The sequence below is a fragment of the Tauraco erythrolophus genome, chromosome 8 (assembly GCF_009769465.1).
Source record: "Tauraco erythrolophus isolate bTauEry1 chromosome 8, bTauEry1.pri, whole genome shotgun sequence".
Taxonomy (NCBI): domain Eukaryota; kingdom Metazoa; phylum Chordata; class Aves; order Musophagiformes; family Musophagidae; genus Tauraco; species Tauraco erythrolophus.
Genome location: NC_141472.1, coordinates 20442094 through 20586272, shown reverse-complemented (window position 1 = coordinate 20586272; position 144179 = coordinate 20442094). Strand labels below are relative to the sequence as shown.

Genomic DNA, 144179 nt, shown 5'->3' with positions numbered 1-144179 from the left:
CCAAAAGTGTGAAAATATTTAGAGTTAAAATCTGAATGAATAATGTCAATTCACTGTTTTGAACCATGGAAATCTTGATTGTATTTTTTTTTTTAAGCGTCTGTTAAATTATATCCATTAGTGTTTTATTTTGGACACTGGCCCCTTCCCACCAGGGCAGCTGGTGGCCTGGAGCAGGCGAGTCTCCCTGCAGATCCCCAGCCAGGTGCTCAGCTGGCAGCAGGGCCAGCGGGAGCACCATCCCCATGGTACCCAAGCAAGGAAAGCACAGCAGGCTCGGTAATGGTACCCAGGATCAGCCAAAAGTCCAGTAACTGCCAGAAAAGCCCATCACGACAAAGCAGGTCTGCGGTCGCGCCAGGTAGCCAAGTGGAAATAGTTTGGAGATTGGATCATGAGACCTTCACAGAAGGCCACAGAACTGGGGGCAGGCACACCTACAACCTCACACCTGAGCATAAACGTCACTCCTGAGCACAGACCACAAGACCCCAGTGAGAATATCTCTCTCAGCTATATTCCCAGGGCCCCAATCCTGGGTCACAGCCCTGCACTAGAGCAGAGCTGCCCCCAGCACAGGCAGGGAAGAGGCTGCAGTGCCTTTACCCTTTGCCCAGCGCCCTGACTCAAGTGGCTTTCGACAACTGGTGCTCCTTACCTTGCTGCCTTGAGTTCCCCTGAAACATACAGCTGAGAACATTTGTATATCCCATTCACGCAGAATCAGCGACTGTTTAATAGGGTTTGTATTAATGATTTCTTCCTACTACATTCCCTTACAAGGCAAGCTCCGTGCCTCAGTGACAGCTACGTAGCTGCGCTGCTAGTTCAGTGAAAAGCCTTGGGAAGATCGCTAATTTATGATATGTATCTGCCAAATAACTATCCCACTCCAATTTTCTTCCCTCACGGTGTTTTGTAGGTTGGAATGCATAGGTAGGGGGCCAAGTTTGAATAGCTGTGTTATAATAGTTCAGTAACAATGATGTGTCATTATTTTTGGCTAATGCTAAAGCATAACCAGTGTATGGCCTGACAGACAAGTCTGAAACATTTACAGCCTCTGGGAAAAAAAATCTACACAGTCACTTACAGGGCTGTGTCCAGCCATTCTAACGAGAAGATAGAGATTGTTTTGCAGCACAAAGTGGGAGAAGACTTAATAGAATCAGTCACAGTTTTAGTGGTACCTCTGCTTCAATACCCAATTTATGTCAATTTGTACCCAATTTTCCTAAGTAGATGGTTGAGAACAATATTACTATTTTTTATCTTCCAGGTAAGAGTATTTCCCTTTTCATTTTAGCTGGGATAAGTTATGAAGTCGCTTCTCAAATGCAAGTTTCAGTCCATCATTGAATAATAACCTGCACGATTGCCCCTCTTTTCTTAACCCTTAGATTAGAAACATACTTTCACAGTCTGAATCCGCAAGTTTCAGTCCTAATCATTCTTTGTTTCAGAGGAGTACTGGCAAAACTCGTATTTGACCACTATCCCTTTCAATCTCAATACATATTTCAGCCAAAAAATTATAAAAGGTTTCAAATGTATCCAAGTTCTTTTCTCTAACTCAGCAGACTCGGGGATGAAACTTCATGATGAAGGTGTTGATTTTGCCACACAAAGAGCCAAGCAAAGCCATGTCTTGTTTTCAAAGCAAAACAATAATTAAAATACACAGAAGAGAAAAAGGCTCACAGTACAAAAAAATTGTACTTAAAAATGAAGAAAATAAGTCATTAAGAATTTTGCCTTAATAGCTACTATACTTTAGAACAAAAACAGGAGCTCACACCTTCATTGCTTATGTCACTGGATAAAACCAGAAATCTAGATGTTCAAAAATTCACAGGTGAATGTTACTAAGTTAATCCTTTTCACAACAATTATCCATGGTACTTTCCACATTGACTAATGTTTTCTGCTTGATCACAGCAGAAACACAGGCGACTTTAAAGGCATTCAACAATCAAGAGAGATTTTGAGTCACTGAAAGTCCATTCCAATGCACTTACCAGCTCACAACATTTTCTTCTAGGAAACCGGTGATGATACTCTGCCTACACCTTCTGCATATTTTTGAGCTGTTAGTGTGTGGCAACACAGGAGATCTCCTATCAGCTCACTTTCCATCTCATGGGTCATATATTCAAAGGAATTAGCAACAGCAGCAGCAACATTTACAAATGCATCTATCTGCAAGGCGGATTAAGAACTCCTCTTGATTCCAGACAAAGCTGATCTTGAGTTTCTCCTGTTATTTCCTCTGTCGTTTCTGGCATTTTTTTTGTTCAGCACTTGGTGTATCACTGGAATTAGATGAGAGCAAAATATCATTTGTCTCAGGATTCTTTTGAGCTTAAGATTCCCACTTCTCTGGAGAGGTGTCCTGTCAAGCACAAAATGCCTAGGAACAGCATTCAGTCAGGAAAGAGATGACAGTCACTAGTGCCAGTATTCATCTCATCTCACTGCTGTGGCAACATGAGAGACTAGATGACCTCCACAACACTAAAGCTGAAGTTATGTCTGCTGTCAGATCATCAGCTGTGCTAGTCACAAAAACATCTTTAATAGCCAGATTTGGTAAAGCACTTGGCAAAAAACCCACATTGTTTGTATAGATTATGTACAAACCCACTTACCTCCCAGCCCATACCTGGAAGTATGAATAACAGAGCAGTCACAACGCAACATCCACTTCTCAAAGCCAGAAGAGAAATAAAGCAATTAAAAACCTGACCTGGCCCCTTATCTAGCCTTGTTACACTGAGCACTGGCTTCACTGCCTTCCGCCCAGCTGAGAAACATCAAGCTGTTTTAGAAACACCCAAGCAAGGGCTTTTGGAAAACAGCCAGAGCTCGAGGACTCTTTGGCACCCTCAGGGCTTAGAAAAGAAAATCTAGAAGGCTTCTCTAGTGTTTCAGGAAACTGCAAGATGAGTTAAAACCATTAATTGCACAATTACAGGTGATGTTCTGTGGATGAACACAGTTTCTCAGCCATTTTACCCAGATGCCTTTAAAAATAATCCAAAGGTCTCAGCAGTCTGTGAATCACAGGAGCTATCTGAGAGATGCTATGTGTTAAGAGTGTGCCGTGAACAAATGTAATCATTATATTTACAAAATAAATATTTTCTGGTTTGTTTCTTTTTCTTACTTCAGAGGTCACTTTCATATCAATATTCTTTAGTACACAACATAGTATTATATGCTATGCGCTGAGGTTGTTTATAAAGTAGTTTTAAAAGTAGTTTTACTTCTTTTATGTTCTCTACTTAAGGTCGAATACAGATGCACTCAATGTTCAACCATCACAGACCTCAAAAATCCCCCAAAGTTGTGATTTCGACTTGAAAACAATAAGTACATGTAGCATTTTGAAGGAGGGAAGAAAAGTAATCCAATGACTTAATTTTTTATTTTTCTGTCTCTAAGGAGAGCTGGTAACTCCTCTGCAAAAATTTCCACCTTCACTAAAGTTATGAACATGCCCGGCTGCAGCTACAAGTGGGATGCAGAAGCTGCGGGACACTGAAGCCACTCCCATAACATCTAGGCGAGGGCATACATCAAACCAGGAGGTTTATAGTCATCCCCTGCTATTAGACACACTTTTCCTGAAAGTGTGAGTTCCCCTATTAGCTGCTCAGCAGGGGACTCCTTTTACCCTGCAAGCTTCCTGAAGGGGTCTTAGGCACGCAAAATGTTTACGTTTTGGGAGAACCACAAACAGAAATATCTCCAGAGTACAAAACATGACCTTTTTTTTTAATTTCTCACAAAACAAGACAAATCCAAAGTGACACAGATACAAACAGCTGAACTTGAACCGGCCTAGAGCCAGCTCTGTAAATCACACGTTGTAAGAAGGATTTGGTTGTGAAGCCTTGTCAGCTAAGTCAACAAGCCATCAGGTGAAAAACTGATGCTCCAGGATCTGAGAGATCAGCCTTCTTGGAAAGAAGAAATTATAACAACGAGGCCGCCTCAGGCTTTGATTAGTCTTCCTGTACCTGACAAAGAGCCCACTAGTAAAAAGCATTTTGTCAGCAACTTTAGTGCTGCACTTTCATATTCCTGTAATTCCTGGAGACTGCAAGAGTTAAGCATTTTCAAAATACATGAAATCTTAAGGCTTTAAGTTCTTTGTTCCTTTTTCAGTATGTACCTTTCAGCATTATTGACTGGAGAAATAGCAGCCTACTTAATTTTGAAATGTGAAATTGCAATAGATGGTGAGCTGCAGTGGGTATGTGCATCTACAGACTGGGAAAGCACCTGGAAAAAAAAAAAACAATCTCCTGATTTAAAAAGCCCTAAATACTCTTTCTTGTAGATACTCACTAAAATCTGCTTGTGCTTAAGAAGCTAGAGAGACTCTCTTTTGTTTAGCTAAGGTTAAAGATGGTAATCTAAAGTCTCAAAACCTCGAATCACAAAAATCTGTCACATTCCTACTTAGAAAAATTTTGTGTTAAAATCTTTATTATATTATCTGTGATGGGACGAATGCTAAAAAAATAAGTTCTGTAACTGACTCTGAAGTTAGATTCCAGTCATTAAATACTAATTTGGCTAGGTATCAAAACATTTGATTATAAGGCTTTTATTTATTATTTATATTTTGTTTTCACAGCATCTAGCTTCAACTCTTCTGAAAGAGATTAAATGGAGGCTATTTTTAATTTCGATACCAACAACTGCAAAATAATCCTTGAGATTTAGTAATACCAACCCAGGAATGCTTACAATTAAACAATATGCAAATGTGGGCTAGATATAATTAGTACAGTTTGCTGAATGAGCTCTTTTCTTCGCATTTTTAATAGTCATGGCTATGTTGATCTGAAGACAGAATCACTTTGGTGTCAGAGTCCACTTCAGATAGTAGTGCACTGCTGAAAGCATCTCCATATTGTAACCACTACTCACCACTAGCACGGAACTGTGTTTGGAAGGATTTTCTTCAAACTGTAGATCAAATGCGAAACTGTTCACAAATGCAGGTTATGAGTCTTTCCCGTTGCACATATCTCTGCGGCTACATACTACTTCCAGCCATTATAAATGGAAAAAAAAAAAATGTTGAAATCAATAAGAATTATACGTACACTTCATCTTCTGACAGTGTTACATCTGGAGAGTTGCAGCATTGCACTGGCATGTTAAATGGCAACTTGCATATTCACAATGTTAATGTATTCACAGCAAAAAGCTAATTAGCTTGCATTTTGCTTCCGTCATAGAAAAATTGATTTTTAAAAAATCAGTGCTTTTGGCTTTTTTTTCCCTTTCGCTTGTCCCAAAACAGAAATTAAAGTTATAGGTTTTTTCTGTTCTGGAATTTAAAAGGTATATATGCAAATGAGGTATAGACAGATGATGCCAGAGTTGGGTAGGTCTCTTTTCTCCTTTTCATTTAATAAAATAAATACTTGTATGCAAACATCAGATCTCATCCTAGAGCTAATATATACAGCTAATATATATAATTACTATGAGATTAGATGTGATCCTAATCTAGTAGTAATTAGGGCATAAATTAGGTGGGATTTTCAAATGAACCCTTCAGTGTAGGCCAGTTCAGTATCTCTTAGCATCAGTTCAAATCACTTCACTGGAAAGACTCCAAATACATTAGTATTTTACTTCCTTAGACAGAGTAAAACTTTTGGCAGACTAAAGCTTCTGTTATCAGTAAAGTTTCAATATTTGAGAAGATTGTGAAACTATATAGGAATTTAACCACGGTCAAAGGTTCTGAGGCCCTATGACTGATTTCAGAGTGAGCATTGCTCTTCGAGACAGTTATATACAACTAGTTTCCCTGAGTTTACTTAGTATTATTCATATATTCCTGTATTAAGAAATTTGGCGAATATTCCCAAACTGTTCTCTGCTGGGAAGTCAATGTTAACCAAATCCAGGGTTCTACAGACTCCATGTCTGCAGAACACTGTGGACATTTGAAGAACAAAGCAGTGGTAACCAGAACTCCCTGCACCGCTGAAGGAGCATCCTTTCCAATCACAAAGATAGAGGAAAAGTTCTGGCGCAAGTAGAGACAACAGTTTAATATATTCCTAAAGAATAGTTCAATTGGCTTTGTGTAACTATTTCCCTCCTGCTCAGATATTGGTATGCCCCCATTCCTGTTCTCCCAACCATGTGGAACACATACTCTTCTGCCACATGTTAGATTTCATATTTTATATTATTTAAATACCATGGCACTGTGTGGTTTTAATCAAAATCTAAATATTTTGGAGCTGTTTGTTAAACAATTTTCTAGCATCAAAACCTTAAAAAATCGCAATCTGAGACACTCAGCCGCCTTCAAGCTCTCTTCAGAGAACACTTCAAAGAAGAAGCCTCTTGTAGAGGTCACTTAACTATATTCAACCCTATAAATGCAATGAAACATCTTTTGTTTCAAAAGTTATAAATAAAAAAATGTTATATAATTGTTTTAAATCGTTAGACTATTTAAAAAGTCATGTTAAAATAGTTAAGTTCCATGATGAGACTTGTCTTATAACTTTTGACATCCATAAGCTATAAAGCATGCCTATTATTAATTTCAGAAATAGCTTCGGATACCTACACTGAATTAAACTGTCATAGTTGATGTAATTATTAAGCGAGATTATAGACCATGCTCAGAAGTTCACATAGTGCCCATTTCAAAAGTCCCCTCAGTAGTTAGGAGTCCTAGAGCACCCTGCAATGACTGGGCACACCAGAGCAGGGTGTGCCTTCATAGGCTCTTTTTGTTCAAAGCGTGTCTGCTCAGTCCTAGTTGCAGCAGAGCAGTGTGAATGCAAGAGATTTTATTTGTTAATAAATTTCATGCATCTCATTAACATTTTTTACATGCGCATACAACCAATATGAAGCATAAAAAAGGAGGGTGTGGTACTTGTCACTTGATTTCAAAACTGTATTTGTGGCCTGTATGAAATGATCCCCGACTGAGTAACCTCACTGCAGCAAATAGTACCTGGCGGACGGCTGTGTGGATTAACATTCTCAACATTATCAATCAAATTGCAGGAGTCTGCAGTACCACTTTCACCTTTTTAACTCAAGTGATGTGTGATCAAGGGGCGTTAGATCAACCCGACATAGCTCTGCTGCTAAACCAGAGATACTCCAGCAGACAGTCCAGTGCCGGACCTGCTGCGTTCTTAAAAGTGGAATTGGCATTCTTATAAGCGGAAATACATCAATGTATGTATGCTTTTACATACACTGAAACGTGGGGGAAATGAACTTACACAAGTATTCTCATCTACACGTTAGAAAAAACATCTGAACTACACAGGAAAAAATTGCCATCTATTCTGAATTTTAAATAGAGCGATGGGATTTGTGCTGCTGTTTTCAACACTGCTGTTTTCAGGTTCACTGAAATGTTTGATACCTTCACAAACTAAAGAGAAGACTCAATCCTATGGCAGTAGTCTCACTGAAGCCTTATGACCAGATAACCACTTCATTTTACAATGTCATTTAGACTCGTGCAAATCTGGAATATCCTGTCTGGAATTAAACTACTCTTGTGAATGCAGATTTACGGAAAAGGGAATGGAAATTAAAGTGCGTTCTTTAGCAACACTTTTTACTTTTAAAGATATAAAAATATACTTTTTAGCTAGTACAAAGAAAACATGGGCACATATGCATACAGATGGATGTACACGCTTGCACGCTCCCCTAGAAAAACAGCATGCCAGTGCTGGCTGGCTCGCCGCTAGGCGTTTTGATGCAGGTAATCAACATAGAAATAACATACAGTTAAATTTTCTTCTCCTCTGAGAAATTTTAGATAATAACATTGAAGTAATTCATGGAACCTTTTCTTATTCTGTGTTAACTGCTTAAAAAAATCAAACAGCTTACACTAAAACATGGTTCTAGCTGATTAGAAAATTATAAAAAGCTGACTATAAAATAAGCCTTGCAAAAATAAATATTTTCGTCCCTGTTTCCAGAGACAAGATGGTATTAGCAGACAAATTATTAAATATAATAATCTGGACATGTTTGCCACTGTCAAGTGTGTGGAGGGCCTGGAAAAGTGATTATTTCTTAGTCATGCAAATTACTTGAATCCAAAACAAAATTGCCAGTGTTTCTGGGGCAGCAGCAACGTTTAAAGTGGATTCCTTTTCTTTTGCTTTTTCCAATTGTTTTTATAGTAACTTTTTTTGATTGTGATAAACCACTCTCATCTAAAGCATTTACCTCAAGAGTTCAGGAAAATATGTACTATAGGATAGGGAAAAAAATACCAGCTTCCTAAAGGATTTGTTCCTCCTTTCTTCCTCCTTCTCCTTTTTTTTTTTGCTTTTTTTTTTAATTGTTAAATATACGTCTTTAAGGTCTGTCTCTTGGCATTAGGCACCCCATGGCTATGTTAAAGGAGAATCTTTACAGTTCAGTCTGATCGAGTTTCTCAAGCGTGGGACACATTCTGCTGACAGGTAACAAGCACCTTGTCTCCTGGCAAATTATCAGCTCTGAATCTCATCCTAACTGGTATCTGCTCTTTGGGGATGGGAAAAAAAAAACAACCACAACATGTTTTATAAAGCTCAAATTTGCCTTATCAAACAAAACATCTGCTAGATTTGTGAGTGACTTGTGACAGCAGGAGACATCAGCACCGGCCTCCCCAGTAGAAGTCACTGCAGTTAATGGAAGATATTATGCAAGAACTCTGGCACGAATTTTTTTTTTCAAACAGTCAAAAAAAATTAAAAGAAAAATATGTTATGTTGTTATGGCAACAGCTATTTGAAAAATACCACAACAAAAGGCAATCGAATATCAAACTACCAAGCTGCTAGTTTGACTATTTGGTTTTCTTTTTAAGTCATTTATTTACAGAGATCCCCTCCCTCTTCCTTATGCAGCCACACGTGTGAGTGTGCATGCCCAGGTAAGACACTATCTGCAAACAGTTTGTGTTTGTAGAATTTCAGTCTTGGAACTGCAAAACTCCACATACTGCAGATTTTTACACATCACTAGAACATCCAGTGTTACACGGGCTGAGTCCCTCCCTCGCACGGCAATAAAACCACGTTTTGTAGCACTACCAGTCAGTGCTTTTGGCGCAGAGGTGTCCCTGCACTCCTGTTGCTCTGTGGGATACAGCTTGTCTCATTGCAGGTACCACAGCTATTTCCCCAGAAAAGCACAGTACCGCGTCCCTGCGGTCCAGGAATCACATCTGCCCAACTACTGGGAAACAGGGTTCCAAACCAGCCTGACGAGTTAAAGCAGAATGGAGCAACGTACCTTTCCAAAGCCTACAATTGTATTTTGCACTTCACAATTTTTCAGAAAATTTTCTCTGAACAAGCACAAGTTTCTCTATGCACTAACTTCAACATCTTTCTTTGAATAGGAGCATGTAGTCCTTACTCAGATAAAGCTTCTGTTGAAGTTCATGCATAAACAGTTTGGGTAGTGAGTGAAAGGCCTGGCTACTTGATTTCACATATTAATGTATGTACAGTGACCATATGGAAGAGCTGGAGGACACTGCCACTTCTTCTTCTTAAGACCTGTGCTTTCAGCCATCATGTTTACAACACAAACAGACAAACAGTACATGTTTTTGTGGTAATCCTCTCAGGCTGAACAAACCTAGGAGCTTTGTTAAATTTCCTCCAAACTGCATAATGGAGGATCAAGTTACACTGTGTAAGTCCTGCATAGGAATTGTGAACATCTCATTTCTTAACACGAAGTTGAGATTTTAGAAATGCAAAACTTGCATTTTGTTTCACTGCTTTCAATCCCTCTGAGGTGTTTAACGGCCTGCTTTTACAGAGAGTCTCATATTAATGAGAGTAACTAACATGGTTTTTCTGACAGGATTATGAACGCGGAGGCAGGGCGACATAGATGCTGGCTTCTAATTGTTTTGCTGTAACTGGGAATTTTGTAGCCATGTTATTTTCTAAATAGACAAATGTTTGTTAGTTTCAACACTGAAAAAATCAGTCGTGTTCGTGTGCAATAAAAGCCACAAGAAATATTAGATAGCAAAAATCCACACCACCTTATTTTGCATCGCTTTGAAAAAGAGAAAGTGAGCTATCTGTTCTCTTCAACCATCCAAATTCAGCAGCGATGTGCTCTCTAGGTCCTGGTGACACTCATATGTATACATGGGAATGCAAATGGTAGTATTTTCTAACCCACTCAAAAATCCCTTAAGTATTTCAGACATTTCAGTCCAAGCGATTCTTTAATGTGGGACCTACTTACAACATTTGTTTCACATTAGAAAATGCTGTATAGGTTGTTTACATTTGGAAAAGTCAGTGGAGAGAGATTTCTGTAAGTATTCGGAAAGAAAGATTGCACGGTTACTGTAACAAGGACAATTATGGACAGGCACAGGTAATAGCTGTTTAGAAAATGTTAGGAGCATTATTGTGGATAATAGACATTCTTTTCTTAGCATTGCCCTTGCCCGAGGTTCATTTTCCACTGGTGTTGTCCGCCTCGATTGCCTAAGACAGCTGTAGTCTTCTCATTTACATTAAGGTAACAAAAAGTTGACTGCTGGGTTGTCCCAGGCGGAGTTCATCTGTACAAAGGTCTGAAATCGTGAGGGAATACCTAAAATGTCAGACATGTCCAGTATCTAGTGCTGCTGCAAATTATCACCTCTTCCAGGTCAGAAAGGCCAAAATAATTTCCAGCTCTATTTTTCTAAAAGCCATTTTCATTTAATCTGTCCTTTACAAATGGTAAATTTAATGAGAACTCCAGGAATAATTCAAACTAAAATTAAGAAAAAACTTTGATATATACGTATTCAATTCAAATGTATTTTAGTAAGCAACAACCTGGCCACTATTGAAATAGTTCTCAAGTACTGTTGAAATAATAGGTACGTTCGCAAAGGAAACCTGCTTTCTTTTAAAGTGACTGTATGCATTATTTCAGCTTCTTCTGATAATAGCACATTTAATACCAAGGCCAAGATGCAATCAATCTTTTTTGTTGGAAGAAGGTGTTATATTGTACCCATATGCTTATATTCACCTAGCAGTTTCAATCCGCTAAGCAGCCTGAAGTTCAGCAGGGCTGCTGCTTGCTTGACCTCCGCTGTATTTCTCTTGCCTGTTTTGCGGGGCCGGGGGGGGCAAAGGAGGTACGGGTGGGATCAGGGCAAAGGAAGAGGTCTGTCTCTAAAGAGACACTGAATTAGACTGGAGTGGATAGCTGACATCCTCTGTAATTAGACACACATTGAACTCTTTACAGTTGACTTAAGCTACTTCGAACTGCATTGGTGTGGCCCTCCGTATTCAACAAAAGCAGCATCTATTTACCTGAATGATACACGTGGACATTAGTAAAAGTTCACTCGATCACAATAAGATGACTGATAATGAAAGGGCAATGCAACCTGGACGGAACCTGAAGCAGCATGTCAAGAAGTATAGGCTGCCTTTGTACAAGAGGGTAGATGTGTGTAAGTTACGGCTTGCAGAATGCTCTTCAAGTAGACAGTTTATATTTAAAGTAGAGGAAGGCCAGAACTTGTCCTGAGAATGCTGGCCCAGCAAGTCACCTGGGCAAAGTGACAAATACAAAGCTCTGGAAAAGGAAAAAGACTTTAAAGCACAACGTGACTAAATGGACAATCTCTACAAAACCTTTGAAAGAGGCCTCCACATCTTTTATTTTCCTTTCACCTCTCCTCTATGAGAAAGAACAAGTTTGAGGTAAGCAGGACACACTGCTGATTCTAGGGGTTAAGCTCTTGATGCGGTAGGGTCTATAAGAAATAGAAGAACTGGGTTTAGTATGCGACAGACTCGACAGAAACACTCCTTCATAATGGGATCTCTCATAGGGAAAGGGGAGGACAGCCCTTTTTCCTATCGCATCTACCGTTCGGTTTACATGGTAGACGTTGCGTTTTACTAATCTCCTTTTATTAAGAAAGCGAGCAGTTTACAGAGAAGTAAGCGAATAGTCTCAATCCCAAATGGACAGCTTGGAAAATCAGATTCTAAAGTGGCTGTATCTGCTTCATAACAAAAGGATAGTATCTCTTGATGGGACTTGACACCCATCCCTTGTTTCTTTTCCTTGTGATGTGCTGCGCGCTTACCGCCTCACAGAAAATGACGTGATAGAACGGTAACTTTTGACAAGCACCTCAGCGATTTCCAGAGACCAGAACGTAGAAAATAGTAGATCAGATTGTTACTGAAACACACATGACAATTGGAATCTTAAATTAATAACATTCTCCCTCATGTGATATCCCAAAATAAACTTCCAGCCGAAATAAGACTTAAATGTTTTGGGTTTTTTTCTAACAATGTCAGCAGTTACACTGGTCGCATCAAAGTCCCGTTCCAAAGAACGGCTTAGTTAGTTCACGTGTGGGGGCTTTTTTCTCAGTTGTTTGAATTTGGAACGTGTCAGAACTGTTTAACACCAAGCCAAAGATTCCTTCAGTCACTTTGTAGCTATAGAGAAAACAGTAATTTTGCAGTGCTAAGTAGCGAGGTGAGTAAGGTTAGGAAAAAGGTAAGGAAAATCAGAGGCTATCCATTGAAAGAATGGCAAAGCATGGTCCTATTCCTTCCAACCTGAATCTCCATACCCCTATCAAATTGTTGACAAGCACAAAGTCACCAGCCTCTCCCAGCCCCTCACTTTTGGGGCTGCTGGAAGGAATTTCCCAGGTGTGAGAGGTTCCCTGGGTCTTCTGAAAGGAGACAAATACAGACGGACCCAAGGCCTACAGAGAGGCTGCTCTGGCTTTGATAGCAGCTGATATTTTGTAATTTCTTGGTCGCAGAATAATTATCCATGGTGAAGAAGGCTGTGCCTACCCCCTTCCTCCATCATCCAGCACGTCTCTCATCACCCAGCCTGCTCTCCGCTCCGTAGCTGCCTTGGAACTTCCAGGGCTCCTGGTTCTGTGTCCATGGTGTCATTAAAAGGTTACAAAAAGCTACGTGTTAAACACATGTGTAAGCCACTGCCTTCCTCCTTGCGTTGAATATGCACAGCAGATCAGGGGCTTCTTTAGGAAGCAGTCAGGAATCTCTTTGTTTCCTTCTTTCAGGTACAAGGTGAATTAATCTGTTTGGAAACCAGCAAATCCACCCCCCTCTCCTCCCCCCATATGCCTAAATTCTTCCAGCCTACGTTTCTTGACAATAAAGACAGATAAAGCTTGGATACCCTTCCAGACGAAGGAATCGAGTCTGTTTCTTTGCATGTAAGTTTTTCAAATAAATCGCTTTTGTTGTTTAAAGCAGTGATGAATGGAGACACAGGGCCAGGTTGGTCGCTGGAACAGTACAATGGACGTAAGGAGGTTTTTTTTCTTTGCCATATAAATCATTCACATTGTTTAAGGTACATTGATCAATCTAATGGCTTGTAATAGGCTCCTAATTGCCACTAGGAAAGTACTGCAAGCTTGCATTTGAACGTGAAATGGTTCATGATCCGAGCTGAAATTCACCTTAAGCCTGAGCTCCAGTAATTACAGAACACAGAAGGAGCACAATGAACGGTTCCCCGTCTTTCCTCGCCCTAATCCCAGGACAGAGGGAGGGGGGAGAGGGGAACATACGAAAGGAGGGTCCAGCGCATTTTCCTCTTCCCAACCAGCAACCCCATTAACGGGCGAAAACTGCAGGAGGATTTATTGGTCATTGTGGACCGAAGAGAACTTTGTAACGTCAATCATCCTGCCTGTTACGCTCCCACGTATCTCTATCTGCAGATAGACAGCTTGCTTCATCACAACCGACGTTCTGACTCACGCCTGGCTAAAAACGTGATATAAAAAGCCAGGGCGGCATCAGAAGCGGGATACCAGGCGAAACGCGGGCACAGGACTCTTCTGCCGTGCGATGCTCCAGCGAGGCACACGCCTGCTCGCCCGGCTCCCGGCACGGGGCTGCTGCTTACCTTCGCCTCCGGCCAGCCCCGCCGGGAGACGACCCGCCGGGCGGGACCGGGACCGGGACCGGGGCTGGGCTGCTGCCGGCCGGGAGACCGCCAAGCTCTCGGCTGTGGCCGCTGCTCCTCTGCTCGAAATACAGACCTAATTACCAAGTCATCAGAGCCTCTTTAATAGACTTAGGCGAAAAGGTGGTTTTACGCTCTATAAACGCGGGTCCGACCGCTGACTAATTGAACTCCGTCTGTTTAGCAACACCTTCATTTTAAGAAAGCTTTCTGAGCGCTAGCCCTGGCTGAATTTCCAACCTGCTGCAGCCTGAGCTTCTCATAGCCTAACCTATATATCGTAACAGCACTGGAAAGCACGTGAACCCAGAGGTAAAATCCTCGTACGATGTTCCTCGTGCAACGTTCCTCAGACTTTCCTACCAAGGCAGAAAACAAACCTATGATGCTGTTGAACAATCCCACAATAATTGTAGTAATTAAAATCATCATACAGTCTGCAGTCACCCTGCTTCCTTTGACACCAGTCTTCTCTTGAATTGCTAACGTGTCCTCGGCTGAGACAAACGGAACAAGGGAGGTTTAAAACACACGGTCCAAATAAATTTAGCGGAAGGGAATTAGTTCCGCAGATACATTTTAGGCTGCGCTCAGCAGACGAGAGGATTTCCAAAACTACCGTGCGGAAATTTTAAAAGCAGGATAATACGGGTGGCCCCGTCCCTCCTAAGCAGTGTCACCTTAAAGTCGGCAGAGAAGAGGAGCGCCCAGGCGGGTGCCCCCCCCCGCCCCCCCGGGGGGGCTGGGGGGGCAGGGGGAGAGGGGGGCGCGTTATGTAACAAACACCATCGGAAAGCTCGAGGAGAAATTGTTGGAGAATGCCATCATTTCCATTTAATTTCCAGGATCTATTTGATCCCAGTGCTCGTTCCCTTTTTATTAACTATAAAAGATTTCTTTCTAATCAAAAGCTGCATTTCGTCTTTACCCACAAATGAAAAACTCTACGGCAGAAAGGATTCAGTGGACTCAACAGGCACCAAGGTCTGTATTTTAGCACCGTCTCTATACATCCTTCCCCCTTTCAATATCTGCTCTTGGGCAGAATAGTGGGGAAGCCTTTTCTTAACTGAAGTTACTAATTTATCACCAGGTCCCCCTCTGCGTTGCTCTGATAATCAATGGTGGTTTCTAGATCACGTAAATGAAAAGTGTAATTGAGAGAGAGAGGAGGGTTCGCACGGAAGTCCTGTTGCTAAAAAAAAAAAAAAAAAAAATCTGGCAGGACGCAATTATTTGTCTCGGCGATGAGCAGTTTGCCTGTTTCCTGCCCACGTCCCTTCTGCTTGGCAGAAAATGAGGCTGCTTCTCTTGAACTTGGAAGGCTTCGCCCCTTTCCCGCCCGTAACATCCATGTGTAAAACCCCGTGCTCCTCCTAGAATTCAGAGTAAATGGTACAGCAACCTTCCATTTAACTGCTGTTAAATCGATTTATTTGGAAAATATTTGGCAGCTCTTTCCCAGATCTCTGTTTGAACAGAAGAGTCATTTCATCTGACGCTCTTGAATATGAACCCAGGAGCCTCCCAATCAGCTTTAATGAACGAATTGTTTCCCGGCTTTACCTCCTAAAGACAGCAACTTTAGTAGTTGCACAGATCAAAAGACGCGTAAAGGGAAGATGGGAAACAATATTGTTCAAAGGAAGTGAACTGTTGCATTTAATTAGGCTATTCTTCTTTATTAGTATTCATATGGAGATTTTTTTTTTTTTAAAGATTTATGTCGATTTAACCGTAGTGTATTTACGATGTAAATATATTCCGAGAGGAAAACGTCACGGATCAATTGTAAAGGACCCGGATACATAATTTTAAAAAATCAGTTTCAGTTTATATGAGGTTCTCACCCCACTTTCGCTTCTTAGTCAGATTTGTTTATGCAGAATCGACATTTAATAGTGCTAATTGCACTCCAGTTAAATTGCCCTGATTGCAGAAAGGGAAGCAATTTTCGTGCTCTCTGTCTGGGTTTGGAAGAAATTGTTTTATATTCACCTCTTTATAAAGAAGTGGAGATAAGGCACCGAGCCTTTGCACAAATTGCACTTATGGGCTGACTGGCAGCATTCAGGCGCTATAATAGAGCATTATTTGGCCGTTTTGAATAATGTAAAGCATTTGCTGAAAGCTATTCTCCTGAAAATTGCTTTAACTTTTAAAAGGGTGATGATTCACTCCAAACCAGGCCTTTGTTACATTGTCATTATCCCCCCAAATGTTTTAACAGTCAGCTCAACACTTTAGCATAACACGTTGATCTTTGTTTAAAAACTCGATTTTTGGAGGATGAAAAAACCTGTCAGAAAATACTTGACCCCCTAAAGATTTGAGCAGCGTTCCCCCTCTCGCCGCCATTCGCTCAGCCCTTCCACCGCCTGCCTCGCTCCTGCGGATTTTAGTTACTTTTCCGGCTACAAAGGGGGCGAAGGGAGCTGCGCGGCAGGCAGCGCCAGCCGCCCGCCTTCAGCCGCAGCAGACACCCCACTTCGCGGTGGGAGCGCAAGCGGGCGGCGGATGCCTGTACTCGCTGATGTAGAGGCAACATTGCTAAACGTCACGCTCTCGATCTGCCTTCCAGCTTATTTTATTTACGACTTTCCCCAAGGAGATGGGAAAGACCCTCTCTCCCTCCTCCCCCGCCGCCCCGGGGTTGGCCAGAAGCGCCTCGCCGCCACTTGACGACCACCTCGGCGGGCTCCTGGGAAGGAGCGGGGTCCCCCCCGGAGGAAGGAAGGAGGGGAGGAAGGAAGGAAGGAAGGAGGAGAGGAAGGAAGGAGTCACCTGTTGGGCGATTGCTCCCGGGTGCCCCTGTCGGACTCCTCGCCTCGCCCGCCCGCGGGGGTTATGTCTCTCCCCCCGCCACCGCCTCTCAATCGCCTCCACTCGCCGAGCGCTACAGCCCCCCCGGGTAAAGCCGCCGCTCCTGATCTGCTCCAGGCAGACCTTTCGGAGGAAGGGGTTTGCAACGCGCTCCCCGGACCCCCGCGCTGCCCCTGCGAGTCAATGTGGAAAGAATTAAGGGCAGAACAGTGTTTCCTCCTCCTGCCCCGACTCTCTGTAACACGCGGCGGCGAACAGGCGACCGCCCTTTGAAAATAGCCTTGGTCGTTTCAATAAAGGATGATCTCCAGGGACGTCCTTCCCCAGCGAGGCAGGCGTCCTGCAGATTGCACAACACGGTGTACGACAAAACGCAATGCCCGCCTCGTTTAAGCACGAAAAAAATATATCAAAACCAGTAAAGAAAAGCCAAATCCTCTCAAATTCGCGGCTTCTCCATCTTGCTCCTCAGCGATGCCTCTTTTGCATCTGCTAGGAGGTTTTACCCTGGGTGGCTGAGGCGGCACCGAGGAGAAGGAAAGACTGACTCAAAGGCAGAGCAAGCACCCGGCGTTGCTCGAACGCACTCGTATTTCTGGTTCAGAACTGCGCCCAGACGCACTAGGGACGGCAGGAGCTAAGGGAAAAGCTCCCATTCATTCCCGGCCTCGCAGGGACGATGGCGATGAGATGGTGAAAAGTTGCACGACTATTGATCTTCCGCGGACACAGCACGGGAAAGTTCTAGCCAATTACTTAAGAAGCCTCCAATAATTACAAATCAAAGGGACTAGCTCGCAAGACATTGAGGAGCCGAGGTTCGGACTTACATTTCGCACATGCAGAGAGCAGGTAAAGTCTCTGTCGCTCACTGGGTGTGTGGAGTGTGCACAGTGCAGAGGCCACAGGCAAGTGCTGGGGAGGCTTGTTCCAGCAGCGCTCAAGCACTGTTAGGAGGGAGCAAGCCTTCTGCCATCAGCAGCACTGTTTCCATGGGGGTATATGAGGCTTGAAAAACGTGCTGCAGGCTGCGGATTTGACTTTCAAAGTATTTTGCTGGGGATTACTGTGTAAAATAAAGCCCTCTCTCTTAAGCGACAGGATGCCATAAGCCCCTCGTCCCCCCTCCCGCCCCAGTACACGAAAGCAAAGGGATGCCTGTCGGTTCCCTGCCTTTGGATTTTTGGCACTTTATATAACTAAAAAGCCTCCTCTGCTCCTTTTGCGAAGAAAGTAAGGAATACGTAGTGCTAGGAATCACTTCCAGCGTTCAGCAAAGCAAAACCAAAAAACGAACGTGTTTTCATAAAATGTCATTAGGCGCTGTCAGGTTATCTGCATCCGACACGGACAGCTGCCCAATGGCTGTAAAGGAAGCAAAGGGCCTGTTGAGTAAGAGCAACGCAGGTATGGTTTACTGGGCGCCAGGATCGCAGGTGACTGAATAAGCAGCGGGCGATCTAACACCTCCTGCACAGTTTACAGGCGACGGCGGAGCGGCGTCAGGCGTGACACCAGCCCTCCGCCGGCGCTGACCCCCGCTCTCGGCTCCTGCCCTCTGCGGCGCTCCCCCCGCTCCTCCCGCAGCCGGCCGGTGCCGGGGCAGCGTCACCCCGGCCGCACGTCTCCCGGCTTCAGACGGCGGGAGTCGCAACCCGGCGGGCAGCCGGGGCTTGTAGTTAATTGCGGCGCAATCGCCGCAGTCCGGAGCGGGGAGTTCTCTCCCCGCGCGCTGACTGGCACGCGCCCCGCGCCCCGGCGCCGGCACCTCCGAGCAGCCTGATTGGCTGCCGGGCCGCTCCGGCCCGCTCCGCCCGCGCCCTCATTGGGCGAGCGCCGCCGCCAGCGGTACTTCAAAGCGGGCGCTGCCCGCACTTAGGCAGAGTTTAGCCCCGCCGAGCCGGAGTGTCCTTAGTGCCGCCGGGCAGCGCGGGGCGCACACCGAGCGCCGTCCCCCTCCGCCCCACCGCCCGGCCCAGGGACGTGCTATGGCTACGTCTATCCTCGGGGTAAGTCGGCACCGCGCGCTTCCTCGCGGCTTCGCCGCCCTCTGGAAAAACTGTTGCTGCCGCCGCGGCACGGGTGCCCCTCGCGCAAATCGCGCCGAGCGGGCGAGAGGTAACTGCAACCCGCCTCGGGGCATTTCGCCGTGAGTTTCCCCTCGGGTCGTTGGCGAAGAGTTTAGTCTGAAAACTCGCTTGGCCGGAGAGACGTCGGGGCTGCTTGTGCTTTGGTTTGTTTTCTTTTTTTTTTTTTTTTTTTTGGGGGGGGGGGGGAGTAATTCGAAGTGCTACGGTAAATTTCCAAAGATTTTTGCTAGCTCGGCGTTGCGAGCGGCATCGGTCGGAAGGCTCCGCACCCCGCTTGCCGTTCTGCCATCCCGTTTCTCCGCCGCTCCTGTACGGTGCCGAGAGGAGACGCCGCATTTCGTTCCCACGGGATTTTTTGGTTTAACGGCGGCAGGCTCGAGCAGCGCGTCGCGGGGCGTCCCAAGCCGCCCTCTCGGAACACGCGCGTCGCTCGTCCCCGCCGCGATCCGCTTCCGATGTAAATCCCTCGGGCGCCCGAGACCGGTCCCCGGCGGAAAACGAGTTGTGCCGAGCGGGGCAGGGCTGGAGCCTTCCTCCAAAATCAGAAAACTTTTTTCGTCGTGCCGCCGCGTCCCCGCGGGAGCCTGGCGAGGCGGCAGGGGTGAGCCTGACGGGCCGGCTTTGTCTCTCCCGCAGGAAGAGCCGAGATTTGGAACGACTCCCCTGGCCATGCTGGCCGCCACCTGCAACAAGATCGGCAATACCAGCCCCCTGACCACCCTGCCCGAGTCCAGCGCCTTCGCCAAAGGGGGCTTCCACCCCTGGAAACGCTCCACCTCCAGCTGCAACCTGGGCTCCAGCCTCTCGGGCTTCACGGTGGCCACGAGCAGGGGCTCCAGCGGACTGGCCAGCGGCACGGGCACCGCCAACAGCGCCTTCTGCCTGGCCTCCACCTCGCCCACCTCGTCGGCCTTCAGCAGCGACTACGGCGGCCTCTTCTCCAACTCGGCGGCGGCGGGCGTGTCCCCGCAGGAGCCCGGCGGGCAGTCGGCCTTCATCTCCAAAGTGCACAGCTCGGCGGCCGAGAGCCTCTACCCGCGGGTGGGCATGGCGCACCCCTACGAGTCCTGGTACAAGTCGGGCTTCCACTCCACGCTCTCGGCGGGCGAGGTGGCCAACGGGGCGGCCTCCTCCTGGTGGGACGTGCACACCAACCCGGGCTCCTGGCTGGAGGTGCAGAACCCGGCGGGGGGGCTGCAGAGCTCGCTGCACTCGGGCGCCCCCCAGGCCTCGCTGCACTCCCAGCTGGGCACCTACAACCCCGACTTCAGCTCCCTCACCCACTCCGCCTTCAGCTCCACCGGCCTGGGCTCCACGGCCGCCTCGCACCTCCTCTCCACCAGCCAGCACCTGCTCACCCAGGAGGGCTTCAAGCCCGTGCTGCCCTCCTACACGGACTCCAGCGCGGCGGTGGCGGCGGCCAGCGCCATGATCTCGGGTGCCGCCGCCGCCGCCGCTGGGGGCGGCTCGGCCCGCTCCGCCCGCCGCTACTCGGGCCGCGCCACCTGCGACTGCCCCAACTGCCAGGAGGCCGAGCGGCTGGGGCCGGCGGGGGCCAGCCTGCGGCGCAAGGGGCTGCACAGCTGCCACATCCCCGGCTGCGGCAAGGTGTACGGCAAGACCTCGCACCTGAAGGCGCACCTGCGCTGGCACACGGGCGAGCGGCCCTTCGTCTGCAACTGGCTCTTCTGCGGGAAGCGCTTCACCCGCTCCGACGAGCTGCAGCGGCACCTGCGGACTCACACGGGCGAGAAGCGCTTCGCCTGCCCCGTCTGCAACAAGCGCTTCATGCGCAGCGACCACCTGAGCAAACACATCAAAACGCACAACGGGGGCGGCGGGGGCAAAAAGGGCAGCGACAGCGACACGGACGCCAGCAACCTGGAGACGCCGCGCTCCGAGTCCCCCGACCTCATCCTGCACGAGGGGGTGGGCGCCGCCGCCCGCGGACCGGGCAAGGAACCTACCGCGGGGCCCGGCGACTCCTAGGGGCAGAGCCGCCCGGCCCCCGCCCCGGCCGGGCCCGGCGCCGCCGCGGCGAGCCCCCGGGGAGCCGCCCGGACTCCGCTCCGCGCCGGCAGCAGGGACGCGAGCCGCCGCGCCGCGGACGGCGCCCGGGGCCGCAGCGGGCGGGCGAGCCGGCGGGTGGCGAGCCCGGGACCGGAGCCGTGCGGCCCCCCCCTGTCCCGCCCGCCCAGTAGGTACTAAGTGACACTTTCTTCCGTTTCCTTTTTCTCTTTCTGTTGGAAGGAAAGCATCCTAAGAGAGGCTTAAGGTGAGAAATCAAACTGCAAGTCTGAGACGGTTCCTCTGTATCTCATAAACATCTGTATAAATAGGGTTCAAAAAAGGGGAAGGAAAAAAAAGAAAAAAAAAAAAAAGAAAACCAGATCGTGTTCGCTTATTTTTCTTGTAAATGTTGATCTGATAGGGGGTTTGGGGATTTTTTTTTTTATTGGTGAATTCCTGAAATTCAGGGAGGTTTTGGGGTTTGGGGTTTTTTTTTTTTTTTTTTTTTAATTATTTTAAATTTCTGATGCACTTTGTGGAAGTCAGTATATATGTAAAAGATATTTAAAATGTTGAGTTAACATTTCAGTCAAACACACGTAAGTTAAGGTCTCTTAAAGAAATTAAATGCGTTTATCTGTATGGAAAAAAAAATCTTGACATATTTTCATTTTGGTATTATTAAAGGACTCTGAACAATATACTCACGGGTTTGTTCTTCTTCGTGCCCCCTGCTTCCCCCCGCCCAGACCTCGCAGGGGTCAGGTTTTTAGCGGGAGCCCTCGCACCCCTCCCAGTCCTTCCTTATAGTGACCGTGATTAAAAACACGGTAGACATTGATAGCCGGGAGGGGAAGGAGCCGGCCCCCGAGCCAGGCGCGCTGAAGCGCTTGGTCACTCTTTTCAAACCGCCTTAGTTTTAGTGTATGGTTTGTTTGTTTTTTTTTTTTTTTTTTTTTTTAAATATATTTAAAGCGAGTCGGAGCCCCGCTTACACCAGCCGGGAACCATGCCGAGCTGTAACCGCCTTTGGTGAAGCCGGCCCCAAATTCGAGTGAAACCGAACTGTGCTGAGGAACTATTTATTTAATTTAAAAAGCCTTCAGCGCCACAAGGCTGCCTAGGCTGGGGTGATCTCGGGGGAATAAATCGCTAGAGTCAATACTCCGGAAAAGACATTTCATGCCTAAATGAAAATCTTGTTAAATGTTATTAATTTTGACTTAGAGCACACAGCAGCCCCCTGTGCCTTGTATTCCCTTATTAGGGATTCATGTCTTATCAAATATCTAATTAATCTCCTAGACATCATTTGTTCTGGCCAACTTTATCTCAGCTGGTCCACGGGGAAAACTCCGAATATTCTCGGTGACAAAGCTCCCTTGAAGATCCTTTTAATTGTCCAAATTAACTGCACCAAATTTGCATGTCAAACGGTAAAGGGCAACCTGAGATAAAATGTAAACGTTTTAAAAGCCCCAAACTAAGCACTTGATTTGATAACTAGGCTTTTTAATGTTATGGAAGACAACTGCTCCTTTCCTTTTCAAAGACAGTTGATCTATGCAAATAGCGAATTGGAAATGCTTATGTCCCCATGCAGTCAAATGGTCCTTGCATGTTATTTGAATATCAGTGGCTCTGCTATTGAAAAGGTTCAAGGATGCTCTCTGACTTCTTTGTGATTACTCAGTGCAGCGTCTTATTCTGAAGAAAAAAAACTCAGGAATAATTAAAGGCTGGGCTAAGGCCTGGGAACACATTTGGGACAGGAATCTCATTTAGACAGGCTCTTTCAAAATAAGGCACAGTTAAATTGACCAGAAGGCAATTATTGAAATGAAAATTATTTTCACTCCCTTTGTCTCCTGACCACCAACCTAACAGCCTCAGTATTTTTTTAAAGGCAAATTGTTAAATGAGATAATTGTGTTATTAAAAAAAAAAGGGGGGGGGGGGGAAGAGGGGAAAAAAAAAGTTAATTTAGTCTGCCCGGTACAGATTGGAGGAATACAAATATTTTAATCCTCCGTAAAACAGAGAATGCAAATAACATTGGGAAACGGATTCTGCTGTCGGCCACCAACCGGAATAAAGACGTTGCGTTAAAGAAAAATACATCTGCCGTGAATACTAATAACAGCGTCCCACCTCCCCCGCGCCACTGTTGCACAAAAGCGGCCGGGCAGCGCCGACACCGCCCCTGCCCCGGGGTGGCGGGAGCCCGGCGGGCCGTTCCGCGGACAGGGGCGAGGAAGCCTCCCGGGAGATGCACCTCGCATCTGGCTGCCGACAGCACCCTCCCTGAGCGCCGCTCCGGAATTTTCCCGGCCGATAGCATCCCGGCGAGGTCCTTTTTCTCCCGCCCCCGCCCCGCCGGCGGCTGGGTGCCGGCAAGTTTCCCGGCGGGCAGCGGAGGGGAGGGCAGGGCGGACAAGGGGAGCGGGCGAGGGGACCGTGCTCGGGCAGAGGTAAAATAAACAGCGGGCCGGCTGGGCGGGCGGCGGGCCACGGCTCCCCTCCCCGCCGGGCGGCGGTGGGGTTGCGGAGGAATGCACCCGTGCGGGGTGCTGGGCAGAAGTCAGCTTTGTTTTCGATTTATAATAAAGCACATCAAAGGAAACCATCCAGGTCCAGTTTCTGCCAGGCCGGGGTTACAATTCTCAGCTCAATGATCAAGGACCTCTTTGCATTGCCTTTGCCCCTTCGGGTCAGAAAACGTCCATCACTTACAGACTCCCCAGAAACGCAGAAGGGAGCAGCTCTGGGCCGCGGAGCCGGTTCGTTTAACCGGGAAAATAGAAAGCATGTCACCTTTTTAAAAATAAATGACACCATTCTTTCGTACATGTCGGCGATAATTATATGGTCTGGAGAACTTTTACACAAAGAAAAACTAAAGAAAAGACGGTGTGAGAACCGAAAAACGATTTCGCTCTTTGAATCCGTAGTTCGGCAGCACCTCTTTAGTGGGAAGACGCTAACCCGAGAGCAGAAGAGTACCGGGAACGAGAGAGATGCCCTCTCTGGGCTCCGGAGGGGAGGGAGGCAGGCAGGCAGAGGGGAGAGCACCAGGCTCCCCGCCGCCTGGCCCTGCTCGCCCCGGGCTCGCCCGTGAGATGAGCCCAGCTCCCGTTTACAGCCCGCTCCAGCTATTGCTTCCCATTCCCACACCTCGCGGACAGCAGCTTCACGCCGGCTCCTCGAGCCCCTTAAAACACGGCTAAAAACCAGCGAGCGACAGCAACCACCGACCGACAGGAAAAGGTAAAACGCCAGGAGAAGTTATTTAGTGAATGCCGTTCGGTGACTCGGTTCCCCGGTCCGCAGGAAGCGTGTCCCCTGCCCCCCGCGGCGAATTACAGCCCCCACGGCTCATTTTACACTTGAAAGGTAACATTAATGGTTTTGTTCTAATGAGATAACATATAAACACCCGATCCCGTGCCCGGACAGTTTCTTAATTGCGTCTCTTTCAATTCCAATAGAAACTTTATCTGCGGGAGCTGTAATTTATTTGCAGCCATTACCCGCCGCCGAGGTCCTCTCCCACCCCTGCAAAACGCAGATGAAGGGAAGCTAACGGAAAGCCCGCCCCTCCGGGTAATTGGTGCATTAAGTGTTTATTTTAAGCGAGAATAATTTAGCTACAAATTTCCTCAAGGAATAACATTCTTAACACATTAAAAAAAAAAAAAAGCGCCTGGAAACGGGGATTTGCGATCGCGCCCGGCGGTGCCCCGGCGCGGGGCCGCACGGCGGCTCCCGGGCGCCATCTAGAGGCCGCGCCGCCCTGCCGCCCCCGCGGCCCGGCGGCAGGCTCGGGGGCGCGGCCGGAGCCCGCCGCGGGGGTGGCGGCGCCGCGCGGGACGGGCCGCGGTGAGACGCCGGCGGCGGGAGAGTGGGGAAGCCGCGGCGGCTGGAGGGGGGGGCGGGAGCGGCGGGTCCGGCCCCGCGGGGAGCGGGCGGGCGCGCTGAGGTGAACTTCTGAGGGAGACGGCAGGGGCGGGACGGGCCCGCGGCGGCGCGCGCGCACCCACCTGAGGGGAGACGGCGGGCGCGGCGGGGCGGCCGGTTCGCCCCTGCAGCTTCTCCGGGGCCGCCGCCTGACGGGGCGGGCGGGCCCTTGACAATTAATGCCGGCACCCCGCCGGGGGTGGGTCACCGCTCCCCGCCCACCGCGCGGCTCTGTGGGCCAGCCCCGCACCTGCGGCCGCCCGGGGCACCGGGCGCGGCTCCCGGCGGGCACCCGCCGGCGGGCACCGGGCGAGGCAGCGCCGCCGCCGCCTTCGCGCCGCTGTTTTAACACAAACGCGCGGCAGTGCCTATTCCCGAGATGTGCTAATTGCTACTTGGATGGCAGGGCGCGAAGTCCTTGTCCGTTTCCTAGTACAAAGTAGGTTGCTCGAAAATTTGAAATTGCCTTTCAGCCTAAAGCTGCCTTACCTGAATGTCATAATTACAGTAATTATGTACATCCAAATTACATGCTAATTAAATTAGAATCAAATCGTTCTAAATCGAAATCAAATGAGGTAGCGAGAATTAATCAATGACAACATAAATAGAGAGCTTCCTTCAGGGATATTTATTGTAACGATCCAAGCAGGAATCTGATCTGGAAGTCACCTGTTTGTTTACTTTCGGAACAGTCACAATTTACAGCTCCGCGTTAATTTGAAGCGATCGGTGCCGCGAGGCGGCAGAGCTAAGGGGCGGCCCGAGGACGGAGGCTCTCCGCCGTCCGCCTGCGGGCGAAGCTCTGGCCGCCCCGCGGGCCGCTCGACGGAGCCGGCGGGGGCGGGAGCCCGCCCTGCCCCGCCACCTTCCTCTGCGCAGGGCCGACCCCTGCCCCAGCCCGCCGGGGCCGCGCGGCAGGACAGGGCCCGTTGGAGGCGGGAGCTGCCGGCCCTCCCTCGGTCCAACTTCTCCCGCTTCCGCTCCGGCCCCGGGGAGCCCTGTCTCTCCCCGCCAAACTGAGGGAGTCACCTCACGGCGCCGCGGTCCCCGGCCGCGCAGCCCCGCCGTGCGGCAGAGCGTTAACCCTATTCCGCGTCTTTTAAGGAGAAAAAAAAAAAGAAAAAAAAAAGAAAAAAAGAAAAAGAGCGCTGCTCTTACCGTCATCCGTGAACCGACAGCACCTCCTACAGGGCCCCGGCGCGCTCTGCCGAGCGGCCGCGCTCAGGGCCCGCGGCGGCGTCCCGGGGCCGGAGGCCCCGCCGGGCAGGGGGCGGGGCGGGGCCGGGGCTCGCGGAGCCGCGCGGGCGGTGGCGCTGCTCTGCGCGCGGCGCCGTGAGGGCGCTCCCCGGGCTGCCGCAGCTCGGGCGGGCAAAGCCGCGGAAACGTCGCCCCCGCGACCCGCGCCCTTCCCCTCCCCCTTCTCCCCGGGGTGCGAACCCACCGCGACGCTGCCGGGCCCAGGCGGTGAAGGAGGCCCGTCCCTTCCTTGTCCGGCGGTAGGGGCCGCTCCTGGCACCGGCGAGGTGGAACAAACTGGCCTGAGGGGAGCACTGAGCGCAGCCAGCCTCTTCTCCAAAGCGGCACCGACCTTCCGCAGGCTGTCAGGGCTGCACTGAAAGCGGGAAAGGTGTCGCAAGGATGAGCGTTTTGTTCCAAAGCTCTCCAACAGGCAGTCTTTGAGACAGATACATCCAAAATGTCATTATTCTTGTTTTAATTTTCATTCACCATGGCCACCTGCCACAACAAACCCATGTCATTTGCCAGTCTTTTCCCATGCAAAAAGGCAAGACGTTCGGAGCATACAGTCTAACTACAAACAAACCCATTAAACGCAGAGCCCACGGAAACGCCTACAACTGTAGGCGTCCTTCTTCAGGAAGGAGTCAGTTGCATTGCAGTTGGCAAGACACTGGTGGGCAGATTCCTGTGCCACACACACACAACAAATCAGACCGACCTGTAAGCAAGAGACCTTCCTTTGGAGTAGAGGCACCTTTCAGTTCTACAGGTTATTCCTCGTATCTTTCATGCTGCACTTAACATGAAAATGTTCTACCAGAATATGCCTTTTCCCTTCTCACATTACTCTGTCCTCTCTTGCTCAGAGGGATAATAAATTCTTCACAAGAGGTTTTGTTTAGATTGCTTGTACGGGTGTTTTGGCAGTCTCCTCCTGTTCCGTCTAAATCAGAGCTTCCACATGCACATTAATTCAGGGCCTGACTCTACAGAATTGTGCGCGCCCTGTAACTCCCAGCTACTTCAGCAAGAACGCTGGAGCAATCTAATGCAAACGCATTTAAAAGGTTCCATCCCTTAATGGCTCCCCCTTCCAAACTCAGTCACGTGCGCTTAAAAGATAAGCCAGGTCACTTCTACCATATATTACACTCTGTGTGATACTGAAAAACTTTGGAGCGACCGTTTTAAGAAGTAGAAGTGGACTGAAAATAAAAGAAAGTCCCATTTGTCCTGTGAGTGAGGAGGGGAAGAAAGCTGCTTGCCAGACTACTGAGTACAGTGACACCTTTTCACCTGTCCACCAACTAATGTACTTCCATCTGCCACCCTGAAATGGCAGAGAAGCGTTTTCTCTGCGATAGAACCCTTGTGAAGCGCTGCCTTGTGCATCTGTACCAATGCAGAACTCTGGAGAAGGCAATTCTTACTGTTTTTAAAGAATAAGATATTTTATTATGGAAGTTCACCTTCCTAACGATGTGTGCAAAAAATGACCAACAATCATAAAAAAAAAAAGTTTCTTTCATGAAAACAAAAAGAATGACTATTTACATTCACTTTCTACCACAAACAATGAAATACCTGAAACAGTCGAGGCAGTAAATATTCTTTTCATGTCCTGAGAGATTATCGAACAGTAACTTGACATTGTACTGACACATACCAACAGGGGTTCAAGATGTTTAGATAGCCCTGACCAAGTTGCACACTGCAGGAGGTCAAAAAATGTTGGCTACACACTTATGTCAACTATGTCTCTCTGTTGTTTTAACTCATGAAATTGATCTCTTACAGGGAACTTCAGGAAAAATGCTTCAGTACGAAAAAAACGCACCCTCTACAATACAATGTTTTGACACCTGAAGCGGTGATTTTATCCAGAACCATCTCAAACGTCTGTTATCATTTAACATATCCCAGGACTCTTCCCAAATTACTCTCTGCTTCCCCTCACAGTTGCATCTACACAGAAATCATTGACAAAACGAAGAATACTACATGCCTCTCTGAAATATTTTAAAACCCTGAAATCAGGTCTGAATTACTGCATATACACAAGAGGTATTTGCCAACAACTATATTTATACAATAAGAAAAATACTGTAACATTTATACTTAATTTACAAATATTCCAACATTATAGAAATGATGCTGTTGGCTTTACGTAGGAAATGCTAGTTACAGAGGCTGGAAAATGAACAGCAATATGTAATTGAGCCCTTGCTAAAGGTATTCACCAAAAAAAGGAGACATTCTTGTTGGCACCTGTCCCCTACACTATCTGTTTTGTTTCCTCTCTCTGCTTCTGCTTCGACTACGTCTGCTCCTTCCTCTGTGTTCCACTTTACTGCACTTCTCCCCATAGCCTTCTCTCTGTTTTTTCTTCTCTCTGTGCGCATCTGTGCTGGGGCTTCTGGTTTCATTTCTCCTGTGCCACTCTTCGTCAGGGCTTTGACTCGGACTTTTTCGTGTTTGCCTGTGCCTGGAACTGCTGTGACTTGTGCAAGGGCTTCTCCTGCTCCCCTCATCCATGCTTTGGCTTCTTCTATCCCTCTCCTTTCTTTCAGTCTCTCTCTTGTTGGTGCTATGGTATCTGCTTTTGGATTTTCTCTCCCCCTCACAGGAGCTCCATTTGTTGTTCTCCGTAGAACTATCTTGCTTTAAAAGTCTGTACTTCTCCCTATCTTTGTCCTTGTTACCGTGGCTACTGGAGAGATCTTCATAAAGTTTTTGCTTCCTCGTCTTTGCCTTTCCTTCTGAATCGCTGCTGCTGCTAGCCTCTGAAAACTTGTCTTTTTTTCTTTTCTTAGAATACATCTTCTTTTGTGCTGCTTTATCTCTGCTGTCAGTCTCGCTATCACTGCTGCTTACTGAAGTCTCACTGGAGGATGAGGAAGAGGATTTCATCTTATGTTTCTTGTGTTTACTTTTGCTTTTTTTCTTTTGCTGCTTTTTCTTCTTTCTGTCTTTCTTTTTCTTTTTCTTCTCCAGACGATCCAACTTCCTTTTATTTTCAAAATAGAAGAGTAGCGCAATCAGACATATTAAGACATTCTAAATCACAAAGTCATTGTCTTTTAAAGTTCACTAGTTCTGATGACCCTCACAGTAAATACAGTTTTTCACGAAAACATATTGAATTTATCTCCTCTTTCAGCAAAGTGTTATTTTAAAACTTCTAACTGCTCCCTCAAAACAGGAGGAATATGATTTTTTAATTCTTTAATTTTGAAAAAGATAATTAAGATATGTCAATTTTGGCCTTGTAACTAGGAATAAATACATTCAGTAGTCCTTTTTTTTCCCCTTGTCGGCCTGCTCTGGAGACTTTGAAAAATCATTGCTGCTTTTGTTCGTGCATTTTTATAAAGGATTTTGAAAACGAAAAAACACGATTAGCATTCACTTTCTATTAATGATGGAAACCGAGACTCTAAAGCCTACATCTCTGAGTTCTCCAGGCAAATAATACTGATCTTTTCAATAACCTCTTCTGCAACAACTAGAAATTTACATTTTCTAGCCATAAGTACAATATTCCATCACACACACATTCAGTGCTATTTGACTGCTTTCAACTAGTTTTTATTCTGTTTTCTGTGTTTATTCTTCTCAAAAAATTAGTGACTGAATAGTGAAACTACTTTCAGTGTATTAAAAAAAATTCCCTTCAGACTAGTAAAATCTAAAGGACCCAAATATTTACTGAACTTCAAATTTCAAACCATAAAGTAGTGTAATTTCATTGTGTTGGGCCAGCAGAATTTCAAACAAAACACCATTTTAAATTACTCAAACTACGTACACATTCCTTACTTAAAAGGAACACAAAATATCCCAACTATTTTCAGAGAAGGATTTATTATATATGTAAATACCATATGTACCTACCTCCTCAGGTACCTGCTTAGCCATTCACCTCTCTCCCCTCCTCCCACTCTCCATATACAGAACATGTTTTAACCTAAAAGGCTGTTTTAACTAGTGATACCTGTGTGGGATCTACCAGGTAGTCATTAATATTTTAAATTTTAAACATTTTCAGGTAATTTAAAGATAATGTTCCAAATTAACAGAGAAAAAAAAATGTAAGTCACCTGACATATGAAATGAGTAGAATGAAAACCTCATTAACTTACTATTAGAACTACAAAACCAGGGGGAGCTCTCGCTGCTGGAGCAGCAAACTGTAACCCCTGATCCGAGAGCAGTGTGGAGCGAGGCCAACCCTGGCCCTGGGATGCAATGTCAGGTTCAGTTTAGCCGCAGAGGAGAAGATAACAAGCCTTGCCAAGTTGTAAACCAGTAAACAAGAACATAGCATTTTTAATCCTGGAAGGAGACACTGTAAACAATGGAGTGCAAAATAGTATTTAAAAATAGCAACTGACAGCATCTTCAGTCAGCCAATTTTTATTATCCCAGTTAAATTGGAAACGAGCCCCAGTGCAAAGGCATCACAACTAGATTAGAACAGCCAGATTAAAACAAAACAACTGGACTAAAAACCCATGCTGCACAATGCCATTTGATGTCAAGTGTATGTTAAACTAAGCTGACTTTCTTCTGTACTGACGGTGCTAAATTCTTCAATGGCATAGAAGAGTTACAGGGACAAAGACGGAGTCAGAACTACTGGCCGATACAGATCCCCTCCACTAGGTACCACGCTTACCTTAGAAGTTTCTGTTTTTGTTTGGTTGACAGAGATTTTAAAAATTCAACTTCTGGATCATCATCTCCTTCACTTGCAACAAATTCCTAGGAAAATGTGGTAAGACATTAAGTTCTTATATATAAAAATAATCTCTTCATTCAGATTTCTGTATTAAAAGTAATGCTTCTATGTACCTTATTTTTGCACAGGCACAAATATATCTGTTACACCAAGTCAGCTTAAGACTCTTTGGCCTTAACAAGCAAACTTGTTAAAAAGCTTGTTACAAAGCGAAACCCCCCTACTCTGTCTCAAAGCCGAGTAGGTGTTACAATGTGGGGGTTATACAACAGGAGTCATTAGCAACATATGAAAAGTCACTGCTAGGGAAAGAAACATTTCTGAAATAGTTAATAAAAATGAGCCAATTTTGGAACCCACATGATTCCCTAGGATAAGTCACTCCATTGTTATCATGCTTGGATGAATAGGTAAGATGCTAGTCCTGCTCGAACCCAGAGTAATTTAAGCAAATTACTTTTCTGTCTCGGTTTAGTCATTAGGAAAATGGCTATTAACACATCTACCACCTCACTGTTGTGTTATTAGTCTTTAAATGTTCATAAAGTGTTCTAGCAATGCAAAATACTGCAATCATATAATCTACATACAGTAACGCAATCAGCAAAGCACAGCTACTTTGCAGACCCTGAATTCTTCAAATTATGTGCATCTGGTACACTACAGTTCTCAACTGTGATGTTTTCAATCTTAGCCATGCTCAGGAGGGGAAAGAAGAAATAAAGATTAAAAAGCTCTTCCAAAAAAACCCCACCATGCCTAACATAAACCAAACGTATCACTACGATTCACTTCAGAGTGCCCATATGCTACATGTTTCTGGGGTACATAGCTTTTTGAAATGCAAAGGTACATCCATCTGTGGAGACACAGTGAATTGTTGATTTACCCAAGATATCAAGACCAGCTAAGGGCCATCGTCCTCTCTTTACTAGCGGTTTGACCATCCTGCCATATCAACAAAGGCTATTATCATGGTGGCTCACTCAAGGGGCGTATATGAATTTTTCACTTCACATTTTTATTAAAGCACCTCAATTAGAAATGTACCTTGTGCAGTCTAAGTAAATACAATAAACATTTTCATTCCCAGAAACATTAAATGTAACAACAGTCAATCAAGTAAAAAAATCTTCAGATATAGCATTCCTGGCAGTAATTATTTGTGCATACTTCCTCAAACTGCATCCAACGGCTAGCATTGCATCGGAAGCATGTGGCGAAACCCCTAACTATCCCCTTTATGAAAAATTCCATTTCTAGTCACCCAGAGGAAGGATTTAATTTATTATATGTGGTTTTAAAAGAAGTAATTTATGATTCACCATTCTGACTGAAACAAAGCTGGAAAACAGTAAGTTTTTGGACATTTTTCTACTGGTATAGCTATCCAGCTTTCCTATGGATATGCATATTTGAAAACATTAAGTAGCAATTCACAAGCAATCACATTTAGATTTATAGACATTTTCAGCTTACTGGTAAAAAGATCATTACCTGTGATGGATCATTTGTGGTCAAGTTTCTCCCCAGTACATTTCGTTTCAGTGCAAACCCACTGTTTCTCATCTCCGCTATTAGCTCCGAGGGGTGCATTGATGGCCCTGTTCACAAAAATCACAGTTTGAATGTATCATTTATATCTCTCTACCTTTTTAGGACTCCACAGTAGGAATTCAGTTGAAGCTTTGTTAAGTAAAATCACAGCTAAATCAACTCAATAATCTTCTGCTGAGCAAATAATCAGATATGATTTTCTAAAACAGCAGTCTGGAGATTCAGAATAGAAAATAATTGCATTTTTCTTTAAGTACAAGGGGATTCTCTTATGTAACTTTGTCATGTTGAAAACAATATATTTAGGTAAGTCTAGTAATATATTTTTATCACAGTAAAAAAGCACAGGAAACCTAAAGAAAGCGCATTAAGACAGACTTTGAGGTGCCTCCTCTCCCTTAAAACAATGGGAAAATGCACTTCGAATTCGTCACTAATAAGGCATTTTTCATAGTGACACAGATTTTTGAACATAAATGTAAAAATTATTAGAAACTCAATATACATATAGAAAAAAAAACAAAAACACATGAATAAATGATCTATGTCCTGACTTATTCTAGGGACCCTCAGATATGCTGGGTCTCTAAGCTGTTATCTCCTCAGAGATTTCTGTTTTATCAGCGTAAAAAATATGCTATATATTGCATTAAAGTAGGTGTTTGGGATTAGGCACGTTATGTTTCTTGGCAAACATCTAACAAGGAGTAAAATACAGGATGTATTTTGGATCATTCAGACTTGATGGCATAATTTATAAACCCTGTAGCTGAGTCTTTCGCCTTAATTGAATACCTGTGATCACCAAAGCCTCCTGTACTTGTCTATTAGGTACTTTTTCTTCACCCTAAACACACACTTTTGTTTGGTCACTTTCAGTGAATTTCCTTGCCGGTTCCTTCACGAACCTTGCTGTCAATGAATCAGCGCTACTGTATAAGGTGAATCTAAATTAGAAGGAATGTAAAATGAAGCAAGGAGCACACAATGACTATTACTTCAGTAAACTAACTGTAAATGATAAGATTAACTAGTCTTACGAAACATACTGGTCCTGTTTTATGGGTTTAAGAGTTTATCAGTAGTGGAGATGGACATCACTCAAATTTTTAACACAGAAAGGTATGGAAAGTAAAGGGAGATTTTTACTATGGAAAATGTATGGAAAGTAAAATAGCACTTTCTCAAAAAAATGTCAACTTCGACCTTTCCTTAGTTTTTCTTCTATAACACACTGCTTACAGAAACAAACAGGCCTATGTGTAAAGCAGGAAAGAAGAAGATAAAACTTTGAAAATGGTTTAGGGAGCCCTTGCATTACTGACTTTTCACAAGTTCCTTATTTTGCCAGGCAAAAGATTCTTCTAATGAGATACCTTTTAGTCTTTCCTTGAGTTTACATTTTTCGTAAGTAGGGGGTTACTTCCTCTCCAATATATTTTACCAAAAGCGTTTTTTCTTTTTACATGTTAGAGTGTAAATGTAAGCTCACTGATAGTTAATGAATTTATACAGGCTCCAGTGTCTACATTTTTGCTTATTTCAAATTTCAAACTTTGCTCTGCTTGCCCAAATCTACTCTGGCAAAACTTGGTACCAGCTGATGTCTTGATCTGAAAAGGCCACATAAACCAGGCATACTGTTAAGTCAAATACTCTGTATGAGGAAGCTGAATGGAGACAGAGCATGGAGTGATGAAAGAAGATAAAGAAGATCTCCCCATACCAAAGAAACCAAAACGTGACCAGATTGAAGCCTGGGATCCCCTTGTTATTTAAAGGCAGTAAGAACTACTGCCTAACAAAGTAAGCTAACTTACTACTCCTTCAGTGTCTCAGCATTGTACACATTTTGATGTGTATTGGATATCTGATCATTTTCATCAGCATGATTAGACAAATTGAGGAATACAACTTGTCCAAATCCGTACAAGAGATTTTCAAAAGCACCAAGACAGATGCCCTAACTGAGTGGTTCCATACAAGGACTCCAGGCAGAATTGAGACCAGGGCAGCATGAAGCCATGTCGGCTTTCAAAAGCACAGTTCAAAATTATTTTCTAGAAAAAACACCTTTCAGGCATTCTTTGTGTATAACACTGGAAAGAGGTAAGCAAAATCATTTCCTCTTTTACGTAAAAAGCTTATAATGAACGCACGACGCTTGATTTTTGTGCGTTCGTGCCCCGTGGGTGTCGGTCATGCTGTAACGCACAGCTCCACACCAGTCAACATGAGACCCGTCAGAGTCCCTGCCCAGGCTGGGACCCAGCACAGAACCACACGCAAACTTCTGAGTCAGCTTCTGCATGCTTTTTAGAGGTGAAATCAGCGCTAAATTAAACAAATAAAACACAGCTAAGCTTAGAAGGAAAGCAAGCTAGGCCAAAAATAAATTCGTATGAGTTCTGTTTCCTTGTTTATTAGGGACATCAAGGAGACATTCATAGCTCCATCTACAATTTTTTAGTTGTAGCATAGTAGTACCATGACAAGGACAGTTAACAAATCACTGTTATTCCTGTTTTGTGGGTGTGTATAAGGTACATCAAATGCACCCACAGAACCTTGAGACTAAAGTGGTTTATGAAATAAATTATTGCTGGTTTGGTCTCTCTTTAATTGTGAGGGAAACTAATTCAGGTTCAGCCTAGCTTGTGAGGAGATGCAAGAATCTCCATGAAGCTTTATTACATACATTATTTTTACTGTAACTAAAGGTTTTAGAAAACACTAGGAAATGAGATTCAGAAAATAAACCAACCCCATAAATGAAAGCGGAGTCAAACCACAGTCCGACTTCACAATCCTTCTGTGTGCAGACCCCAGCCAGGCACAAGTACGCTGCCCACTACGGCTGACAGCGCAGGACTCTCTTGCAGTGTGTGATCTTTGCTACCCGTGTTCCGATAGCAATGCCAGACCACAGCAGGGAGAAAACAACAGCTGATCTGGGAAGTCTAGAGAGACTGTTTTTTTCTATCTGGTTACAAGTCCAGCCTGAGAAGTTCAATTAAGACATGGTATCTGACGATGGCTGCACAGCTGAATAGCAAACCTCTATTACTATCTACTTTCTGCAACACAGCAAGAAGAATCAAGAAAATTTTTATTCTCATAATTAAACTTCTTTGCTCAGCATTACAGGAATCAAATGTCTGGTGGCTTTCTTTTCCCATCCATGCCTCAATAGACTGCTTCTGATTTATACTTCAATGTTTTTGATAAGCAGATCTGGTTTTCTTTGAAATATCAGTGACAGTTTGAGGTCTCCCAGGATTCTTGGGCACACCTATTTTATGTGACAGCATTGAGGATTGTAATACATTACTTTTTGGGCTGCTTCTTCACATATTCTTAAAAGAAGTAGATGCCTAAATGTGTGAGCAAACAATTGCATTCTCATTTCCACATTGTAAAATTAAGTAGGAGATTTCTCGCAGCTAAAACAAATGAGGGAGACAAAAACTGCAAAAGAAATCCCAAACACTGAACCTGACTTCACAGAGGTTTGAAAAAACTCAACTTCTCACGTGTCCTTGGCTTCCTTATTTAGGATTGAAAGCTTAAATCTTGGAACAACCAGTATATTGGCTAGTAGAGGGCATCTTCCTTTGTTTGGTGTGAATTGATTGCGGAATTCTGCTTGCTGGAGATGCCACTGTGATCAGCGTGATCAAACGCGGTTTGCCTGGTAAGCCAAAGGAGGTAAATCTTTTCAGCCTGTCTTTGGCTTATGACTACACTTAAGTCATCACCCTCCAAGATCTTCCGACGAAATGGTACTAAGTATACCCCATAGCCACATACTTTCATCTGGTTAAGTTCTAATTAAGTCATAAACTGTAAGACTGACAGTAAGATTGAGCTGAGAGGCTCTCAGTGGGCTAGTATCTTGGGAACTGATGTTAGCCAAGTATTCTTGGAAAAGCACCCATCAACTTGAAAAAAAAAAAAAAAGAAAAAATCACTCCTATACCGCACTGCTATATCAGAAAAATACTTTGTGCACTACGAAAATTGATGTCCTCATATATGCATTCCTTATGGACTCGTGATACAGTCTGTGAAGAAGCTACCTGCATGACATCAAGCAGATGAAAACATACAGAGGATGACATTATGCCATGAGTTGACAGAACATTAGATATAGGAATCCTGTAAAAATAGCTGACTGCTACGACTTCTAACAACTACTCTCAGCATTCATCCATCAGCAACCTAAAAATAAGTTCAAAGTTACAGTGTTTCATCATCTGTTTCTTATTCTTTCTGAAACAAGTCGAATACAGTACCTTGCTATTTTTGAATATGACTGTCAAGCTTATTTTCTGAAATTTACATTTTGATAAGGTAAAAAAAAGAAAAGAAAAAACCTTCAAAACTTTTCCAGATGACACTTGTTTTAAACTAAAACATTTATCTGCTTTAAAATTAATTCCTAGTCTCAGAAAAGCTTTTTATCATATAGTGGAATTAATTGCATGCTGATATCATACTTATTTTTGTACATTAAGACAACTGACAATTTGTTAAGTTTTCTACAGCTACAGGTATTTAAAATTTTATTAAGAGCTTGCACAAAAGAGGCTCCATAGTTAAAAGACCCACTAAAGGATTTTTAAAATATTTTTTTTCATGGTCTTTACAATTCTCAAGAAATAGTGTTGTCAAGCAAATAGGCTACAGTTTCTTCCTGCTTCTTACTTCCCACAGAAGCTCTTGCTGCATTAATTCTCTCTGTTATCTTCTGTTTAAGACACTATTTAAGGAAAAAATCCAGACAGCTCAGTTGACTGAAAGAGTTGGTGCACATAATCTGGAAACTCAAACCCTTCAATGAAGCGTGAAAAGCAGGATTTTAGTCTTCACAAAGCACAACCTGAGTGAAACCTTAGCTTGACAGCTGTTGGTGCATCTTTATAATATTCATACAATTAAACAAACAGAAAAGCTGTAAATAAAATTCTTATGAGGCCTATATAAGCATCAATTATACTGGATTGCAGAGGAATATCATACCAGGATTTCTACAACATATTGTCAATTTACTTTTTTATAACAAAGAGCACTCCAATTTCTTATCACACTTAACCGAGATCAATTTAACAGAATCAATTCTGCTTCTATTAAACAACCAGAGGAGGAAATACAATTCTGGATTTCAATTACTTAAATGTCTAGCTTACAGCAAGCTCTCCCATCTGCATTACTACCCCCACACTCGCAGCCCGGAAACAAGAGAAACCTACAGCTGCAATTCGTTTTCAATTCTGTCTTGTACTTCTCTTGAAGCTACAAACGCGGAGCGTACGGAACACCGTTGTTGCCAGAATGTTTCCTCCAAGAAGCATGGGGACAGGACTCCTCTTAGGAGAGCAATGCTAGCTTAACACATCATCTAGAAGGCCTCCATTAAAATGTCTAAACCACATTTTTCAAATTAATCAATATTAGAGAACTGTATGCTAAAATCTCTTTCCATAAGACTGTGATTAAATACCACTTTTTCTGCAGCAGTTTCAGTGGCAGTAAGGACAGACCGTAATGTTATGATTGCCAGTATCACCAAAAACAGCAGTTTTACTTCTGTCTACTCCTGATGCACAGTCTTGACAGTATCTGCTCAATTTATTGATAAAAGCTTTCACTGCTGTCACCAGCACAGATGATCAAACGGAATTATTCTTTGCAATCAATTAATTTTAAATGAATTTTTATTGTAGAATACATATGGAAAGGAAAGAGATAAGAAGCAGTAACCACTATTCCCACGTGTGGCAAGGGAAATTACAGTAACCAGCTGTATTTAGATGGTGGCTGCAGTTATGTATTGCTAAGAAACAGACCACTCAAAATAAAAGATCCTGAAAAAGGCAGATCATCATTCATGGCTTCATTTTAATTACAACTTTTTAACTTTTATTTCAACTAATGCTCATTTTGTGTATCATGAAAACAGATTATTTAGAATAGGGCTTTTGCAACCTTTTCCTTCCTGACAATGTGTTCTGGCGTGGGAAATATTTTAATTTACAGATGTGATCATTTTAATCTGAAAATGTCACCATTATCATACCATCAGAGTTCTCCTGGCTTGGTAACAGATAATTTACATGAACGTAAATGTAAACAAACCATACTAGCATATCTGCTCCCAACTCGATAGCCTATGTCACACTCTGTATACTCCACTCTGTTTAAAAATCAATTTATGAATCAAAGCCAAGATACTTTCAAGGTTTATCCTTTATTACTACATAATTTTTCTTAACAAAGTAGGCCTAAAGCATATGGGTTTTGTTCTGTCTTGTACGCATCTTGGACGACATGAGGCCATTAACTCTTCCAAACTGAAATTTGATTTTCTAAGTAACAGTGATACTAAAGCTATGCTCTGCTGTGGAAAAATACATACGTACTCCAGGAAGCACGCAAACAGCCCTTCCACATTAACTAGGTTTTAGAAAACCATTCTGCTGGTGGGCTTCAGTTTAGCACACAATCACATGAAGAATGAATATACTCTGAATTCAGAACACTGCCTTCTCTGGGTGGTAGCGAAGGCGTAACACACGATACAAAGCTTTTGAGGTTTTGCTTTAAAAGAGAAACTAACTTTAACATTAGCACAGACAGTTTTGTCAATACATCCATATACTTTTCTTGTGCTCTCCACAGAGTTTTGTATGGGTATCTTTTTTCATATGGCTTAAAAAGAAATTGAATAAAAATGGAAAAAAAATTACAGACTGAGCCTAATCACACTGTATTGTCTGTGAACTTTTATTGCGGTTGTGACAGAGATAAGAGTAGTCACTTATTTATCTGAAGGACAAAGAGCCATTATCAAAATTATGTGATCATGATCCTGGCCATGAAGAAGCTGGCAAATTTATGCTGCCTCCACTAATTCAGAATTGATCATTTTTTACTGATAATTTTTATACCTATTTCAGAGATGACTGCATTCAGACCATATTTACACTTCAAAGCAACTGCAGCAGTTGGCATTGAGAGAAATCAATGAATAAAAAAACCTCTGGCTTTTAATTAGCTCTTCTTCAGAGGGTCTACAGTTTAACTCAATTTAACACTTTAGCACAGGATTTCAGTATAACTTTCCATGCTTTTGTCGTAGGGTATTTCAGAGAAACCTGAGTTTCCTTTTTACTTTTGAGTAGTAAAAACCATTTAACATTCTCAGACTGCTGTAGGAATCCATATTCACTACTTAAACGCCAAGCACGAGACTTCTAACAGAAATCTGTATTTTATGCATTCACACCAAATATAGAGGCTTCTAAAACATAAATGGAGGATTATTCTAAAATGTGACAGTTCTTAAACTATGTGAAGATTTAGTTAAGGTTCCTACTGTTCACAATCAAAGGTCTCAGCTGCAGATCATAAAGGAAGGTTTCATACACTGTATGTTTCTACAGGTGACCATTTATACAAATATCCACAGTTATCATATTCAAATACATTTTCTTTGTTATTACAGATTCAAGAGAACATTTATATCAATTCCTGCATTCCTGATACAGTGCAGATTTTTATCTGCTGGGAAACAAAAAGTACCACATTTGTCCCTAAAAAAACGCAGTGAGATATAGACATAATGTAATATAGACACAGAATTCCTTTTTTGCTGTCTCCATATGACTAATAACTTCCATGATTACTATGGAAAAGAATTTCACTCAAAAGCTAAAGATCAGTTGAACGTACCAAGTGATAGACTGATGGAATCTGCCACCACAAATAGTTTATGGGCACTCAGGCAATGAAAAGAGGGCACAAACTCTGGGAGCTGACACGGAGTTTTAAGGCTGCATTTGCACAGACACACCTGAGTTTTTCTATCTTCATAGACTATCAGACACTAGATACATATACATGCTGCTCAGTTACATTTTTACCATTATTTGCCTAAATTTTCCACAACATGCTAATCACTTTTCACTGTTCGCTCTCTTCCTGGCAATTCCTCTGGACGTCACACATGGAGCCAGTCAGCTGTGAAAACACTTGCAGCAGCCCACAGCAGAGAAGGACGCCCTGGCACTCGCCAGGCTTCAGTTTCATAGGCCAAGAGCGTAACAATCTTTTTTAATCTCAGCATCCCACTTCTTCTAACTACATCATTCATAAAATTACCTCCCCATTTGAGACACTAGCCTTATTTCATAAGATAGTAATACCTTTCTTCATAAGATAGTAATAGATTCCTAGCAGGTTATTTGTTCTAAAAACATACGATAAAAGTTGTAAGCATTTAAGTGTTCATAGCCTTTTAGCACCATTCCCTCACCCCCACCTTCAACCCTCATTGAGCAAAGTAGATTGCTTGTAGGAAAAAAAAAAAAAAAAAAAAATTTAGTTTGTCCTAACTTCACCTGACCAAAAAAGTTGCAGGCAATTTTGGAAATAACAGTATTACTTCAAAACATTTTGCACAGAAACCTACTAGTCTCTGTTCTAATAAAGTCAAAGACTTTCCAGGGTTCACAAAAAAACAAACAAACAAAAAAACCAGCAGCTGCTGGTTAATGATAAAAAAGCATTGCAAAACCAGGCAAACTTTTAGATGCTAGTAACCTGGGTTTTTTGCTGGTATATATTACGTATTTTAGACATGCATATATACACAGTGGCACATAAAGTCAGAACCACAACTGATATTTGCATCTTGTCTGAACTTTTGAGAGTTAGGATTTTATCAGTAAAAAACCCTGTAAATCAGTTTAGCCCAAAGAAGCATTCTGATTGCCTAATTTAGCTTTGTAAAGGAGAAGTAAATCTTATAAGTTGGTCTCTGTAAGCCTCACAGCTGGAACGTTGTAACACTACTTTGCAGTTTCCAGTGATCAAAGTAAGTTACTTCATATCTAAAACTAAGAATTTCATAATGGAAATAATGCAACACCAGGGGGTAGAGTTATCATGAAATAATTACACTCCTGGGAGATTACAGGCAAGGCTGTACCCCAGGGGTGTGATTATCCCATGATAACCACATCCACTGAAATTGCCTTATTGCAAAAATAATCTCTATTCACCGGTGAGATATTATTCAATAGGCGCTTTTTTAATGGTAAGATTATTATTTTTTTTGTATGAATTACCAGCTAGATTAGTCAAATGGTCCCAGAAGCAAAATAACCAAGCCACTGTGCCGAAGTTAAGGTACTGATGGTAATTATTTTTGTTTGCTGAGGCGCTGCAGTGTGTGTCAGATCTTGAAAGAGAGCAGTCTTTTCTCACAGCACACAGCTCTGTGCCACGCACACGCTCTCGCCCTGCGGCGTTTCCACCAGAGCAAACTGAAGTCCATGACTGGTCTTTGCATACAAGACATTCAACAGCGAATCCAAAACAGCAATTGCCCATCAGTTTGTGTGCAAAGAGAAAGATTACAATGCAGTCTTCATGCAAGACTCAAAGACAAGTATCCTTCTGCTGAAATAAGAGAACCGCAGATTATAGAATTTATGGGACAGAAAAAGCCTGTACTGGTGGTTATTTTATGATGTGAAAAAAATTGTGTGTAGGCAATCAATAGCTCTTTATCCTCACAGAGAAACACGGCAAGAAATTTAGATAATGCAACTGAATCAGACATAGGAGTGTCATTTTCAACCGTTTTAACTCAAACATTTCCTCTGAGGCCGAAAAAAGTCTGAGCCCAAACAAGACATTTTGTTTTGCTCTCTTTCTGATGGAGAAAAATTAGAATAAAACACAAACTGAACTTGTATCAAGTGCTCTTGAATACTTTCTCTGTGTGTTGAAATACATCATTTATATAGTGTCAAAGGAAACAATAATGACAATTAAAAAAGTCAAATGTGTAGATCTCAAATATCTGAAGAATAAAGCAGGAATTCTTTTCTTTTTTGAAGCATCTCCTAGTAGCTGACTACTCTGGAAAATTTCTGTCAACAAAACGTCAAGAAATGCTGAGATGTAACACCTTTGGTTTTTTGGAACGCAACATGAAGCACTAATTCACTGTTCTGTTCACTTGCTATTTCTTTCCCTTTAGCACAACCTACTCATTGGATGAAATGGCTTCTGCATTACTTAAACTTTTTTTTTTAAATTCAAGTAAGAAGTCTAAATCCTACTGAAACTCACTAATTTGAACATTTAAAAAAGTACACATTACCCCCTGGGCTTTTATTAAATTGAAGTCACCATTCAACTAAGACCTTTGAAGGCCCAATTTTTGGAGGAAGAAAGGGAAGGATGGGGAAAGGTTGCTCTTGCTGGTTTTAACTCAATAATTCAGTTATTCTAATAAACAATTATTTTACCCTCATTTTCTCTCAAAAGCTTTTGCTTTTGACCAAGGAGAAAGATGAAAACATCTCTTCGATTAGGTAAGTGCCAATCCTTCACGCACACATAAAGATTTGTTGGCAATACTGTGGCTACCACTGCACTGTTTTTGGCTGGCATAGAGCTAATTTTCTTCATAGTAGCTTGTACAGGGCTACGTTTTGGGTTTGTGACCGAAACAGTGATGCTAACGCAGGGATGTTTCAGTTACTGCTCAGCAGTGCTTGCACAGCATCAAGGCCTTTTCTGCTTCTCTCACCACCCCACCAGCGAGTCAGCTGGGGGTGCAGAAGAAGTTGGGAGGAGACACCGCCAGGACAGCCAACCCCCATCTGGCCAAAGGGATATTCCATACCATATGATGCCATGCTCAGCAATAAAAGCTGGAGAAGAAGGAGGGAGGGGGAGATCTGCAGAGCGATGGCATTTGTCTTCCCAAGTAACTGTTCCGCATGATGGAGCCCAGCTTTCCTGGAGATGGCTGAACACCTGCCTGCCCATGGGAAGTAGTGAACGAATTCCGTGTTCCACTTTGCTTGCATGTAAAGCTTTTGCTTTACTTACACTGTCTTTATCTCAACTCATGAGTTTTCTCACTTCTACCCTTCCGATTCTGTCTCCCATCCCACTGGTGGGGAGTGAGCGAGCGCTGTGTGGGGCTGAGCTGCCTACCTGGGCTAAACCACCCCATTTCCTTTCTAGATTAATCAACTCTATTCAGGAAAGTTCTGAGAACAGCTACCCTTTTACGCTAGAGATTTTTAAAGACTCCAAAGTTACTATACGATGGAATTCAGTCATTACTCTAGTATATAATAAACTGCTCCTGTAGTTCCTAAACTTGTATGTATGAGATGTTTCAGTCCTCCTTTACAGCAGAGCATCTGAAGTTTCTACCATTACTGTTCTGTGGACAGAAAAACACTTGGGTAAATGCATGAAGACGGCAGTGACCAACACAAAGTAATCTATCTTCCTGTGTGCTCACCGTGTCTCTCTAAAGCAGAATGACAACAAGGTTCAAAAGCACAAGGCCTGTTAACAGTCTCCTACAGGGAAGACAGACCATTTCTTAGAAGCTACTTCTGCAGAAATTAGTGATGCCAGTGTCCTTAGAACATCAGATGCAGAACCATGAGGCCCAGGGTTGCCAAGCACTGATTGCTTAGAGATTCATTACCAGCCAGGATGCTCCGCAGTACACAGATTAAGTGTCTTCCAACGCTCTGCTGATGCACGGTGTGCTCTAGCAGGGAAGGACATTTTCAAAGTTTGAAGAATCCTAACCTAAACGTAGGTAGTGTAACTACCACGCACTGCCTACAGAAAAATATTTAGTTCAGTTTGCAAGAAAAAGATAGGAGATCATATTTTATTAGGATCAAAAGACCATAAATCAGAGGTAATAAAGTGCTACCAAGTAAATCACTTCAAAGCAATAGAGGTCTTTTCAAAAACTTTATAAAAAAATTCAAAAGATGGCTCTTCAAAAAAAAAAGTTTCAATGACTTATAGCCTAAATTTGGTCCTTCTAATACTATTAATTTCATAAACTAATTGGAGTCCTGGTGTATTGACTATTGTACCAAAATTTTATTCCGGTTTCAGCTTTATTCCTTGCTCTATCTGTATTTCTCAGATGTACCCTTTAATTTATGAGAAAATATTTGTATTTCAATTTCCTAAGACACAAGCTAGGAACAAGCTTTCAAAGATGACTTTCTACATACGGAATTACTTCCTGATCTTTAAAAGTACTATTTGATCTAATAATTTAGCCCAACATTTTTCAACTTTTTCTTGAGAGCTGGTTGCAAACACTTTTGCAATACTATAAAGTAATTGGAAAATAGTTAGGCATTTAGTCTAGAGACATAAAAGCAGCTTAGGAGAGCATGCAACTACTGATAAAGAGAAGCAGGAAGATGTAGAGCTTGAGAGATGTGTTGTACGGAGGAAGAGAAGAAGGTTCTTCAAGGTAGATAAAGGTTCAGCATTAGGGCTAGTAATAAAGCATTAAGTAGAAGTAACGAGAGGAGGCGAAGAGCAATAAAGAGAAATGGTCAAGAAAAGATGACATTGTTGGGGGGTGCTGATCATAGAATCATAGCATCATCTGGTTGGAAGAGACCTTCAAGATCATCGAGTCCAACCATTCACCCTGCATTGTCAGGGTCCCTAAACCATGTTTCTCAACACCAAATCTACACGTTTTTTAAACACCTCCAGGGATGGGGACTCCACCACCTCCCTAGGCAGCCTGTTCCAATACTTCACAACCCTCTCTGTAAAGAAATTTTTCCTGATATCTAACCTAAATTTCCCCTGGCGCAACTTGAGGCCATTCCCTCTCGTCCTGCCATTCATAACATGGGAGAAGAGACCGACCCCCATCTCCCTACAACTTCCTTTCAGGTAGTTGTAGACAGCGATAAGGTCCCCCCGAGCCTCCTCTTCTCCAGACTAAACAGTCCCAGCTCCCTCAGCCATTCCTCATAGGACAAGTTCTCTAAACTTCACTAGTGATCAGAATATGACAGAATTTGTCTTTTTAATGTTGTAGAGTCTTGTTTTACTCTCAGCGTAGGTTAATTTTACAGAGCTGACTGCAGATCTGCAGGACTGTAACACCTGAGTAGAACTCTCAGCAATGCAAAAATATTTACTTAACTCCCATCCCAGACAACACAGGACTGGTGTCAGGATTCAGTTAAAAAAAAAAAATCAGTTTGTTTTTTTTTTTAATGTGTGACATAAGCTTTAACACACCACATGGATGAATTCTGAGTCTTAAGAGAATTAATGAATTCAATAACTTCTGTTCTCACTTAACTTTGCCCCCTCCCTGGAGGTGTTCAAGGCCAGGTTGGACGGAGCCTTGAGTAGCCTGATCTAGTTGAGAGGCATCCCTGCCCATAACAGGGAGGTTGGATTAGATGATCTCTAAGGTCCCTTCCAGCCTATGCCATTCTATGAGTCTATGAACTGTAGTGCTTCATTTACACACATGGAATTTGCAGAAGCCGTAAAAGGAGCATAATTTAGCTTGTTATTAAGTCAGATGAAGTTTTAGAAAAGTTGATGAAAGGACTGTATTCCTGAGGTTAGAAAAAGCAGACAACCTTTTCTCTGATGATCTAATTAATGATATTACCACTTCCTATAAGCCTTGTATCTGCTATTAAATCAAGAACTTAAAATTGTTTTAAACTTTACCTACAGTGTTTTTACATATAATTTCCCTGAAAGAAAGAGAAAGTAGCAGCATCATTACAGCTGACTATTCAAATCCAAGAACAGTGTCTTACAAATTATATATACAAACCCTGATCTGTCACCCACCCTTGCTCCCTGAAATCCTTCCTCAGCCTATAAAAAAAGTCCATGCTCAGCATAGCACACTGTCTTCTGCATTTGAGCTGAACACGAGAGGGCATTGGTGCAGTTTGAGAACATCTAAGTAGTTTTACTGCACTTTCCTTTATGCAAAATTCATCATATGTGCTAAATCCCTCTCTTTAGGCTTAGGAAGATGGTTTGGAAAGCTACCTGGATAACACCTCTCTGACTAGGAAACACCCACCACAGTCAAATGTTGCCTATACCTAGACAGTTAGTTCAGTTAGGTTTGAAACAAGCAGTTAGTCTTATATTGACACTGCAAAGCGTCCACATTACACTGTTTTGAATAACAAAGAGTTCATTTTCAAGTTTGTGCAAGCAGGTACAAATACTTTCCACTTTCCCAGCCAATCTCCCAAAATTTACCCACGTAATTTGAACTGGCGGGGGAGGGAGAAGTGAGCTCTGCAGCACAAAAGCATATCTGACATGTGAGAGCTGCACAATATAATTCTACCACCACCGAATGCTCCTATCACAATTTCTTCTAAGCAGAGAATGAGACAAGAAAATGATTTAATGTTACAACCTATAGAAAGGCTGATAATGTCAACTACAGGATGGCTAATACAATGCTATAATCACCAGACAGTACCTAAAAGCAGAGGAATGTAAGAAGCACTATTTCCTTTAACTTCAGTCTTCCAAGCCTCATCTCAAAGAAATGACATATCTAGGTGATCTAATTTTGAGGAGGAAAATTGTTGGTAGACTAAATATGTAACAAAACTAAGAGCTACCACATAAAATAGAAAACATCTGTTTTTTTTTCAGTCTTTTCTCACGTTATCAAGTGTGCAATTGTAATAATATCCCTGCAAAACTGAATACATGGCACGGTACACGATCTTGAAGTGCAGCACAGCAAGTCTGAAGACTCACCCATGTTACCAGGTGTTCCTTTAATGTGCCACATTTTAAGAATCTTAAAACTGTTGCAGACTTGGGTCAACTTACAGAAAACAAAGTACTGTGGGCAAAAAATTATTCAATTTGAATGTTTGTATCCACTTCTTTAAACCTAATCTAACACTAAATGCCATGTGACTTCAAGTAACAGGAAAGTTAACAGAGGAAAAAAATAGCAGTTCAGGGAAAAGGAAACCAGGCATTTGGAAATTTAGGTTTCAATTGTTGGTCCACTTATAGAAGCAAAATTATATATATAAAAAAAAACCCTCTCCTTTTTTTTCAAGTGATTAACAAAGATATACTGATATATTCCAGCTTTTCCAAGCAATTTGCCTGAATCTGAACTGGGACAGTCTTTGATAATCCATTACATTATTTATTTTTTTATGACATAAATATTGTCATTCTGATATAAACAAACTCATTGCAGCTTCTGAATTTTTGCCACAGATAGAATCAAAGCAACAGTCATTATGGAATCTTTCTAAAACGTGTTTTAATTAGAAAATTAGGTCCCTGACATTTGAAATAATTAACTTGAAACTGTGGATCCTACATTTGGAATAAAGAAGCGTTTTCTCCATTTCATCGACTTTTTGAAACACGATAAACTTAAACGTTCTACAATTAAACCTGATAAGTTCTCCCAAAACTTCTGCCCAGCCCCTTTATAAGGCACTCACTGCCTACCTGAGCCATCGCTGGAGACTGAACTCGCGTTAATTCCAGAAAGGCCAAACAAGGGACATTCTCGATCGGTGTTTACATGACCCCACTTGTGGCATTTAATACATCTCACGTTCCGCACCTAAATGGAAAAAAAAAATTAACATAATTTAGTTAACAATACAGGTTAACATGTACAGAAATGTCTAGTTTATAAGGCGTACGAGAAGCTTTTAAACTCACTGAGAAACAGATGGTAAAATTAAGAGTGTCCATGTGAAAGTTCTGCAGTTAGATAATATTTGAAACATACCCAAGACATCCACAGAGTGAAATTTATGTAACTTGCCTGGATACCAAATGGCTGATCTCTGATATTCATATCATCCTTAGCATATCTGTTACACAGAGACAAAAGAAAATAATACTCAATTCACTTTTTCTTTCCTTTTTTTTTTTTTTTTTTTCAAAAGCATCATATACAAAACTACCTTTTATTGTTAAGTGTGTATCCATTTCAGAGATCTACTTCTGGTAAACATTAGTTTTAATGTATTTTCACGTATAGGTGTAAAACTCAAACAAAAACTAAGCTGATCAAGGAAATAATTGCAGGTTTACAGGTTTTACTAATTAACTGCCAGGACATGACTGGATTACACAAGTGACTTGCTCAAAAATAAAATGGGAGGAAAAAAAAGGGAAAAAAAAAAAAAAAAAGAAAAGGATAGGAAAGGTAAATAAGAAGAAAAAAAAAAATTATTTGGATAAAATCCAGACATCTTACTTTTCTCGAGGGGCGACTTTTTGCCATTCAAATTTGTATTCAGTTTCTCCTTCTTGCTACAAAACAGAAAACATGGTAAGTTTGAAATTTAAAAAAAATATATTTCAAGTAAGTAGGAAGAAAACATAAAAAATGAAATACCTCTTTAGTCTCCTCTTTGAATTTTCAGAAATCATGGAAAGAAAAGAAATGATACATTAATTACACATGTAAAATGCAGCTGGAGTCTAAGCTGGAGACAAAATATTTTATGGTTTATACTAATACAATAGTGTAAAGACTCAGAAAGTAACTTTATTTAAATAGAGCACAGTTACAAACAATCAGCCTTTAGTATAGGGTTACAAATTCTGTAAAACCAGAATCATCTTTTAAAGCCATATAGATATGACATGCAAACACAAAAAACTTTGCAAAAGCAGCAATAATACTTCATTTTTTAAATTTTAAAATGAGCCCATCCAAGCATTTCTAAGGGTTCTTATACAAATGGGAAAGATGCATTTCAAAGGGAACACGTTTTGTTTTAAAGGGAATATGCTTTCTTAGTCTTGCACTTACATTCAGATTTTGCTGAAATTAAGTGACTGACATGAGGTAGTGAGTAACTTCCGTTTAAGAATCTACTAAATACGGTCATAGTCAGAACCACCGGAGTCAGGTCAGCCAGCACTTCTGACTACAGAATCTCAGTGTTTATTATTTATAAAGCTTCCACTAATTAACTCCTTGCTTTGGTATTTCCTATGCTTGCAAGCTGAATTACGGGCTGAACTTTTAAGCAAATCTGACCCTGCTATTTCTAAAAAGGAGAGTAGGTCAAAACACAGGCTTGTGGTGTTTGAGTCATCGCCTGGGTAAGGTCTGGTCCTCCTCACCCAATGGCTTTATAATTGGCTAAAGAAACACCTTTGGCCAAAGACAGGATTTCTGCTGTTGCCAGTAAAGATACTTCATCTGTTGCTTCCCTTCACATTGCACTGTCACTTAAAAAAAACCCCAACCATTCTCAGTTTGAAAGAAATTAAAGTACTGTGAGATCAAAATTACTACATACTATGTATGCCTGCATATTCCCCCAAGAAGAACTAAAAATCATATCTTCTAGCATTACCTCACTATGAACACGTCCTCTTAAAATGAAAGACATTGTGCTTATTTCTTCAGAGGGTTTTTAGCTTTGCAGTACTGTCTGCTCACAACGAGGAAACCACAGTACCTTTCTTTGCTCCAGGTGGGGCCTCATACATGAAATTAAGACCATTCTTCACTCGCTCATCACCCATAAGCAATCTAAATAAAGAGAACAGAGTTTAGGGTGTTGCACACGAAACAATCACGTCGGTACTACTTATTAAAAAATAAACGTGCAGCAGGAAATTGTTACAACAACTGCCAATTTTTCATTTGTTGAGTATCGAAACACCTGAGAGACCAGTCAATATTTTCGCATGCTCCATTGTGTACCAAAACCCACACATTTCAATCACAACTGAAACTAACTGTGTCCACAGAATTATGAAAGACAGATTTCTGTGCGATCCAAATATATTGTTATACCAGGTTCTTATTGTTATACACAGAACCTGCTGTTCTGTGCAACGCAACCTATTTTGAAACGAATTAGAAGACACACACAAGCCACTTGAAAGAAGTTCTTGTGACCTCTGCGTAATCAGACACCAGCTTAGGAGTCATTGTCCTCTCCTACTACTACTGTCAATGGGAGACCGTATTTCAGGTAACTCACAATGATGCGTCCTTCACTGCTATGAAAACAAGAGAGGGCAGTAAGAAGTGTGGGAACCTATGCCAATTCTCACCTATTATCATAGGATTCCTGTTCTTTCAGATACTGTTGCATTAATTCTTCTTGTTTCTTCTTATCATATGATATCTTCTGTTCTGCCATCCATACCTGGTTAAAAAAAACAAGTTTCTACTTTAAACAAATGCAAAACCTACCACAAAATACACTCATGTGTAAACACCTAACTGGCTCAGTCTATCAAAAACACATAACAAGGGAAAATTCCCATTCTAATCGCATCAGATAAATTATTTTCAGCCGAGCGTTTCAACAAATGAACTTCACACCAACAGAATTTTTGATCAGCTACAACTCCAAACAACATTCAAGACTGAAAAGACATGGGAAAGCTCAGTAATCCAAAAGAAAAAGCAGGCTCAGAAAACACTCTGGTCGTGCCACTGTCTTCCCTGTAGTGACACGTCCTCACCCAGGTCCCACCAGACCCCAAATCCCAGCTTCTCTCAGGAGCTCCTGGACTGGTACGGTTCTGGGGAAGAAAGACCTGGAAGCAGGTCAAGGCAGGTGTGAAATACTGGGAAAACATGGGCACACCCTGACTGATGGGGGTTTTCTTGGAAGGTGCATAGCGTCAAACAGACACTATTCATCCAGAGAACCAAGTGCTGAAAAGCTACAGCCAGGAAAAGGTGACAGTTACACACACCTGCGAGCGAGTGAACCTGAAGCTTCAAGTACGCCTTAACTTTTTTCCTGCACCTCCCTCCCTGCCTGCCCCAACCGCTCCCCCCTCAGGAGGGCCGACACGCCGTACTCGCGCCCGCCCGCCGCCCGGGACACCGCCCGGCCCCGGCCCGGCCCGCCGCGTTCCGCAGTGCGCGGCAGACGCGGCCCGACCGACCGAGCGGGCGGCTGAGGGGCCGCGGCGCCTCACTGCCGCCCGCTCGGCCCTCCGGCCCTCCTCACCTTTTTGATGTTGGACTTGGAGGCGGGGTGAAAATCCTTCTTGCACATGAAGTTGGCGAATGACTTCCCCATGGCGGCGGCGGCGGCAGCGGGGAGGGAGTCCCCAGCCCCCCGCACCGACGCGGGCCCTCAGCCGGCTGCCTCCGCCGGGCCTTCCGGGTCGGCGGGCGGGCCTTCCTGCGGGGCGCGCCGCCGCCGCCGCTCAACCCCGCCCCGCCGGCACCACCGCCGGGCCCCGAGGAGCGGCCGCTGCCCCCGCGCCGCCGGCATGTCCTCCCGGCCGCCGCCCCGCTCCTGCGACACCTTCGTGGCGCTGCCGCCCGCCGCGGCGGCGGGTCGCGTCGTCTTCGGGAAGAACTCGGACCGGCCGGCGGACGAGGTGCAGGAGGTCGTCTACTTCCCGGCCGCCGCGCACCCGCCCGGCGCCGCGCTGGAGGTGAGGGCGCGGGGGACGGCTCCTGCGGGAGGCGGCGAGGGAAACCCCTTTCGTCCTGTTCTCCGTGTGCCTTTAGCCCGCGATCGGGCCGATTAATGGCGGGGAGACGCTCGCCACAGCGCCGGCGTCAAAGATGGCTTGTGGTGTGCTCTGACTTTCCGCAGTGCACCTACGTCCGAGTCGAGCAAGTGGCAAAGACCCACGCCGTGGTGCTGAGCCGTCCCGCCTGGCTCTGGGGGGCGGAGATGGGCGCCAACGAGCACGGCGTCTGCATCGGGAACGAAGCGGTGTGGGGGCGGCAGGAGGTCTGCGACGACGAAGCGCTCCTCGGCATGGACCTCGTAAGGTTTGCACAGGCTCTTCTGGTAAACGGTGCTCAATTCGGAATTTAGTTTAGAAGCGTTTGGGTTGAGTTATGCGGGGAAATACGTGCTTGCGTTTTCAGAAGGCTCGTCCGTCTCCTCTGCTGTTCTAGCCGTGGTTAAAAATAAGTGTTTCTTGGCACAGGTGTTGGATCTCTGCTGGGAGCCCAAGGGGTATCAGGCACTAGAACAGAATCTGTCAAGGAAATCATCAAACGTTTTTCTCTCTACATAGTTTACACTAAACTGGAACAAGACTCTTAACTATGGCACAGCTGGACTTCAGGAACTAGTTTTTCGGCCTTTTTCTAGGGTCTGTTCTAATCTCCTATTTCCCCCATCTTTCACATGCATATTTTTAAGTTTCAGTCTTAGCTGCACATCTCCACATAAATAATCACAGCCCCATCCCTGGAAGTGTTCAAGACCGAGCTGGATAAGACTTTGGGCAACCTGGTCTAGTGGAAGGTGTCCTTGCCCATGGCAGGGGGGTTGGAACTACATGATCTTTGAGGTCCCTTCCAACCCAAACCATTCCATGATTCTTGTGCCTGCCTTCCTGGGTGCTAGTGTAACTCTCACTGCCTACAGAAGGCAGTGAATTCTTCTTGATACTGTTTCCTCCCAGTCCAATACTGGCACAGGACTTGCACATGTTTCTTAGGAGCCCTCTCCCTGCCTTTCTCTACTTCCATTTGGTTGTTTTTCCCCATGTCAAGGACACAAAGGACCCACTTCAAACAAGCTCTTTAAGCAACTTGCGCTGTTCTCTTACCAGATCATACAAGCTTTGGGTACACACAGAAACAGCATTCGAAGTGAATTTGAATACTCAGGCTGAAATAGTTGTATGTAAAGTTTATAATTCCCAAGATAACATCTCTCTTTTGTTTTAGGCTTGGACTGGAGAGAGCGGACACAGCTGAAAAGGCTCTTACTGTCATAGTTGATTTGCTGGAAAAGTATGGACAGGGAGGAAACTGCATGGAGAGCCACATGGTATTTACGTACCATAACAGTTTTCTGATAGCTGACAGAAAGGAGGCATGGGTGCTGGAGACATCAGGAAAATACTGGGCAGCAGAAAAAGTCGAAGGTATAGATGATGCTCTTTGTTTTAAACATTTCAAATGCAATGACAATTAGCAGTTCTCTGCTTTTCACTTAGCGTTTCATTAGGGCGTCAAACTAGCCTCCAGACAGGTACTTGTGCCTGTAAACAACAGGAGTTGCTTCCTAAGGTTTTATTGTGGAGAGGCTAGCAGCTTCACAGAGGAGCTGAGTCACAGGAGGCCTTTTCAGAGTCAGAGATGACCATTTCTGCACTTGGAAAACAGAGGACAGCAAGAAGGTCAGCATGAGAATGACAGCAGTATGTATGGTCTTAAGGACGGTGGCAATCGATGACAGTTTCATCTGGTGACAGGGTCATACTGACAGATCAGTGCATTGGGCCCTGAAGTGGCTGATTCTTCCAGTGGGCTTAGATGGACAAGCTATGTCTTTGGAGGTCCAAGAGGAAGAATGTAAAGATGGGAATAATGAGGACAGAACCTGAAATACAATGTTGGCAATGAAAGTAAATGAGTCAGAACTGAGTGGCAGTGGAATTTCAATCACAAGGATACATATAGTCGGGAAGAGAGGGCCAAATAAAAACCATGGGATTCACAGATCTTGTAGGCAACTCTTCAGTGCATAACTTGCTTTAGTAAGCTAATTGTAAACCAAATACCAAGAAAAAACATGTGATGTATTAAAATGATTCTTTCCTCACTTTGCAAACAGGAGGTGTACGGAATATTTCTAACCAGCTCTCTATAACAACCAAGATTGACAGAGAACACCCAGAATTGAAGGAATATGCCAAAAGCCAGGGCTGGTGGGATGGGGAAAAGGAATTTGATTTTGCTGCCACGTATTCTTATGTAAATACTGCCAGAATGACCACATCCAGAGGCCGATATTGTGAAGGCTATAAACTTCTGAACAAACACAAAGGTATCGGTTTTGATTTTTTTTTTCTTTTAAGATATATGAAGCATTTAGTGAGCTACATTAAATCATTAATGATTAGACATCTGATGTGGACAATCATTCATGTGATTTGGTGAACCAGAACTTAATAGAATAACTTTTTGCCTGAAGGAGAGAAATGCTGAACTTCAAGTCTTCTATCCATTTTTGCCAATTTGTTGAGGAGCAAAAATTAAACCAAGGGTCAAATACCAAACACACACAGCTACAGTAACAACACTGAGAGGTGACATTATGACCATACTGCTAAATGCTCCGTAAGACCTAGCTCTGAAACATTTTGCTAGGCTATGTTATTACTGTACCACTAAGAAAAAAAAGAGGCTAAAGCAGACTTCCAGTGGTTTGCAGCCACAATCAGGACCTTATGAACAACTTCAGTCTGGTACCATTCATATAGGCCTAAGACAACAGCACAACTTGCAGAAACATATTGTGCTTTTTTTTTTAATATTTATTTTTAAATCTTTGTAGTTTCCTTATAAGTACTACTCTAACCTCGTGTAGTCTAATAAAACACAGAGAGCAAATAAAATAATTTTCTGTACTCTAAGCAGGTGCTCCTAATCACTAACTTATTTGCCAGATCTCTATAGAAAGAAGCTATTACTTCTCTTCTGACTGCATCCACCTGGCATTTTTTTTTCTGCATCTGTATTCACTTGCTCATCTGAAGTAATTAATCTGCACCAAAATTACATTGCACCCCTGTGTTTTTTTATTTATTTGGCTGAGCTCTGACAGACCATGTTTAGCGTTTGGTTAATGTGTCAGAATGAATTACCTTTTGCTATCCCGCTCTAGTGATCGTGTAAATCCTGCATTCATTTTGGGAATTGCAGGTTCTGAATACTGAAAGCATTTTCCTAATACCTGTATTTACGTGTATTATAACAATGCTGAGATTCTATCAGTGTTTTCATTCTAAATCCCCATTTTCAGGCATTTACCAGAACCATTTTAAAAATCACACTAGGTGTTCAGGTTATCAGCCTCATATGGTTTCAGTTTGTTTACGTTTATTTTGAATAGGTGCCCTAACTAAAAGCTATTTGGTTTACAGCATCAGTAAAATCACTGGTTTCTTAATCTACCCTTCCCAGCTTTTTCACTCAGTGGCATTATGTTTTTTTCCCAGGCTGCCGACCCTGTGAAGACCATTTTTAGATAAACATTATTTATATTTCAAAAAATAGGAAATGTATTTCAGGAATACAAAAAAAAAAACCAAAGTCTAGTGGAAAATATGCAACACTTTCTTTCCTGCTGGACAAGTTGCCAACTTGCAGTTGAGAAACTGACTGCTGCTTCTTCTAATTTCTTTGATTCATCTAGCTCGCCAATTTCTTGAATTCTGTGACTTTCCTAGGTAACTCTGGGAATACGTAAGAGTGTTTCCTTGCTGAATGTAGTGCTGCATGCCTGTCTACAGGCAATCTGAATCATGTTCAAAAAAATAATATTTGAGACATCTGAATTAGCAGCAGAGTGATTATTTTAGGAGGAAACAGCAAGGCCGTTTAAAAAAAAAGAATCCGTATGCAGCTAGAATTTTACTGAGGGAAACACTAAAAGATTAAATGGTAGATGATACCATCAAGTGAAAAAAACAGTGAATAAACTAATATATTTCTGCCATGAGCATACATTCAACTGGGACACCAAATCGGAAGACTATTGCAAGCGCTGCCTGTTAGAATATTGGATTGCCTAGTGATACCATGTTCAGCGTGCACGACATGAGCAGCAACATCATTTGAACGCTAGAGGCGGAGGCACACGTGGAAGGGGTTTTGTTTCACCTAAGAAGAAAGGGTTATTTTCATAGAGATGTTTGGCACTATACCTCACACAGGTAGTTGATTAAGACTTCTTTACAAATGGATGTACTATTGTACTATCTCTCAATTCTTAGTATAGAACATGTTACTTCAGTGCATCCTTTCAATTGTCAACTTGAAGCCTAAATGCTTTGGAAGGTCAGATAATTAAAATTTGAAAAGAAAAAAAAAGTGACAGTCTTGACATTTCATTTTCAGTGTTACACACGAAAATCCATGCACGGTTGTTATTATTTTTACATTTCCAAAGCGACCTAGTGGTATTAACTGTGTAAAAATACCAATAGCTATTATAGCGACTTATCTTCCATACAGTGCTCAGAAAGTTCAGCCTTTAATCCAGGCTGCTGATTTTAATCTGAAAAGTTGCTGTGTGAATGACCATTTGCTAGCCATGTGTATTTTACTTTTCTGGGAAACATCGTGTGTCATCGTCCTCCCCCTTTTCTAAGTCATAAATGTTATAACTCATTATCGCCTACTCTTTGAAATAAATACTTTGGGGAAAACAATATTTTTAAGTGTGTTACATATTAAGGTATGCTGTTAGGATGATTTATTTTTTCTGCCAACACGGACAAACTAAAATTGCCATTGCCTTTTAAAGGAAAAAGCACCCCCTTGTAGAGAACATGCCATTTAGTTGGCATTCTAAGTTAGCTCTGTGTACAAGTAATTGTATTGTATCTTAAACAGGATCTATCACTTCTGAAATCATGATGGAAATTCTTCGTGACAAAGAGAGTGGCATTAATATGGAAGGTGGATTTATGACAACTGGAAGCATGGTGTCTGTATTGCCCCAGCAGCCTCATCTGCCCTGTGTTCACTTCTTCACCGGAACTCCAGATCCTGCGAGGTGATGCAGCAGCAAGTACATAGGATAAAAAGTTGCAAATATCTAAATGAAACATGTTGCAATTTGTCTAATTATATTCCTTTTTGCTTTGGGATTCTTCCCCCCCCCTCCCGCCCCGACCTGCCCCAAAAAAGCACAATCAAAGAGTAGGAGGAACATAATGTACATTAATGCAATCTACCAACCTACCTGGTGAAACAGTGCTAGGACACTAACTTAAACATCAGTTAGGAGGTATTTTTTTTTTTTTTTAAAGACTTCTTTCTTAAAAGAAGGAATTAGAAGAATGAGGGAAAATACAGCAATCTACTGACTCAACAATTTTAACAAAACTGTATCAGTAAAGGATCTCTGTTCTATTTTCTCTTTCTAGGTCTGTATTCAAGCCGTTCATTTTTGTGCCCAATATTACTCAGTTATTAAAAACTAGCTCCCCTACATTTGGTCATGATGATCCAGTTAAGAAGCAACCACGTTTTCAGAATAAGCCAGATCGAAGACATGAGCTCTATAAAAAACATGAAAGTGCTGCTGTAGTTATGGAAACTATCGAGGTATGTTGATGAAATTAGATTTCAATGCAAGCAGGTGTTTTTTATAAGCTCCTTGCTCACATTTTGTTAATGCGATACCATTTAATGCCCTTTGACAGATTGCGAAGAACATTGTAGTGCACCAGAAGCCCATCATCTTGGCATCTGGCAGGCATATGTTTCAAACACTAAAAACTGCAACTAGCACTTTGCTGTACTCCCAGGCCTAGCCCCACACAAGTATCTGTACTGCTCATCTTGCACAGCAACAGGTCACAAGTACTCCTGCACTAGTCAGATAATGGGGAAATGCTTGAGCAGCCACAGGCAAATACACAGCTCCTGATAAGAGTACTTAAAACTCTTGAGGACCCTGGTCTCAGGCAGTAAGGAGGACATGCCTTTTATGATTGCTTGGTGTGGACAGGAGAGGAGAGAAGATCACACAGATAGCTGGACACAAAGGTGAAGCAGGGAGGTCGTTGCTTACTTGTAACAGTAGTGTCTCTCCTATTTACAGTTACATGTTCTAAAAAATAAGACATACGCCCACTTAAATTTTGGTAGCATAAATACCTAGAGCAGCTTTAATTTTGTTTATTTTCAGTCCATCAGACAAGGATGTAGGGAGATGAAGTGACTGCTAGATATTAGGAAAGATACCAAAAAAAACCTGTCATGGTGCTAACTTCTACCCACACAAGCTTGTACCCTAGAAACTGCTAAGAGGTTCAAATAAGGACAGTAGAACAGAATTTTGTTAGGGTGAACACTACATACTCTGTATAGTTTTTAGTGAAATACAACCTTTTTTTTTTTGGCAGGACAAAGGTAAAAAGATGCTGAAAGAGATACAGGAGTTGGAGAAACAGAAGATAAGCGAAATGGAATCAGTCCTGCAAAACGGATGTCTTGACATTAACCAAGTGGTTAACCTTTTTTCACAGTGTGTAGAAGAAGAACTCAAAATATATAGCTAAAACTACTATTTGAATGGGGTACAGTTCAGATCTATGATTAACTTTTCTAATGAAGTGGCTATAGAGATTACATCTTATTTTCAATATACCAGATCGTATGGACAGTTTTAAAGATGTGGATTCATATTCAGGCCAAACAGCTTTTGGTTGTATGAAGCAGCTCTGAAAAGGCTCTTAAGAGCTAGGCAGTGGCTTTGTCTGATGTGGCATAGAGCTGTCAGCAGAGATTGATTTCGCCAAACAGATGCAATTAGAATGCAATAGCTTGACTAAACTGCAGAACCACCCCATCTCTGGATGAAGAGCAGAAACTAACCCAGATTTGGAGAACTCAGTTCTAGCATACACACATGTAGCTTTTATAGGCAAGATAATCGTAGCAGATTTTCACATTGCCTGAATTAAAATGGTATTGCTAAAAGACTTTCTAAAATGTAGAAGATACTACTTGCACTGAAGAAAAAGGAAAGTGATAGGTAAGTCACGTAAGATTGATATTCAGCTGTTTAATAAAACCATTCTAAGATACATTTCATATATGAAGATATGTTTCATATATGAACCTTCTACTCCTTCAGTGTAAAATGAGGCTAAGAGTTCAAAGCATATTAATACCACATCACAGTTACAATTTTACCGTGATTTGTTGTGGAATCTGGTTACATGGTATCCAATAATGCAAGCATCCTGCAAGTTACCACACAATTTTCACTTCCCTGTCTATTTCCCCACCCTGATACCGAAAAATAAATAACTTATTTACATACAATTATTGTCAAATTAATTCTGCAATACACTTTATAACATAATGTGGGAGTTTTTTTAATGTTTCTTGAATTGTTACTTTTTTAAAATCGGGCAACTAGAAAGGAAGAGGTTGGGGTACAGAAATATATACAGGTACTTAGTGGGACACGTAAAAGGACACTTAAAATGATTTTTTACTTCATATAATCCTTTTAGCCATTACTTGTCTTGCCAAAATTATAGACTGTGAAGTTAATTTAATAAAGCCTTTTGCCCTGCCAGGAAGACTTCCTCCCTGATCTTGTTTAAAAGTAATGACCGATACGTGACAGTACTTTTATCACCTGTGGCAAGGGACAAACTGAACAAACAACAAAGAAAGACGACTCTGGCTTTTCTACATGATCAAGCAGGATAAAAAGTGTGACTGGGAGGAAAAAATAACAAACCAAAAGCACTTCTGCAAAACTTCAGAAGAGAACATGTAACAAGAAATAGAGCATTAGAGCTGCAGTGGTAGTATGTGACATGACACAGCATTCCCACAGAGACACAACAGACCACAGAAAGACCATTCTTCGATGATTTTTCTATATGTAGCCAGTTTCTAGAATCATCTCAAATGCTGAAGATGGGGCTACACACATGCAGTTTTCTCATTTTGTAAGCTGTTCTATTCCCCCACTGGTAAAAAAAGTACATATAGGCAAATGAAAGAGATATATAATGAAGTTTGCAGAATGAATAAGAAAATCAAGAGCTTGGTGGAATTTGTTATTCCTGATCCTACAATGAAAGTAGACTGTTCAGATCCATAGCAAAACACTAACAGGTCAGGAAAGGTTCTTGAACTACTCTAGTTCTAGTAATCCCATGTGTACCAAGTGGCAGTAACAGCAAGATTGAGTAGCAGGTTAAGACTGAAAGTAAGCGCGACTTGACTGTGAACCTTCTGTGCCCGTGTTGCCAACAAAATTTCTTACATAGTACAGTGGATGTTCATGAACTGGAAGGTATATTTAATAGAATGTTGCTGTATTTACCTGTTTTCCTCATGGATGTCTATTATCTGACAATCATGTGCATCTTTGTCCCGTTTTTGATCATCAGCTGTTCCACACTAGCTCTTTGATAACTTCAAAGCATCAATAAATGCCAGGTAAAACTGCTGGAAACTAAGGTATGAGTCAAGTTTACACATAGCATAGCAAAACAAGAGGAACAGTTTTATGTTACAATGCAACTACAGTGAATTTACACAGGAATGGAAGTAGTGAAGGTGGTGGAGCAAGCCTTGAAGTGAACTTCTTGCCCACTTAATCATGCGGTGGCAATTAACCAGGTTAAGCATATCGGTCTGGTTGTAGTATGGGCAGATTCAGTCCAACTGTTCCTCTAGTTTCTGTGCAGTTTTTTTTATTTACTGGTCTATGGGATACAACATAAAACCGATGTGATATGTGGAGATAGACCAAGTGATAGCCAACAGAGTACAGGATATTTTTGTACCTTTTTTCCCCTGGGATTTCATCCTTCTAGAACACACGCAATGTAAAAACAGAAAATGAAGATGAGATCAGGAGGAATCAATTACCCTCCCTCCCACAATCATGCATTAAAAAAAATTCAGAATGTCCTCTAGAGGGCAATCTTTGCATGTATTTCATCTAGAAATACATCTTACAGCTTATTTTAAAGGGTCTAGAGCTTCACGAAGGATCATTATTAAAAAAAGGTACTAAAATTGCTACTAGAAAGCTAAAAATTTTATATCCACCACTGTCCATTATCACAATTATTTTGAGATTAGTGCTAGAAAAAATATCCACTGTTTCACTGGAGACTCCTCTGGACTTGTACAGTGGATGTTTTTATGGAATTATAACTTCAACTGAGAAACTACATCTCAAACTAATCCACCTTCAAAATAAAAGAACTCATTGCACCACTGACCACATCTTTAAAGCAAAACTATTTCTAACCCCCAAAAATTCACACATCAGTAGATCAACTACTGACATACATCAAATTGTCAACTATATTAAAACTTGTCAGCGCTCCTTGCTGGAAGCAAATATTTATCAGATTAAAGAGTTACTTAACTTTCTAAAGCTATTCAAAGTCTATTCTTAGCTTCCAGAAGTACCCACTGATTTAGAAATAGATTATTATATCCTGTGGTTTCTTCCTAGTTTCTTTATTTATTAACCATCATAGACTCCAATCAGACTAATGGGTATGGTATCAGCAGTCACAACGTTGGAACAGTTAATCTAACAGGATTTGGTGTCAGTTAATTAAAAAGTTTTCTCTTCATTAGATTTGTAACAGGAAACCTTCTGTAATCAGAAACATTGAGCAATATACATTGAGCAGAATATGTTGTGTTCAAATCCAGGGAATAGCAGAACCATTATAAAAAGGGAGGCAAGGGCAGGACTTTATGATGAAAATGAGAAAGACGAGTGCAAGAACAGTGACTATGCATAGGACTGTAAAACTGACCCAAGATCAACTCCTTGAACATTTGAAGAATTAAAAAAAAAAAAATAAAATTGTATTTGGTAAGTAGATGATAACGTTAAACATTCCTAAAGATCTGTTTAGGCTCTTAGACAAAAACTGGTATCTTTGCGTGAACACCCAGTAATAAGTCCTCTGTCTACTTAAAAAGTATCAAGGGTGGATTTAGGAAATCCCAAATTTGAAACTTAAGAGCCACTTTAACAAATCTCTCAGAAAAACACGTTTGTCATAAATCTTAACATGAACACATAACCCTCCCACACCTCACATCACATAACAGCTCAGAACTCTGAAATCAAAAGTAACTCATTTATTGACAAATTGTAGTATTTAGAAGCCAGACATACTGACAGCTTCTGCTCTTAAGTCACATTATCTACTTATTCCGAAATATTTGATGTAGCCATCTTCAGCAGTTGTAAAGGAAATATGCTATTGTTTTCCTTTGTGGCCACGGCCTGATACAAATGTCAATTATTTAATTGCTGAAAAACATTAAAATATGTCAAGTTTGTATAGCATACATATGCGGTAGGTTGCAGTTATGTTTCTGTGCACACTGCAGAAGTGCAATGAGACTGACAGTAAAAGGAATCATTTTTCCAGTGTGTGCCCTGCATGGAGTTATAGTTACCATAACACAATTGTTTCTTGAACAGTAGTTTATGCTGCTAAAATCACTTGTAATTCTTAATACAAAATAGATGCATAAGTAGCTATAATAAAAATCCATGTCCTAAAAAAAAAGTGGGAAAGACTTTTTAAAAAAATGGATGAGAAGAGTTATTCATATGTTTGAGCAAATAATTTTTTTTTTTAATACCTGGGTTCCTTTCCTTCACTATATAAAATTTTTATATAGACATAAATGCTGTTCTTGCAGTTTTAAAAGGGCAGCATAATGGCTATCAGACACTACAAGTTTGTCTTTAACCTTTCCAAAACACTGCAGAAGACACACAGATTCTCAGATTTTTGCCTTTGGTGCACAGGAATCTGAATGACACTGGAATAACTATTTAACCATCGTAGGAGGACACTTGAGGCTTATTAGAAAGCTGCGTTAGGCAACCAATACTAAAATTTTAGGATCTTTGTTCCATTAGGAATCTTTATATAATAGGTTTAAAAGTAATTTTATTTCATTTAAAAGGTTTTATGATGTGATAAAAAGTTTCGTATTGCCTTGCACAGGTATCCAAGGCTTTCATGACATCTTTATTTGAGGCTGGCACTTCTGAATTAAACTGGAAAGGCTAATTTCAAAAGGCAAAAACCTACTCTTGACAAAGCTGCTACTACCACCATAAGGCAAAATTTCAGAACCAATTGTTTATATGAAATTCCATTATGTCATTTCCTAACCTGGGGGAGCAGTAGGTATTTTTATATGTTTTTAAGATCTGATAGGTTTGTACAAAACCATTACTTACTCCACTCAATACTTCCTCAGCTTTACTGCTTTGACATAGAAATCATCTTCACAACAATTCTACTTTTACAAATGGAGGATTTTGTCTTTAAGGGAGAAACAAATCACCTGATTCGAGGTATAAACAGCTAGAAAAAAAATCCTGGTGTTAGACAAGAATAGAGTAGTAAAAACTGGGGTATGATAGAAGAAATCCTATTTCTATGAAGTCAGAGGGAAGCCTGGCCGTAAACAGGAATCAGTATTTCATCACACTAAAATACGGAAAACATATGGCCACATGAAAAACACCTCTCATTCCTGTTTTGTTTTTTTTTCGTTGTGGCACCAGTCACTAAAGGAGCTGTTATAATGCCTCTATAATACGACGGTGACACATATCATTTTACTATGTGTTTTGCTCAAAATGGAAAAAACGCTCTAAATTCATAGCATCTTGTTTCATTGTAGTTGCATTCTGGTTGAAATGTTCACTAAATATCACTCGCTACCATTGCCTTCAGAATAGCCACAAGTAGAACCACATCTCTTAACTTTACAAGAGAGAATAACACAATTTTGTGAGAGCACTGAGAAAGAAACACTTCCAATTTCAGTGGTGAAGGCAGAGGAGGTGGTCACGTTCACCCCTAACTGCCTGTCCTCAACGGTTCTCAACCGCAACTGATCTCTTAGGAATAAAGCGGTAATACAAATATTCATCCCGAAATTCAAATTCATTCGTAATATGCTGGATGACGCCTCCTTTCATCAGTCTGTCTCCGTACATCACAGCTTCACCACGGTCGGAGGCAAGGCCGACTTGCATGAGCCAGTTGACCAGGTCACAGCCAAAGAAGATGCCAGTGGAGATCTTTGCACCACACCTGTATGTCAAAGGAATGATTCACCCACATGTTCTGTAAATCTGGTATCATCACTGCACGATGGGGAAAGGCAAGGAAAAATAGCAGGAAACAAGGAAAGACATCATGACAGTTAAGAGCATGTTAGAAGAGAATTTGCAAGTTTTGTATATTAGGGGCATGCCAATGTTCACTACCTTTTCCTACAGACATTCAATGAGAAGCAAAATTTACACACAAAGTTATTTTAGGCTTGTGCAAATAAACTTCAGTAAGCGTAAGCAGCAACTTTCCTAAAAACACACACAATGTAATTCTATTTCTTGGATACTTACTTCCCATGTATTCATTAGCATGACCATTTCTGCATCAAAATACCTGATTTGAGTGCAGCATGCCCGCAGCGACAGGACTCAATCTGCACTTTAATTCCATTCTGTAATTTCTCTACAGCTTTAAACAGACACTAACTGCTTACATATATTGTAAACCAAAACCATTTAACTTGCATATCCAGTTAAATATTTACCACACAAGCAGTACTAAGAATAAACAAAGCCTTTACAAGACTAAACTAATTTTCTTTTATATATTTATGAGGAAATGCCACTAGCATCTACCTAGTTGCAGTAAAAATACCATTGAGAAATTTACCTGCAGCAATTAATGTTTCTGGTTATCTAAAATCTGCTCTATGGAACCCAAGCGCAGGGTTTCTGAAGATGATTAACAGCTACACAAGACAGCAAAAAAACCCAACTTCTTTCTCTATTTTTTTTTAAGTTAAAAGCAGCAATAACACAGAGCAAGTATTAACACTTATTAGCAGAGAAGCAAAAATCAAAATAAATTAAAATCCTTGATTACAAGGTCTCAGTTACAGTATGTTTAAATCAAAGAGGACAGGACCAAGTTAGATGAATATTTAAAAGGAGAAGATGAATGCTTTCTTTTAACTCACAAGGAGAAATAAGACATGAAACTAGCTCTGCACAAACATAATATTAAAACAATGAAGCAGCAAACATCAGATTTTGATGTATTCTCAGGTGGATAAATGATTAACAAAACCCAACCAAACCAACAGCCCAAAGCCCAAGAAATGACAATAGCAGTAGAGGCACAGGAAAGACAGCTATAAAACCTGTCCTGTTTCAAAACAAACATTTTCTGATACATCTTTTCTGTCTGGTATGAAAGAAGTCAGTCCTTGAACTAACATAGCTAATTTTTCCTAAATGAGTAACTTTATTATTTTATTTCTAATGGAACATTACTGAGTTCTGAGGAAACTGAACAAAATCATGATGCTGTCAAAAACAGTTCTGTAATGTAGTTTCAGACTACCTGACCATTAAAAGACCACCTCATCCCACAAAACTATTCCTGCTTAAAAGCTCACATGACAAGAAAAGTAGAAGTGTCCTGTTAGAACAACTCTTCATGTCTCCATTTCATACAGTAAATATTTAAATAAAGGCAGAATCTTTCTCTTGTTCCTGCTGCTTCTGTATGCATTTCTCTTCTCATCCACCTAGACATACCCGAATACATAACCCTAGATGTGGGCATCATAATTTGCCTCTGAAAGCTTTGCTGATCTCATAAATTGAGGTTTAGGCCTCACGAGAGGAATGAGCAAAAGAAACTGTATGAACTCAAAAGGTGTAAAGGTCCTAAAACCACTGTAATCTCACATATTGAATGGCCTCTGAGTGCACACTGCCATCAGTTCCAACAGTTTCACCTCCTGTAAAAGCTATTTGTCAGTAAACGTTCAGTCACATAAATACTGACACCTTAATCTCAAAACAAAACAAATGAAGGGTCTCAAGTTTGACAAAAGCCACAGACACACATGCTCTGACAGGCATTATCATATACATTTCTTCAGAAAGATTTTCTCTCCTGAACTTCAGGTAAATGCAGAAAACTGGGGCAATGCCTTAATGATATAAAACTTTTTACAATTTATATAAAACCTAGATGGAATAATGTGATAACTTGCACCTCAATGTTTCAGTGTGAGACCAGAAACATTTCTCTGTTACTGCTAAATTCTTAATTGTCGTCTTGAGGTTTGAATAAATACGCCACAACAGGACTCGTCCACAGACAGATTAAAATGCATTTCATTATTTCCAAAAGGTGAGCTGTGACCTTTGTAACAGGTTATATGTGCAGCGAGGAACCTTACCTTCTGCCTCTGACAATGCTTTTGACGCAGTGATCTCTGTGATAACGAACAAACTGCTGACAAGTCATCCTGATTTCCTCGGGTACAGAGGGATCTGTATGCCCAGCTGCGTCTCTTCCTCCCCAGAAAAATTCAAGTCTTAAAAGAAAAGGAGAGGGGAAAAAAAAAAGAAAGAAAACCAAACAACAACAAAAAAGAAAACCAGCAAATTAACCAGAGGTATTTTTAAGGAACACAAAGGGAACTCATAGACAGCTTATCACAACTGTTTTACTGGTTTTGTGCCCAATACTTTATATACAATCTTCCTAATATACGGCCTTTGAACACTGAGAGGTTTTATTCTAGGCTCATGCAGAAGGAAAGACAGAGTAGTTGGGAGTCAGCTTTAGCTGCTGGATTCACACCGCAGCCAAGCTAGCTCTAAGTTAAAGATGGCTTTGTACCACTTACACCTCCCTAGTGAAAGCATCCATCCACACAAAGTACTTGCATGAGGTTATGAACAGGACTTCGACACAGTGGTGACAGAATCTGGTTCAGCATTCACATCTCAGTTTTAATTTATCAGCTGAAATCTGAAGATCCATCATCTCACTGATCCAATCACATACTTCACCATCATTTGCCAAAGATTTTGTCTATAGGGAGCCTGTGGGATTTCTGTCTTCGGGAGTGTCATTAGGACACTAATGAGTAAAAACTCATGCACAGTGAACTGCAATTAGCTCTCCACAACTAGGAGAGAAAAGAATTTTGGAAGATTGAACAAATAGGAAATGGAACACAACGGCACTGAACATTCAATACTCTTTAAGAATGATTATTGTTAATAGTTAAGTTTATACCTATAAGTGTAAAGATTCTACTTACCTTCGCTTGAATGGTAGAATGATTAAATGCTTATCTAAGCCAAAAATACTAAAGCAAATGAAGCCCTGGAGGAAAAAACCACAGAAAAAGCACCATTAAGCAAAACCTTTGGTCTAAAGAACGAAAATAAAATGTTAAAAACTCATTGCCAAAACACACATGAAAAGTATCCCTCTTCTCTAGATACGATTCAAAATGCATTTTCTTTCTGTTTTTTCATTTGGGCCTTAGAAAGACAGATTAGTACATAACAGCCCATCAAAGAAACTCTTCAAGAAACAATTTGATAAACCTAATGCTGTGACATGATCCCTGACACTCAAGGATAACTGGTTATCCTTACATAGCCAGTTATTTAAATCTGTCTGTTAACGTCAAAAAAAGAACTGACTAACTGCAATTGGAATGCTAGAACGCTCTCTAGTTAATTCGTTTTTCTGTGCTGCTTTTGTATCAGAACTTCTGTCACTACTCGATACTGCAGTGCATCTTGTAGGGACACCAGCCCATGGATCTGTGAAACATTCCTCTAGCACGTGTACTAACGCTGCCTTGCTTTTGCCTTCACAGATAACCCAGCCACCTTGTGTCGGTGTGCACTGAAACAGCCTTTGTGCAGCTGGAACAATTACACATCCGACTGTCAGCTACTAGTTAATGGTGCTGTTACTGAAACTGAAGAGATAATAACTTCAAGCCTTACAGTGAAAGTATCCAGGTAGCCATCTTGCGCCTATTTACTTAACAGTGGAGTAACTCCACAGAACTGACACCAGTGAAGCTTTCTGGTACAAATAAAGCCAAAATCCTACTCGATTTCCATAGGCATTTGGCATTCAGCTGTCATTTGTACCTTTGAAAGTGTTCATGCACATAAAAGAGACACACTACGATAAGAAAGCTATCAAAGCAAAAGAAAAATATTGAGGAAAAAAAGGCAAAACAACAAAAGGAGCTGGTGACTTCAGCATTGTTTGAGGACTTCAACTTACAGTGCTTGTAACAGCATCTGCTGCAATAGCCACTAACAAAGTAATTTTCAGAACAAACATGGAGAGGTACCTGACCAAAATTAAACACAGCACAGAAGAACTGCAATTCCACATACAGCCTTCCAGGCTCTTGGTTGAACAGCCACCACAAACAACTGGAAAGATTCTGTTAAGAAAAAAAAAACAACAACAAAACCCACAAACCTAACCTGACTGTTCAAAATCAAAAGCACTTTCTCATTCTTCACATGCTGATAGATTCTGGCACAATTTTCACTGCCTTTATTTAATATATTATTCAGATAAAGACAAGTAAGAAGGAATGAACATCTTAAACCACCATTTTAGTTACGTTCAATAGCTGGGGGAGGTGGGCAAGAACTTGTTTGTTTTCAAACAAAATAATGCAAAACACACCAGTGAAGAGGTCCTGCCTCTTTCCATGTTTACCTAAGGAACTTGTCTCAAGTATACTTCGGTATTCAACCTAACACAGACAATATTAGCCCAGACAGATTTGCAGTATTTGTCTTTAGGCCTGATTAGCTGAGACCAGTGCTTTCTACGTATTTTCTGCATAGTTAAGATTGTGTTAAGCTGAAGCACATACCACTTCAGCTATTTTAGATGCCTGACAGAAGGAAAAAATCTCCAAAGTTAACCCCTTTGGGTGTAAAGGCTAATTCTTTACGGTAACAGGTCTCACTTTGTGTACCAGTATCTGTGTAATCGTTCAGATACAGCTAAAAGAGGCTAACATTTGGGACACCTCTTAAATATAGAAGATGTAAAAAATATATATTAGCATGGAATATTTGATACAAGAAATTTGAGAGAGGGAAAACTTCCATTCTGTAATTTAACAGAACCTGAAAAGCAACAGTAGTAGCTATTACACTACATAGTTGCGCCACATTGTCTTGCTCTGCAGTATTACATATTTGTGCCATATTTTCCATTTCAAATAAAAATACTTCCCCCCTACTTGTCATCCACAAGAAGCTCAACTGTAAGCATTACATTCAGAAAGAGATGTTTCTTATCTTTGCCATAGCTAAAAATTCAAATTATATCCCTAATGCATTACAGTCTCGTATTTTGCACTTTGCCCCAGGAGCAGCCACCTTCACAGCTGGGATCTAGTCAGTGATGCTGCTTGGCAATACCAACTTCACCATGTTGCCTCCAAACCACCACTAAAAGCAACAAAATGGCATTTTCCCATTTCAAATGAAGTCTTACATTATTCTTCATTACTAAAGCAGCTCATAGAACTCCAAGTTCCAAATACGAGCACAATCAGATAGAACTCTTTTTGTACAATCCCCTTCAGAAGCAGAATTCACTTTATATTTTTAACCGGTTATCATCTAGGGAAGAAGACTAGCTCTTGAGAAAAATGGGAAGAGGTGTGGTAGTGATGAATTAATTACCAAACGATACAATTCCTTTTTTTTTTTTTTTAGGGTTCTCCAGTGTGGCTTGCTCACTAACATCATCAGCCTTAACTTGCCTTTAATTTATGATGTGGCACAGAAAAATAAATTTTATGATATCTCTCTTCCAGTAAGGGATCAAAATAAAGCCTCTGATTTATTTAATGAATTTAATGAGTAATTGGAAGATTTTTACTGGACTGTCTACCTAGCTTTCCTAAAAATCATTCCACCTCAATGAGTTAAACAACATCAGGATTAAAAATATTTACAGCAAACAGGCCAACAATGAGAAGTAAGCACAGCAGCACATGTCTGGCCAGCTGTTTGTCTCTGGTCTGTAGCAGCTGTTCTTCCTGAGCCAGTACACAGGTTTGAGCACTGCAATGACTCACACATTGATCAGCTGAAAAACAAATCAGAATTTTTCATTAGGCTTCTAACTTATGAACTCCATGAGCAAACTTGTTAATGTAACTTGCTGAGTTAAATTACCTTGTAAGTATCTGTACTGAAGTCACACACACAAAATTTAACATTAGCTTTGACAATAACCTGTTCAGATATCTATTCTTAAATGAAGAGTACTTTACACGTGCTCCTAAAATGAAGAAACGTTTTGCAACAGAACTCTTCTTTCAAAGGTTTAATGCAAACTTAAGTCGTGGTTAACATTCATAAAACACTACTAGAAATAATGAAAAAAGACATTTCTCAGAACAGTTTTTAAACTTAGAATTAATTTCTGAAATAAATATTTCAAACATACCATTAGCTCTAATGTTTGTATCTCAGCGTTGATGAGCTCTAGATCAGACAATCAACCATATCTATTTCAGTTTTGTGACTATATTTTTAACATTCTATATCACAACACTGTCATAACTCTATCAAAAGAGACAAACACACAGAGAATGAATGCTCATCTTCCAGCTACAAAGTTCTAAGGAATTCTGAGTATCTTCCTCTAGATGGCAGTGAAAAACTTCCTGGCAAGGACGTACGTAAGAATTTGCACCACATACCTGACATAGCCGTTCAACCGGATAGCAGAAGTATTAGTAATTATTGCAGCCAAAGTTACACAAGTGTATCCATTACAAACTGCTTTTACTTATTTATGGTTTTGAAGTGTTCACTCAGTAGGTCGAAAAAATTTCCACTCAATCATGAAATATTTTCTACCTTAATGTTTAGGATAAGAAGATTAAACTAGCCTTCCTCTATCATCGGAAGACATTCTTATGATGCTTGTCTAAATTACTTGATATAGTTGGCAATAGGTGGAAAGCTAGCATTTTGTGAGAGGAGATGTAACTAAGTATGTTTCGGTTTGAAAAGCTTAAATTTGTTGAAAGTTATGTTGCATCCAAACAAAGCAGAAGGATATGAACTTCCTTGTTAAGGATGCAAAAAAACATGAAAAAGAAAATAAGAGAAAGGTTGCACTGCAGATAGCTTTGATTATTCAAAATGATGTATGATGAGACAGGCTGAGCATGCAGTTCTGTATCAGGTGCTGAACAGTCACTTTGATCCATTTTTTCTATTTCAGTGACTTTTAAAGCCCCCTTAGTCAATTTTCTCCATCTCTCTCCCCTAGACATGTATAGTACAGCAGCATGGACATTTGATCTAATCCGCAGTAAGTGCTTGCTCCTCTAGATCTCATTCAGGTTTCTCATTCAAAACCTGTGCACAATTACAACAAAGGCTTCAAAGGTCTTTTCACAAGACACAAGATGTGAATAAGAGAATGTAAAAGAGTATGTTTAAGTCGAAAACTTGAGGTAGAGCAGGGTTATACATTCAACTTCCCAACATCTAAATGAGGCAATGATAGACAGGTGAAGTCTAAATGCTCAGGACGTGTTAAGATAGCTTGGTGGTAAAAAAAAAAACAACCAAAACAACTGTCCATCTTGAGCACTGAAAGACTACTAATAACTACCAGGCAGAAGAGAACAAAGACCTAAAATATGGCCTAATACCTCAATTTAATAGGAAATGTAAGTTATTCAGGTAGAGTTGAGAGAACAAGAGCCCAAACAGTTTCTTTGTGAGAACAACACACATAGATGTTGTAGAAGAGTTTGTAGTATTAAAACAAGGAGACACTACTGCTTTACCTGTCTCAATTGGAGGAACCTTGCTTTCAACAGCATTCGACACTGCTTTGCTCTCTCTAGCACAGGACAATTCACCATTTGTTGTTTGACAAGAACAGCAGCCTATTAAGTGTATACAGTAACAGGATAGTTAGCTTTCTTCACTACTATATTTTCCAAGTATAATAACATATTCTATACAGCTTTAACTATTATGCTCAAAAATAATCCAAAAGGAGAACGCAGACTTGATTATTCCAATTTGCTGAGAGGGTAAATGGGTTACACTACTAATATATAGAAATATTTAACATAGCACTACCACCATGGAAGCAACACAAGTACTTTTAACTAGAGGAAAAGCATATGGGAAGTGATCAAAAAGGCAACATACAAACAAGGAGGATTAGAAACATATTGAGTAGCAATGCTACGGGCACATAATTCATTCTCAGAGAGATGGTTTAGTGGGTAAACAATCTAAGATGCCTAGTGGACGGCATTTATTACATCCTTATCAAGATACCAATACTTACATAAAAACCATACACATGCTTTTTCTCCTGTCCGCTTCCCTCACCCTTACAGTGATAACCATCAAACTTTCCTTAGAAATGTAAACCTAAATCCTTGGGCAGTTAATATTTGGATTTTCTTCTCTCTTAGTGCATACCTGAAGGTGTCAACAACTGTCCTTCCTAGGTCAGAATTAAATTTGGAACATTATTTTATTGTATCCTGAGTAATTTATTCTTTTAGAAATCTGCTTTCGCTACCTCTTTCTGCAGATGGCTGTGCAGAAGATCCTGGAGAAGGCTGTGCAGAAGATCCTGCAGAAGTCTGAGCCACAGTGGCTGAAACTCGATTCCCCTCACTCCCTTCCACTTCAACCTCCTCCACTTGGCTACGCGGTGAATATGGGTTCAGTACCTCATAGCTTGACTCTTGCCTATTTCTGTTCATGCACATAAGTGAGATACCTGACATCAAGATACTGATGAACAGGATCACTGCTGTGGTAATTATCTGTTAAGAAAGCAAAAAAAAAAAAATACACCTAAATACAAAATAAAGGAAAATAGTTGCATATATCCATCTTTCTGACATCTGTACTTTCCTAAATATACTAACAAATGCATCTGAATAGACAGTTTTCTATACTTACTGCTCTTGCATCTTGTAGCACTGAAAGCGCAATCATGAGGCTAATTAATTTTCCTTGCCTGAGAAACTCAGCACTTTTTTTTTATTTTTTAAGTGAGGACCTCTATTTCCCATGCAATCCAAAAACATCCCCTCCTCCTCCTCCGGATCATTAGTGCTCCAGCTTAAGTTCTGTTCAGGTACCTTTTAATTCCAAAGAGGAATGTGCTTTTGTCACTCTCTGACACAGCTCTAATTTCCATGCTTTCACCAATGGGGAGCATCCTATTAATTAACCTTTCCTTCTAATCATCTGTCATCGATACCCAGAGTCCACTCTGAGGCTACTTAATACTTGTGAAAGCCCCACATGAATAATCCCCAGAGACTCACAGCCTCTCTATCCATAAGAAAGACAGAGGGAAAACATGACAAATATCTATGCTAGTGCACTTTACATCCTCTGATAAGAGGAACTATTTATTGGTAAAAACAGTAGTTCAGGCTCAGGGACTTTCAACCCATGACTGTGCAGAGAAGTCTCCCACAGTGCAAGCAGTTAGTGCTACACAGGTAATGTAGATCCTATCTATTACAGACCAGAAGCCATTAATTAGCTATTGGATAGTAACAATTTTAGATAATTATCAAGCAAGACTACAAATTAGTCACAAGGAAAAGGGCTCTGCAATTCGTTACCATTCATAAGCTTTCCTTTTAGGAAACCTACTCCCTCTTTTTCTTAAGTCACAGTTGCCTAAAGGTGAAGGTCCTTGTTCAAACAAGTTTTCCCAATGATTCATTACAGAATTATATTTTTGTATCAATTTATAGGCATTCTATAATGATACTGTTGTTACAGTAGCCTAGACTTCAACTGAAAGCTACTTACAAAAGCAGCAAACAGAGAACACAACTTCTCAATAATGTATTGGACATGGCAGAAGTCTGAAGCAATGAGGACAGAACATGTTCTTACCTGATGTTTTCCATAGAAAAAGGCAGAGTCAATACTAGATGTGTTATGTTCACCAACAATTAGTAAGATTCCCACCAGGAGTGTTGGGACTCTGAAAGTAAAATATGAACAAAGTAACATATTTAGCATATCCCACTAATTCTACAGCAAAACGTTTGAATTAACTTACCCCCATCCAGCTATGATAATAAACCCAATGGGAATCTTTACTGTTTCTCTCTTCCTCAACAGAAACAAAGAGAAAGATAGAAAACCTACAAAAAAAACCAACACAAAAGAAACACATTATTTATTATTAAAAAGGGAACTGATAATTATAGACTCTAAACAGTCTATGATGTGACCTGCCCTATAGCTCAGATACCCTTCTCAGACCTTTAAATAGTCCAAAATTATTTTTCTAGTTGTATTTTGAGAAAGTAAAATAGAAACACCTATTATCTTACAAAATCACTATTAGTAAGGAACCATTGATGAAATTCCAGAACACTTTATATTAAATACACACTTATAAATGCTTATGAGGGTTCACAAGTGTTTAAAAGATATCACAAGAACACTTAAGACACAAGTAACTGATTTATTAAGGTATCAACAGCAGTTGATCTAGACTGACAATAACATTGCATTCTGTTATGACACTTCTTTAAAAACTGACTAGTCCTTTATAAAGTCAAAGATAAATTTCACAAAAAAGTTTCACATATTTTTACCTATATAATTATATATGAGAGTATCTTCTGGGAATACCTATTCTATTCACAACTCAGCAGCTCAGCAACATTTCCCATGCAGAAGCAAAGCTAGTATTTATTTTAGGCTACACCTATCATTAGCTGCCTGTCTCAGCTAAGCTAAACACAACTTACTCCACAAAACCACAGGAATTAAACCCTTAAACTTCTGGACTCAAGAACAGTATATAAAGTCTCCTGAATACCCAAAGCCTCTCTCTTTTTTTTTTTTTTTTATCATACATGTAAGGTTCTCCAAGTTTCTTGATGTATCTTTCAACTCTTGCCTACTTTAAGTAATCCCTTCATTAATCATCTACACCTGCAGAACACACACATTGTTTTTAGAAATTGCAATCACCAAGAGAAAGAAATGCTACTTTCATATTTTCCTTCGTTCTATATTTCCTACTTTTCTGAGGCACAAGGTTTTTAAATCTTCTTAATGCTGAATAATTTAAAATCTTAAATTCTACAATAATTAAAAACTGGCAATAAGCTTTTCACTCGCTGAAGGGCAACCCACCACATTCACTCTATAATTATTTCTGCCTTGAGAGCATCTTCCTGTCTTTTGTTACACACTAGCAAGGCTGCTGCATCTAGCAAAGACAAACAAAACTTGCTCTAGGTATGAGCTTCCAACAGCAGCAGCAGTGCTGCTGGTGCTGCAGCTTGGCACAGCTCACAAGCGTGCACATCTGTAAGATCACACACAAGTGAAAGGAACGATTACTCTGCAGAACATAATCAAATTATTTCAGTACATCAAGCTTTTATTGCAGTACCTAGGTTCTGCCTAGAAAATCATACCTGTCCACAGATACGTGCTATAAAGTGAGCTGTAGAGGAATATAAATACTAGGATCTGCATGGTGACGTCTTTCTCTTTAACAATGAAATTCCATGCCACCATTCCAATGCAAGCAATAAACTGGAAAGAGAGGTAAGATGCCGTCATTTGAATTGCAAAAGCAGGATGACAAGAAAACTGAACACAGTGTAATATTGCTACAACAAACTTCCAGACTCCACCCCCAGACTGACTGGAGTGTATGAATTGGATAGTCCTCACAGCAGTGCAGCAGCTAAGCTCAGCATCATGCTTATGTCACTGACTAGGGTATCCTGTTCTCAGGGTGGGATTTTTTGACAGAAAATATATAACTCAGATAAACTGGGAGTAAGACAAGTCAGGAAAAAAATATATAATCTTAATCTTTGTATGTCCTATCATAAGTAAAATGTAAAGCTTTTGCTAAGGACAAACTATTTCTCTAAAATGATTTGGACATGAAGCTGAGGTCAATGGATGTTTGTTCAGCCAAGAATTACACAAGTTTTCACCTAGAGATACCTCATATATGACACTTTTAGTAGTGAAGGAATATGAAAAAATAGGCTGAAACTTTACGGAAACAGTAATACAATTGTTCAAAATTTAAGAAACAAAACCTAACTTTGCTGTTACAGACAAGAAGCACCTGCAACACTCAAACATGACTTTTTTCAAATGTGACTCCATGATCAGACTTCAGAGAGTTTACTATCTCTTCCCCACACACACTTTTTTTTTTGTTTTAAAAGCATAGAACACTTCAGAAAACACTACTGCACTGATGTATTACAAGCACAGGCTGCTCTCACTGAATTTAGCAGTAGTTGAACAGTTGACTTCAAGGGAGAAGGAACATGTACTCTATAGTTTTCTCTCAGTTTAAATTAGTTAAAATTAATCCAGAGCTATTTAGCTTTGCCCTTCCCTAGCCACCAGCCATGCATTTACACATCCCTCCCTTGCATCAGCACTGGCACCTGTCTGATCCCTCAGCAATCCACTTCAGGGAGCTAAACAAGGATGAAGATTTTCTATTTAGCTCCTCGAATCCGGTCACCTTCGAGTCAAACACACACTGCTCCTGATCCTGGCATTGCTGGCTTCAAATTGGCATAAATAGACATGGAAGTGCACTCAACACTATTAGGCAATAACTTACAGTGCTAAAAACATATTTCAGAAGCCATTCTCTGCTCTGATTGCTAATAGCTCTGCTTGAGAACTGTACTACCAGCATCAACTCTCATTTTCTTAAGAGTGTGTTTTAAGGCACGGAAATTGTTTAGACAAGTCACATATTAGATTCCCCTGCCCTTCTTAGATGACTACAAAGATATAACTATATAGCAACCAACCTTGTAAAATGTTAAAAATAAGACTTAAAAACCACCCTGACATCATTCTTCTCACTACTGACCTGAGCAACAAGTAGATTTGTTGTAATCATATGAGGAAGCTGTTTGTATTTCTTACTGAGAACAACAACGATAAGAGACCAGATCTGGAACACATAAGATAAAATGGAATTTAAGACTAAAACAAAAACCAGAAGAACAAGATGAGTATTCTGGCAGACTATGGTGAAATTAAATACACAACAAATCTTGACGAGTTTCTTAGCAACATGACTACTGTAGTCAGCTCCACACAATCTCCTGCCAGTCCCTATGCCTCAGAAAATAAGTCCAGAAAAAGCAATGCATCTTTGTGTTTTCATGATGGTGAAATATTTCCAGGGAGTACCAAAGGCTTGCCTCTGGTGCACAGAAGCCTGGTTATTCCTCAGGGCATAAGCAACCACAGAACAGCCTGGCAATGCAGACTTTAAACAGCTCTGCCCTGCTCCCCGCTCCCCCACCCCCCCATCCTTACTGAATCTCCCAAGATTATTTGTGACAGCAAGAGGCAGCGTTCACTTGTGGCTCCCCTTGAAGCACAGCTTCAAGACAACAGGACTTCAGTGAGACACCAACTTAAGAAAATTCCAACTTCCTCCAACATGGATGTTGTTATTTTAAAAAAGCAAACAAAAGAAACACACTCTCTGTAGCGCCTATAAAGCCAAAACACAATTGACATTGGACTTCTGGGATATCAACTCCCTTTTTAAGAACTAGGCACCCAGAACTTCCAGGGAAGGAATTTGATAAAGCAAAATTAAAACTTCCAAGTTAAACATTTTCGCTAATATTCATTAATGCTTCACTAAATAAATATTCACTGATGTTTCTGGAGCTGAAGTTTTCATATAGCCTTCATCATTGTGATATCCAAGCACCTTACATAGTTTGATGCAATTATTCCCTGTGAGGTAAGCTAGTATTGTTATTCCCCCCCCAACTCCAATATTTTTTAAAAAACAAAGAGGGACTATGGGCAAGTAGCTGACAGCTCATCCATACACACATTTCATGTATCAGGCAGCCAAATCCCAAACTCAAGCCCTTCACCAGTGCTCTAATTCACTTACTCATCTTCCTCTACAGTGCAGCTTTCCAGCTGGCCCATTGCTAAATCAAGAAGATTTTTATCATCTTCCTCATCCTTCTGCAACAGGATACAATGATGAAATGCGAGTCTCATCTTTCCATGACTCAGTTTTCTGCGTATGTACTAACACTACTCTGACATGACAGTGTGTATTTGTATTTCACTTTGGTAACACCTACCAGAGAAACGAGGCTGACAATGCTTATGTCAAAGCTAACATTCTGGAGTGCAGATGCCAGAGGGTTGGGGTCCATAGATGGAATGGTCAACAGCCATGCAGAAACATACATAATAGGTGCAGACACAAAAGTGCTTATCACCATACCTGAGGTAATCTGCAAAAAGAGTCAAACAGAAACAAAAACAGAGTTAATCAGATCTCAAGCTAAATAATCTACTTTCAGGAATACAACCACTGGCAAAATTGTACCTTTGACTTAAACATATATAGACCTTTAACAAATCACTGAGTTGTTTCTACAACAAATTATTTAGAATTCGAGCCAGAAAGTATCCATTTTATACATACAGTTAAACTTAAAATTTTAACAAGCTTCTGAAATAGTAGGAATATAGAGTTCCCTACTGCAAATTCCTACAGAGCTTTTTCATGGGTGTCAAATATAATAACGACTACAGTCTAGGGGTGGATTTATAATGTCTCGATTTACTTTTGGATGCAAAGATTCACACCGCAAATAAACAAGCAAACGTATAGTTACGCAAATACTAACATGCACCAATGCATGAGAAGAAACCACATACATTTACATTTAAGTGATTTCAATTTTGGCTTCTCATTGTCCTTCTGCTCTCTAAAATTTGCAGAGTGATTGAAGTGTGAGTTTTTACTCATACTACAGATATCTGTTTTAAAGAGATTTCCTCAGTTTGTCGGGCACAAAATTCTCTCTTTTAAGGTTTACTTTCAGTGTCTTTTTTTTTTCTGCTTTTCTTAAAAAAAACCTAAACAAACAAACCAAAACCAGATAATATTAAAAATAGTGGAAGTCAACAGAAATGTTTTAATGTCACTTGCAGCAGAAGAAAGGAAAGAGTTATAAAATTTGTATCTTAAGTTGAAAAGATAATTGATAACCTCTACTATATTAAAAAAAAAAGTTCAATGCATTTCTATTGCAAGATTTAACTGAAGGGCAACATAACAGAATCAGTTAAAGCACAAGTTCTTCCATAAGTTTTTAGTATTAAGTTTGCCCTGTTCTTACTAATTCAGTAATATAATTTTTGTTTTTTCCTACAAAAACAGTAACTCAAAGATAAGGTCTTTGGAAAACAAAACAAAACCAACAATCTCACAACAAAGATACAAGTTCTTCAAATATAAAGTTATCCTTGTTCTTCCTACTAGAGTCATAAATAAGAAAAGTATGAGGAGGACTCATTTATGAACGTGTACTATCAAGACACTCGAGACATCAGGAGAGGGTACTTTGCTTAATTAAGAATCTGAAGTATAATTTATATTTGAGATCTAGGGAAAACAAGTATATCTAAGGAGTCTATACTACAGAAAAGCAAATTCATGAAGCCTATTTATTTATTTAACTATTTCATCAACAAAGTTAAGCTCAAAGTTAGTATATATTTGGGAAAAGCTAACTACATACAATTCCTACTTCCATGTTAAATTGACTTGCAAATATTGCGACACCAGGTGCTGCAGGAAAAACTCCATAAAGAAATGCATAGTTTGATAAACTGGTGTGGTTGACTACGCTGTCACTCTTGTCCAAGAGTTCCACCATTTCTCTACACAGAAATGGCATCATAAGTCTGAAAAGAAAAAGAAAAACATAATTACAAAAATATTACTCAACTCTATAGCAATAGACTGTACTTTACGCATAAAATGAACCAAAAGAAAATTTAAGGCTTGTTTGAATACTATTCATGAAGAGCAAAACACTGACATCACTTTGGGTGATTGCCTTTACTTTTACCATGACATTCTACCAGCTGCTTAAAAATTTTGTATCACAAGTTAAACCAAAAAAACTCACATGCAAAAAAAAAGGTAAAAAATGGCAACAATCTCTGGGATATAAGCAGGTATCAGACACGTTCTTTGTATAAACCTCAGATTTAGAAAGGTAAAACATATTCAAAAACTCTCTCATTTTTCAATTGTTAAAGTAATAATAGCTATAAGCAGTCAGCAGCTTTGAAAGTTAGACCACCTTTATGTAACCTGTCTGAAATACAAGGGCTCAAGATTAACTACCCCATTCTGAAAGTTTTGGCCAGCAAAAAACCCTGCATCAAGGCTATTCTATTCGCCTTTAGCAACACTCCAGACCTCGTGCAGACTCGCTGTGCAAGCCTTACACAGGCTAGTTACATAAACTCATCAGTAAAGCAAAGTGGTAATATTAAAAAACATTTTTATCACATTCTTACAAAATTTGTCATTGAGCTGGTTTACAAACCAGGTCTTTAAGTCTGCTAGTTAGTTATACTGATATCCAAATGTATCTGCAAATTTTACAGCATAAATTTAACCACCAAACAATCGCTCTACTATGTTAATTGTAGCTCTGTAGCAAAAAAAACATTTAGTTTACCGGTAACTGAAATATATTCAAGGGAACATAATAATGGCATAAGTTCTAAATACAAATTGTAATTTATTCATACTTTAAAGTCAGACAGTTTAATAACAATTAAAGATAATTTCTAAGCTATTCTAAAATAGTAGTTTCAAACATTTACAGACAAAGCAACCAAAACCAACTAATTCAGAGATGTATTGTTTAATCCAAACAAAACACAAACACGAATTAAATAATATTTAAACTCACTCTTGTCTAACTATTTAAATAGTAAATTTTAATTTAATTTAGTAATTCCCCATACACCCAAATAAAAACAGGTGGCCTGTGGGCAGCGCATGAAGCCACAGCACCTCGATTTTTTTTTCTCTGCCAAGCCTGACAGCAGGTTTGTGGTGTGCAAAATTTCTTTTAATATTTAACAGTTGTGTACTATCAGAGTTTGGAAAGCACTCACCCAAACACTGCAAGTGAAACATACTATCACTATAATGACTTTGAGAGAAAAGCCATCTGACCAGCATATTCAGAGGTTAAAACATCTAGAGAACAAAATGACAGAAGTACATAAATTGAACTTACAGTTTAGCTGTGATGAGAAGGATCAGTGCAACAAACATACCCTTTGTCAGTTTTTTTGTTTGTCCCACCATAGTTAGTCCAAGGTAAAAAAGTGCGGAGCCAGAAAATGAACTGCCCAGTCCATCAAGGAAGTTTTCAAGGTATTCGGGAATTTTCTGGCCAAGAATAAAGTTTGAGGCAATTCCTATGAAGACCATGAATACAATTGGGTTCTGCAAAACTCGAAGGAGTGCTAGGCCCACTATTTTGATTTTGCTCTGTGACACAGTGCGATTATCCCTCCACTTCTGGATTTCACAGAAGATAAACCCAAGAGGGTTTAGCATCATAAGAGATATTGGAGCCACTAGGTAAATGTACTGGAGATATTCTGGGTAAGTGGTCTGATATAAAGCTTCAACTAGAAGACAGGAAATGAAAAGTGATGAGTGATAATGATTCAGTACAAAAAATCATTAATATTGAAATTAAGTTTTGTTGCCTGAAAACAAGAGAAAAACTATTTCATCATCCTTCAGAGGTAACTGCATTTACAATCGATATAAGAAAATGTAGTAAGAGAAGTACGCCCAATCACCATTGGGCCACAGTTGTCTAATGAACACATTAAAGGTCAAAGATTAATTATCCAACAGTATTTAACGATTCTATGAATATTCAACAGTATTTAACGATTCTATGAATATTCAACATTTACAGGAAAAAAAGATATAACGCTCTCACATGTCCTTTGAGTCATCACAAACGTCGAAAAAAAAAATTAGGCTTTTGTTGAATTGCTTTTCCTCCCTAAAAACACAAGAGTCATGGAGAATTACGTGCACCTTTGCAGGACACAAGTTGCTTCTCATCTTAGGGGAGTCTCACATCTCTGGAATTTAACCAGTTTTCAGTGGGTAAGTCAGGTGTAATCTTTCTACACTGGTTCCACACAACGCAGCAAAGCAACAACCAAATAATTAGCACATAATTATTAGTTCATTTTCTGGTACTACTCAGGACAAGAGTTATCACCGCAGTCTGGTCCCTCAAGGAACCTTAAAGCACGAGCGTTTGTTCTCATTGTTACTACATACTTGTGAGCCAAGGGTGAACTGCTGCTTATTTCTAGTTTGTGCTAACAGCACTTCAAAAATCATGAAAAGACTCTGGAAATACATACAAGATTCTATCCTAGGGTGAATTTAAAAAACCAAACTCAACATTTTTAAAGTAGGATTTTATTTTCTTTTCATTGTAATACCGTACACTAAGGGCACTTGTAAAGCTGTCAGGTCTTGAATCCTGCAGAATGCAGATATTTCTGGTCTCTCTTTCACAATTTCATGACTTCATATTGAAAAATGGAAAAGGAGAAATTACGCATATGAAGCACTTCCTCACAAAAGCAGTAAAATAATGTTTAAATTGCCATCACTGCTTCAGGTTTGCATTTTAAATGCGTATAAACAAAGAGTTCAGTTGAAATCACTTTATTTTAAAACTCCTAGGTCTATGCTGTTGTATTTCCTATATATGTATTAAATGATGAATTAAATCTACCAAAACTGCTGGTTTTCTGGTTAACAATCCAGTGTTTATTTATGTAAGAATGCCATGTTAATTTTCCAGATTTCTTTGGAATGGTAACATTTATCTTAACCTGCCTTATAACACTATTATTTCCAATAATTTTCAGAAATATGCAAAGCATGCCTTTCGTTTTAGTTTTTCCTATCCAAGTCAGAAAGAAACACATTCTTCCCCAGGCAGAAGCATCTTAATATGCAAGTGAAATTATATTTGTACTACAAAGAATACTGAAAAAAAGGAACCACCATTGCATAAATACACCTATTAGACCTTTCCATGGGGTAACTTAGCACTCTTAAAGTACTAAATACAGTTTAAGATCACTAAGCAGCAATTACCTGTTGTAGATATTTCCATTTCCCTGTACACTAAATCTGTTATTTTTCTGAAAAAGTTTTCCCTCATGACCATGTATTTCGAAATCCAAAAGATTTTTACCTTCATATTAGTTAAGTACCTGGAATGACAGGATCTACTAAGCGCTAAATCGGCATTTACTACAGACACCCTCCTCTTTAGATTGAATAAACTGACATTCTCAATTAGTTGATTTCCAATATATAAGAAAAAGCACTAAAGGTGCTTTTCTTCTTACAAGCCATGATTGAAGTGCATATACAAGAGCTACCTGTTCTAAAATCCAGAATAAATTGCTGAACAGAACTATCAAGTTTGTAGTTAGTTACTGCATTAAAAAAGCCAGTTTTAGTCACTAAATACATTCTGATAAGTAAAACCACTTTAAACATGCTGGATACTTTTTATGCAAGTCAACATTCTAAAACCCTAAAGCTTAGGGCAATGCTTTTATGCTGCTTCACACAGAACACCCATTTCAATCACATGTAAATGTAAATAATGTCTGAGTGAAAAATGTAATAAATCATTATTTTATGGCAAAATGAAACTGTATCTTTAATACAATATATTAAATTCTATAAGTAAAAGTAATTTAACTGATGTATGAAGTCACAATGCATTTTCCTGGGTAGCATAAAGTAGAACCAATGTAGATTGCTGAGCCAGAGGGGAAAAAAACCCACAAGAAATCAGTCTTGATTGAGACAGTCTTGAATAAGACAGTGAAATAATCCACAACTATCTCTGATTAAAAAATTTCTTTTTATTTAAATCAAGGTGCCTGCTTGCTGATCATAACAAAAAAAAAAGAAATTAAAGATATTTAAATACTTTTTTTTAAAAAAAAAAAAAATTTTCTATACCCCAGCTGCTCAAAATATCATATAAATCACATACTATGTTCATGCTTAATACAGTTAGCACCACTAAAGTCATGGTAACTGAGCCATCATCCATACACTTCTGCTACACCTGTGCTTTAACAATACAGCACTAAAGAGCAGATGAAGCTGTTCTGTCGGGGCTATATCATCTCACCTAGTAATAAAAAAAAAACCACAAACCAACAGACAAAGCTTTCTATTCTAGTAATTCTATCTATATTGGGGGAGTCTGCTAGCCAAACGCTGCACCAGTTGCTTTTCACTCTGAACCAACATCAGTTTGTAGTGTAGAACTGTCATAACAGTGGTTAGAGAAAAACAGAGTGGTGATCTCAGAAAATTTAATCTGTATTTTAATTTTCCTATGTGCAAATCTTTGCTATTTTTTGCTGTCGAGCATAGTGGTTATTAAAAGAAAAAAAATACATGGAATAAAAACTCAGGACATTACTTATCTATTTCAGAGTTCAAAGTGCCTTTTTAAATAGTGTTATTACAATACACAGACTTGTCAATACTGTTGTGGTTTTTTTTCCTTTACACATTCCAACTGAAGCGGCCTTTAAAAATATATTTCCATTAAAAGACTGGGTTTTGCTCAAAACACTACCTCTCATCATACATAAAAATGTAAGCAAGGCATTCTTTGTTGCCTAGTCCTGCAAACACTTCAGAGAAGCAACTACCAGTAAAAAGTTTGCACACCTGATCACATGAACTAAACACTGGTGAAAGTTTGGGATGGGAGAATGGAAAGGACAGGAAAGGAAACAAACAGCTCTACGAAATTGACAACCCTCAAGTGCCTACAGTGTTACTGTTGCATTAAGTATTCCAGTATAGCTCTTCATGAACTAAATGTTGTGAATTTGGCAAGACTGTACATAGAAGAAACATGAATAACATTTTATAAATCACGAAATTATTGTTAGATTGCATTTTTCTTCAAGCAAGTCATTTAAGGTAGAAAGAATGTTTGAACTAGAAGGATACAGTGGAAACATGTTCAGACAACCTCAAAATAAACAAGGAGAGAAACCGTGATTGGCATTGTAATCCAGTACCAAGAAACAAAGACTTAATCCTCACAGCCTTATTGGTGATACACTTCGGATTTCTCTCAAGAGGAATAAATATCAGGAGACGCAACTGAGGGAAACAAGGTATTTTTCATCCAGGAAAGAAAAATTTGCAATTGCATTTGTCTGTGTTTTATACATATCCAGCAAATTTGAAGAGAGTAAGAAAGATTCAAGACTGTCCTGAGCACGCTGGCCTGGCATAGGGAGAATAAAACCGCCAGCTCCTCAGGTGATCTAAAATATGGAGCGCTACTTGTTGTTATGCATAACCTGGAACTGCATGTTTAAGCTTCTATTTTTTTAACTGCATTTTCAATTCAGTAATCAAATATCCTGCATTTTGCTTTGCTAGAACAAACTTGCTTTCTTTTCTTTGTTCTTAACGTTGCCTGGATGATAAGAGTGATCTCAAGATCTATAACTACACAAGTTATACTCTGAATGCCTCTTTGGTTTTTGTTTGTTTTGGTTTTTAGCTCAGCTGGACTAGTGGTTAGTTACACATCCCAAGAATGGCACCACAGTCACATAAAACCCTGATTTGAGATACACAAATGCAAGTTACCACAAAACACCCAGCAATCTTGCTTTTAAAAGACAGACTTCTTCCAAGACTATATCCTAATGCATGTCTACTGGCCACAATAGAATAAAGATTAAGCGATAAAACATGATTTGCTACATAAATTATGTTAAGTAGTGCAAAATTTGTAAGTTTCTTCTGAACAGATTTAAAGTTTGTCACACACAGTCCACAACAAGTAGGCACCAACATTGTGGCTAGATGTTTTCTCTGAGCTAAACCAAGAGGGAATGCCAAATTAGTAAAAAACCCACTATAGCTATTTCAGAGGCCACAGGTACAGGCTCATACTTTGCAAAGCAAGAAATTTTGGTCTTGAGGGAAACTCTGGCAATTTTCCTGTAAGTGCAGTCTTAACCCGTAGTAAATGTAAGGTAATTTATACCAATTCTGAAATTGTATTTTAAATACTTTTTTTCTTCATCTGATTTACTTTAACATGACAAGATCACATAAACAATAGTAGTTGGATTGTTTTGAATTCTGTCTCATTCATACCAGCTGACAGTTTTCTTCCTTTACATGGTCTGAGGTCAAGAAAAACATGACTTGAGAAATGGCTTTAGATAGCTCACAACTTCAGTTCAAAAGTCAATTTCAAATTATGGAAAAATAAAAGTAAACTTTTCCAGAACACTGAAAAATAGTTTTAAAGAAGAAAGAATAAAGCATAACTACTTACCTATTGGATATCCCAGTGCAAAGTCATTGCTCTGTGTAGCAAAAATAGGGAACAAACCTGCTTTGCTAAATCTATTCTCAGGACTGGCTACCAACAATGTTAAAATGCAGACTAAGAAAAACACAGCAGCTTTGGCAACTAATATACTGTACAGGAAGGACCAGTTCACATTAGAAAAGTTAAGTACCACCATGTTTTTGAATAGTAGAGCTGGGAGTGCAAAACGGGACACAAAATTTCCCAGTCCTTTGGCCTGAGTTGTCGTGATAATGTTGGCTCTTCCAGCTATGTAGCCACAAAGAATTATTCCAAAGCATTCTAACAGAGCTGGAAAAAGTCTGCTTATTGACATAGAAGGAGCACCGCTGGTGGTGTTGAGTCCAACTTGTCCAGGCAAAGAAACAGACATATTAGCTGAAGATGAGAGGTTCTCTATATTGAAGTCTGCATAGTTATCCATTTCCTTTGACCACTTCTTCCAACAAAAAAGCTTGAAATAATCTCATCTGTGAAAGAAACAATAGTTATTTATTAACTTCCAAAACTGTGTGCATGAATACTTATGGTCTCAGGCTTGCTGCCAGAAGAGTTCACGCTTACAAACGCATTACAGATAAATAACGAGACAACTGGTAAGTAGGTACAGAGCAACAACTCTGAGAAAGAAGAATGCTGAAAAAATCATTCCATACACACATCATCTTTACACATATTCTTCTCAGAATTCCACACATATCAACAAGACAATTGATAGAGGCTAAAAATTCCCAAAGAAATTTGAGGGTAAGATGGAAATATTAAAACTAAATGTAGATTAGGCATTCAGAAAGCAAAAAATCTGCTGGAAGGAAAGAAGATATAAGAAGGAATTTTTTTTTGTTATTATTCCAGGATCTAAACATCACTTAGAATAAATTACAGCCCTTCAGCACTTTCCAGTCATTGTTTCAGAAAACAGTAATTGCTAAATTGTCAGTGTATGCTCCTTGCTTTCCTGGACTACCATTACAAGCCCAGTTAACAGAAAAGCACAAGACTCTACATACTCATTAGCAGCTTGCAACCTTTCTTACCTCCTCAGAGCACTGTCAATTCCCAACTACAATTCTCTCATATTCAACTACCAAATTGTTAGGTTTTTTTCTCTAACTCCTTTTGTTTGCCTCAGGACATCTTATCTCAGGTCCTCCCTAAACCATGTCCTATTTGGTTCTTTTTCCCTCACATAAAAATACACATTAAACTCCCAATATTAAAATCCCATCCTTGACCTCCCTTTCACTACTGCTGTTCACCTCTGCTTCCATGCGCTCAGCTTTACGCATGGTCGGGATTCCTCCTTCACCTCCATCTTTAGATCCTATTTAATCCAAGCTCTGTCCCTGAAACAGCTCTTGCCAAAATCCTGAGCAGCCAAAATCTTCTTAAGCTCTCAGAACTCACATTCCATTTTCATCCTTCATGAACATCATACACCTTTATCACAATCATCCTCTTAATTTTTGCCCTTCTCATGCCTTTCGTAATTACAGCTCCTCCTAATTCTCCTCCCATCTCTACTCGTTCCTGTAACATTTACATGGGAGGATCCTCCTAAATTTCTGTGGGTGCTGACAGCCCTCCTTCCTTGTTCCTCTTTGGTCTCCATACATCCTCTGCCTGTGTATTTTTATAAGCACTTATTAAATTATAAATAGATGAATCTTGGATCTCTTTCTAATCCAGAGCTACCTTCTTCTGTTAAAACTATCATTTCAGCCTGTCTCCAGGATCTCTTTTGTGAATATCCTGCTGTCAATTCAAGTCCAATAAGCCTGGAACTGTTCTCCTCCTGTTCTCCCAAAAAGATGCTCCCTTAGTTACTCTGTGCCGTGTACCTGTTTTGCTAGAGGTGAGTAACAAAGGTTACAGAATCCTCCAATTTGGGAGAAATGCAAACTTACTGAACTCAACTTCATCTATAACTCTGTTGTAAGGAAAATCTCCACAGTCTATCAGTATCAGTTATTTTTTTGTACATCCTTCTACAGACTCATTCTCCACACATCAAAACTCCCTTGCTTTCATATTCTTTTACAGTCTTTGCAACTTACGCCCTCTTAATCTATCATAGAATAACAAACAGAACAGCCCTTACAAGAACACAAGCATCAGGTAAGGAAGATAAGTTTGACCAAGAATTGTAGCTTCTTCACCCCGGCACAAAAACATTTGGCAAGGCCCTCTCTACCTTTGACAAAGATTTACAGATCAAATCATCATATCGCCCTTCACGCTTGTACCTTGCTTTGTGCGACTTCGACCTCTCCCAATGATTCAGTACCATATGCTAATGATACGCTTTCCAGTTAGAAAGGGATCCACACGTGACAGTGGCCAACAATCCAATTCATCACACTTATCCATATTCCTACATACAATTCTTTAGTGCAATTTAAGTATGCATTAAATTAAGTATTTATGTACAACAGATAAGTCTTTTGACTCCTGATCTTCGCTTGTTAACAGTGATACCCTTTGAAAGGGCTGACTATAACACAGCAGGTTTCGCGATGAGCCGTGTAAAGTCTGCCAATCTGGTGAAGAGAGGGCGTCAAACACCACTATTCAGGGGTCAAAAGCAAGGTCTTGCCAGAAACACTTATGGGTTTGGTGATACAGCTCTGAAACACGTGCAGTCCATCAGCTAACTCTCTTAAAATAATATGATATGACTAAATCCTAAAGTACTCTGGAAAGGAAGTCAAGATAATTCACCCCATTTCGTAGAGACAGAAACTAAGGCAAAAGCGGACTGATTTGCTGTAAGCTATTTAACATATCAGAGGCAAAGCTGAGGTTCCCAATTCCCAAACCAGCGCTTTGTACAGCACAACGGCTAGATCTCAGCGAATTAACGACTGGTTTAAGAGTCTTCCCAGCCTCGCCATCACCTGTCCTCAGGGAGCAGAGAACTCATAACAGACAGGTAAAGAAACAAGTGCAGCAACTCAGAGCAAAGGTGAGATCTTGTATGCTCTGTTTCACACCCCGGCACCCAGCATACACTTACTCATACGTAGCATGAACTCCTTGACTCGTGACTTTTATTTATGCCCAAGGCTTTTAGTACGCAGTCCTACAATGCAGGTGTAATTTATCTGGACCGAGCAGCTGCATCACCCAAATCTGTCTAGTAGCCTTGGCCACCTCTTCTCCCAAGGAAAATGAGTCTCCAAGTAGGGCTTATTTTAAAGGTTGTATTTTTCTTATGTTACAGATAATACATTCGCCTAGATGTATTTGGACCAGAAGCTCAAAGCATCATCTACTGTAGAACAATGGAAAAAACTTACAATAAATAAAGCAGTCAACAAACCATTTCTCCTACTAGTAAAACTTAAGGAAGTGATTGGGATTTGCAAAATATCCAGAAGAAGATAAGAGGCAGATTTCCAATATCAAGTTCTTGAAAGAAGCCAGCCACATTCTACACCAGCTGCAAGGTGAAAAGCAGGTTTTTGGCACAGCCCCACCTAAAATTCTTCAAGGTTGCAGCACTGCACAGAGGTAAGACTCCCAGCAATGAACACGTTCAACCTATTCCCTGCTCTGCTGAGGTATTTTTTCAGCAATAAAGACAAATATGAAGCTCTTTCAACCAAACACAACAGTTGATCTATAGCAGAAGTGTATTTTGGCTGTACCTACCCCTAAATTTTGCCACTCCTCATCCCCTGTGCCTTCCTATCCAAAGCTGTATCTTTTACCACTGTGTCAATACTAATAACAAAATTTATTTTCTGATATTTTTACTCACAAAAGCACCAGTCTACATACATTTACACAGTGGGAAGGACTTTTACCACTATAACATCTTTTCTTTCTCTCTTGAAAAGTGGTTTCAGCTATCCAGGTGTTTTGCTTGCACAGACTAAGCCTTCACAGGCTAGTCTATCAATACAGCTACACAAGTCCCTACTTCTAAACAAACATTGTGTCCAAATTAAACATCTCTCTTCCCTCTGTATTAAAATTATTATTTCTCCTCATAAAAATTGCTACAAAATATAGAAGTGGCCTTGTCTCCATTTTATAATTCAGGACTTAAATAAATATGCAGAAGACTGACTCTCCAGCTGTATCAGTCAGGAGCACTTGCTAAATTCTTTATCCTCCTCGCTAGATCAAAATGAACATGAATATACAACCACACAGCCTACAATCATCTTTTGTAAAGTGCCACAAATATTCCTGTAGCCTTGTAAAGTCAGTCAGGCCCAATTTTTGGTGAACCACATGAGTTTCAAAGAGAGAAACTGCATCACAGTAAAGCTGCTACAGGCACTGAGGGCTTTGAGCATGAATCATCTCTTCAGCTCCAGAGATGCGCACATCCTAAAACATTCACATTTAACACAGACTATCTACTGCAGAGCTGTGAGTTTTTTTCCAGAAATGCAAGCTCTTGCACAGCGTGCTGCTTAACACAGTGAACACATCTCCTGGCTCCTTTTGCTCTACAGGATACATGCATTTACACAGCTGTTGTGACATTATGTAATGACTAATTGTAGATTTAGCATACAGCCTTATCACATCCGGGGCTTAACTCAAACTACCACCTCACATGAGCAAAAATGTTTTCAATTCACAGCTCTCAATGAAATCAAAGACATTGATCTGAGGCAAAACCAAACCTTATATATTCTACACAGAAACTAATCTGTTCTCACAGTAGATGTAACAAATTAACTAGTCAAATGACACTAGAATAAGGAAACAGAACACAATGCCAAAGGAAAGCACTTAGCTTTGACTGCATAGGACATATGATTTGTAGTTGCCCCTTCAGGGACCGAGGATTGAGATTTGAATCCTCAAAAACTCAGCCACAGCTGCATTGTTGGGAACTGCAAGCCAATGAAGACAAAGCTTTTAGGAATAATGCTGCCTTATCTGCTGTCAACTCTGTCAAGAGTAGCTGCTTGCAGCCAGACCGTCAGCTTGCTTTCGTATGGAAGGATAGTGCAGCCAGCATGAGAGGAAGCCTGGTATGAAGAACAATAGACAGAAAGCAAAAAACAAGTGTAGTTTACAATTCCCTTGAAACAAACTGGAGCACTGACACTTGCCCACTTCTCTCATAGGTTGTCAGTGTTTGTAAAGCGTTACAATTTACCAGACCAGAAACTCAATTCTCCAGCAGCTGTGAGTTAAGCAACATCAAAGTTCCTCTCCAAGTACCAAAACAGAAAAGTTGCCTCTTTTTCCAGAAGGAAAGACCCCTTCATCTTCTTTTTTAATGAAAGTCAAAGACAGTATGAGAGAATAGAAGAAATACCTCAATGTACATCATCTCTGTTTTCTCATTCTCAAGCTTTCAGCTGATGTTCACTCTCAGGATAATTCTGGTGACACGGGCAAGGCTGTGCACATTGTTCATAAATTATATCCCACAATGTGACCTCATTTCCTACTTTAATGCAATTTAGTAACATTCCAAGGATGACACATTATTTTATTCAGGAGGCTGGAAGTGGAATCGGGGCAGGAAGAGTTAGTATTCATGGCAGCTCTAACACTTCATCTTCAGCTCAGACAAGAATGTAACATACACATGTTCACATAAAAGCCTATACAGAACGTAAAAAAGGAAGCAACTTTAGAAAGTTATAATGATAGAAGCGGGACAAGTGATTATTGCAGTTCCTATTCTTGCAAGTTAACTGCATTTTTTACTTTTCTCTCTACTGAGCTAAGAAAGCAGATACAGGATAATATCATAACAGCAATTAACCGAAGAAGTGGGCCACCACCAGCTTGACATCCAGAAAATGTGACAAGAAATATCAGACCTTAAATGTCTCTGAGCAGGTGTCCTTCGAGATCACGTTTCCTTTTTTCAGTGTTTTTTTTTTTCCCTACGCTGTTATTACAAGAAAGCACCTGGAGAAGCAGGGGAAGCCACGTGCAGAGAACACCCGGCGAAGCCAAGGCCTGCCCCGAGCACACGGCTGGCAGAGCTCGCAACGGGAACGCTTACAGCTACACCAGCATTAGTCAGCACAGGTGTCCACACAAAACCAAGCCGAGCAGCAGTTGCCAAAAGCACAAAATACCAAGCCAGAAAAACAAACAGAAAACACACCTCCCCGTAACTTTCAATTAGGCTCATCTTAGGGCTTGTCAACAGACACGCACTTTTGAAGCAAATGGCAAAGCATTTTTTCAAAACACAGACTATATTTTATTGCCGGCATCCCTTGAGAAGCGCCTCACCCCACTCACCAAACAGGGATGAAACATCCTGTGACTTAGGGCGAGAGAGCCACCACACAACCAACGCCCGCGCTGCCCCTTCCCCTTCCCTTCCCTGCCCACCGCCGCTCTCCTCTCCACGGCCGCCCAGCTGCCAGCACGCCGCGTTTTCGCTCGGAAACGCCCGAGAGAGCAACAAATAACGGCACTGACCTGCGTGACAGCTGCCGCCCCAGAACACACAGCTGGAGCCCGGGGGACGGAGCGGACAGCTTCGCTGCTCAGCTTTCGGCAGGCGCCTCCGCACAAGAGTCCCTACGGAGGAGCTGCACCCTGACAAGGCGAGAGCCTCGCCGAGGCCGCCGGCAGCGAGGCCCGGCAGGAGAGGAGAGTGGAGGGGAGGGCAGGGCTGGCCCGCCCCGGCCCGCCCCGCCAGCGGCAGCCCAGCGCTCGCAGCCGGCTCAGCAGCCGGCGGGGCCAGCCTGGCGCCCCCGCCCCGGGCGCAGCGCCGCTGCCGCGTACCGCCCCTCGCCCCGTGCGCCGGAGGCCAGGCCCGGGCGGGCTGCGGGCGGGCAGGGGCGCAGGGCTGCGCGGCGGACGGCGGCAGGTGGGAGGGATCAGCCGCAAGATGGCGGCGGCGGGCGGCCGGGCCCCTCAGCTGCCGGGCGAAGCGTTACGCGGCGGCAGGAGGGAAGGAGGGCAGCCGGGGCGCAGCCTGCCCCCGCCGCGTCCCTTATCCCGAGGGCTTCTCCCGCTCCCGGGAGCTGCCTTCCCTGGCGGGAGCGGAACACGCCCGGGCCGCCTCCGGCTTCCCCCCAGGGCACACCAACCTCTCCGCTGCCACCTGTGCTCAGCCGGGCCGAGGCCCCGGCCTGGCGGCGGGGCGCCGCCTCCCCGCGGTGGTAAGGAGGCCCGAGGCAGAGCCGCCGCTCGCAGATGCGGGGCCGGCCGGCGTTATCTGCCCGAGGCGGGGCTGCCGCCCTCGGCCCGGCACCGGCGGCAGGGCTGGCTCCCAGCCTTCTTCCCGCCCCGACCCCTGAGCCTTCGACACTCCTTGCAGCTTCTTTAGCAGTTAGACTGCTTGGAGACAAAAACAAAAACAAAATTCCGTGTTTTCCACATGGCATCTGCTCCTCAAGGCTGGTCGGACGGTGAATGATTTCCCCAGTAAAAACTAAAAGCTGATAATAACCAAAGATTTTCTTGCCGAAAAAGAGGATCCAGCTTTCTCATGGCTTCTCGTTTTTAATGCAATTGAGGAGACAGTGGTTTGAGCTGCCCATTTTCTAGGAACTAAGCCAGACATTGCTGCCACAAAGACAGCAAGTGTGAAATTCTGTCTCTTGTATACTTTCTTGCATAGTTTATTTGACCCAAACCAGCTTGTCTTACTTGCTAAGTGTGGCAGGTGTATGGCAATAGGTGTCCTGACTGAATTAAATGAGCTTTCCTGGCAGATGTGATGCTGTCTAGACTCTGTGTGCCCAGTAGCTTCCCCCTCCAAACTGGGAATTTCAAGCTAAAAAAGATCCGTTCCTCTTTCCCTTTCATGTAACACCCAGAGGAGACCAAAACAGAGGGGAAGGGCAAACTATCTGAAACAAAAAAAAAGATGCATGTGATTCATAATTTATGACACACTGTCTCAGATATAATAAGTTTGCTCATGTTGGTTCAGTTTACAAAGTCTACTATCAAAATACAAGAAACAAATCAGATACTATATATTAAGAAGAGCAATATCAGTAGTAACAACAAAAATAACACAGGAATTAATTGAGAGGCCAGGAAAGGATTAAGAAACTCCCATAAAAGAATGCAGACAGGGATAGAAACTTTCGGGGATAAAAATGACTGTTGGAAACTTTTTAAAATACTAGATTCTTGATATTGTGTGTCTGCTTTCATTTTAGTTTAAAGTTACTGATGTTTAATGAATTAATTTTTGTGTTGCTGCATTAAAAAAGTATACACTTAATACAGACCCCAACTGATGTTTAGCAGCAATGCTGAAGCAGAAGTCAGTGCCTGCCTTCTCTCTGCCTCAGTCCTGTCTCCATCCTGTCTCTACGTTGTGCCAACACGACCCAACCAAAAGATGAGTGAGGGCTTGTACCAAAGCTGTGCCAAGAAATGTACATTTATTGCTGGAAGGTGGTACAGCCTGTTGGGTAACACTCGCCAGCCGTAACGTTAGGGTGAAACTTTTTTTGATACAAACACTAATAAAGATGATTCTTTTGTTAATTTTTTCAACGTTACAGTTTCTCTGACACCTGACAAAGGCCACTTTGAAACTGATTTGGATTAGTTTTCAGAAGTACAGTATAACGGGATCCTTCAGATTTTTTGGCTTTCTGCCTTGGAATCTTCCCAGTAGAAACGACATGCCTAAGAGGGACATGCTCGGGGGAGTAGCAAGGGAGGCATACCAGGCTGTACAAAGAAATCTTGGTAAGAATTTATGCCTTCCCTTCTCTTGAACTCCTTTCTTCCTTCTTAAGAAGATCACTAGTGATTCAGCATTTATTAAATAATTTAAAACGTGATCATCCTTCAGTGCATTATTCTACAAGAGCATAAATTTGGCTGGATAGGCTGCTCATTGATTGCTAGTGATATCCATCAACCAACAGTGTGATTTTCTAGGGGATGAGCAGTTATAGGCAAGAGGGCTGTATTTCCATCTGAGCTCTAGCATGTACACACTCCTACATCAGGAGGGTGCACTTGACCTGAGTCTTGTGTTTTCTTTTGGGTAACACCAAGGAATGGAAATACTTAGCTAGTGTGTAAGAAAAAAATAAGGGAAAATTACATGCATGGAAATAAATAAGCAGCCACTTCTGAGATTAACAAAGAGCACTAGGGTTTGACTCCATACCCTGTTAAGAAACATGAAATCTTTATTAACCAGACTGTATCACCAGAACAGCACCACGAGTAACTAAAACACTGGATTACAGGACCAGTTCTCCACTTGGTTGGGAACTGTTAGGAATACAGTCTGTTAGCACCTTTTGACCTGGGTAATTAGCAATGATAACTTAAATGTTGGGAGTCAAGAATTCTTTCTAATGCAGTAGTGTATACATAGGGTACTCCTGCATATTCCCAAAGACTGTACAAAGTCCTGCTTCCCAGAACAGCAAAGAGTGTATTTTCTCGCTGTTCGACACCGCTGCCCCACTCACCCTATATTTAATCAAAGCTCTGTAGACTTTTTCTTTGAGCCATACGTTCTTATCTGGCCTTGAATGTACCTTTGGTTTGGGTGGAGCGTCTTTGTATTCCACCATCCTGAGTTTATCATAGTGTTTGCTTTCTTTTTCCTTTTAGCTTGTTTGTAAACTAAGGATGACAGTTGGAGACACTAGTTCTCATAGAGTTTCACCCAACCCACAGAAATATCAAAACCCCTTCCCTGCATTAATAAAAAACCCCAACATTTGGACTAGCGATGACTATAGCTGTAATAGTGTGACTAATGTATGGGAGAGGCAAGTGTTTTGTCTGTAAACTACTGAGAGTGTTACCGAAAATTCGGAATAAGAAACTTATCAACACCAATGGGATGTAGGTAAGCAGACACTTCTTTATTGCAGCGCCGGGTGCACGGGGGATATCTCCTCCTAGCGTGCGCACCTTGCGCCAAAATTAAGCTTCTTATATAGAGAGCTTATGCATGCAAATCCATTAAGTAATCATACATAAACATATTATTTCCCAAAAATTATTAGCATATTCTCCTCCCATTTCCGATTCTGTGCAATAAAAGTTAGAATAATCTAGAAATGAGTCTGGGGTGTAATATGGGTAGGTGGTCTGTGAGTCGGTGGTCGCGGTCTCCCCCTGCCTCCTTTTGCTTAAGTTCACGGTTTCTGGCAGGTACCTATAAACCGTTACGGTTGGCTCTCTTCCTTCTTATTAATCTAGACCTTGATAGCTACATGCATTCTTCTAGTTCTGTGTAAGTATCATAAATCAGTTTACAAATCGACTTGTACTACATGTTCCTATTAAATGATTCTGACCTATCCCTTTGATCCTGGTACACGGCTATACAGGGAATTTCATAGCAGCATCTGGTTACTGTACGAGCTTACTTTTCATTAAAATGTTTCTTATAGCTCTGTATTATTAAAATTAATTACTATTTTAATTACAAACTATTGATTAAATTTTAATTACCAAAATTCTAAGTATCAGTAACATTTCCCCCCTTTGAAAGTGTTGAAAGCTATTTCAATACTTTCACCACTTTTACTTTTTCTGCATAGCACTTATTTATTATCATGTTCAAAGCTAAGATTCGTCTCAGCATATTTTGTTGGTGAACCGTACTCTGGTGGAATAGTAGGCAACTCTCTAATGATTCTGCGATTGATTGCAATTCTATTAGCAAACTGTTTCTTTAAGCAATTGTATAATAGCATGATCATCAGGAAGAAAATTAGCAACAGAAACAGAGTTTTAATCAAAGATTGGATCCAAGAGCTTAGATTCCAGCCCAGTCCTTTGAAAATTTTTCCTATCCAATCTTCTGACATGTCTTCTCGGATTGATTCTGTTTCTTTTTCAACTTTTTCTAGCAAGTCCAGTTCTTGCAAGTCCAATGTTCTTTGAGTAGTAGCGTGTCTAAAGCCATTCTATTTTGAAGTGCCATTCTAGATGTTGCCTGCAATTGCATGTTCAATTCTTTGAACCCTTTTTTTGTAACATTTGCTAACTTCTCTACTTGATTTGTTAAATGATACAGCCATTCTCTGTTTCTATACGAGGCTATAGGATTTAAAAGAGACTCAAGAGCCCAGCTGATTTTCAGTCCTGTTGATGGTTCGTTCCAAATATTATCTGTCTCGGACCTCTTAGTTCGTTTTAGATTTAGATTTTTTAAGGGTCCTTTAAATGGTGATTTTTTCCAAATTGGACATAATGTTGGCATGCCTAAGGTAATTTGTTTAACTTTACCATCTAATGGTAAGTGAGTTGTCCAGGTCTCATCATTTAATGCCCAAACTAAGTGTCCAGGACTCTGGATTGTACTTTTCTAACAACTTAAGAATGTTCTTTTTAATTTGATAATCTGCAGTCAATTGAAGATCATTTTTGAGTCCTCGACAGAAACACCCATATCTCACTGCAACTGCTAAAGGGGGATTTTTTTGTATTATTTTACTTACTGTACTACAGTTGTAAATTTTTTCACATTTCCACCAGGATACTGAACTTTCTTTTTCTAGTGACGTAGTTCCTCTATCTGTCACTGTTGGCCAAACTGCATAAACTGACCCTACCCACGTAAAACACCAAGGGGTTTTTGCCATGTATTGAAATTGGGAGAATATAGCCATGGACCAAATTGATTCCCAAGTAAGTTGTTCCTTTTGTGAAGTTTGAATATCTTCTTTACATTTCCATTTCATTATCATACGGCTTATATTTCTTTTTTTACTGGTTCATCATAAGAACACCATCCATATCCATATTCTGAATCTAGTCCTGTCAAACCTCCACTGATGTCTACAAAGTTTGAATTCAATAATTTTGTACATTCAGCCTTACTTCCTGGGGACTTCCATTGTTTTCTAATATATCTCACTTGTTCGTACCATTGAGTCACTGGCTGTTGTTCACAGTGAGTGGTCTCATTTTTATGTTCCTGATTAGTCAAATTCATAGTTAAGATTCCCCATGGAATAGATTCACCTACTACCCTTGGTATTGGTAAACAAGCAGTAATCTGTGTAACATTCTGTAAATTGGCAAATCCTTTAATTAATCCTAATTTTCCTCAGGTGTTTGGGAATTTCAATCACTTGTTCTGTTTCTAATTGTATTTTGTTCCTACTCACCAAGTCAGTCCACAGTTTCACCAGTACTGTTTTCCAGCATGAGATCCAAAGAACAATTAAAAACAGATATGAGAAATTAGACATGTTTCAGAGTCAGTATCAAAGTCTCTGGGTCAGGATTCACAGTTTTCCAGGGTGTTGGTACTTTCTTTGCTCGAGTGTAATGTATCCAAGCTGTAGATTCTGCAATCTTGACTGCTGTGAAGGTTGTCAACAATATTTAAAAAGGTCCTTTCCAGCGCTCTTGCAGAGGTTCAGAAGTCCAGGTCTTTACGTAGACATAATCTCCTGGTGGGAAATCATGCACTGGAGCGTCTAAAGATAAAGTCCAAATCATAGCACTCCGAATTGCAGCTAAAGTTTTCCCTAGAGCAAACAAATAGTTATATGCATCTTGTTTTCCTTTTACATGCATATTTGGATTTGGTTCCAGCGACTCATAAGGTTTTCCGTACAACAATTCATAAGGACTGATAGAGGTTCCACTCTTTGGCTGTACTCTGATTTGAAGTAATGCCAAAGGTAATGCTTGAGGCCATTTTAATTTTTTTTATTGACAAATTTTACTTATTTGTCTCTTTAGAGTCTGATTCATTCTTTTTACCTTTCCACTGGATTGTGGCCTCCAGGATGCATGTAAATTTCAGGCAATGCCCAATACTTTGCTAACGCTTTGGACTACTTCAGCAACGAAGTGTGGACCTCTGTCAGAAGAAATCCCAACTGGAACTCCAAATCTTGGAATTATTTCTTGTAGTAACTACTTTACTACTTCTTTCGCTTGTGTGGTGTGACAGGGAAGGGCTTCAGGCCATCCCATAAAAGTATCAACCGCCACCAGGATGTACCGGAACCCATTCTGTCTAGGTAATTCTGAGAAATCTACTTGCCAATAATCTCCAGGTTTTGTACCAGATTTTAACTTACCTATTTGGGCTCTTTTCTTGATTACTGGATTATTTTTCAAACATATTTCACATTTTGCAGTTATCATTTTAGCTAATCCTAGCATTTTAACTGATACTACCTGTTTCTGTAAAGAAGTTACTAAAGCTTTTACTCCCCAGTGACATTCCTGATGCTTTGTTTGAATTATTTCTCTCATCAAAACGGGTGGAATCACTACTTGTCCACTAGGGGTTACCCACCATCCAGCTAAGTTTTTCTTAGCATTTAATAACTGGCCTAACTTATCATCTTCCTCTGAATATTGTGGCTTTTCCCTAGGAAGGGCTACTGTTTTGGAGGGAATTAATGCCATTTGGAATGCTTGTTTTTTGCTACTTTCTTTGCTGTTCTATCAGCTAAATTACTTCTAATAATTTCTTTTGTGTTTCCAATTTGGTGTGCTTTACAGTGCATGATTGCTTCTGGTGTCTGAACTGCTTGCAGTAATTGTAAAATTTCATTTTGATGCTTAATGTTTGAACCTTGAGAGGACAATAATCCTCTTTCTTTCCACAGAACTCCATGGACATGCACTACTCCAAAGGCATATTTGGAGTCAGTCCAAATGTTTACTTTCTTCCTTTCACTTAATTCTAGCGCTCGAATTAAAGCAGTAAGTTCTGCTTTTTGGGCGGATGTGGTGCTTGTCAATGCTTTGGCTTCTATAACTGTGGTGTCTGTTGTTAACGCATATCCAGCCTATCGGACCCCTTGCTCCATAAAGCTGCTGCCATCTGTATACAATTCCCAGTCTGGTCGCTCCAGTGGTACATCTTTCAGATCTTCACGACTGGAATAAACATACTCGATAGTAGCCAATCAATCATGTTCCAGTTGTTCTTCTTCCTGTATAGAACTTAAAAACACTGCAGGATTTACCAGGTTAGTTGTTTTTAGAATCACATCATCCTGTTCGGTTAGTACCACTTGGTATTTTATCATCCGGCTTGGGGATAACCAATGACCCCCCTTTTGTTCTAAAACAGTTATCACCACGTGTGGGACATAGACCGTTACTGTCCTTCCCAAAGTCAATTTGCGAGCTTCCTGTATCAGCAGCACTGTTGCTGCCACCGCTCGCAGGCAACTTGGCCATCCTTTACTCACTGTGTCCAGTTGTTTGGAGAAGTATCCAACAGGTCGCTTCCAACTGCCCATCTTCTGGGTCAACACTCCCAATGCTAGGCGTTGCCTTTCATGGACAAACAACTGAAAGTCCTTAGTTAAGTCTGGAAGTCCTAAAGCAGGTGCTGACATCAAAGTGCGTTTTAATTCAATAAAAGCCTTTTGTTGATCTGGTTCCCACACAAAAGGAGAAATCTTTTGGGCTTCATACAAAGGTTTAGCAATCAGCCTGTAATTCATGATCCAAAGGTGACACCACCCAGCCATTCCCAAAAATGCTCTGAGTTCATGAATATTTTCTGGTTCAGGTATATTGCAAATAGTTTCTTTTCGACTTTTTCCCAATTGTCACTGCCCTTTAGAAATTTCAAAGCCTAGATATATCACAGTCTGGCAAGCTATTTCGGCCTTTTTCTTGGATACCTTGTACCCATTTAGTCCCAGAAAGTTCAAAAGATCTATTGTTACCTGAATACAAGTTAACTTCTCCTCTGTAGCAACCAGTATATCATCTACATATTGTAGCAGTAGATGTCCAGGTCTTGGTTTCTCTTGTTTCCGTATCTCAAGTTCTTTTGCCAACTGATTTCCAAAGATCGTTGGACTGTTTTTAAATCCTTGGGGTAGCCTTGTCCATGTTAATTGCATCTTTCGTCCAGTCTGTGGATTCTCTCACTCAAAAGCAAACAGTTTTCTAGTTTCTTTTTCCAAGGGTATACAAAAGAAAGCATCTTTTAAATTAAGCACTGTAAACCACTGATAGGTCTCTTTTAACGAGGTTAGTAATGTGTACAGGTTTGCTACTACTGGGTAAATATCTTTGACTATTTGATTTACTGCTCTTAAATACTGTACCAGCCGGTATTCTCCGGACGGTTTTCTGACTGGTAAGATAGGAGTATTGTATTCGGATTCACATTCCTCTAAAATCTTATACTTCAAGAACTTGTCAATTAATTTCTTCAATTCCTGTCTGATTTCTGGTTTAATTGGATATTGTTTCAATTTGACTGGTTTTGCCCCTTCTTTTACTTCTACTTTAACAGGCTCTGCCAGTTTTGATTTGCCAGGGGTATCTGTTTCCCATACTGTGGGAATCACAGCCAAATCTACATCCGAAGGAATTTTTTGTCCTTCGGTTGTTTCCTGGATCATCAGAATTTCACCTGGTTTTAATTCCGGTATTTTTAAGAGAATTTCTCCTTTTTCAAAACTGATATGAGCATTTAATTTAGACAATAAATCTCTTCCCAATAAGGGTACCGGACATTCAGGTACATACAAAAATTCATGGGTAATTATCTTTTTCCCAAATTTTAAATCCAGGGGATTTAGGAATGGTCTGCTTTCTTCTTTCCCTGTGGCCCCTATAATATTTGCTGGTTTTGTTCCAATTTTTCCTTTATAGGTGTTTAATACTGAAAACGTTGCTCTAGTATCCACTAAAAATTTAACTTCTTTTTCTCCCAGATTAATTACAACCAGAGGCTCAGCTGGGCTCCCCTCCGGTCCCCTTCAGTTATCTAGCATCATGACTTTAGCTATTTCTTGCTGAGCATTTCCCTTTCTGGGGCAGTCTTTTTTCCAATGCCCTTCTTCCTTACACAAAGCACACTGATTTATTCCTAGGGGAGTGTTAAAATTCCTGCCACCACCGTTCACAAATCCTCCTCTTCCACCAAATCTTGAACCTCTTCCTCTGCCTCATCCTTTATTCGCTGTTGCTGTCATGACTGCTAGCAGCCTGCTCTCCCGAGACTTTCTTTCCTCCTGTTCCCTACTGTTATACACCTTCCAGGCTGCTTCCATCACTTTATTTAAACTCCTAGAGTCTTCTCCCTCTAATTTCTGAAGTTTCTTTCTTATGTCTGGTGCTGATTGTCCCATAAAAATCAAAGCCAATTGTATTTGTGCTGCCTCAGTTTCTACTTTTAAATCAGTATATTTCCTGGCAGCTTCCTTCAGTCTCTCCAGAAACGCTGAGGGAGATTCATTTTTATCCTGCCTTACTTCATATAATTTAGACCAATTCAAAGATTTAGGCATAGCATGTTTAATTCCATATAAAATCCATTTTCGATACCGACTCAATCTCTGTCTGTGCTCCACATTATTTGGATCCCACTGCGGATCCCCAGATGGAAAATTCTGTTCCAGAGTTCCAGTCATATTTTCATTCAGAACTGCCGCTTCAGCCTGTGCTTTACCTGCTTTCAACACCATTTGCTTTTCTGTATCATCCAGTAAATTATCTAGAATCACCTGCAAATCGCTCCAGTCTGGATCCTGCATTCTAATTATAGTATCCACCACTCTTTCTACTCTTTCCGGATCTTCTCTATAAAGTCCGGCTGCCTGTTTCCAAGCCGTCAAATCGGTAACTGAAAAAGGCACCTTTACATACACCGGCCCATCGTTGCCAACTCCCTGCCGCAGGAGGGACACACACAATGTGTGTGTTTGCTGTCGAGTTCTCCTAGAAATAGGGGTATGAATTACAACCTCAGAGGGATCCTCTTCGGCATCCTCAATACCACTGCTTTCTGGTTCTTGCATCTGTTCCTGATATTCTCGACCCCAATTTCTTTCCCTCCTAGGAGGAGATATATCTAATTCTGGTCCCTCATCAGCCTCAGGAATAATCCTCTTTTTCAAACAATCCTTCCCAATTTCACATATTGAACAACACTTTTTCTCCTTTTTATTCGCTGTAGCAACAGCCAATATCAGACCATTTCCATCAATCAGTCTGCATTCCTTCTGCCAATCTTTTCTTTGCCTTAAATAAAAAACCAAATCTACATAAGGTATTTCATCCCATTTCTCTTCCCTCCTACAAAACAGCATTAACTGAAAAATAGTATTATAATTCAAAGTACCATTCACAGGCCATACTTCTTGGTCTTCTAACGTGTACAACAGCCACCAATGATTACAATATTCAATCATCTTGTTCTTTTGCAAATCATCTCCTATATCTCCCCAATGTGCTAATAAGCATCCTAACGGAGAAGTTTTCGGGATTTTGTCATTTGCAGCCAAATTACTCATACTTTTACTTTTAAACAAATGAGTTAACTTAGATGCTATGGTATAACTGTTTTACAATACAATATACAATCACTCAAATCTGTCGCTTTGTTCTTCTCCAACTGCACCCCTCACGGGATAACAGAACCACGGATCTGAACCTTGCACTCGCTTCAGAACTACGTCCCGTCTCAGTCACCCACTCACAAGTCCCACAGGAATCGCCTCCGTCCTCCACCGGCCAAATCCCCCACGGGAGACCGGAACTGCAGCCAGAAAACTCCGCACTCGCTTCGTGTTCAATTACACGTCTCTCTCTCACGGTCACACTCGCACAGTTCTGTAATTTATTATCTTGAGTACAAGTATGTAGCACAATAAACACAAAGCTCAGCACCTTAGTACCCAGTCAAGACAAACAATTCCACAATGTAGCGCACAAGAAAACTAACTTACATTAGAGGTACAACTTATAGAACACTATAGCGAGCATATAGGTTCTAAGTCTCTGCTATGTCCAACGCTGCAATAGCTTTCGCTTATGGCTTACGGGCAGACGCCTAGGCTTCCACTCCACGAGGATCCTCTGCCCAACCCTGTGCAGCTTTCACTGCGACTGACAGGCAGGCTACAGCGAGGGGACTCGAACCCACTCGCAGTGGGACTCAAACCCACTTTCCAGAGGCGGGACTCGAACCCCCTCTATGTGGTGGGACTTGAACCCACTCACAACAGTGGGACTCGAACCCACTCGTTTAAAATAAAAGAAGTGTCTTACGCAAAATCCAGGGGACGTCGCGAAGAACCTTATGGATCAGGGATCGATGAGCGTCCCTGAGAAATCCTCGGTGCCGGCTGGAACCGGCTTCCTTCAGCGAAGTCCCATCTGGGTCGCCAAAACTGTTACCGAAAATTCGGAATAAGAAACTTATCAACACCAATGGGATGTAGGTAAGCAGACACTTCTTTATTGCGGCGCCGGGTGCACGGGGGATATCTCCTCCTAGCATGCACACCTTGCGCCAAAATTAAGCTTCTTATATAGAGAGCTTACACATGCAAATCCATTAAGTAATCATCCATAAACATATTATTTCCCCAAAAATTATTAGCATATTCTCCTCCCATTTCTGATTCTGCACAATAAAAGTTAGAATCATCCAGAAATGAGTCTGGGGTGTAATATGGGTAGGTGGTCTGTGAGTCGGTGGTCGCGATCTCCCCCTGCCGGAATTACCTTTTGCTTAAGTTCACGGTTTCTGGCAGGTACCTATAAACCGTTACGGTTGGCTCTCTTCGTTCTCATTAATCTAGACCTTGATAGCTACATGCATTCTTCTAGTTCTGTGTAAGTATCATAAATCAGTTTACAAATCGACTTGTACTACATGTTCCTATTAAAATGATTCTGACCTATCCCTTTGATCCTGGTACACGGCTATACAGGGAATTTCATAGCAGCATCTGGTTACTGTACGAGCTTACTTTTCATTAAAATGTTTCTTATAGCTCTATATTATTAAAATTAATTACTAACTATTTTAATTACCAAAAGTCTAAGTATCAGTAACAAGAGGACAGTTCTACACAGTCCATCAGCTCTTGATCACAGCTGTCCTCCACCACTGGCAACTCAACTTTGGCAGTTTAACCACAGATCACAGAAAACACCACTACTGGCATTGCAAAGCCAAGCTTTCCAATAGCTACTAAATAAACATAAAACTGAAAGTTTTCCCCAAAATCTTAATTTGATCCTCTCAAGCATTCCCATACCACCTATTACATAATCATCAACTGCTTTCCCCCTTGATTTTTGTTCTGTTTTCACTCAAATCAGATCTTTCCATCCATTTATGTGCCACCAAAGTAGTCAACCGAGCGTATGGGAAAGACAGTTTCTGCGTTTTGATCTGGGCAACAGCTCAACCAGTGAAAAGCAGCTGGAGTAACCATTACATGAGTCATCCTGCTGACCTATGTCTTTCATCATACTCATTTACCTACAACAATTACATGTATACAGGCTGGCCCCACACAGGAACTGCAAGAGGTTTAACTCTCTCAATGAGAACAGGCTTCAGGTGATTTAGCTTTTAAGATCTAGCAGTGACCACATGCAAACGTTTTTTACAAAGGCATACAACTGAGCCAATTTGGACAGATTTTCAGGGGATCACAAATGTATCTTTGTAATTCATGTGAAGACTACATTACTGGTAAACTGCAAGCACTTGTTGTAAAGCCCAAAATGCTGGAGTGTTTGGAAGAAAAGCCCTCAAGAATTTGCTGTAAGCAAGTACATCTCTCCAGTTTGTTTCTGAAAATACTAAAAGTAATGGTGGTTTTTTTTTTCTAGAAAGAGTCAGAGAGCTAGCATGGAAGTTGTAGCCAAATTGTTAGGGTATGGTGATAACTGAAAGACAACACTGCCTTGTAACAGGAAATGTCAGGTGAGCTTCAAAGCAGCACTATTGATTGAAAATGTAGCACCAACATCTCTCTAGATAACCTCTCAGTAGGATATTACAAAAAGTGACTTTTCCAAGAACAGACAGGAATAAGAATACAGAGGATGAGCAGACAGCAAGAATGTTGGCAAATGCTTCAGGACGAAATCTGTCCGGAAATCTACAGATATAATCTCAGTGCAATTTCCAGACAGCTGTGCACCTAGTTTTCAACAGCATGAAAAAAAATGTAAATATCTTACTAACATAATAATTAAAACAATGGGTGGAGAGACTAGCACTTCTTAGGTAATCTCCTTACATTCAATTACAGGAAAAATACTTACTCAATGCTCCTTGGTCATTGACAATGAGCCAAATTTTACATGAAGATTGGAATCATGCCTACAGACAACACGGCCTTGTAACTCTAGTACTGGAAGAAGTACGGTTCTCAAACTGCTCATTGCTTACCAGGTAAATGGACAATATCACACACAAGGCAGAAGGACCTGTGCTCAACCTCTGTTAAATTTTTCTAGCTGACTCCATCTGAAAATGCACATCAAACTTTGGTTATCCAAAAATGTAGTTCAGGATTCAGAAAGTTTGTTGTTTTCTAATGTCTGTTCTCTTGCAGTTGTGCGTAGGATGTTCAGGAAGAACATGAAGTGCTTGTCTGTATCTAGATGTGTCTGATCACTTACGCTGACTCACACGATTACTGGAAAATAAACTATAACTTATATCAATATACCAATGTTTGATGAGGCAGTTAAGCAACAAGGGAAACCTGAGGAAAATTAATCTGTAGAAGGCAAAAAGCCCCCGGATCTCTTCTCTGGAGGGGGATGTCAAAGGGAAAGCACTTAACAGTCCCATGAAAATTTCTTAAACACCAGGAAAAATCCAGCATCTGTGTCCCTGAGAGCAATCTAACCCAGAGGCCGGCAGAATGAATGGCCAGATGGTTACCCAGAAGCTTGAAGCTTGTTAACACAGAAACGATGAGGGATGCACTGGATGTTTACATCCACTTCAGTTGCCTTTAAACACTTCTGTAAAACATCTTCGTTCTCGAGAAAGCTATTTATCTGTTTATCTGCAATTTCACAGCAGCATCCCTCATTATCTATGTTGGTTACAAGAACAATGAAGTATTTTTCATATAGTATCTTTTGTAAGACAATGTGTACGTTTGAGCTGGTTTTGCAAAGTCCATGCTTACTGTACCCTACTCACTCACTTCCACTTCATTCTGTGGCTGAGACAAGGGCGTGTGTTACAGGTATGTCACAGAGCTGTAGGTGCAATTATAGTCTCCCAAATATTGTATCTGCCAAAAGAAAATACATGAAGCCAACACAGTCAGCTTGCAGAAGGTCAAACTAGAACTTCAGCAATAATTACGTATGTTCAGGTCTGTTGAAATGGACTGCTCTTGCAAGCAGGAGCAGTAAACATCGTGCATGGTGTAATTCACCTCTCTAAAGTGAAAAGTAAAGAAAAAAAGTTCAAATTATTTTGTATTGAAACCAGTAAAGTTCAGAATAGCCCCATATGGTTTCAATACTATGAGATTTTTTTCTAAAATTGCTTTCACGAGAGAAAAAAATAATGTTGCAGAGACCTCCTAAATATACAAATTCCATCGTTGGTGTGAGGGTATCAACGTGTTACTTGCCTCAGGAAGAAGGTAAGTCTGCTGAAGTCAAATACTCAAAGATGAGTTAACGAATTAACTATTTTAACATAGAGGTTTTGAATGCTTTATCTGGAAAATCATTATGAAGTCTTATCCATTTGCCTCATATTACAGTTAGAGCTGTATCTACCGTATGTGGACATTTAAAAATTATTTTTTACATTTTCACATACCCACATGAGTAACAGTATGCGGAGAAATTATTAAGAACAGGACATAAGTTACAGCTCTTTCTTAACCTAAGAAAACTCATTCATTTTGACACGGGCAGCTTGTTACTTACACGTTCCCAGTACATTTATTGCTCAGTCACTGTAAGACTACTCAAATTCAGCCTGAGTCCTCCAAAATAACAAAAAAGAAGTTATCGGTATTGCACACAAGTTAGTAGATGCTGCTTTGCTCAGGAAAACTGTGGAAGTGAGCTGCCCTGATTAAATAAACTGTTTCTGATGTGTGATCTGCTGTGCCTGTTGCTCATTCAGCAAGCAATTGATTAGTAAAGAAACCCAAACAAGCAAACAAACAAACCCCCCAAAACAAATAAATAAACCACAAACCCCAATTTTGGCATCACAAATTAAAAGCTTTGGAAATATTTTAAGAATATGACCCAAACCTCTGTAAACTCTCTCTACTTACCAAGTTTCTTTTGTGATCACACCATATCCTACAATTTTTCACACCACTATTTATTACTTACACAAACACAGTTTAAAGGTAGTGTTGATTGCAGTGTTTTGTCTCCTTTAGCACAGATAGAGTAGTTTTTTGGGTTTTTTGGTTTTTTTTTTCATTTATTTCTTCTTCACTTCACCACTGCTATAGCATTCAATCCTGTTACTTTGTCACAAGAGAGTATCAATATATCCTCTTCTTTCTGAATTCTTCTGCATAAAGCTACTGTACCTGCATTTTTTTTGCATACTTCTCTCTCTGTAACCTACAGATTCTTCTCTGACATTGTTTTTTTCCTCATGCCTTTTCCTGATTATGTTCAGCAGTTTGGCATTTCATTTAAATACATGGCCAATATTTTAATGTCATATGCTTGCCAGACCGATTGTGTTTTCTATTTCTTTGACTCACAATACAAAGGAATTTACGTCTTCTGTTAAATATTTGAGTAAATCTTGGTTTTAAGGCTGCAGTGTTGTCAGAGTGGCTTTCTTACAGCTGTTACTTCAACTTTTTCAATAAAAAGTTATTTTAATTCTTACCTTCTTCTCCAGCTGCAGTCAAACCTTATTAGTTAAAGTCTTTACGTGTTTAGGTCTAATAGCACGCTGCTTTTGGCGGAACCGAAAGAGGGCAGAGCCACCCGTGTTACACTGTTGCATCATGTTTAAGCCAACACCGGAGTTTTACTGGCCGAGGAGTTGCGCAAGTGCGCGGAGGCTCCGGCCGCGCGCCGGGAGCGCAGCCGAGCAGCGCGTCGCGCTCCCGGCTCGGCGGGCGGCGCTGCCGCGTGCCCACCGCCCAGACCGCGCCCCGCGCCCCGCGCCGCCGGCCCCCACGCCCAGCCCGCCGGCGCCCACGCGGCGGTACAGCACCCCGAGGTGACGTCACCCCCGCGGCCGGCCCTTGACGCTGCAGGCGCGCGAGATGGCGCGGAGCAGCCGAAGGCGCCCCCTAGCGGCGGCCGCGGAGCACCGCGCCCTGGCGGCCCGCGCGGCGCGGGAAGGGGAGGGAGGAGGAGGAGCGGGGGGCAGCCGCCGTGCGGAGCCGTTCGAGCCCCGTCTGAAGGAGCCGCGCGCGCCGCGCCGGGAGCGAGTGGGAAGGGGAAGAACAGGTGATTAGTCGCCGTTCCGGCCAGCCGAGCGGCTGACGCGGTGAGCAGAGGGGATTTGGAGAGGAGCTGCGGCAGCCCGGGGCCCGCACCGGCCGCCCGCGCCCGGCTGCAGGCGGCGAGCGATGGCCCCGGCTTCCGGGCAGCCTTCGTGTCCCCGGTGTGCGGCAGCGGGGCTTGGCCAGCTGCGCCAGCTGCGCTTGTAGTCGTCAGCGGCCGTGGAAATGGAGCGTTTCATAAAATAACATGAAAATGGGGGGGGGGGGGGGGGGAATAAAAGCTGATTAAAAAAAAAAAAAACACTAAAACAAGAGAGCTGTCAAAATAAGTGGTTAAAATAAAATTCCCTGGTGATGATTGCAGGGAGTGTTCTCGTTGTTAATTGACTGAAGCTGACAAGAAAGATGGAGAGGGACTTTTTACAAGGGTGTGTAGTCATAGGACAAGGGGTAATGGCTTTAAACTGAAAGAGGGGAGACTGAGATCAGATCTAAGGAAGAAATTCTTCCCTTTGAGGGTGGTGAGGCACTGAAACAGGTTGCCCAGAGGAGTTATGTATGCTCCATCTCTGGAAGTGTTCAAGGCCAAGTTGGATGAGGCTTTGTGCAACCTGATCTAGTAGGGACGGTGTCCCTGCCCGTGGCAGGGGGGTTGGAACCAGATGGTTCGCTTTAAGATTGCTTCCAACCCAAACCATCCTAAGATTCTATGACTGTCTAGCGTGCTCTTCCGTAATTTATTGAGCTTCTGATTGCTTAGAATGCAAAATTTGGGTAACTTACAGGACACTAAGCTTCTCTTGCATCAGACGCCGAGTATTTCTCAGCACAAAGAGAAATTCTTAGGCTGGAGGTACATCATAACTATTCCCACCTGCTTAGTTAGAACCAAACACAAATACACAAGGTTTCTTATTTTATGAGGCATGCTTGTACTTGGACTTATATTAAAAATATTTGCAGCTAAAAAGATGGATTTACAGTGTCCCCCCGGCCACCACACAAGTGGCCACTATGTGTATGAGAGAGGAGTGAAGATCCTGGCACAGAGGGTATGTGGTGATTCTCTTAAAGTGCATAGCAGGATTTTTATTTTTAAATCAGCAATAATCTGGAGCAAACGCACCAGCCCCACAGTTGGCAGGCATTTGGATGAAGGCACAGCAGTAGTCTTGCAGGCACAGTTGAGGAGAATTAACTATATTTTCAGAGGAAATGAGCAGGATATCTGTATGTTTTCAGAGATTCCTGGGTTTTGTAAGTAACTCAAGCTACTGGCCAAATAGCAGAAGTGAAAGTTTCTGTTTTAAACAGGGAGGGAAAAAAACCCCAAACCCCAACAGAAGGATTTCAGCAGTCTGCAGCAGGAGCTGGCATTTAGGCAGCACAGAAAGTAGTAACGGGCTCTGCAGTCTCTGACCAACAGTGCAATGGACATTATTTACGAGGTATGCGCGTTCCAGTATCAACACACGTTTGACAGAGGCTGGGTTTTAAGCCTAGACTGACCCATAGCCTTTACCTTGCTCTCTTTGCAAGTGCTCTGAGGGCTTCAGCCCTTGAGGGTGCTTGGCCCTCAGCTGCATGGGCTTCCCTGTGCCCTCTGCTCTCAGTGGGGCCTGCGAGGAGGGCTCACTGGGAACTCTTGAGTTTACTAAAATTTCTGCAGGAGTGGAGGACAGGAAAGACTCATTTCTCACATGCTTATTTCAAGTCGGGTGGGATGCGAGATAAAGAACTACCTAAACACACATCCTCATGTGGACACAAAAACATTCTCAGAAGGGAATTGGTGATGCGCCTTGTTGGGTATGGTGTTTGCACAAGCTTGGAGCCAAACGATTGCGCACGTAGGTAAAAATGTAAAAGATAGCCAAAGTGGTCCCCTTTGGGAAGGGAACGGTCTTGAAAAGTGATAGAGCCCTGCCCCAGCTGCAGGGAGGGACCAGTGGTCTCTGTTTTGGTGAGAGGAAGGAACAAATAGCCCTTCATCCTCAGCCCCTCTGCCTGCCTTTGCCTTAGAGGTGCTTTTTGCTGTACCTTAACAAAAAATTAAATAATAAGATCAGTCCCATATTCAGAATGAGAAAGGTGTTTATGTAGGCTAAACTCCAGCATTCTTGAGGAAATAACTTTTTTAACTGAGGAAGGAAAAAAGAATGGTAAAAATAGAGAGAAAAAAAATCACAGAAATTAAAAGTGCTCTATTTCAGTGGAGAAGAAATCTTGGAAATATCATATAGATAGCATTTATGCTAGATTTCTGTTTTACAATTTGGAGGTATCTTCTGCAGAAGCCATATATCTTAAGCCATAAATAGGTGTTTTAAGATTGAAGAAGTGATTATCTGAACTGATGTTTTTGTTCAATAAACAGATCGATGTTGGACACAGGTAGTGTTAGCAGCAGCCACTCAATTTATTCTCTGTGCTTTAATCAAAGTATTTTTGTGTCAGTCGTCCTTTCCTCAGGATTATTTTGTACCTGGACTGCTGTTGAAATTTTTAGGTATGTTAAGAGCCTGATTGCCAATACAGGAAATAACAAAAGAGTGCTGGATCATTACTGTTTCAAATTACTCTGTCCTAATTCTGTTGAAATAAAGAGTAAGATAAACAAGAAGCAGTTTTGTCTCATTTTAGGAAGTTATAGCAGAGCTGCTTACCATGGGTGTGATACACAAGAAGAGGGCACTTCCATTGCTAGGATGCAAACGACTGGAGTAATGAAGCTTGTATTAGGAGACTTCTTAGGCACAAGAAAGGCCACGGGAGGGAGTCGTCAGATGAACATCTTCTGAGACTTATGGCAGCATTAATAAATTTTCAGAGAATTCAGGAGTTACAGAAAAGACAAGTTATTATTGATGAAGTCAAGTACATCATCCTACAACGTGAAACAATCACTCTGCTTAGAAGTGCCTTTATAGGACCTGTGCATTAGGCAGCGGACGTAATCTGTGTGTTCAGAGGCTTGTACTAGCTCACATTAGTAACAGAAATTATTCATATTCTGGAGCTGCTGCAATATCTGCAGTATGGGGACAAAGTGCCATTCTGTTTACTTTTATGCTTCACCGAGGTTTTTGATTAGCAGTCTGTATTTGTGTAAACACACGTAGCCCAAGCAGCACAGATACCCCAAGGGCAAAACAACCAGCAGGATACAGAAAAGGTTACCAAGGCTTTCACATGCTCTGCAAAATTTTTATTGTGATATATTTGAAAGGGAGAGTGGAGCCCAGGCACAGCTCTGTTTGTAGACAGAAGTTAATGTTATGGGGAGAAACATTTTTGCTTATGAAAAAACGTACTTGATTTTAAAGTTGGCATGCCACTGAATGCATCAGACCCTCACAACTTGGAAGAGTTACATATGAACTTTTTAGGAGGGTTATAGAGCCCTATTCAACAAGCGAGAAGGATGAGCTCTTTTAAAAGTGTGAACCACACAATCTCATTATGTATAAAATAAAATGTATTGAACCCGTAAGACTGTAACAGAAAATGAAACTTGGAATCAAGCTTATGTCATGTTAAATATTTGGGTAATTTTCAGACAACCATAAGATAGCAGAAACAGCTGTTAAGAATTGCTCATTATACTTGCTGTTAGCCAGAGAAAAACAGATCCTGACGGCTCTTGATCTATTTCCTTAGTTAACCTAAATAATAACATTAATTGTTGCACAAGGATGTACGGGCCAATCCTTAGCCCCAAAATCGACAACTGGCTCAGACCAATTAACTATTTTCAATGCGAAATGGAGTCAGACAGGGTGAGAGGGCAGAAGGGAGCAGCCTGTGCATACGAGGCAGGAAGGTCATGGGCAATTGTTGAACCATGATCAAAGGAGTTGGATATTTTGGTGTGTGCTGCGTGCAACACATGAGCCTTCCTGCAACTGCAGGGAGCAGTCTGAACTGATTTCCAGTGCAGTCTGTGGGTTTATTTTAAAGCATTGAGTTAAACAGAGGCAGGACTATGCTGTGGTTATGACTAGGTCACAGCATGATCAGTTCAGTTCCCTCTTCCCGAAGTCAAGCAAGCAATTTAATTTCTTGAAAACTAGAAAGAACCATGTTTACTTTGGTAAAATGTGAGACAGAGAGTCCTACAAGCTAATAATTAGATTCATACCTCTTGAGTCCTTGTTCAAGGCTCCTGCTGCTAAGATCTGCAAGCAAAGGTCCCTCAGCCTGCTAAGCCAGCATCTCCACAGCTCACAAACTCCCAGCCTCCACCCTCTGTCATGACTCTTCTATTTATATAGCCCAGGCACTGCGACTGGTGGGCTTCTAGGCTACACCTGAGCTGACAGTGTCTGTGGCCTTTTAAGAAAGTCAAGGTCTCTGTACCAGTCAACCTGTGAAAAGCAAGTATCAACAAGCTGTCTCCAGAGATGTCAAAGGATCCACCATCTGCGTCAGAGTAAGCCTGCTGCTAAAGCCTTTGCAAGGCAGGTGAGTTACAGCATAGAGCTTTTTAGTTCAGGGTTTTAAATGCCCTAATTTCTGAGCACAAGCTGGAAGTGCAGCCTGAGTTCAAGCCTCCTTTGGACTTTCATCCAAAGGCCTTTCTGTGATGAACCTGTCCAAATTATCTGAAAGGTTAGCATCCAAGATAAAGCACAGGGCTCTAAAGTCAAAAGGAGGGGTTAATTTCTTTGATACTCTCTGGCAGCCTTCTGCCTCGTGAGAGGAGATAAGAGGAATCAAAATCTGTGCTTAAATGAGAGTCATTTTCCATGTAATCTCCCCATGGCAAGTGCGCAGCTTGCCTTGCCAAGAGCCAACACCCATAGCTTACACAACAGCCGTCTCCAAGTACAGCATCACTGACCGCAGATTTTCAAATATTCTTTATCCTAAACTAAACTCATTATTTCTCCTTATCTGCAGGTGTCTAATCTTCACTGTATGGAGGCCCAAAGTCCTCGGAGTGTCACTGCTGTGCTGCTGGGCAATGGCAGGCAGGAGGGGAGGAGAACCTGCCCCGGCTCCTGCCAGGCTCGCTGTTAACGCTCCTGCTAAAGCTGACGTGTGTTTCCATCACAGAAGTGGCCGTGGTTGTTCTCAATGTAACAGTCTGCACCACCAATTAAATAAAAGTAAAATTTATTTGGCATAGGACAGAAAAATAAAGAGAACAAAATCACATATAAGATAAATGTTAAGTAGAAAAATATTCACAGAACTAGGTGCATATTTTGTAGAAAGCTCAAACTTTAAGCATCTGATAAAAACATGTTACTTTCTGCTCAGCCTACGTTTTAAGTTATGTTTCTCTCTTTCATAGACTCGTGTGGCTTTGGACCTCCCAATTTAGGAATCTTCCTTTGCATGCTTTAGTTTACACTAAAGAACGTTTATCACAGACAAACTGTATTTCAAAATGGCAACATACTGAAGGGTTACTCCCTTTTTAAGACATGCAGTTTCCACTTTTCTTCTTTTAGTCTGCCTACCTACCGGCCACATACTCACTAACTGAGCACACATATATGTGCCCTGCTTCTGCTGAGTAACTCCAGCACTCCCCTTTTTGCCAGTGCTCCAGCTTTACCCTTCAACAGAACGGGCGAGACACTCCCACCTTACAGGCTACAAGATCCCCGTTTTTCTCCCCAAGTACGTGAAGAACCATGCCATGAACTAGCAACACATAATGTGTTACCAGATATCTTAGGTAAGAGATTCCCCTTATCTTCCGGTGAACACAGTTTGAAAGATGAAAGTTCATACAATATATGTTGTACAGAGCCAACGTACCGCCGTAAGAGGTTGTTCGCACCTGGCTATGAGGCAACGGTGTTCACACCATTGCAATGTGGTTATTACGTGCATGCACATTTTTATGTCACAACTTGTACTCCAGCATTGATAGCAACATTCAGCCAATTGGTTTGTATTTCCTTGAGCATCTTCTCCTCTCCAGCATCCTGTGGCTGAGGGGCCCTCTCTAGGTCTCTTGAAATTTAACATTCTGCTTGAAATAATCCCAGTTTGATCACTCAACTCCATTCTTTGCTTCCAAGGCAAAAAGTACTCTTTCTGTTTGCACACTTTTGCACAGAAAATGGTTGTGTTACAACATATGTGAAGTACAATAGCAGTTTAGTTCCCTCATCCTCTGCTCCAACAAAGACCTACTTCTACAAGTGACATGTAAACAGTTATTGCTGCAAGGAGAAACTACGGTCCAGTTTTTTAAGTGACAATTTAAGGAACTTCTTTAATAGTTCAGTCTTGCAGAAAAAAAAAAATTGTTCTTAAGTTTTTTTAGTGTTGGGAAATGCTGGCTTCTCAACAAGAACTTTGCGACCTTATTTAAGAAGTACTTCATTTACAGAAATACGTGCTTCCTGAATCACAATCTGTGTTTCCTTTAACAATTCTGAAAATTAATCACCGTGACCTCTTCTCCCAATGGCTGGTGCAGAAAGTCACAACAGACACAACGTGCTTTTTTTCAAAAAATATTGAGCAGAAATTATTGTCACATGGTAAAAAAGTTATTCCTATTTTATTAACTGACTTCAATTAAACAAAAAATGAACATCCGTGGCCATTGTCACGCAATGCAAGTCTTAGTGACGACATAAAAAGACAGTTTGAGGTGTGAAGGTTTATAATACAATGCCTTTGAAACAAACCCTCTAAAATCTTATCTGCAAGCAGTGAATCAAATTTAGTCCTCTAACAACCTATGCAACCACACTGAAGTCAGCTGGGCTGTATGGACAGCAGCGTGAGACACTGGTTTTGGGAAAGGGTTAAATTTCCAGAGCAATACCAACAACTGATTGTGAGGTTAACCAGTGCCCACCTCCGTCTCACCTAAAGAGTGATGCAATAGTCTCTCCCTACACAGAGCTCAACCTGAAGTTAAATGCTAGTCAGCACTATTTACATTAGGACTTGGAAGAGCAACACCTACTGATTTTTCTAGTGAGACACAGAAAAGTTGACTAAAAAAGTCGTAAGGCACCACTGATTCGACATGTTTTGCATTGCTCTATTTTAACTCTTCATAGTGAAATAAATACCTTAATACTGATCATATTGTAATTAACTACTGATATATGAAGAAATACATTGAATGATAAAATGCTGCATTGTTCTGGAGTATATATAAGGACTTTTATGGCAAAGAATATAAGGTTGGTTTTAGGTGAAAAAAATAACTCTGCACTGTTAAGCTATTTTACATGTATGCCAAACATCCATTCTGAAGAGGTTTCTATAGTACAAAGAAGTGCTGAAACCCAAGCAGCTCAAGTTTCTTGGCTTGTTGACTGAGGGCCTTTTGCACAGCACATTTCGAAGTGAGATTGAAGCTGGTTTTCCAAGTCTTTGGCAGTGGTCCAGAATTTCTGGTCAGAAAACCTTGCTCAAAAGATCAAATACAGGATATTTTGAATGATGCAGAGAGTTGGCAGAACAACGTGCAGCATTTTCATTGACTTACTCAAAGTAAAACAGTCATGCTGGAAGCAGGTAAGTTACAAAAAAGGTATTGTTTCTGGAGGTTTATTTATTTATTTATTTGGCTGCATAGCTATTTGGATATTAATAAGGATTTGGCAGGTCAAGTTACTGAAAATATTGTATTCTTAAATTCAAAATGTTGTTTCTTAGAAAGTTATAAGTGCTTCAGTTTCATAACATGAATACAATAATTTATCCTTTAAGTTATTATCCTAAAAATCTTATTTGGACTTCTATTCACATAATAATATCCCAAAGAGACAAGCACTTTGTACAGTGCATACGTTTAAGTGACATCCATAAAATACATATACAAATTCAGTATTGCGCTAGGTTTGATCCCAAGGTGCACCTGTCACATGGAGGTCCCACGAATATCTGTTTAACAAGAAACTCTTACAGCCACGATCCTGCAATTAGATGTAGATACATCCCTGCGCCTGCGCATTTAATTGCAGGTTCAAGACCATAGATGGTAACTTAAAATAGGTCATCAGACACGAAAATGTAAAAACCAGGTACATAATCAAATGCTATCACAGCTAACAAGATTTTGTAAACAAACACTGAAAAGGCCAAATTAAATGTGATCTGGCCAAATCTAACTCTGTCTCGTCCCCTTCACTGTGACTGTCCAGACTGTCGGGCAGAAAGGGGATCTGCCCCTCCGCACCCACTGACAGAGCAAAAAGCCCTATGCACGAACACTTCAGGGGGGTCCAGACTCTCTTCGGCTACATTCCCTAGATTTTCAAGGACTGATCTCATTCTAGCTGCAGAGCGTACTGAGGATCATGTCTCCCAAGCTAGGGAAACATCTTCTTAACCTACGTGACTATTTTTTCTTTTTCTTTTTTTTTTTTTTTTTTTTTCCCCGGAGCAACACCCTGTGAAGCATGGCTGCTGATACAGGCTGGGTAGGGATCCCATGGAGTATGCTGAAGAAACAGAAGCTGCTGAGGAGACGGAGAAGAAATTTTTCAGAGCTAACCTTCAGAAGTCCAATTAACAAAGAGCTATCATTCAACAATATTTCAAATCCAGAATTATAATCTTCCTCTAATTTCCAAAGGCATTTTATATGCGTCCAGATGCATTTGTAAAATGCACTCATACAATGAACTTTTTTCTCATATACAAAATTCAAAAGCCATTAAACACATTAACCAATTTTCATAATGTTAGAACTTTACTCTCTCTTCTATTAACGTAAGCCTTGCAGCTCTCTGCAGACACTCCTTTCAGCAAAGGTTGAAAGGATAGGCTTCATGGCAAACTCAGAAGGCCAAATCTTGCCATTTCTCTTGAACCAGCGCAGACAGCAAATTTTGGAGCTGATGCTCCCACTTGAACACACAAACCCCAGACCTTCTTCACTACATCAAAGGGCTTTCGCTTACGTGTGTTTTTGACCTCAGCTGCTCTACTGTAACGCAAGTCAAATACAATCTCTCTGAGACTTGTGACCTAAGCCCCAGGAAGCTTTTTAAGTCAAAATCTGTCATTTAATTGTACCAAAGAAACAACTGGAAAGCAGCCTGTGGAGCACTGGTGTTAGCGACGCTTTACAGAAGGAGCCTGCAACTACAGTAATTGCTGCATTTGCACCAAGACTACTTTCTGAGGCCTCTGCGCGTGTAGTCTCAGGTAGAGGGCATCACAATACCCTAGGACATGGATGACTCTGGGTTGGTCCACATCAGAGTAGGAAAGAATTAAGTGACTAAAAGCATAATGCTATTAAAACACAAGGAAAGAGGGATTTAAAAAAACGGATATTTTTATGCTGATGAATTCTTCGCTTGTGCTTTTCTTTGGAAGATTCTCCGCAGATAAAACCAAGGCCAGACACACTCCATCTTCGAGGCAGGATGTGCTACCTATTGTTTAAATAAGATTTGCTTAGCTAAGCTGAAGTGAAAACAGGTTTAGGATGAAGTCTTGGTCACTATGTAGTAGGTCTATGGCTTGCAGAAGCAGACGGGCCAAATTAGGCATGCAAAGAAGAATCCAGGGGACTCTTGGCTACACAGTTTTCCCCAGCAACTGTTTTTTAAACAGAAAATAGATAGTACTTTATCATTCAAATAATACAGCCACTGTACCCAAAGTGAATGAAACAGCTTTGTTCCAGTTCTCATTAAATTCAAATCTAGACCTCCCGTGGAGCTCTCAAGGGGACAGGGCTGGACAGGGTAAGCATGATGCACGTATGTTGTGTATGGTCCACAAAATGCCTTTCATGACAGCCTGCAGTATAAGCAAATAAAATTTATAGCTTTGAGCAACTCTAGTTCATAAGCTGCATCTATTACTTCTGTAATAGAGACTGAAGTTTGTTCCAGCTGACAAGCCAAAAGTGGAAATAAAGCAAAACAGACAACTTTCCAATGATGTGGACAGGAGAGCTGACTCGAAGGAAACTTGAAAACAGATGTCGCCCAAAGATGGGCCAGAACCCATTTCACCTTGGTATAGGCGGAAGTGGGGGGGCACCTCTTTCTTTTCGGCCGGAGCCACCTAAAAGAGAAAGAAAGTTTTTTGTGTTACTCCTCCTGTTTTCTTTTAAAGTGGGGGTTTACATCCAAGCCATTAATTCAGTAACTGATGAAGATCTACTCATTTTCCTGCCTAGCTGTTTTACTAAAAAATCTTTGTAGAGTTTCTGGTTAGTTTATTAAACAACACCAAAACTTCAAACAGTGTAAAAGAAAGTTTTCAACTAATGCTATCCCCAAATGTCTGGAAAGCATATGTGTTTTAGCCCTTTGTCCCCTTCTCAAAACAGATTGATAGCTCTTGTTAGCCTTACTATTTTACGCGAACTCATACCTTCTTCTCAGTGCTACTTGTAACACTTGCAAATTTCAATGAAAGTGGCAAGCTCTAAACACAGCAACATTTCAAAGCTCTCCATGTTTTTCCCTATATGATGATTTTAATTGCCAACTCATGAAAGGAAACATAAAACATGCATGTATTACTTTGTCTTTCTTCACGGAGTGATACGAATGGGATGAAAGCTAACAGGACAAAGTGAAGGGTCAGGAATTTCTGCTCCAAACCAAAACGTCATCATTTGGAAACGGGGTGTGGGGAGGGGGGAGAGAGAGAGGGAGAGAGAGAAACATCTGAGTGTACAGATGATTACAGGATAACTATGAGCCACTGATGTCACTGGTTGTGAAAGAAGTAAATTGATCCTTGAGTATATAGGGCAAAATACCACTAATGAAGATAAGAAACATTTATGCTGCTGTAGAAGAGATGGTTGAGATCTGAACTGGAACAGCATGTAACACTGATTGAACCAAACACTGATCCAACCGAAACATGTACCAACCCCGACCATCCGAGAACATAGCTTGGAAGCAGAGTGTAGAATATCCTGATTTAATCAGCCCAGCAAAACAAAAGCGGAGAGGAAGATACGACTGTTGTCTTAAAAAATATTAGGGGTTTAACACACCAAGGAGGAAGGACAACTAAACTCAGGGATGATGTTGGCACAAGAATAAATGAGTTGCGCATGAATTTAGATGGGAAATGAGGAGGAAGTCCTAGGGGATTTTTTGGTTCTGGCTGCCTCTAGCAGAAGGGGGCTGACTACAATACACATTTCAACTGAAAACCAAATAACTCCTCCCTCAAATACCAATTTAAGAGGGCTTGTGCCTGCGAATCTGCATTTAGCTTTTTCTGTGTGGCAGGGAAAGGTGACCAGGGCTGTTGGTCTGAGAAGTTTTGAAACCTCGACATTTGGTCTCCTCCTCATCCACATCGTTTTTAGGATAATACACTGAAACTCCAACGGTAGAGGTGGAACAAACTTACCTCTACTTTCATTTCTTGCTAGTTTACTGGGATAACTTCTGTTCATGGGTACATATGGCTCTGGAGGTGGCAAATCAGATATAGGATGAAAAGAAAATCTGCTTTCCCATTCATCTGAAAAAAATCCCACACAATTTACTCAGTAGTTTTGTGACATAGCTTCAAGAAAAAATTGACATTAACATCATGTTTAATACATGTTTTATATTGCAAAATGCTTACGTAGCTGAGTATTGAACCAATATCCTATTGGAAAGTCAGGGAAGAAGCTGCTTTAGGTTAGTCTGAGAACGAAAATTCTCATTAACTTCAACTGATCGCTTAGCCAATTTAACACAAAATCACAGATCAGAAAAATAGCCATAATTCCACTGAAGTAAGCATTACGTTGCCTTCCATGTATAGTAGATCTCCTCTTTTAACTCACACATGCATACATATATACATGTTACTGGAATGCGTAGTGTCTCCTACTTCAGAACAGTATTTTGTTCTGATATTCATACTTCGTTGACATACAGAGCTCAAAAACATCACTAAAAGCACACTGACCTGTAAGAAGTATTTTCTCTTTCTTAATTTTTATACAGGAAAAAGAAAATTTAGAGCCATTATGATAAAATTTATGATGACAGAGAAACCTGTATGTAACTAGTGTCAAAAATGAAAAAATACATCCATTTAAACCGTATCTCTTGAGACTACAGGGGCCCTACTGGTGTATAGGATTCTAAAGAATAAATCAAGCTGATCAGTTTCTGCATGGAAATAATAAGAAATGTTTACGGAGCTCTGTTCTGCACTTGAATTTGGAGGCCCAAGGAAGAAAGAGTGGGCTATCTTAAAACCTTTACATTTCTTCACTTGGTTGCTTCAGGACTTTGTAACCATAACTTTCTTGCAATATTGTTATATTTTATTGTACAATGTAATCAACAGCTGAGTAAGTTTTGCCCAGCAGTTGTACATGTGGTTGTTCGCTGGGATCCAGTTTTTCTGTGTTTACTCCCAATGGTTGCAATTAGAAACCAGTATGTAAAGGAGCCGCAGGTTCTGAACTCTGCAAATGACTTGCACAGGAAAAAATGTGTCTGTGACCCACCTGCCTTATCTGAGGTGTGAAGATGCTTCAAAAGCGTGAGTTACAGCTTTATTTTCTGCATGCTTTTTTAACCTTATAAATGTCAGAAATACCAATTTTGGCCTCCCATAATTAGCTGAAAGATTTATCTGTCCTTTGCAAATCAAAAAGAATTAAAAAGAAAAGCATGATGAATCTTTAAAACACAGCAATCTTGGACCTTATCTTTTCAACAAACACTAGCAAAAAGGGAGATACGTGACATTTTCAGCAGTGTTCTGACAATCTCTTCCCTCATCCATTTTTCAGCTGTCAGCTTTTGAGTCATCATCTAACTTGTTCTTCCTTCCAAAGAGTTTTAGCATGGCTATGGTTTGAATTCATACTAGATTCAGAACAATCCCCTTAGGCCTTATTTCTGTATTGCAGCAAAGCAAAGCGCAGTGAATATGTTTGTTTTTCTCAGGCTATTTTTCAAAGGGTTATTTTGGGAACTGTATTGACAACTTTGCAGTTCTGTTCTATGTATGGCACGTTTACTCCGTTCTTACTTGGCAGGGTTAATCGAGACCCAGATGACACCTTTGTTGATCAGAAATCAAAAGTCTGCACTAGAAACAAAGCCCCTATCCCAAACTCTTTTTGCCGTATTAAGGCCAAAAGCTGCTACATGGTTTCTATCAAAGGCAAACAACTGGGAGAATGGCTTACCATCACCTGGATCCTGGAAGCCGTTTCTGACAGCTGATGAAGGCGGCGGTGGTGGCGGCGGTGCTGCTGAGCCCGGTCGGTCCGGAGGGAGTGGTGGTCGTGGTCCACCTCTCTGGTTGTCCAGTCCTGCTCGGGAGGGCAGCTGGGGAGCAGCAGGCAAAGCCCTGGAAGTGCTTCCATTCCTGCTTATGGGAGGAGGTGGTGGGAGGGGGCCTGGAGCAAGACAAGAGGCAAGCACACAAACGCCGTTTGCACCAGGGTTTATTCTGCCGGTGGTAAGCCGCTGCCTGTGTCACACAGCCTCCTGCTAACAAACTGAAGAGGGTGGGCTGGCTTGGGACCTGAAGGGGAATTGTCCTCAGCACCCACTTCCCATCTCTCCAGGGCTCTCTAGGGAGTTGGTGCTGATTTGAACAGTAGCGATCAGGGGAGCAGGGTATATCTAAGCATAAATACACCTCAGTGCCCATATTACCATTTCCCTCAGCTACAGAAGCCTCTGTAGTGGTGCTGGTCCTTGAAGCCACTTTTAAACCACTCTGAATTACTTTGGCCACAACGAGCAGAAGTTACAGCTGGAATTCAGGGTACTTTGGAGGTCCAAACCACAGGCCTTTTCATTTCCACGTACCTTTGCAAGGCAGGAGGACATGTAGCAGAAGAGCTCTGCTGCCCTCAGAGGCTCTTTTTCCATAGGGGTGATCCCCTCTGGGTGTCACAGCCAGGGTCCGTGGTGGGACACAGGGGAATTCAGCCCAGGAGCAGCAGCGTTAAGCAGCACAGCATCAGCTGGCTCATATATAAACATATGTGCTGCATGCCAGGTTTTTTCAGTAGTTGGAGCATATCCACCTTCCACTAAACTGGAAACAGATCTCACATGTAGACTGGCATTCCCAGTGTCTGTGTATCTGAGTAACTGGTGTGGTGACACGACAGGTCAAATTCGAAGGCACAGTCCACGTCACACAGGACCAGGGCTGTCCTGAGGGCAGGGGACGGGCGCTTCTCCGAGAGGAGCAGTAAATAAAGGCAAGAAAGCTGCTGCTGCCAAGGAGAGAGGTACCCGTGGTCAGGACATGAGGAGATGAAGCAGAGGGTGTGGAGGGCTGTGCACGTTCAAAGGTCTCGCCACCTCTGTTTGGCACAGTTGGGCAACTGACAGCTATGTTCATTTTTATGAAATGCTTCCTTGTCCTGATGAAATCCAGCTACAGACGTGCATTTTGAAAAAGAGAGCAGCATTGAAACATGCTTCAAGAAACATGCTGTACTTCGTAGGCTTTTTTCCCCTCTATTTTTCCTTTTTTTTTTTTCTTAGAAATTACTAAAGCTTGCCTTCAGGGAATGGTTTCTAAGAACAAGAAGCATTTAGTAACTTTCAGAGTAGTTTTGCTTGCTCTCTCTCTAAACTTACCTAAACCCCACCATTCTATACTAAACTGTTGCAGAATAGAAGTATTTACACCAATAATTTATTGCTACAACTTCCTTCTACTAGTTAAGTCAGAGGAAAGACAGTGCAGGTTTGCTGAAAACATCTGCCATAGAAAAAGCCAACCAGGAAAGCATCGGTGGAAGCAGAGGCCATCACAAATGAAGCTCTTGGAAGTGTCTGAATAATTACAGATGCTCTCTGCGACTTTGATCCATGCTCCTAGTCAAACATGACAAGATTTCTCTGATTTATTTACTGCGGGCTGCGCTGGCATCATGCCATCCTTTGGGCTGGCAACCAGCTCCACAATGCAGTTTTAGGGCCAGTATTTTATGGACCTGCACGGCTCCTGCAGGTGCTGTGCTATAGGGGATCCAGGCTGGCTCAAGGAGCTGGAAAGCAACATGGATGGCTGTCGCCTGCGGGATCTCCCATAACATTCATCTCTATTGTCCAGGACTGGATGGGTCTGAGATGATTCCAGATTATCATTCCAAAGGATGAAATGAAAGGCATCTCTATGGAGCTTCCCAGCGTTGCCCTCTGTGCAACGCTTTGCCGTTTCCGATGTTCCAGGGCCTGGCTGTTTGCACCTAAATTCTCTCATCTCCAAAGGGACAACCGTCAGGCATTAAGAGAGCTAAGTTACAACATGCAATTCTTAAAAGCTAGGAACAACAGCTGTCACAGAGGACAAAGTATATTATGAAATAACTCAAAGGAGACAGTTCTATTTTTAGTTTCATTTGAAATCTGCGTATGGTAAGTAACAAGAGTTAGTCAGGCTGCAACAACTGCCATTATATTTAACGACTGTTGGCTAGGTCTTTTATTAAAATAATTTGTATTTGGCCGTAAGTGTTCGCGTCTGCCAACACGCAAGTCGGGTTCTGCAAACCTCCGTTCATGAGAATGCCACCATCAACTCACGTTGCTTGACTCAGGAAGGCAGCTGCTGTCACCTATCAGCAGCCAGATAAAACAGCTGCTTTGCTTCAAAGCACATAAAGGGGAAACCCCGTTTGCAACCCTTTTTAATTACGGTAATTGTAACAAAAGTTGCTGACATCTGCAAAGGTACACATGAGCAGGCTAGTGATGCGCTGTGACTTTCCTTACGCCACTGTGATGCCCAAAGCCCCTCATTTCCAGCTGCAGAATCCCTTGGGGTAACAGCCCCGTTTGCCACCCCGTTGCGCTTCTCGGGCACGTCCCTGCAACGCACGTGGTGAAAAAAACGACACCTCGATCGACCGCGACGCTCCTCCCGGGTCACTGCAGGGGAAGCGACCGCAGGGCCGTACCGGGGCAGGACAGCTGCAGATTCCGGGCTGCCCTCCAAGGGCCGTGGCCCATGTCCACGCCACCGTCGCACAAACTGAAAATTTTGCCTTTCCGTAAAGAACTGCCACTTCATCCCACCGCATCCCTCTAGTCAACCCCCGTCTCGCTACCGCCTTCAGGACCCCCAGCCCCCCCCCCCGCTTCCAGCGCCGCCCCGGCTCCTACCTGACCGGCTCGGCGGGTCTCTGACGGGCGGCGGCGGCCTCTCGCTGGGCGGGGGGGGCAGGGGTCCGGAGCGGCCCCCCCCGCCGCCGGCCGCCGAGGAGGACCCCAGCGAGATGTTCCTCTGGGGCAGCCGCGGCATCTCGTCGCTGCCGCCGGGGACGGGCGGGACCGGGGGCGGCCCCGGCCTGCTGGGGGGCGGCGGGGGCGCCGGGGCGCCGAGGGCGGGCCGGGGGGCGGAGGGCACGGGCGGCTTGCTGTTCTGCGGCGGCGGCAGAGCCGCATCCCGGGCGGCGGGCGGCCTGTGCCCGGCGGGGGGCGGCGGGGGCGGCGGCTTGTCCTCCGCCGGCCGGCCCGGGGTGGGCGGCAGCGGCGGCCGGCCGGAGAAGGGGGTCGCCGCGCTGGGGCCGGGCTGCCGGAGGGGCCCCGCCGGCCCCGCGCTCCGGCTGCCCGGGAACGGCGGGGGCGAGGGTCCCAGGCTGGGCTGCCGGCTCACGCCCGGCACCGGCGGCGACCCCCGGTTGTGCAGGCTGGAGGCGACGGGCCGGGGGGTGCTGGGCACCGGGGGCGGCACGGCCTCGGGCTTGGAGCCGACGTCGGGCCTCGGCGGCGGCATGCGGCTCCTCTGCGGCTCGGGAGCGGCGGTCCGCGGCCCCGAGGGCGGCCCCGGGAAGCGCGGCGGGCCGCTCGGCGGAGAGAAGGGCTTGGCGGCTGCGGAGCGGCCTCCGGGCGGCAGCGCGGGCGGGCGGCCTCCCCCGCCATCTGCGGACACAAGAGAGGGCATCAGCACCCGACGGGCAGCGGCTTCGCCTTCGCCGGCGGTTTCCGAACGGGCCGCGTCCTGCGGCACCGCGAACGCTAAGGGGGTGCCCCGGCACGGGGCACGCAAGGGCCCGGCGCCCGGGAACAGTCATCAGCGGTTCCGATAGAATTGGGGAACCGCTCCGGAGCGGCGGGTGACGGCCTGACAACGCTTATGAGGGACGACTTCGGAGAGACCAAAGTGGTCACAAGGCAACACTGCGGCTGCACCTCTCACGTAGTGAGCAAGAGCACCAGGAGGGGAGAGGGGAAATGAAGAACAAGTATTTGAGACCATCAACCTGAAAGCAAAGAAATCGTAGCTTTTAAATGATACTTAACAGTAACAGGCCCGTGAAAGGCTCTTTTCAGCCCTTTCGAGTAGCTATTATCGAAGCATGTACTTGTGCACGTCAGGAAGAAGGCAGCCAGCCTTGCAGTTGAAGCACTGTTGTGTGATGCCAGAAACTTTTGTATTAATACAAGTTCCCAAAACAGACTGTGACACAATAGAAAATACCAGCTCCAAGAGACTGTTTTGTACACATGTGCTGAAAACTTAAGTTTGTCTATAATATCTGTAAGGTTCCTAACATCCTACAACGCCTGTTGCCCCATCTTCTTTGAACAAGTATAAAATCCTACATCCTTAAGCTCTCAAAACTCAGTGGACCCAGATCTCCTTTGTTTCAAAGGGCACGAGGCTTTGGGCAGCTGTTTTGCAGCCAGAACACAGTGTGTGCCCCAGACAAGCCTTCAGCTGCAGCGTGCGTACCAGCCAGCTGGGATGCCTCGTGCACTCCCTAATCATGCTGTTGTGGAGCTGACGCAGACATACTTTCCATTTGGAAAGCAGATGCTTTTTCCTGGGGTACAAGGGAGAATTAACCTGGAATCCTCGTATGCTCCCCTCCGCTCCTGCACACCCACAGCCAAGGCAGGACCTAGTCTGCCTGGCTGCACTTCGCAGGTAGCAATTCGACATTGCTGAGATCTTTAGTTTTCATCAATAACTAGGAGGATGGGTGTAAAGACAAGTCTCACTTCTCCCTCAGAAAACCAAGTATTAAGAATAAAACAAGATTCAAGCTGAAAATTACATTTCCTGAGAGCCTAAGATATTTAAAGACTATTTCAATCCCAGCAGTTAATTTATTGCCATGCTGGGAAGGTTTTAAGCAACATCTTTTACTTTCTCACACAGACTGCAAGGTCTTTCTTACCAGCATCCCGACTCGCAGCAGATCTGAGCTTTGGCATTCCTGCTTGAAAAAGGCCTCCAAGGCCAGGTGGTCCACCACCACCAAAGCTGCCACCACTGCCACCTCCACCAAAACCCCCGCTGCCGCCACCGCCACCTCCTCCAAAGCCACCGCTGCCACCTCCACCAGGTCCTTTGGGTTCTGTTGAGAAAAAAATTCCCCACGTTAGGCAGAGAAGCGAAACTGATGCTGCAAAGTCATCTTTCTCATTAGAGCAACACTTGTAACTGGGGAAGAAAATGGATGAGCTTTCAAAACACACAAGTTCTTGTTCAAGTTGGATCATCACAGCTACCATCACCACCAACCACTATTGCACCATGGAAGAGGTGGTGCAATAAACATAGCCACTGTGTTGTATTAAGCCATCACTTTCCTCTAGTCTGCTGTGGTCTGGAAAGCAGAGAAACAGTCACTATGGAGAATTTGGAATTGAGCACGGACAGGACCTCTGAGAATATCATGTTGTCTTTGTTAGCATCTTTGTAGCTGCTTCCCACTTCTTCATACCTTTGCTCTCTCATCCTTCCCCTTCACTTCTCCAAAAGCCAACTGAGAGACAGGGCAATCTCATGGGAAAAGAGGGAGGGAGGGTGAGAGACAAGGCAATCTCATGGGAAAAGAGGGAGGGAGGGAGGAAGGAAGGAAGGAAGATAACAGAGGTGTCCTTCCTCTTGGAGCTGTCTGTGTTGATAACTTCTGGGAATGCACAGACCTCTGTCACTATTGATGTTGTTGCAACACATCTACTTACTTAAACAAAGCCTAGTGGGGAAAGAGATTTCATTTCTGATTACTTTCCTGCAGGTCCAGAAATGCAGTGACAGGATCATTAGCTATCACTATTAGCATATTAGCTAATTAGCATCATTTTTCCAATAGGCAGGAATTATTTTATCAACATCCTCCCCATTTCTCTCTAATGTCACTATTTGCTGCGACAAGACTGAGATGCTAAAAGAGAAAGGAAAATGTTTCCACAACTACAAATACAGGGAAGAGCCCTATTGAGAGGCATCACTGGAAAATGAGCAGGCCCACAGGCTGGAATATCTGTGGAGGTCAGCTCTTGGATGACAGGCTACATGGCTGAGGATCAGTTGCTTAATTTCTTGGCATCTCGATTTCCACAGATTTGGGTGGCTAAAAATTTCACTGGCTTTAAAGTAATTAAAACCTGTGGATGAAAAGCACTTCTAATAATCCCACTCAGAAAAAAAGGAGGAAGAATGTGTTCACGGGCGAATGTTTCACATCATCCTTCTCTTCTCTTAAGCATGTTAGCTCAGTTCAGCTCTGACTCACGTAGGGTGTGAACCTCTGGAGAAACGCTGCTACTATGGTTTAGTCTTTCATCACGACTTGTTAACTCAGATAAACAAGATAATAGGCCACATAATTTTAATGTTACTGTTTACCCCTCCTTCCATCCCCTTAATACTCCAGCTCATTACTATGGCTAGAACATGTAACTTTGCTTTCAGACATAATACTCCAGTGTGTAAAAACTAAGTACCTGGCTGACTACAGGACTGTATACATTTATTATTCTTATTTGGTCACACTCCTTTGGGCATTTCCTTCTTTCCTCATCACCTCCAGCCTTGAATTGCATGGCCAGACCTGGACTGAGTTGTACCACATTTGCTATTCAGTCTGTAGAAGTGTCTTCCCTCCCTAAGCGATAAACGCCATTCCTCCGATGTAGCAGGCCCTTGCTCCTCACTCTTCTTCTGCTTCTGTTGTGTCTTCCCAATACTTTTGCTACACAGGCTTTTCCTGCCGAGACGTAGGGTGAGACACCACAGCAGCACAGCTGGATGGAGACCTTGTCTCCATTCAGGTAAGCAGAGCAACAGGGCTCAGCCAAAAAGAGAACCCCCCCTGAGTCACTCCAGGTGTGGCAAAATGTTGTGCAGCAGTGACGCCCAGGTGGGGCTGTGGCTCCTGCCTCTGGTTCTGCTTTAAGTGCCACTGGAGCCATTAAGAAGCCTATGGTGTCATGCCAGGGGGGGCCTTTATTTTTATGCTGTTTATGCCCAAGTAGAGTCTGAAATTCCACTTTATTCTCCGTGCTCTCCTCAGTCTTGACGGGAGTTTTGTTTGCCTGATCTGATGCAGCTCCTCAGCAGAACTCCTCGTAGGATTTGCATAGTTTTCTGATTTAAGCAAATGAGAAAGTGAACTGCTTTATGGGAGTAAGCAGAGAAATTATTGCTCGCATTTCATAAGCACTACTTGACTTCTCAGCTGACATAATCCATGATGAAGAGAATTTATATATGCCAACTTTTGGCATTTTATTTTACCTACTTGTCTCACGGCAGTTCATCTGATGATACATAAAATAATTTTCTGCGTTCAGATATGTAGAACCATTCATGTATACAGAAACTCCAACATGCAGAATTATACTCACTGTCTAGAATCGGAGCACTTCTGTCATTAGTAACGGTCTTCTTTAGCTTTTTTCCTTTGGTAATATCAGATAACAGAGCATTTCGCCCTGCTTGTTCTGACCTGCTTAGGGATGGCTTTTCGGTATTTGCCTGCAAAATAAAATAAAAAATGAGGAGACAAAACAAACCTCAACTTCTAGCTACAAAGTTCTGCTCAAATATGGTAGTTACCTGAGACCTCAATTTCTGTTTAATGGCACTAGAGCGGGTAGCGTGCCATGTCTGGTTTTGTGAATGATGTTATACCTAGCTGCCCTTCTTACTGACTCAAGGCCCAAAATGCTGCTGCTATTCTAGACCACACTATTCACTGGAAAGAGAAACTTTTATGTGAATTTGTATTTCTTGAACTTGAGATTTAGAGGCTCTGATTTTTTTAAAGCCAAGGCGTATCTGTGGCCAACTGCCATTTTGGAGACTGAACAAGAACAGACTACCCACATAATGTGATTGCCCAAAAACGTGGATGTTCTTGAAATTTGTATCGAAAACTCCTAGTATACAAATTCTGGATAAATCAGAAGAAGACGGGGTTTTATTTACTATTTTAGTTTTGATAGAAGTACTTTAAAATGGCAATCACCACTTCAACTCAACCTCCGATAGACCAAATAAAACCTTTAGATGCATGACGTTTGTCTCAACGGTCCTCTCTTTTCAGTTATGTTTTGGTAGCACAGTTTTTCAAGGGAGAACCCCCAAAAATATGTGTACACTTATGTGCACACACATGCGTGTATATATGGTTATTTCCTCCAGGAAATGGTGGTTCCTGAAAAGCTTTCTAACTTACCGGATCAGTGTTATGGAAATTTGCTGAAAGGTGGCGAGAGTTGCCACAGAGGAAACAAGCACAGAGCCCGTATCTTGCTTATGGTGGAAAAGGAGGGAAAGACTCTTTAGTAGCCCAGCCCAGCCCAACCTATCCGTGTAACCAGCTAGGGTTTTGCGATGAAAACATCTGAGTACTTCACAACAGCATTTCAAGAAGCCTTTCCTTTCTTGCCAGTGACTGACTGTTGGAGGGCAAACACAGCACAAGCTCTATTCCAGCTTAGGCTGACTTAAGTCAGGTACAATGTATTCCGACCCACCACGCGGTGCCAGCAGTGGATCCTCTACTCTGACACCGCAAGCTGGTTGAGGGAGCTATGCTGGCTAAGAACTATCCTTACCAAATTTAAAAAATAGGATTGATCTTTTTCCAGCTTGGGTCATGTAAGTGCTAGAGTAGAACACAGGAGAAGGTGGGACACGTGGCTGGAGAAAAGGCCAGGGGAGAGCAAGACTTCAATTCCCGTAACTTAGACGAGCTGTTAAGCAGCTGTGCCTCTCTGACCAGGATCCCTACACCAGATCAAACCACCAGTGTGGGAGGAAGAGGGGATGGAGAGTCAATGTGACATCCGTATGGGCACTAGGAGGGAGTGGAAGGAATGGTCCTCTTGTAGGATCAATCATCAACCACAAGCAAAACGTCAGAGAGCTTTCCCCAAATATCATGCCTACCCTTGTCCACACCTCAATGCCTCTAGATGTCCCTTTCAACATGACAAGCAGTAACAGAGGACAGTGTATACTGTACCTTTACCTCCTGAAAAACTTACCAAGGCCAGCGTTGGAGGCGGAGGGGGAGCTGGAGGGGGAGGCACAGGCATGGTGGAAGGCTGAGCTCTGTCCGGTCCTGCTAAGAAACCTGCACAGCAAAACACAGAAACACGTAAAGCCCAGAGGTTAATAAATCTGTCACCTTTGGGAGTACTTTCTACTCAGCTAAAGACTATCCCTGCAGCTAACAGGCTTATCTGCTACATTTTCCAAGTCTAAATAGTCTGTAAAAAGCACTTTGTGTTTCACTGTATGGAAAACAGCTGCACCCTTAATGGGGGCTCCCTACACGATCCCCACTGCCACGCCGCAAACCCACAGACGTACGTATCCAGTTTTGCACACATACACAACCCTTGCATGGCTACGGCAATGCACAAAAATGCAATATGGTCGCATGCAACAATAAATAACGAAATTGAACCCTCTTTAATCCAACAATCTTGTTCCTGTGGAAGTACTTCAGGATAATCTCATAGCTATACCACCAACCCTTACTTCAGGAAGGCATAATCTCGATAAGATCATACTGAAAAAGAGATGTTGATCTTTTCGAGCCCTTAAATTGCTGGAAGATGCACCCCTCATACACACACACACACTATTACGGGTAAGGTGGAACAGCAGAGCTCTAGGAAAGACTCAGGCTTCTTTCTTTCTCCCTGGTTGCTCTGAAGACGGCAAGTTCCATTATCACCTCTGAATGCACCTTCCTCTTTCTCAGGAGCAGCTCACGTCATCCCTGTGCACTTTCCCAGTGGAGGAAGAGCAAGCGGGCAGCCCGGCCTCTCAGCTGCTGGCTGTCGCAAAGGGAAAAGCCCGGCTGCCAAAGCTCAGCCTTCCCCCAGCTTCCCTGCCCGAGACCAGGCTCCCGCTTTCCTCCACCCCAAGCAGAACTCCCAACCTAGGACAATCCTAGGAGGGACACAGCTGAGATGCAGAACTTCACCACAAAGAAAATATTAAACAAAAATAAAAACAAAAGCATCGAAGGATTTTTTTCAAGTCACAAGGGCTTTTTGTGGCATTTCGGCACAGCGCCCGCTGGAACCGTGTCTAGTCGGGGGCTCCAGTTTTTTTCTGATGGTGCTACGGCATTTCAGCACGTGCTCTGCTCTTGCCCACGTGCCCCAGCTAGCTTCAGTAGCAGCGATTTGCCACCACTTATATCATGTTTACACGAGACGGATGAACACAGTGGGAACAGGAATAAGGGTTATTTCCAGACAGTTTCAGGCTGACCGCTGAGGTCCGCAAAGCAGTTATTAACAAGAACACGCAGCTCTTGCGTTCTGAAGTCACTTAACTGTTTTTGATAAAACCACAGAGAACTGCAACAGAACAGTATCTGCCAAACCAACCTCATGCTAGGTACAGTACCCCTTACAGTTTAAAGGAGCATTAGGAAAATGTTCTGAATGGAACAAAATGGCATTTGCAGTGAGGGCTTGAGGTGAGTCACCACCTACAAAGTCTCTGAGATGATCCATGAGACGTGTGTGAGGAGAAAAAGGGTAAGAAGTACAGATTTATCTTGTCAGATGCTCATGCTTTAAAATAATTAGAATACAACTATAAATTCATTAAAAAAATAAATGCTGAGCTACCTTCCTCAGAAGAAAGCTTTTCTGAAATGAAATTTTCTGAAATAAGACTTCAATGAGTTTTGTCTAAAATCTTTAAGGAGAAAAAGGCTCGGAAAGGAGTCAGACACATCACCCCTTGCTCTGGTTGACTACGTAGAAAAAAAACATGGAGTTCAAAGCAGCGTGAGGCACCACCACTGTCTCCAGCGTTTGCAGGTTTTTCTCTCCTGTCCTGCAGAAACTGTTTCTTGTTCCGGTTACCGCGAAAGAGCAAGCGGAGCAGAGGGGAAGTTGGCGGGCGGACAGACTGACTGACAAAGAGGAAACTGGGCGAAGCCAAGCCTAAGCAGCGCTGCACAAACACGGGCGGTCGCAAAGTCGTGCAGACAGACCGGCGTGCTCTCGTCAGTCCACTGCCGCATCACCGCGCATCTTAACGGTGTCTCTGCAGAAGCACCAGCTTCACATTCAGAGCATCTGCTTGACTTGGGCTATATTCCCTGCCTTCATGTTCTAGTCGTTACCAAAAACTCTGCACGAAGCTCTATCCTTTCCCGATCTGCTTATTCTAAACGCAATATTTGAAATCTGAAGCCTATTAAAAGCACCACGACTAATGCTGCTTTGTTCTTCAGCTTCCTGTTTAAAAAAATAGTCAACAGGAAAATTATTTCTTACAGCAGACCACAACCATCCTGTTTCTTAACACAGTCTTTTCACAGCTGCAGTTGTCTCCAGCGTAACTGTGTCATTAGGCTATTTCACCAAGCTTTTAACTCCTTCAACTGATTAAAAAGAGAAGGAGAAATTCTGCTCTCTGCACTACTTTGAGAGGAGACCTAAGCAGTCTTGATAATGCGCAGTGAGTCTCCTCGGCACTCCGTGCGCCGCAGGAAAGTTTCTGGAGCAGGCAGAATAAAGTATGGTTTGATATCACACTTTTAAATGAATTCCTTAAGGCAGCTCAGACCTGAACGCAGCATGCGAGCCAGCTGGTCTCTGAAGCAACTTCTCTGAAAAGCAGTAATTTTGCAAACACTGTAACTTGTCTGCCTCCCTGTTAGTTAAGTGATTGCTTTCTGCATGCTTGTGCTGGTCTGTTCTACCTTTTTTCTCCTTTTAACTGGGTTGTTTCAGATCAGCTTTGTACAGAATTGGTGAGGACAGAGGGGAAGCAAGGTAATGCTCGAAGGCTGAGTTTTCTGTAGGGAAGCCACCACCCACAGCCTCTCCAAAACCCTCCCTGCACACATTGTTTGCAAGGAGGTAACAGAGAGAAAGGCACCGTGTGCCCACTCTTTGCCTATGTCATCTTCCAGAGGGATGACATGCTCTGATGTACCTGTAGTCACCAGCTGCACACAAGCTAGTACCTGCTCTGGTACTGAAGAGCTTTCTCAACAGGACAGGAGTGGAAATCAGGTACACAGCTGCACATTGGTGAGCTTAGCACTTAGCTACTGCTGAACAAGCCCTATAGCCCCCTAGGAATTATCAGGGGGTTCTGGAAAATGGCATTTTGGAAGGACAGGACAAGCTTCTGTAATAAGCCAAACTCAGGCAGAACTGGCTTGAAGTTTAATGCAAGCATCCTGCAGAGTTGTTTACTCATGATGTTTTAGAGCACACACTTCCCCCTTAGGAGCCATCAGAAAAGAGATCATATGGCATGATTCAGAAACTTGCTTGCCCACACACAAAAGTGTAACACATACAGAGCCAGTAAAACATCCCAGTTTGTAAAACTGGGGCTTAAAACGTAAGTTACAACACTGTTTCGCTCTTACTTTTGTCATTCTGACTGTGCTCCTGCTGCCGAGAAAGAGAATTTCAGAAAGTCAGGCTGAAACTTTGCAGCAAGAAGCAGCACCTCTGCTTTTGAAGCTCTAACTCACCCTTGCTGTTCAGCCGTTAGATTTTGTACAATCTATTTCTTTGTCTGACTTTTTGTAAGTAAAAAAAAAAAAACCAAAACTTTCTTCGTATTTTTAAATTTGATCACTATAAGCCTGGAGGAAGAATAATAACGTACTGAAGAGACGCAGTGACCTGGGAGCTTGCCCACACAGCACAGCGTGGTGCTGGGGCTGACCCTTGGGATGAACAGCACCTCTCCAGCTGCAGAAGCAAAGCAGCTGAGTCAGCACAACACTGAACTTGAATTCCGCAGCTGCTTTGTTCATCACTGCTTCGCAGGATCACTGTTTTGTGCAGAGCATAGGGACGTCCTAAGACAGTATACGTAACTCTGCGATTAGAGGAAAGCTTTGGTTACTGTCCTACACTTCAGCAATGGACTCTGCTCATCATTTGCTCTCGATCAGTAAGAAAGAGCTGGATTTAAGAACTGGACGTTATGTTCAATCGCTGACAGTTGACACTATAAAATACCTGAAATAGTAACTGATCCACCCAGTAGTAAATTTTACCTACCAAATCTGTTAACAACCAAGTTGCTTATAACACTTGGTCCTGCAGGGTGTTGAAAAGGGACCAATTCCAAAAGACCAAGGCTGAGGGCGTATCGGTACTTTGAAACCCAGGACACGCGTCCTGGCATATTTTCTAGGCAGTAGCGTAACTAATTGCTGCAGGTTTTAAGCAGCCATATGGAAACGTCTGTCCAGGTGAGCACCGGCGGTGCAGCAGAAAGGATGGCGGTAACGAACCCCCCCCGTACACCACAGCCCCTGAGCCCTGAACACAAGAGTCCGTGTTGTCAGCGAGAGCCCAAAGGATTCCCAGAGTGGGTGCTGGCAGCAGCGGCTGCTGCTTTTGAGGCCCCCCCCTCACCCCCCCCGGCGTTAGCAAAGGAGGTGCCCACCTAATCCCGGGTCAATCATATGGTCGCATACGGAAGTGCTGAGGTTGGCAAGGTACTGGGCACACCTGGCAGTCACTGCCAGAAACGGCATTAAAATATTTTGATGTGCAACGCGTTGTGATAAAAACTAATTCCATTTAAAAACCAAAGCATAGGAGACAGCGTACGATGCGTGCTGCAAAGAGCGCCTTGCTCCGCGAAGAGACCCACAAAGAGCAATAAAGCAAAAGTGGCACTAAACCGCACCCGGTGAAACACAAATTCTGGGCGTTCCAGATTTAACATGGTACTTCACAAATCATTTCAGGAGCATTACGAACGCTGAAAAGAAACATGACGTTTAACGTGGGATGGACAGAGTGAACAACCGGACCGTAAGTGTGCTGTTTGCATCTGGTCAGCCATTTTGAGCTGCTTCGAGGCATCCCCTCTCACACACACTGAGTCAGAGGCAGACAGACAGCTCACTGTGGTTAATCATTTCCTGTGTGATTAATTTCCAAGCCAAAAAAAAAGGAAGGAACAAACAACTGTAGAAATAAAATAGAAGAGATAGGACTCAAGGAGGGGGGGGAGGGGGGGAGCGGAAACAAAGTCACCAATTAAAATGCTGATTGGCCCTCTATGCAAAAGGACCTAATTTCCAAACTAGTATGGATTTTTTTTTTTTTCAAAATACATTACTTCCTGCTAATGAAAGAAAGGAAAATTTTAAAAATCTGAATTTAAGGAAGTTGGGCTAGGTTACCCAGTACTTTAGTAAGGTAGCTCTCAAAACAAAAAGGACAACGAACTATAAACACATTACAAAGTCATTGGAAGACGGTTTAAAATCAGTTTCAGACAGATCACAATATTTTTTCATGAACCGTTTTTTAACAGAGTACAGAACTATTAAACTGTTCTGATGTTACAATGTTTTCTTATGAAATTTGTTTGAGTTCCCCTGCTCCTACTCTCCTTGGCGGACCAGAGTCATTAGTAAGTCTGCACATCCCATGTTACACCATCGAACGCTCCAAAGGCCAGAGGGGCTGTCTGCATTGAGAGAGTCGGGTGCGGGAGTGCGGCAAGGTGTGAACCAGAGCCTTAGAGGAGGCTGAAGACGCTCCTCCCAAGCAACACCATGCCGGTCAATGCCATCTAAAAAATATCAGGTAATTTTCTTCTTCTCTTTTTATTAAAGTTTCTAAAAATATAGAAAACTATAAATAAATATAAAGATAGATGGGTTTAAACCTCTAAAGAATTCAACAAGGACACTAAACCCAGAGCAGCATGAAGCTACCTGAACATACTGAAGAGTAATTTCCCTGCAAGGTGGAGGAAGAGTATTTAGGAGACTGACTTCAGTCCCTCACAAAGAGTAGGCAAAGCCTCTGACAGGTGATAAAGTAACCCAATACAAGACCTACTTGAGATGCCACAGGTCTGCCATATAACTGCCCTACACTCAGCACTCCTCTGAACTGGAATAAACCTTCCTAAGCCCAGGAGATCAGGAGGAGGAAAGGGACATTTGAAAGGTTACTTTCGGTATTTTTGGGTCCTTTAACATCAGTGACCGGTCTTTCAAGGATGGCTTCTGGCTGAAACAATGCTCCTTTGGGTGCAGGGATTATAAGAGAGTGTGGCCTGAGAAAGGACGTTACAAGGGTGCGAGAATGCAAATTGTCCTAACCTGTCCAGAGGAAGCTGTGGTAGCAAAAGGAGGCACTAAGGTTTCACCCTTGAAACCACTTGCAGAGAACCAGATAGCCAAAAGAGAGACCAACAGAGGAGAAGTTACTTTGGATGCATGAGACCCAGGGAAATTCTGGAGAGCTGCTGCTGCCAGAGAGAGGAAGCCAACTTTATTTGGGACTTTTTGCATTTCAGAGAAACTGTCCACAGTACCTGGAGTGGTACGAGTATGACTTTCCACTCAGACTGAAAAATGCAACGCCCTACGCAAAATGCCACGGCAGAGAAAGTGGCGGGTACCAGTGATGCCAGAAAGCTCTCTTGCCTGGATCCCGAGTCAGAGCTTCCTTTTCCTTTCCACGAATCTCCATCGGAGGGGTGATGGACGACAGGCTTCATTCACAGGCACTTGTAAAGTGGATGAGGTCTTTGTGGCCCCAAAACAGGACTTAGCCCCAACCTGAATGACATGCAGGAACTGGTAATAACAGGAAGATCTGCCACGGGGAGCTGCATCTGTAGGAACTCGGCAGTTGCCGATTTGGGGGACGCAATGCCATTCTGCTGCGATCAGGGGACAAAAAGGAGAGAAGAAGAAAGCAAGAGCCTGGAGGTCTCTGGCAGGAGAGCACGGGGCAGTTCTTGGGGAAGAAACACACGTCAAGCCAGTATCACAGTGAACATTTTTTCAGCCGTACACAGGCTGCCGAGAGATGACACATTTTTTTGTTGTTTTGTTTTACACCTACCTTTTCCAACAAATTGCAGAGTTTTAATCTTTTATCTCTTACCACAGCATAGCTGAGCTATGTGAATGGTGTAGGAGCTGGGGGGCTAGCAAGGAGCAGTAAGATAAATAACCACAATAAGAAACAAAGCAAAAGACTAGTTAGAAAAAAAAAAAATGAGAGTATGCCATGAGGTGCTTTCACGTCTTTGTGCATGTTATCTCAGGCACCTGCGCCCTGCCAACCCTACAGCATCTCCGTCTTCCTCCACCCCTCATGCTCACCTCCCTCATCCCCGAGCACCCAGCCCAGCATGGTGACCCTGCGGGCAGCGCTGGCTGCGGCTCGTACTGGGCAATTCCCCAGAGTCTTAAAACCCCCGTTCAGGGAGTTTCGATCTGCTTCTTACCATCACAGAGAAACAGTAACAATGCAGTTTACTGTGGAGTGTCAGCGAGAAGTGAACTATCAGACCGCTGAGCCAGCGCACGACCGCAGGGTGCCAAGAGCAGTAACAGCCAGACGCGCTCATAGTCCACGACAAGTTGTATCCAGCAAACCTCATCTGTCAAAGGCAACCAGGAGTTATATGGCAAAAATCCAGCAGTGTTGAATCCATGGAAAATTACAGCTAAGAAATAGGCTGCTATGGTGTCAGAATGTTGTTTTAATCCAAATATTTTAAAAAGTTTTTTTCCTTTTCAGTGACATATTTTTCAAGATATGCAGAGGTTCATGGGCAATGGCTAGCTTTGGAGGACTGCCCCCAGTCACCAACATAGTCACTGTTCAGGAAAAGCAGCAAAGCTTTTGGTCAGTTGAAGTGGCTGGATGTTGACTTGAGAAAAGCTGATAACGTGAGAGCAAATAGGCGGCTATGGCAGAAAGTATCTCTTTGATTGCTTCCATCCAGTCCATGCTCCTATAATTTCTTTCAGGCAGTGCTTTCAGAGGAGATACACAGAAATATCCCTGTCTGCTCAGACTCAGAGTCGGCTCAGGTACTGCCGCCCCCTGCCGCAGTGACCCTGTCCCAGGGAACAGGACCTCAGTCCTGCAAACCAGGTGCCACGGCAGGGAGGGAGTCTCAGTGTTTTAAAACAAGCACATGTGTGTCATTCCTCAGCAGGAGGCTGGGGCCAAACGCAGCAGAGAAATCTACAGTTACTGGGCTGTGTCCCAGCCCTCAGGACAGGAGGACACAACTCTAGACACTGCAACCTCCTGCAGCTCCCTCCCCACCCCTGCTTCCCTGCTGAAAAATGACAAGCTTTTCCCCTAGCTCCTCCACAAAGTCCCGCAGCAGACAGCTTCACCCTCTCTCCCAGGCAGAAGTGATGGTTAAGGACCAAGCTGTTGGTGCCTGAGCTCTTACTTCAGCTGTCCAGAGCGCAGCTGCCTGCAACGTTCCATCACCTGCCACCCAAGGCAGCCTTCGGTCAACTTGAAGGTTTGAAACAACGCTCAAGGCTGTGTTATCCCGGGCACGCTGCCCAGTGTGGCCAGCGAGGGATTCACCCAGGCTGGAGATGACCTCTGGTCTTGAAGTGTGCCACGCAGTCCTAAAGAAAGGAACCCTTGTTACAGTGCTCTGGAGAGACTGTAGGGACAACCTCTCCACATAGGGACGACATACCCGGGGGAACAAGGACCTGATGTCTCTCTCCGTCTCATTCCCTCACCTATTTCTCCTTGTGTTCACAAAATACCGTTCCTAATACCTAGCCCAAGAGCTTCTCTCCGATGGGGATGCGTTTTCCAGCGTCTCATTACTGCAGAGGTGATCACTCAGTGTCATGTGGCTGTTCAGCGTCATGTGCTTTGCTGCACAGCTTCCACCCCAAAACTTGAGCCATCTTAAGCTCTAGGAGCTGTTGGTAGGGTGAACAGGCTAGTTCAGAAATTAAGAATTTCTGAGTATTGCCTCCAGCTTACTGAGTCCTAAATCAGAAAAAAAGCATTGCATTAAGTTGGAAGGAGCCCTGAAGAGCAGGACTCTTTCAACCAGCTTATCCTCACAATGTGGCGCCGCTCAACTCTCCAACCGGACAGGGTCATCCATAGTCTGACGGTGGCAGGCAGCCTGCATGGAGAGGCAGACGCAGGGCAGGAAGGGATGTTTCCCACACCGGGTGACCCAGAGGCAGCAAGGCATGGGCTGGCCCTCAGAGTCGCCAGCTTGTTACCATGGGAAAATAACTCTTCTTCACATTAGCATCCCCGCCTTTTGCCTTTCCACCTATTGCTCCATTGTTTTGTTTTGTTTTGAGGATGCTACAGGTCTGACCACTTGTTTCCTTTCTGTAGCATGAAAGCAATTCTACCATTTGAATCAAATTGACAGAAATCTGGAAGATATCCCTCCCTCCACTGCTTTATGCTATAACAGGCCAAAAAGTATCAGGAATTAGCCTGAACGGTTTTTTTTGGACACTCGAGCTGTTGCAACTTTCAGCCAGCATGGAAAGAAGTCACAGGAAATAAATCTGGTGAGCAAGCCCTGGGATTTTGCTGGGCTTCTGCAGACTCTGGTTGCCCACCAGTGTGCTATGGGTCCCCTTCACAGTGGTGGTTATAAGGAGAGGGGCTTCTCTCCTCTGCAAATCCTAAGGCTGGGATGAAAAGAGCCGGTTTGGAGCCACAGGTTACATCACGGGAGCTCTGGGACACCTTACACCGCATCCTCTCCATGCCCAGGGCACTAAATTAATAACGTTGTGACCCGTGTAACGCCATTGCTGAGGCTCTTCATTCACCTTTCTCTTCTGACCAAGAGCATGACACAAAGCTGCAGTCAAAAGCCTTCTACTGTAATGAAGGCATGCAGAAAAGGATCAAGGATCTCACGCACTGTCAGATTATTTTACTTCTCAGTAGGTGTAAGTTTAGAATTCATTTGGCTTCAGCATTCAAACAGGTTTTTGTAACATAAAGTGTTTTCCTCATCACAATCAACCAAGTCTTACTAAACCACAGTGAACTGTGACTGGTCTACCAAAGCCAGCATCTATAAAATAATATTAAAAGAGCGACTACCTCTAAAGGGGAAATCTGAGGCATATAAGGGCCAGACGTGGAATGAATTTAAACCACCGTCTTCCAATCCCTCTTGCTTGTAAATACTGCAACATTCCTGTAAGAATGTTGAAAAACTACAGTGCACAGAGATTAGTTCAGATTTCACATCAAAAGCCCAAACCAAAAAGTTAAGTGGCCTGGGCAGTCAGCAGGGAAAGAGCAACTACACAAGCAAGAGCATTAGAGTTTTTACAGCCCAGGTGTTGACATGAATTACGAGAGTAACTTGAATACCTGTCATTAGAGGAGCAATCAAAGACCGATCTGCCCAGAGTGTGGGAAAAACAAAACAAAACCCAACCCCAGCTCTGGATAAAGTAAGGCAGCCTGCTCCACCAAAGACCATTCAGAAAAACAAATACCACCTCAGAGCCAGGTTACCACCAATAAAAGCCTCAGTTCAGTGCAGCAAGACCCATAAATCAGTTTTGTGAGAAATAGGCAACCAGGTCTGCAAGAGATTTTAATTAAAAAGAAAAAAAAAAAATCTTATTTTCCATTCCAAAAGTTAATTTTGGATGATTTGAGTCTGAGACTCCAAACCTCCACTAAAATGGGTGGAGACAGAGAGTCTGATTTTACTCTAAATTAGAAAGCGTAGAAAAGTTCTGGCCAGTTTTCAGAGAGGGCTGGATGAGACCCATTGTACCTTATGACTTTGCTGAAAGTGTTAAAGTTATTTGAGATGACTAGACTTATAGACTAAGAAGAGTACATCCCGCGAAGTCTCTTGATGTTCTCTGCTGAGCAAGGATTTGCACTGTAGCTCAGGGTTAGTCATTAAAACAGATCATTTGTGAGGCAGTGAATTATATTTGCACATAAGTAATGAATTGGGGGAATGTCACAGTCATAGAATGGTTTGGGTTGGAAGGGACCTTCAAGATCATCTAGTTCCAACCCCTCTGCCATGGGCAGGGACACCTTCCCCTAGATCAGGTTGCTCAAAGCCTCATCCAGCCTGGCCAATCTGCAATCAAGGTCGGCATTGGCTCCCACAACATGGTCTTTTGGATGAAGAAGGCTGGTGGAGTAAGGACCACAGCCACAGTTTGCACAGAGATGCCACTGCTTGCGTTCAACACCGCTGGCATCTTGCTTCGTGAACTTCGGGAGAGCAACCGGCTGGATATACTGTCATCTGTCTAAAAGGAGCATGACCTATTGAAAAACTCCCTCTAACTTTCCCTCTGTGCCCTGCTCACAGACCAAAAACTGAATAGAAACTCACATCAGACCTGACTAGATACTAAATGAGGACTCATTCTGCATGTGACTTGTATTCCCCATGTTCACAAACCTTCTCTGACCTCTGATGCAAACAGTTATAAAATAGCATTTGACCTGCCATTTAAATGCTTACTTCAGTAACATGGCCAGGGAAAGTTAAGTCCTTTGTAGACTCTGCTGGTCTGTTGCAAAACAATTACTTTTTTATAATTCACATGCCCAAAGGAATTAATGCAAGTTTGCAAATAAAGTAATGGAAAATTCTCAGCTTACTGAGATGCTAATGAGTATACACAAAATATACCGTTACTTTGCATACTTGAGCATTTTTAGTATTTACTATCATTGGTATTTTATCATAGATCCTCCTCTGAGAATAGCTACAAAACTCTCTCTGACATAATTTATGTAATAACCAGCTTACAGTAATCAAAAATGAACTTTGAACTTCAACTTTCTACGCCTGGAAACCCTGAACTACGTGAAGCTGGGCAGCACACGCTGGGTATCTGCGCACGCCGGGAGTTGGACAACAGAGCGTCTGTTTGCACAAGCAATCACAGCAACTCGCAGCATCCCTTCTTGCTCACTTGGAAGAGGGCCGCTGCCCTCTGAGGCTTGGCCTGCTGTGTACTTCATACTGCGTCTCAGAAAGCTTTCAGATGGGCTGCTATGGTTTCAGTAATTATTTTTAAAGGTTCTCGGCAATATAAAAACAAATCTGCGAAAGAGGTTTTAGAATCAGGATGGAAACAATAAAGGGGAGGGAAAAGGGGAGGCAAAAAGCAATCTGAAACAAAGAGAGGGTCTGCTTCAGCAAACAACCCCTCCACTCCCCAAACTCCAGGACTTCAATCACTCCCGTCTTCCTGTTGGAGCCAACCTTATTTCACCCCAGACTACCCTGATACTGTGGCCAAAAGGTGATCATCTTTTCAAAAAGGTCTACAAAACTTTAGAAACTGGGTCCAAAGAAATACAAAAAAACCTCCCAAACCCAAGGTGAATTAAGGATAAGAGATTCATTTTAACCTTCAATATCCTACCACATGTATTTTAGTTTGAAATGGGTTCACTTAAAAACAACAAAGAAAAGCAACAGCGTTACTGAAAACACATTATTTCACACGTGAATTTACACGATCACCTAATATCCTGGCAGTACTGGCAAACGAGGTCTTGTTCTAATCCGTATGGAAACCAAGTCCAAAGTGTTATGTTCCTGCACCATCAGGTTATTTGCCTGGTTGGAATCCAGCAAGAAACTTCTGCTGCAACTTAACTCAGAGAAATAGAGGAAGCAATATGTTATTGCTATTAAAAATTGTCCAGTAAGACAACTCAAAAACTATATTTAGATGGCTTGTACAAAACTAGCAGATCAGATAACCGTTAAGTGAAGCAGATTGAAGGTTGCTGTTATCTCTACATTGTTCAGTTCTTTGTATCATACATAAAATCTACTAAATCAGACCATCTTTTTCTCTGTTTTAAAGAACATACATTTTATAATATACTCATATTAACTGCGTTAATTCACTGCCTTTATTACAACAGCAAGAAAAGCTTAATTTTAAAAATGTATTTTTTTAATACAAGTAAAAAAAAAATTATCAGCTGTCCTCAGCTGATAGGAACTGCTATAGTCTCACTCGCAATGTACAAAGTCTTGTACCAGAGGAAGGTATGGTCCCA

General features: G+C 42.1%; 5 protein-coding genes across 7 annotated transcripts; 2 read left to right on the top strand and 3 right to left on the bottom strand.

Moving 5' to 3' along the window:
• Nucleotides 1-18854: 18854 nt before the first annotated feature.
• SP9 (Sp9 transcription factor) lies at nucleotides 18855-20945 on the top strand. Its single transcript, XM_086615822.1, has 2 exons — nucleotides 18855-18875; nucleotides 19593-20945. Exons 1-2 carry the CDS (start codon nucleotides 18855-18857, stop codon nucleotides 20943-20945), a joined length of 1374 nt encoding a protein of 457 aa, XP_086471948.1.
• Nucleotides 20946-27702: 6757 nt separating this feature from the next.
• CIRSR (corepressor of RBPJ and splicing regulator) lies at nucleotides 27703-51449 on the bottom strand. The gene is made up of 10 exons (XM_086615327.1): nucleotides 51318-51449; nucleotides 50404-50498; nucleotides 49800-49873; nucleotides 48722-48735; nucleotides 48581-48636; nucleotides 48143-48191; nucleotides 47818-47935; nucleotides 32407-32513; nucleotides 30847-30932; nucleotides 27703-29175 (listed from the first exon to the last, which is right to left on the bottom strand). The coding sequence occupies exons 1-10, from the start codon at nucleotides 51387-51389 to the stop codon at nucleotides 28449-28451; spliced, it is 1398 nt and encodes a 465-aa protein (XP_086471453.1). The 5' UTR covers nucleotides 51390-51449; the 3' UTR covers nucleotides 27703-28448.
• Nucleotides 51450-51585: 136 nt separating this feature from the next.
• Nucleotides 51586-59393, top strand: SCRN3 (secernin 3). The gene is made up of 7 exons (XM_086615522.1): nucleotides 51586-51753; nucleotides 51918-52099; nucleotides 53012-53211; nucleotides 53904-54116; nucleotides 56690-56852; nucleotides 57226-57406; nucleotides 58210-59393. The coding sequence occupies exons 1-7, from the start codon at nucleotides 51586-51588 to the stop codon at nucleotides 58363-58365; spliced, it is 1263 nt and encodes a 420-aa protein (XP_086471648.1). The 3' UTR covers nucleotides 58366-59393.
• Nucleotides 59394-61933: 2540 nt separating this feature from the next.
• Nucleotides 61934-93117, bottom strand: GPR155 (G protein-coupled receptor 155). 2 transcript variants are annotated; one of them, XM_086615521.1, is made up of 16 exons: nucleotides 93094-93117; nucleotides 86024-86529; nucleotides 80861-81260; nucleotides 79337-79502; nucleotides 77885-78040; nucleotides 76633-76716; nucleotides 75191-75311; nucleotides 73813-73897; nucleotides 73644-73734; nucleotides 72298-72547; nucleotides 71543-71644; nucleotides 69686-69819; nucleotides 68048-68143; nucleotides 66986-67050; nucleotides 66113-66250; nucleotides 61934-63936 (listed from the first exon to the last, which is right to left on the bottom strand). In XM_086615521.1, the coding sequence occupies exons 2-16, from the start codon at nucleotides 86481-86483 to the stop codon at nucleotides 63714-63716; spliced, it is 2571 nt and encodes an 856-aa protein (XP_086471647.1). In that variant the 5' UTR covers nucleotides 86484-86529; nucleotides 93094-93117; the 3' UTR covers nucleotides 61934-63713. The 2 variants fall into 2 exon arrangements, with proteins under 2 accessions (XP_086471647.1, XP_086471645.1); XM_086615519.1 differs by lacking the exon at nucleotides 93094-93117 and adding an exon at nucleotides 92477-92644.
• Nucleotides 93118-117384: 24267 nt separating this feature from the next.
• WIPF1 (WAS/WASL interacting protein family member 1) lies at nucleotides 117385-131427 on the bottom strand. 2 transcript variants are annotated; one of them, XM_086615563.1, is made up of 7 exons: nucleotides 131355-131427; nucleotides 129708-129837; nucleotides 127250-127429; nucleotides 125229-125987; nucleotides 122282-122494; nucleotides 120490-120603; nucleotides 117385-119175 (listed from the first exon to the last, which is right to left on the bottom strand). In XM_086615563.1, the coding sequence occupies exons 1-7, from the start codon at nucleotides 131403-131405 to the stop codon at nucleotides 119120-119122; spliced, it is 1503 nt and encodes a 500-aa protein (XP_086471689.1). In that variant the 5' UTR covers nucleotides 131406-131427; the 3' UTR covers nucleotides 117385-119119. The 2 variants fall into 2 exon arrangements, with proteins under 2 accessions (XP_086471689.1, XP_086471690.1); XM_086615564.1 differs by lacking the exon at nucleotides 127250-127429 and having other exon boundaries at nucleotides 125229-125787; nucleotides 129709-129837.
• Nucleotides 131428-144179: the final 12752 nt, after the last annotated feature.

Excerpts from the sequence above, each read along its gene's own strand:
- WIPF1 (XM_086615563.1), bottom strand. The coding sequence starts at position 131,405 with ATGCCTGTGCCTCCCCCTCCAGCTCCCCCTCCGCCTCCAACGCTGGCC. Across the intron at positions 122,495-125,228 it reads AGACCCGCCGAGCCGGTCAG|GCCCCCTCCCACCACCTCCT; the intron begins GTAGGAGCCGGG and ends GTCTTGCTCCAG. Across the intron at positions 120,604-122,281 it reads CTTCCAGGATCCAGGTGATG|ATGAATGGGAAAGCAGATTT; the intron begins GTAAGCCATTCT and ends GATTTTTTTCAG.
- CIRSR (XM_086615327.1), bottom strand. The coding sequence starts at position 51,389 with ATGGGGAAGTCATTCGCCAACTTCATGTGCAAGAAGGATTTTCACCCC. Across the intron at positions 47,936-48,142 it reads ATCAGCCATTTGGTATCCAG|GTGCGGAACGTGAGATGTAT; the intron begins GCAAGTTACATA and ends TTTTCCATTTAG. Across the intron at positions 32,514-47,817 it reads AGTCTCCAGCGATGGCTCAG|GGCCATCAATGCACCCCTCG; the intron begins GTAGGCAGTGAG and ends TTTTGTGAACAG.
- SCRN3 (XM_086615522.1), top strand. The coding sequence starts at position 51,586 with ATGTCCTCCCGGCCGCCGCCCCGCTCCTGCGACACCTTCGTGGCGCTG. Across the intron at positions 52,100-53,011 it reads CTCGGCATGGACCTCGTAAG|GCTTGGACTGGAGAGAGCGG; the intron begins GTTTGCACAGGC and ends CTTTTGTTTTAG. Across the intron at positions 53,212-53,903 it reads GGCAGCAGAAAAAGTCGAAG|GAGGTGTACGGAATATTTCT; the intron begins GTATAGATGATG and ends CTTTGCAAACAG.
- SP9 (XM_086615822.1), top strand. The coding sequence starts at position 18,855 with ATGGCTACGTCTATCCTCGGG. Across the intron at positions 18,876-19,592 it reads TGGCTACGTCTATCCTCGGG|GAAGAGCCGAGATTTGGAAC; the intron begins GTAAGTCGGCAC and ends TCTCTCCCGCAG.
- GPR155 (XM_086615521.1), bottom strand. The coding sequence starts at position 86,483 with ATGGATAACTATGCAGACTTCAATATAGAGAACCTCTCATCTTCAGCT. Across the intron at positions 73,898-75,190 it reads TAGCACGTATCTGTGGACAG|GTTTTCTATCTTTCTCTTTG; the intron begins GTATGATTTTCT and ends TTTTTTTTGTAG. Across the intron at positions 73,735-73,812 it reads ATTATCATAGCTGGATGGGG|AGTCCCAACACTCCTGGTGG; the intron begins GTAAGTTAATTC and ends TTTTACTTTCAG.